The 144,179-nt window shown below is 40.3% G+C and overlaps 2 protein-coding genes across 11 annotated transcripts; one reads left to right on the top strand and one right to left on the bottom strand.

Moving 5' to 3' along the window:
• The first annotated feature begins 34,836 nt into the window (after window positions 1-34,836).
• Frmd7 (FERM domain containing 7) lies at window positions 34,837-85,813 on the top strand. Of its 8 annotated transcripts, none has more exons than XM_006541505.4 (13): window positions 34,846-35,015; window positions 35,458-35,802; window positions 62,174-62,278; window positions 63,068-63,110; window positions 65,798-65,876; window positions 68,608-68,705; window positions 76,347-76,461; window positions 76,630-76,777; window positions 78,035-78,130; window positions 79,569-79,732; window positions 80,944-81,012; window positions 81,131-81,206; window positions 82,215-84,967. In XM_006541505.4, the coding sequence occupies exons 2-13, from the start codon at window positions 35,746-35,748 to the stop codon at window positions 83,274-83,276; spliced, it is 2,112 nt and encodes a 703-aa protein (XP_006541568.1). In that variant the 5' UTR covers window positions 34,846-35,015; window positions 35,458-35,745; the 3' UTR covers window positions 83,277-84,967. The 8 variants fall into 8 exon arrangements, with proteins under 8 accessions (XP_011249315.1, XP_006541568.1, XP_006541570.1 ...); XM_006541507.4 differs by having other exon boundaries at window positions 65,843-65,876; window positions 82,215-84,057; XM_006541506.4 differs by having other exon boundaries at window positions 34,858-34,944.
• Stk26 (serine/threonine kinase 26) lies at window positions 85,353-137,282 on the bottom strand. 3 transcript variants are annotated; one of them, NM_001313744.1, is made up of 12 exons: window positions 136,910-137,085; window positions 136,621-136,777; window positions 107,970-108,200; window positions 98,911-98,967; window positions 92,759-92,867; window positions 92,512-92,669; window positions 91,620-91,805; window positions 90,447-90,595; window positions 89,347-89,440; window positions 88,705-88,767; window positions 88,487-88,640; window positions 85,358-87,156 (listed from the first exon to the last, which is right to left on the bottom strand). In NM_001313744.1, the coding sequence occupies exons 2-11, from the start codon at window positions 136,660-136,662 to the stop codon at window positions 88,512-88,514; spliced, it is 1,218 nt and encodes a 405-aa protein (NP_001300673.1). In that variant the 5' UTR covers window positions 136,663-136,777; window positions 136,910-137,085; the 3' UTR covers window positions 85,358-87,156; window positions 88,487-88,511. The 3 variants fall into 3 exon arrangements, with proteins under 3 accessions (XP_017174107.1, NP_001300673.1, NP_598490.1); NM_133729.2 differs by having other exon boundaries at window positions 88,487-88,623; XM_017318618.1 differs by lacking the exon at window positions 107,970-108,200 and having other exon boundaries at window positions 85,353-87,156; window positions 88,487-88,623; window positions 136,910-137,282.
• Window positions 137,283-144,179: the final 6,897 nt, after the last annotated feature.

The following is a 144,179-nucleotide window of genomic DNA, read 5'->3' as shown; positions in this document are numbered from 1 at the left end:
ATTTGAACTCGGGGCCTCCTGCTCATGCTGAATGTGTGCTTATATGCTGAGCTGTCATCTCCTCAGCTTGCTTGGCCTATTATTAACACAACATGTTAGTACGGCACAGGCTTTACAACTGACAAATCAATATTGATGCATTATCACTAACCAGTCAATTGACATTAGTGTTCACTTTGTGTTGTACAGATCCATGAGGTTTCCTGTATACACGGTGCCATGTATGGCAGACTGCAGAATCTTTAAGAATAGATTTATTGCATGGGAAAGTCTTTGTGCTTCCCCTCCCTTCTCTCAGGATCCCTGATAACCACTTATCATTTACTGCCTGTATGTTTTTCCCCCCATCTAGAGTACCACAAAATTGCAATAGTCTGTATCCTTTTAGGATTGACTCTTTCCACTTTCTAATCTTCATGCAAGGTATCCATGGCTTCCTGGGGACTTATTGTCTTCTCCTTCACATCACTGAAGAGTATTCTAGTGAACCAGTGTGCCAAGGTTTATCAATTATCTATTGAAGGGCATCTTGGTTACTCATGAATTTTAGAAGCTATGAATCAAACCTCTGTAAATATTTGTGTGTTTTGTGTAAGCAAAAAGTTTCGATTTATTGGAGTAAATCCCAAACAGGGTTATTACTGGATTGTGTAGTAAGAGCTTGTTCAGCTGTGGAGAATCTGCCATTCTTTCAAAGCAATTGTAGCATTTTACACTTCTACCAGCTTCGAATGTTGATCCACACTTTTCAACATGTGGGGTTAGCTGTGCTTTGTATTTTAGACATTCTTATAGGAGCATAGTTATATCTTCTTTTAGGAAATATTTTTTTCAGAAATGAAGAGCTTAAAGCTAGAAATTGACATTTCCAGTATTCTAGATTTCCACATGCAACAATTTTCCTTCATAAATATGTAAAGCCTTCAGAATGTTGCAAATAAGGATTGTTTAAAAAATAAAATTTCAGTTTGAGAAGAAACGTGCAAGTATATTCAGAGCAGAGAGTGATGGTGGCTAGAATACTATAGAGCTAGTCATTGCCCCATTTCCTGAGATCAAACCATTGCCTAGATAGGCTTGTGCAATGTTCACACTGTTTTTATCTCTAGTTACCCTCTCTCCCCATCCCCACACACAGCCTTCTACAACTCCAAGACAGAATTTTCTCAGTCTCTTATTCATTGTTTTCAGATCTGTGTTTTTGCTGGGAATGTAAGATCACACCCATGATGGTAGAATTTAGGATGCTGACACAGGAGGATCACTGTGAGTTTGAGGGCAACATGACTTACATAGAAAGTTCTAGGCCAACTCGGACTAAAACGGGAGACCCTATCTAAAACAAATAAAGCAAAGCAATCCCACCCCATCCAAACAAGATGGAACTCCAGCAATCTGCTTTCATCTTTCCTATAGTCTTGATGGTCCTTTCCTCTATTCCACAATCCCTCACTACCATGCCTCACTTCAAGTTTCATCATCTGAACATGAAAAATCTATACTAAATGAAAGAAACCAGGCAAAAGACACAGTGCATATGGTACATCTATGTATTTTAAATATGCATATTTTATAGAAGCATATACAATTTCTATTTTATGTTCATATACATTATAGTCTATATTTTCATTTCTAAACTATAAAAATTCAGATCAGAAGAACAATTTTGGGGGCTTTGTACTAAAAGTACTTTTTATTAAGCATAAAAATAAAACAAGCTGCCACTCATCTCTTAACACAAAAGTTTTAAGTTTCTTTTTCTTTTCTTTTTTGCTGTCATCTAAATTTTATTTTATTTTTTATTAGATATTTTCTTTGTTTACGTTTCAAATGTTATCTAATTTCCTCGTTTCCCTCTGAAAAACCCACTACTCCATCCTGCTTCCCCCTGCTCCCTAACCTACCCACTCCTACTTCCCTGTCCTGGCATTCCCCTACACTGGGGCATTGAGCCTTCATAGGACCAAGCCTTCACAGTGTCTTGGTGCTGGTTCAACTGGTGGTAAGCATGTAGAAGAATGTGAATTGATCCATTCTTATCTCCCTGTACAAAGCTCAAGTCCAAGAGGATCAAGGACCTCCACATAAAACTAGAGACACTGAAACTAATAGAAAAGAAAATGAGGAAGACCCTGGAGCACTTGGGCACAGGGGAAATTTTCCTGAAAAGAACACCAATGGCTTATGGGACCTCATAAGATTGACAAATGGGACCTCATAAAATTGCAAAACTTATGTAAGTAAGGCAAAGGACACTGTCAATAAGACAAAAAGGCAACCAATAGATTGGGAAAAGATCTTTACCAATCTTACATCTGATAGAGAGCTAATAACCAACATATACAAAGAACTCAAGAAGTTACACTCCAAAGTACCCAATATCCCTATTAAGAAATGGGGTACAGAGCTAAACAAAGAATTCTCAACTGAGGAAAACCAAATGGCTGAGAAGCACCTAAAGAAATGTTCAGCATTCTTAGTCATCAGGGAAATGTAAATCAAAACAAGCCTGAAATTCCACCACACTCCAGTCAGAATGGCTAATATAAAAAACTCAGATTACAACAGATGCTGGCGAGGATGTGGAGAAAGATGAACACTCTTTTATTGCTGGCAGGATTGCAAGCTGATACAACCACTCTGGAAATCAGTTTGGTGGCTCCTCAGAAAATTGGACATAGTACTGCCTGAGGAGCCAGCTATACCACTCCTGGGCATAGACCCAGAAGATGCTCCAACATGTAATAAGGACACATACTCCATTATGTTCATAGCAGCCTTATTTATGATAGCCAGGAGCTGGAAAGAACCCAGATGTCCTTCAACAGAAGAATGGATACAGAAAATGTGGTACATTTACACAATGGAGTACTACACAGCTATTACAAATGATGAATTCATGAAGTTCTTAGGCAAATGGATGGAACTATAAAATATCATCCTGAGTGAGGTAACTCAATCACAAAAGAACACACATGGTATGCACTCACTGATAAGTGGATATTAGCCCAGAAGCTTGGAATACCCAAGATACAATTCACAGACCACATGAATCTCAAGAAGAAGAAAGACCAAAGTGTGGATACTTCATTCCTTCTTAGAAGTGGGAACAAAATACAAATGGAAGGAATTACAGAGATAAAGTGTGGAGCAGAGACAAGAAAGAAGGACCATCCAGAGACTACCCCATCCATCCCATATACAATCACTAAACCCAGACACTATGGTGGATGCCAACAAGAGCTTGCTGACAGGAGCCTGATATAGCTGTCTCCTGAGAGACCCTGCCAGTGCATGACAAATACAGAGGTGGATGCTCTCAGCCAACCATTGGACTGAGCACAGGGTCCCCAATGAAAGCGCTAGAGAAGGTACCCAAAGAGCTGAAGGGGTCTGTAGCCCCATAAGAGGAAAACAGTATGAATCAACCATTACCCCCAGGGCTCCCAGGGACTAAACCACCAACCAAAGAGTAGAACAATTTTTAGTGTATTAAATTATATTGCAGGTGAATCTGGTAATGCATGCTGGATCTTCAGTATTTGGATGGCTGAGGCTAGAGGATTGCTTTAAGTTTGAGGTCAGCCTAGGATTTATATTGAGCTTCACACCAGCCTGTACTGCATGGGAAGACCTTGTCACAAGTGACAATAACTAAAATTGTATTCTCCTTTCCGACGGAAAATGTTCAACCCTCTATGAGGGTCTGCTAGCCTGGTTCTTTACTTCACAATAGTTGACCAAGAAGCACGTGTAAATGAAGCACTCTCTGGTCTACATCCTCTATGAGGAAGGAGCTAGTTTCTTACAACCCTTGACTGCATGCTTGGAATCTGAGGTCTAGCCAGAGTGAGACTTACAATAAGTCAAAAGGTAGTTACGGGCTAGGAACGGAGCCCAGGCGCTAGGGTGCTTGCATAACGTGCACAAAGCCCTGGACTGGTCCCTAACACCACATAAACTTAACATGCTGGTGCAAGCCTGAAATTCCAGCTCTGGGAAAGTGGAAGCAAGAGGATGAGGAGGTCATAGACATCCTCTGCTACACAGATAATTCAACCCCACCTAGGTGACTTGAGGATCTGCCTTAACATTTTTAAAAACAAAAATTTTGAAGAATTCATGTGGTTAGAGAGATGCATTGATGATTAAAAGCACATACTGCTCTTGCAGAGGGCCCAAGTATGGTTCCCAGAACTCAGATCAGGAGACCCACATCTCAAGTGCCAGGTGACCCCATGCTTCTGGCCCCCCAAGGGGACTGTTTCATGTGTACCTCTATACACATAATTAAAATAAAATAATATGTTTAAAACATTTGCATTGCTTTGAACAGGGTGTATGCTATAGTTGGTTGAGTGTCAGCCTAGGGTGCACAAAGCCCTGGGCTGCCTCTGACACCATCTTAAATGGAGTGTGGTGGAAGATACCTGTAGTTTAAGCATGCAAGACATGGAGGCCAGAGGATCAGAAGTTCAATTCGTCCTGTTGGAGGCCAGCTGGGAATATGTGAGAATTTTTGTCAAAAAAAAAAAAAACCCAAACAAACAAACAAAGAAACAAAAAAAACCAATGCAAAATCAAACAGAAAGTCAAGTATCACATGTTTTCTCTCATTTGTGGATCCTAGATTTGATATAGATATATCAAATCCTACGTGTGTATGTGATATGAGAATAGAAGAGAACTGTCTAGGAAAACTTATTAATTATTTATTAATGAGTTATTAATGAGGGAAGGAGTTATGGCAGATAGTGTTCAAAGCACACCATATACTTTATGAAAATGAAAGTGAACCCCATGTGTAATGAACATATGCAGAGTAAACATTTGAAATGGTGGTCTGCTGACAAGGAGGGCAAAAGAAGTTAATGAACCAGCAGCTTCCACTTTCTAGTTTCCAAGACTTAGCAGGCATCTGAAATTTTGTCTTTCTTGAAAGTCCAGATAGCTTTTCTCCCAGTGTCATCTGAGAGGACACTGGATCCTTCCGAAGACTGATGCTCTGTTCTTTAGTCTCAGATGCTGAATCTTCTGAAATGATCCTGACAAATGGGATTCAAGGGAGTTTGGTTTTTTGTTTGTTTGTTTTTGTTTTTCGAGACAGGGTTTCTCTGTGTAGCCCTGGCTGTCCTGGAACTCACTCTGTAGCCCAGGCTGGCCTCGAACTCAGAAATTCGCCTGCCTCTGCCTCCTGAGTGCTGGGATTAAAGGTGTGCGCCACCACTGCCTGGATCAAGGGAGTTTTGCAAGTCCCATTGCTCTGACTTCCTGTGGGTCCCAGGATGGCCAGTCCTCTGATGAGAAGAAGTTAATGGCAGAAGTGGTTGGGTTTTTTTCTGTGGGAATAGATTTTTGTCCTTAATCTAGCTCAGTCAGAAATTAGAACTGTCTAAGGTCCATTACTAGTTACTTTCTCTCTTGTTGGGATCCAATATTTAAGAAAAGGGGCTAAAGGAAGTAAAGATGTATTGTGAGTCACATTATCTTGGTGGATAAGGCATGATGGTACCAGTGTTAGGCAGCTGCTCGGATTGCATCCTGTCAGGAAGGAGAGATTAATGTCTGTACTCAGAAGCCTTTCTCCTTTTAAAAAACTATTTTCCTTTTATTCTTCTTTAATCTATTGTATCCATACCTCAGTTTCCTTCAGCCCCCTTCACCTCTCCCCCAGACCCACCCCATTCTGCCTCCCATCTGAAAAGAGCAGGAGGTTTTCTCCTTTTAATTCCCTCTAGGAAACTAGCCCATAGGACAGTGCCAGGAGCATCTTACCCCATTTAATGCTTTCTGGAAGCATCCTTATAGACATACATAGTGCTGTGTTTCCACGTAGAGTCTAAACACACTCACGTTCATAATGAAGATGGATCATCCTGTGGCCCTTCCGGTTTTGGCATTCAATGCTTTTTTGAATGTTGAGTGTATCTGAAGCTACCCCATGCCCATGCCACATACTGGAAGAATGGCTTACACAGCAACAACCCAGCTTCTTTGCCATTCACTCACACAATTTCCTTGTGGTTTCCTTTTCCCTGCCTTGACTGCATTTCCCCAACACTTCCCATAACACTCAAATGACTCAACCCTGCTGAACAGATTTCGTACTTGCCTTCGAGGATCCTGTTTTAGTTTCATCTTCTTGAAAGCAACCTTCCTTCCCTCTGCACTTGAAACTCAGCCATTTCGACTGCCCTCGTCCATTATGCAATCTCACTCCTTTAAAGCAGTAGTTCTCAAACTGTGGGTCATGACATATTGGGGGGGGGTCAAAGAACCCTTTCATAGGGGTCACCTAAGACCATAAAATCACAGATATTTACATTAAGATTCATGACACTGGCAAAATTACAGATATGAAGTAGCAACAAAAGCATTTGATGGTTGGGGGTCACTACAACTTGAGAAACTGTAGTAAAGGTCACAGCATTAGGAAGACTGAGAACTACTGAATTAGAGGCTTCTTCTGCTTCAGTAATGACACTTTCAGGTACATATATGTATTTTAGCTTTTGTCCTGGGCTTCTCATTCTCAAGGGTTTTTGTTTTGTTTCTTTGTTTGTTCTGTTTTGAGTATACACCCTCATGTAGACATGCTAAAGGCTCCCAAGACTCAAGAAACCTCACACTGAACCCGCTGCCTCCCTCATCTGGGCTAGTGTTGTCCCTTGAGCAGTTAATAGCCTTATTGTATTGTCTTCTGTGTGCCAACCTGCCCATATTTTTTCTTTTTGCAGTGAGAATTTGCTCCCACACCTCCTCTGCACAAACATAAGTTGTTGCTGTAGTAACAGTCAAAATGCTCTGCACCAAAGCCTTCAGTTCCTCCCATTTGACCAGCAAATCCAACATAAACTCTGCTCTGACATCCATGTCTTTCCTCCAAATGACTCCAGGCTGCCATTATTGCCTCTCTTGCTCACCAACTTGTATTCCAGGACCTAAGAAGGCAACAACATTTGTCTTAGAGTTTCTATTTCTGGGAAGAAACACCATGACCAAGGCAATTCTTATAAAGGAAAGCATTTAATTGGGGCTGCCTTACAGGTTCAGAGGTTCAGTCCATTATCTCTATTGTAGAAAGTATGGTGGCAAGCAGACAGATATGATACTGGAGAAAAAGTCTAGAGTTCTACATTTGAATACTCAGGTAACAGGAAGAAAGAGTGACACTGGCCCTGCCTTGAGCTTCTGAGACTTCAAAACCCACTCTTAGTGCCTTCAACAATGCCACATCTACTCCAACAAGGCCACACCTCCTACTAGTGCCTATGGGGGACATTTTCATTCAAACCACCACATTTGTGCTATATAGGGTTTGTTTTGTTGTTGTTGTTGTTTGTCATCTTGAAACAAGCTATAGTCATCTGAGAAGAAGGACTCTCAATTGAGAAAATGCTTCTATAATATGGACTTGTGGTCAAGCATATGTTGCATGAAGCATTTTCTTAAATGATGATTCATGTGAGAGGGTCCAGCCCATTGTGGCTGATGCCACTCCTGTGTAAGTGGCCCTGGGATATATAAGAAAGCAGGGGAGCAGGTCAGTATGAACAGCAGTCCTCCATGGCCTTTGTTTCCTGCCTTGACTCTCATCATAGATGATGTACTGTGACCCGAGTTGTAATATGAAAGAAATCCTCTTCTTCCTGTGTGCTGGTAAACATTTCTCTGAGTCCTAACACTCCACAGGATGCTTTCGGTTATAACATTTTATCACAACAGTAGAAAGCCTAGGAAGACAGCACTCTGCTCATTTCAGTCTCCATGTCTCCTTTCTTGTTTTCTCCCTCTATCGAAAATGCCTCTTTAGGCAGGGTAGTGATGTAGTCCACACCTATGATGACCAGCATTCAAGAAACTGAGGCAGAAGAATTAAGAGTTCCAGACCAGCCTGGGCTACATAGTGAGGCATTGTTTTAAAAAAAAAATCTAATGAAACAAAGCCAATCAAACAGCAACAAATTAATAATAATAGTAATGATAATAATAATAAACCCTATCTGCCACAGCAAAAAAACTTCCATGCTTCCAAACCTGCTTTAATTACCTATTTCCCTATGGGTTTTTTTTCCTTGATCTCTTAACCAAATATGTCTTTTGCTCATTTGGGATTTTGGGAAAGTTTCCTTATATCAGAACTACCGTATTTATAGCTGAGCGCACATGTTGCTTTACAATACTAGCATGCCTCCTTTCCCCTTAATACCAATGATTTTTACGCTAGGCACATGACTACCTTAAATTGCTTATATTTTCTAGCATCTCCTGGGGGTAGATGTGACTGTGTAAGTTCTGACCAATTGGGCTATTAGCAGAAGTTCATGTGTTTAACTACAGGGAAGTATCCTTGAGGGTAAAGGGGCATGCACTTTGTTCCTCATTCCTGGTGGCCAGAAAAGGAGTGTGTGACTGGAGCACTAAGTATCAATATGGTGACATTGAAAAGAAATGGTGTGCATGGCCAAAACACCACGGAGAGGGAAGGGTGGAAAGGTTGCTCAGCATTTAAGAATAACTGCTGCTTTTACAGCGTGAGGGAGTTCCGTTCCCAGCACCCAAGTCAGGCAGCTCACAAGTGTCTAGAACTCTGGCTTCAGGGAACCTGAAATCCTCTTCTGGGCTCAGAGTACATCAGGTACACATGTACTCACACCCTCATACATAAATAAAAATAACTTTAGAACCTGTTCATCTATTTAAAAAAATAAAGGAGTGTTTGATCAGTAACATACAGATAGTTGGTTACCACCTAGATGATGAGATTATTTGTTCTATCTATCTAGCTAGCCCTGGCTTCATCCATGAACCAAATTTGATTTCTTGATTCTCGATACACATCTTCATACACTGCCCCAGTCACTATAAAGTGCCATCGTGCCTGTTCTGTTTTTGAGAATTACTGAAGGTGAAACAGAAATGAAGTTCTGTTGTTTAGGAATATTCGACTGATAGTGAACATAGCTTTATCTCACATAATCCCATGTAGCCCTGCCCTTTCTATCTTTTCCCTCTTATAATAGTTTATTTCTTCTTTCTTCCTTCCTTCCTTCCTTCCTTCCTTCCTTCCTTCCTTCCTTCCTTTCTTTCTTTCTTTCTTTCTTTCTTTCTTTCTTTCTTTCTTTCTTTCTTTCTTTCTTTCTTTTTTTCTTTCTGATATTTGGGACTTACTCTACAATGCAAGCTCCCCTTGAACTCAGTATGTAGATCTCACTGGTTGAGGTGTTGAAGCTATCAGCCTTGCGTCTGCCTCCTAAGTGCTGTGATCATTGGTTAGAGGTCCCCAAGTTCTCTTATAGCTGAAGTCTTGCCTCAAGCTCAAGGGCAGTAACAAGGCATAAAGCCATAGGTTGTGAAAATTGGATAAATTAATACATACAAACCAGTAAAACAACACATGATGCCTGTCAGTACTCCTTACTAGTTAAAACCTCAAGTCATTCATTTTATTACCTCCTGGGAAGCAAAGTAGAACACTGTCCTGGTAGGTGCCACGATCTAATATGAAGGACAGACACAAATCCATAAATGCAAAGAAAGACATCTATCCTAGTTCAGGGAATCAGGTTAAACGGTCATACAGCAGTGACGCTTACACGGAGGCATGGAGGTTGAGTAAACTCGCCTGGGGAAGAACACCGGACAAATGGGAGGAGGGTGAAAAAGCCCAGGTGTTCTGGTGGTCTCTGGCAGGGCTGACTGAGATGCTCAGCCGGTTGGACAACATTCCTTGCAGACACTGCAGCTGCCTACAGGGAAGAACAGCCTGTGCTTGTCAACTGATAAAGAAGGGCCTTGGAAAACCAGGGACAGGAAAATACTCAGGGCTTGGCCTTTGGAAGTCAGCTTTCTAATCCCCTAGGAAATTGCAGGGCAGAGTGGTCCTGACCAGAGTGAGATTGACCACCTCAGGCTACGTTATGTCAAGGCACGTTAAGGCACCCGGGATGGCATCCTGGAAAGAAAAAGGCAAGCAAGGAGCATGTAGAACTTGCCAAATTGCTTTTGCAGCTAAATTTCCAAAGGCCCTTGAATACTTAAGAATTCATATTTGCTGTGATATGTGAAGGGCTGAGCTAAGAGCCCTCAACTGCTCCAGTGTATTCCTGGCATGTGCAACCTTAAATTAGAGGGGCTAAATAAAGCTGTGGCCTGCCCTTTCTGAAAGTTTGCCAGCCACTGATACAGATTGTGTAGGGCATGGGGCCTCATCTGGTCTGATCTCGGACAGACACTCAGACTTGCTTTCTGGCTCAAATCTCTGCCATCAGCCCTCATTTTAGTCATGTATCTCATTTTCGAAGCCATAAGGGTCCAGGGACCTTCAGGGAGCGTGGATTTAGTCCTCATGCTAAGGGCTTTCTCCAGTAGAGAATGAATTATTGATTCCTTATTCCACATAGCCTGCCCCACACTGTTCTTTTTTCTTTTGCATAGCCCAGTAATTTTCATGGCTTGTAAAGGTGCCCTTTGACTCTTGAACAACATCTGAAGCCTTCCTTGAGTTTAGCATCAGTAAACACTCCAGACCTCCCAGGCAGCTCAAAGTCATGCTCCACATCACCTTGTTTGGAAACATCACCATCTGCTGGATTTCTGTGCTTGTGCTCTCAAAGACTTGCCTGTGTTCTGCCAATTGAGGGCATCCGGGACTTGCTACTTCTGCTGTGCACTAACTTGGAGGTGGGTATTTGAGGAAGCCAGAGCTGCAGGGTGGGTGGGCAAATAAGATGGAATCTGCTATGCCTGGAGTTCCTGAGATGAAATGGCACAGAGTCGGTTGACTCCATGGTGTTGAGTTGGCTGCCGACAGGAGCACACTATGCTCCCCTAAATTTCTTCATCTAATGTTATTAAACTTGGGGTCACAGCCTGTGCCTCAAGTCAGGTCTGTCTGGCCACACATCCTCCCGAAGCCAATTAAAAGAGCCAAATTATGGGAGAAAAGCAGGAAGAGGAGGTTTATTCGATGTGGTGCTTACACTGAGAAAACTGCCAAAGGGATCTTGCAACCCCCACTTGTACTCTCATGCCCATCTTTAGGATCCTGTAGTAAAATTAAAGTTTACACATCCTAGATACACACATCTAAGTAATCTCGGTCAAGATCTACATATTGTCCTGCCAGCCAGTGACCCATCATTCCCTGGGCTTCAGTTTTGTCCTCTAAGCTGATTTGGCAGGTTGTTAGAAGGCTGTGAAATCTTTCCAGGAGACAAGCTTCCCCTTGGCTGGGGTCTTTTCTTTCTTCCAGCCTGGAATTCCAAAAGAAATACCCTTTCTTTGGAGTCCATTGCTTTCAATACTATGTTATTGAGAGATCTCACATTAAGAGATCCAAGTGTATCTTTAGACTGTCTTCATCTCTGTTGGGATCATTACCCTAAGAGTCTCATTGTACCCCTGAGAACCTGCTTCTGCAGGACCATGGAGACTTTCAAAGGGTGGAAAGGAACTCATAAATTGCACGTCTTTCCTTCCCAGGAGATTGAAATTCAATCTTTGATACCCGGGAAGAGGCCTCAATGTCTTCTAAATAGCCTCCATCTCAGGAACATCTCTCAGGTTGAAGAACTGAGTGGACAGCACAGCTGTGCATCCTTTTGCCCTTACTTTAGCTAAGGCATTGACTATGTATCTTAAATTCTACCTTGGTTAGTAGTAGCATAAGGGGCAGAAACACAACATATTCTATCTGAGTGGGAACAAAATGTCTGGGCTTAAATCCCTGCCTTGCCATACCCACTTCCACTTCAGCCCCGCATGTCTCTGACATTCCATCTCTCTAGCTACACAATGGGATAGTCATAAGACCTCATTTCTACAGCAAAGACATGAGAAGGCAATTTCTTATGTTGTAATAACCCCGTACTTAGTACTTTTAAAGACAAGTTTTTAATTTTTTGGAGGCTTTGCTACATTTTTGTTTTTGAGAGTGAGTCTCATGTAGTACAGACGGGTCTCAAACTTAACTTGCTACATAGCTGAATATGACTTTCAATAGCTGATCCTCTTAACTCTGCCTCCTGATTGCTGGCATTATAGATGAACCACTGCTTTCTAATTATGCTATGCTGGGTATTAAACTCAATGCTTTGTGCAAGTTAGATATATGCTTAGTAGCAACTGAGCTATAGGCCAGCCCCAGGCTCGACTTTTTTTATTAGATATTTTCTTTATTTACATTTCAAATGTTATCCCCTTTCCTGGTTTCCCCTCCGAAAACCCCCTATCCCATCCCCCCGCCCATTGCTCACCAACCCACCCACTACGATTTCCTGGCCTTGACAGTCCCCTAAACTGGGTCATCGAGCCTTTACAGGACCCAGGGCCTCCTCCCATTGATGTCAAATAAGGCCATCCTCTGTTACATCTGCAGCTGTAGCCATGAGTCCCTCTATGTGTACTCTTTGGTTAGTAGTTTAGTCCCTGGGAGCTCTGGGGGTACTGGTTAGTTCCTATTGTTGTTCCTCCTATGGGACTGCAAACCTCTTCAGCTCCTTCAGCCCTTTCTCTAGCTCCTCCATTGGGAACCCTGTGCTCAGTCCAATGGTTGGCTGAGAGCATCAACCTCTGTATTTGTTAGGCACTGTCAGGGCCTCTCAGGAGACAGCTATATCAGGCTCCTACTTAGAAGGGGAACAAAATATCCAGCTCTTCTTTTTAATTGACAATTTCAAACATGTGTACAGAGCATTCTGATTTAGCTCCCTCATCTAACTTCTTTAATCTCTCTCCCATCTTTGTTAGCTCCTGTTCCTTATCGACAGTCCCTTTCCATGATTTGTTTTTGGTTTAGTTTTGTGATCTATTTAGTTTAACCAAGGTCAAACATATGACTACTGGGTTGGATAGCATTGAAAATGTAAACGAAGAAAATACCTAATTAAAAAAAAAAAAGACTCACAAAAAAAAAAAGAAAGAAAAAAAGAAAAGGGTAGGCCTCCCTAGGCACTTTCATCCATGCCTAACTGTTAGCAGGCCTGTTTTCTGCAGGCCTAGTGCAGGCATCTACAGCTGCTGGGAGTTCTCGAATTTCTGTGTCTTTCCCTGGAGATAATGTTTGGTGCCACTCCTCCTTATCTTCTAAGCCTTACCTTCTTTCTGTCCCCTCTTCTGCAGCATCCTTAGATAGGGTGTTGTCTTATGTAGGCTGGGCTCTCAATCATCACTTATTCTCGGTATTTTGGGCAGCTATGAGTCTTGTATCCACTACAATCCACTACAAAGAAAGGCTTCTCTGACTAAGGTTGAGATATAAACGTAGATATTTTAGAGTGAATTTAACTAAATAACAGTAGTAAGTTCCTCACTAGGGTCTATGACCTCTCTGTCACATGATTCATTTTTTATTTGTTTGTTTGTTTTTTTCGAGACAGGGTTTCTCTGTATAGCCCTGGCTGTCCTGGAACTCACTTTGTAGACCAGGCTGGCCTCGAACTCAGAAATCCACCTGCCTCTGCCTCCCAAGTGCTGGGATTAAAGGTGTGCGCCATCACCGCCCGCTGATTTATGTGCATGGTTGGTTTGCCTACATGCACAGTGTGTGTTATGTGTGTGTGTGTGTGTGTGTGTGTGTGTGAACATAGTGCCCATAGGAGCCAGAAGATACTGTTAGATCCCCCTGGGCAATGTTGGCTGTAAGCCACCATGTAGTTGCTGGGAATCAAACCCAGGTTTGCTGGAAAAGCTGTGCTCTCAAAGTTGAATGTTTCACTAGCCATTCCCCTAACTGGGTGCTTTTGACTGACACTGCAGTACCATGCATAGGTTCTGGGCCATGGAGTAGGCCTCAAATTCAACCAGAACATACTCTTATAATGGTTGGCACATATTCCAAGACAAGTTGGTATTGGAGTTCATAGGGTTCACAGCTGGGTCAAACCAATGTTGTGTTTTCTACCTTTGCATTGATATAGCACCTTCTAGCAGGACAAAATAAAGACAGCAGGGAGGATACTTGCAGGTTAGTTCAGGCTTGTGTCCTCTGCATCTTGTAACCAAGGCATGTGCTATCATTAACAATGAGGTCTTATTTTCTGGTTGTGATGGGCAAGCAAAAGAAATGCAAAGAGCCTGTATTGTTTTGGGGTCTCTGGGACTTCCCTCACAAATAACTCATCAATAAGTTGGTTCCTCATCCCAGGCACTATTTTTGTTTTGTTTAATAAACCACAGCTTCTGAGAAAAGCTTTTTCCAGCCATGCGGGGTATTTACTACAAACGCTTTTCTTTTTATTATGAACTCTAGTTTTTAAAATGTGGTTAGAAGGTAGTGGATTTCCATGTTTTTTCATATTCCTTTCATGCTGCTCACCTCCCCTGCCTGCTGGTCTCTCCTCTTTGTCTACATCCTCCCTGCAATCTACTCCCCATATTCTCTCTGTCTATTTTTATGTTACCTACAGTCTAGAATCCTCCTTCCCACAAGACAGCCTCTTCCCAAAGGCATCTTTCTAATTCTTGACTTCTATGGGAACTCCAAGTTGAACACACAAAATTAGAATCGAGGCTAAGATCCATGTGTGATGGAGAAGATGAGACACTGGGTTTCCTGGGGCTAGGAAGTTTGACATTTTATAAAGAGCTCAAGTATTTATCTTATTGACTTAGCCAAAAGTCTCTTCTTAACACCGTGCCATGCTTAAAATAAACAAAGCATCTATGTAACACGCAACAAAATGAATGGTTTTTTTAGGAGTCAAATGGTGTTATATCTAAATTATGGACTTCTGTGTTAGATTTTACTTATTTCTCTACTGGACTTTCTCCAACTTGAGTGTCTTCTAAGGTGAAATGACATAATTATATTATAATCTCAGAAACTAAAAGAAATGATGGTTTAAAAGGCAGAAAAATAGGAGGAGGGTTATTAAGGAGCAGGGAGGGGACTAGAATGAGAGTCAGGAGTATGTATGTGTAAAACCTCATCATGAAAATCATTAGTTTGTACAATTAACTTATACTAATAGAAAAAGATAAATTGTCCCATATAGCAGCTCCAAAGGAATGATTAATGATGAGCCCAGTATTCTGCACAAAGTCAGGGACTTGAGTGCAGGGGCGAATATTAGTATTGAGCGGAGGCATGTTTTCAGTGATGCTATGCAGATTCATACAGTGGGAGACGAGAGAAGGAGCAGACTAGGCTTGCAGAATTCCTGGGTAGTAGGTTAAAAAAGGGGGGGGAGATAACAGAGCCCAGAGGTCAGAGTTACAGTGGAGGCCTGCACGTGTGGTACGAACTAAAAATTTCAGCCCTGCCACTTACTGGTACTTTATCTCAACGTCTATTTCCTCACTAGTAAGATGGAATCAAAAGAATTCCTGTGCCATGAGACTACTGTTGTGAAGAGGGAATGTAATGCCACATTCAAAGCTCTTGACTATGAAGAGTTCAGTGTAATCACAGGATGACTATTAGTGTCCCTACGATTAATGGTGCCAGCACTGACAGAGTTCGAAGCAGTGGAAGATCTTTCTTTCCACTCTCAGTGGGAATAGAGATTCAGTTTGAGCTAAGTGCTTCCACATGTGTCTTGAAAGTCAGTAGTATGAAGACCCCACCCTTCAAGCAGGAAGCAGGAGAAAGGTCACTGGAGAGCTGAAGATTTAGCAAGGATCACAGCCTCCACTTTGTTGACTTATCTGGAAAACAGTGTGTGAGGTAAGCGGGTAGCCATCCTATGTTAGCCCGGATGTCCCACTATAAGCAGACCCTGAGATCAAGATTTGAGTGTGCATGGTTTGCTACCCAATTCTCCTAAAAGAACTAAGAAAGGGCATGAATACAGTAGGTAAGGTCATGGACAGGAGAAGAAAGGAAAGTGTGGGGTTTCTAGTTAAGTCCCAGCCTCCTCTGTATCCTTCAAGGATGTTGACATAGTAAATTACACATGAGAGTGATGGCTTCACTCTTCCTGTAGGATTGGCTAAGGACTTCCCTTGAGGGACTTAAACTCTCCTGCTCTTCTGGTTTCCTGTGCTTTCAAGAAAGGAGCTCTAATCACTCAAGGGCAGACTTCCTAAAAGACCCCCAAGTACTGGCCATTAAAAGCCAAACAATGACGACGAAGACAACAACAACAACACAACACTGGAGAACATCTTGTCAATTTCTTACCAAAGAAAACAAATCCTTCCTTTGGGATTTCACCACTCCACTTGGTGTTACTATCCAAGGGCATTGTAAATGTATGTACACACACACACACACACACACACACACAGAGAGAGAGGGGGGGAGCAAACCTTTGTAGCTACCTCATTTACACCAATCCAAACTTGAAAGCTTCCCTGTTCTCCTTGAGCAGGCAAAGATGGATTAGCTGAGGTATATTTAAACAATGGCTGGTTTTTCAGTGTTAAAAAGAGCTATCAAAGTGGTCATATCATTTAACATTCTGGTGTGTGTGTGTGTGTGTGTGTGTGTGTGTGTGTGTGTTGTGTGAAAAACCCGTGATACTTCCAGGTGCTTCACATCCTTGACTGCCTGAAAGCGAGTCTATTTATAATTTTACCTCTTCTAGGGGATGTGAAGTATCATGTTTTGGTGATTTGAATTTGCATTTTTCTGATGGTTGGACTGTATTGAATATCCCTTCATGTCCTCATTGGTCATTTCTATACTCATCATAAAGTACATGTGTGTACTTGACCTTATTTTATTAGGTTGTTTTTCTACATTTTTTTCATTCTAAGAGCTCTTTATATATTCTGCATCCGAGTCCTTTGTGAGCTATAGGTATATTTGAATAAATTTTAAAGCTATACTAAGATTTACATAACCTCCTTTAGTAATTCATATTTTGCGATCTATAATCACCTATACTAATTTTTGACCCTCCAAATTGGAAATATTTTCCTTAAGGTACTAATTTGCACATATGCTTTGAGGTAAAGCTAAAGATATGTTTTCTTTGTGAGTGTTTGATACTTCAGCCCTGTTTGTTTAAAAATGATGCCTGTCCTTCCTTAATGCATTGTTTTGCTGCTTTGCCCAAAGATAAGTAACAAAATTGGTCATTCATGTATTTTTTTCTAAATTCTCTATCCAGTTTCCTTATTTCATAGATAGAAACTGTTTTTTCTTAATTAATCTACAGTTATAGTCAGTTCTGAAAATATTTAAATCTATTTTAAGTCTTGCCTATTTGACAAGGGACTTCAAATACCCTAAGGCAGCCTCAAACAAGGTATGTGACAGAGACCAGCCTTGAACTGCTTTTTTTTTTTTCGTGTGTCAACCACCCAAGTGCTTTTTTTAAGAGTGGCATGAAAAGCACTTGTTCTTTTTGAGATAGGGTCTCAGGTAGCTTAGCCTGCCCTGAACTCTTGATCTTTTTGCCTTAACCTCTGAAGTGCTGGAATTTGTAGGCATGAGCCACTCTAAATTTTTGCATTTAAATAGAAAATGCTGATTCATCTTATTCATTTCTGGGAAAGTACGGTCAGTATTTTGATAGATGCTGCATTGAACACAAATATCAATCCATAAATACAATGCTGCACCTTCTAATTCAGAGACACACAGTATCTGCCCACTTATTTACAAGTATCATTTTGCTCTCTAACATACTGCAATCTCAGTGCAGAAATAAGGCAATTGTTAAGCTCATGTCCATGCACTGTTACTAAGTTGCCTTGATTTGTATTCTTAATTTTATTTTTCACTGTTGGTTTATAGGAACACAATTCATCTTTACATAATGTTCTATGATCCTGCAGATTCGTTGAACTTCTTAGTCTTAATTGTTTTATTCTTGAATTCTCAAGTACTTAATGTGGACAATTGCCATCTGCGCATCTTTCCAGTCTGGATTCCATTACACACACAGAAACACACATGTACTCGTGCACATACACACACACACACACACACACACACACACACACACTCACACCTCTTCCTTTTCTTTTAATTCTCATTGTACCATTGAAAGCCTGAAGTGCAGTGCTGAATAGAAATGAGGAAGAGGAGACATTTTTGTCTTGTTCCTGACTTTGCAAATTAAGGCATCACTAACACAGCTATTCTGAAGTTACAGAAGAATCCATGATAATAAAATCAAAGTAACTAAAAACCAAAAGATGTTTCGCACCTTGAGTCAAAACACAGTTAATAATCTTTTTAAAAATTCTAGGTTACCTTGCACCGGTCTCTCAGTTGCCCCATCCTCTTCCTCATCTGAAGACTATAGCTATGTGTCCAGTTGATATATATCCTTTCTCTTATCTCTACTGTCAAGCTATTCTTCCTCTGTCTCATATCTACTGTCTGATCCTTGTGATTTTCATCTAGAAAAAAAATTCCAGGTTAGTATATTTTATTTTTATGTGTCTGAGGAGTTTGTTTGCATGTATCTCTGTACCATGCATGTGCTGGCTCTTGCTGAGGATGGGAAGAGGGCATCTAGATTTTCTAGACCTGGAATTAGAGATGCTTACAAAACATTTTGTTGGTGAGGATGGATCCTGGGATCTCCATAAGAACAAGTGCTCTGAGCCATCCATCTCCACAGCTCCAATAGTCCTAAAATACTCATACTGCTTTTTCCTTTATGGTTAAGATAAAGCATAGGCTGGAAGGAGTTACAGAAACAAAGTTTGGAGCTGTGACAAAAGGATGGACCATCTAGAGACTGCCATATCCAGGGATCCATCCCATAATCAGCCTCCAAACGCTGACAACATTGCACACACAAGATTTTGCTGAAAGGACCCAGATATAGCTGTCTCTTGTGAGACTATGCTGGGGCCTAGCAAACACAGAAGTGGATGCTCACAGTCAGCTATTGGATGGATCACAGGGCCCCCAATGGAGGAGCTAGAGAAAGTAAACAAGGAGCTAAAGGGATCTGCAACCCTATAGGTGGAACAACATTATGAACTAACCAGTACCCCGGAGCTCTTGTCTCTAGCTGCATATGTATCAAAAGATGGCCTAGTCGGCCATCACTGGAAAGAGAGGCCCGTTGGACTTGCAAACTTTATATGCCCCAGTACAGGGGAACGCCAGGGCCAAAAAGTGGGAGTGGGTAGGTAGGGGAGTGGGGGGGAGGGTATGGGGGACTTTTGGCATAGCATTGGAAATGTAAATGAGGAAAATATCTAATAAAAATATTTTTAAAAAGATAAAGCACAGGCTAGAACTGCAAGTAGAATTTTTCTATTCTCATGTTTTACTTCTGTATTGCTGCTGCAACAACTAACCACAAACCTAGTGCCTTGAAATAGAATAAGTTAATTGTGTTGTAATTCTGTACTTTAGGTGCCCAACATAGTCTCATTAGACTATAACCATGGTGTCAGCAAGGTTGTTATAATTCCAAGGCGTTTCCTTTGAAACCCTCTGGGGGACAACGGCATGCCCTGGTTTGTGATCTCCTTCATCATTCCTGTCTTCAGAACCAGCAATGGGAGGTACAGCCCTCTCACATGGCAACATTCTGACTCATTTCTTTTTTGTCTTCCCTTTGCTTTTAAGGATGCTGGATAATATATCATGTCCATATTTTAAGATTTGATGATCATCACCTGTAATTACATCTGCAAACTTTAATTTTCTCTTGATTTGTAACATAACCATAAGTTATATGGATAAGAAGGTGGAAACTCGCTAGACGGTGGTGGCGCACATCTTTAATTCCAGCACTTGAGAGGCAGAGGTAGGCCTATTTCTGAGTTTGAGGCCAGCCTGGTCTACACAGTGAGTTCCAGGTCAGCCAGGGCTATACAGAGAAACCCTGTCTCGAACCCCTGCCCCCCCAAAAAGAAGGTGGACACTCAAAAAAAAAAAAAGAACAAAAAAGGTGGACACTCTGATGGGACCATAACTGGGCTGTTTACAGTGTGCTCCCAAAGGCGCCTATCACATAGGAAATGCATTCATCCCGCCTACATTTCCCAAGTGTCTCATTCAATTATAGCAGTATCTAAAAAGAATTGGTATCATCCAAAGTTTATCAGTTCCAAAATCTCAAGTTTCATCGTTCAAATCAAGTGTGCATGAGGTGCTAGGCATGTCTTTTAGGGCATGATGCCTCTCTAGCCAGCAAAGCTCTGAAAGTTAAGAGACTTTTACTGACTCTCATACTACGATGATGACTATCTGGAATAATGGTGATATGCATTCCTACTCACAAAGGGAGAGAGTAACATTAAATCAAGGCATCATTTTTTTCCAAGCAGTTTTAAAATCAAGGGAACCAAATTCTATTCATTTTCAAGACCTGGAAATAACTAGGGTAGAAGCTTTATCCTCCATGTTGACCAGCAGCAGCTATGTACTCTGGGCTCATGCTCTCTCCTTTGTTACCTATTGCTGTCTGTGAAAGGCACTACATATTTCCAGGTTATTTTTTCATCCACATTTGGACACGTCCTGCATGTTCATGTTTGGTGCTCAGACAGCCTCTTCTCCTTACAATAATCTCTGTGTCCTATATAGTCTGAGCCAGCAGTGTGTCTGCTTGTATAGAATTGTCAAGAACTGTGCCTCCCCCATTCATCATGGATCCTTTCTTGCAAAACACTCCTTCAAAGATCTTGCTGACGTGATACTATCTTTATTTTTTTAAGCTGCCATGCTAGCTGACTTTCCATACCGGCCTTGGATTAGCAGACTCCAAGCAATCAGTAGTTAGTGATGACATAGTACAGCTGTGATGGGTGATGGGTACACATTAACTAAATGGGTCCCTTCTCCCCTTCCTCCAACACCCTGAAGGTCACACATTTATTCTTCTAAATGTAAAGTCCTCTTCACTCCCCTGCCACCTGGGAATTAGAGACAGCCTGATGACCAGTGTGTGCCATGGACTGCTCATCAAGCGCCTAGCATGAGGTTGCTTCCCTTCCACTGAAATGTATAAAAAAGGACTCCCACTCTCCACAGGGTGCCTGAGCACCCATGGGGCCTCCGCCCTGCTGTCTCTCCATGGTGTTAATAATACCTCCTCTAATGAATCTCTTACTCCAAAGACATCCACTTCAGTATTCTGCATTGAGCTCCAGTATCCTCCCAAAAGCTTTGACATCTGAAGAAAGGACTATGTGGGTCTGAGTAATAGCAAAGAACCTTCCTTGTATCCGAATACATTTTTCTCACTTTGTTCATGGCAGCTACCATTCAGTGCCCTCAATGGATACCAGATGCAATAGAAAGTGCCAAGCCCTATCACACAGTCTACCTTCTTCCACAAGCTAGAGGCTAGAAAAGAGGCAGATTTTGGTCATTGGAATATTTATATGTATATGATGAAATGTCATCAGAATGAGACACTAGTCTAAGCATAGATGAGGTTCTATTTTATATAAACCTTATCACATAGCCGGGAGTGAATGTTGAAACTGGAACAAAGCTTTGGAGCATGGACTTTTTCATGTAAGCGTGCCAGTGTTCCAAAGGTTGTCGGATTGTGGAGTATTTGGGCTTTTCAGTTTCCAAATGAGGATTACTCAACATGTAATTTTTTTTTTTTGAGACAAGGTTTCTCTGTGTAGCCCTGGCTATCCTGGAACTCACTCCATAGACCAGGCTGGCCTTGATCAACATGTAATTTTTATCCCTTCTATATAAGCATACTTCTCAGAAAGTTCATTTATAAATTAGCTACAATACTGAGATCAGGCTGTGCTGTACTCTAACTCATTCTGTGTTGTGTAAAAAAAAAAAGTGGGTATTTTTCAGGTATTCCCTTACCCATTTTATAAGAAGTCTTGCAAGCCATTTTGAGGATGGAGAATGATTGTGTGCCTGGGTAGATCCACAAATAGTGCTATTTGTGCACCACCACCCATGTAGCACAAATGACTCGAATTAAACATAAAAAAATACAAATCATCATCTCCAATTTCATAATAACAAAAAATATTTCTGCATAAAACAGAGTTCTTGTTACTGGGTGTCTTAGTCAGGGTTTCTATTCCTGCACAAACATCATGGCTAAGAAGCAAGTTGGGGAGGAAAGGGTTTATTCGGCTTACACTTCCATACTGCTGTCCATCACCAAGGAAGTCAGGACTGGAACTCAAGCAGGAGCCGATGCAGCGGCCATGGAGGGATGTTCTTTACTGGCTTGCTTCACCTGGCTTGCTCAGCCTGCTCTCTTATAGAACCCAAGACTACCGGCCCAAAGCACCACCCACAAGGGGCCTTTCCCCCTTGATCACTAATTGAGAAAATGCCTTACAGCTGGATCTCGTGGAGGCATTTCCTCAACTGAAGCTCCTTTCTCTGTGATAACTCCAGCTTGTGTCAAGAAGACGCACAAAACTAGCCAGTACACTGGGGTAAAGCTAGCACATGCGCAAAGCTGTGTTCCTTTTTATAGGCTCTATGGGAGAATCTATTTCATGCTATTGGATCTCTCCATGACCATCTGTAAAATTTGGTTCACAACTCCCTACTTTGAAAGCTATCAATGGCAGGTCCAATCTTTGTTATGGTACATCACTCTGTTTCTCCCTCTGCCTCTCCCCTTTTTCATTTCTAAGGATTCTTTTGATTACATTGGGCATACCTAGATAATCCAGTGAAATCTCACTATTGTGGTTAGCTGATTAGCAATTTTAATACCATCTATAACCTTAATTTTCCTTGGCCATGTACTGTCACGTATTTATAGTTCTTGTGAATTAGAGCATAGATATATGGAGAGCCATTATACTTCCAGCCACATGCATCACATTAATTGAGTTTAAATGTTAAACCAATGTTGCATTCCTTGGATAAATAACACTTGGCCAAGTTGCATAATCTGTTTCATACACTGTTGGTTTCTGTTTGTTCTCCTTCAGAAAGGTATTGCTCTGTGACTTTTTTTCACCTTCTGTGGTGACATTGACTTATTTCCGTATCAGGATTCATCTGACTTTTTTCTTCATCTAGTAGTTTCCTCCTCCTCCCCCCCTCATTCACCTTCTTCTTTTCTTCTTCCTTCATTCTTTAAGACTGAGAATGGGTCTCAAACCACTCTGTAGCCTAGGATGTGCTAGAACTTCTGATTCTCCCGCCTCTCTGCCAACAGAGCAATGGTAGTGGTGGTCCCTACACTGTTTTCTGAAGGTATTTGTGAAGGACTGGTTTCATTTCATTCCTGAATGTTAGATTTGGCAAATAACCAAGCTAACCTGGGCTTTTCTTTATGGGAAGATATTGGGCCTATGATTAAAAATTTAAAACAGGGCAGGAAGATTTAGAGTTCAAAGTCCACCAGTGGCTACTATAGTAAGTTATGTAGCCCAAGCTGGGCTACATAACTCTGCCTCAAACCAAAACCAAAACCAAAACAACAATTAAACAAAAAAAAAACCCTCACAATACAGGAAACAAACAAACAAACAAACACATGTACTCATTTGAGCTACAGAGGCAGGCTGATTTCTATGAGTTCCAGGTCAGCCTGGTCTGCATAGTGAATTCCAGGACAGCCAGGGCTACACAGTGAGACTGTGTCAAGCGGTACTTTTAAATCTTGCTTTGACACCAATGTTATTTAGAAGGATCTTGTTCAATTTTTCAAACTTTGGATATTCTCAGACATCCTTCTGATATAAATCTTTGATTTAATTAAGGTCATATAATGTAATTAAGTGACTTGAGTCCTTCTGTTTTTATTGTAACTTCTTGCATGGCTGGGGACATCCAGAAAATATTTTGCATCTAATTATTCGAACGTGTTTTTCTGTAATCACTGGGTAGAAAAACAGATAAGGGCAGGTTCAATTTGTTAATAGTGATATACAAGTCTATGCATTCATGCTTCTTTTTTGTAAGTTATTGGAAGTGGGATATTAAAATATCCAGCCATTTTGAATGATTCAACTATTGCTCATTTCATTCTGTCATGTTTTCCTTCATGTTCTCTGGGGCTCTACTGTTAAGGACAAATATTATTACAATTAGTTTATCCTTCTAAGGGTGTGAGACTTTTGCCATGTATGTGCTCCCCGTTTGTTCCAAGAAACATCTATTATCTCAAAAGCATTTTCTTTTGTGTCAATACACCCAATGTCTTTCTTAAGTGGTTGATATGTACATGAGATATATGGCTCATTACTTGACACACATTCATCCAATGAATGTGTTTACCCCGAGGTATGTGTCTCTTGCTTATTTAGTCTGATGATTTTGACCTTTTAGTGGGGTGTTTATGCTCCATCATTTAATAGACTTATTGATAGGGTTGAATTTCTGTCTGCCATTTTGTCATGTTTTATTTTTCTCTTTGTATTTACGTCTGTGATGCTAAACCCATTTAACTGTATAATTGTTATTCCTCTATTAATTTACTTTTAACTACTTCCTTTCAGTGTTTTCTTAATGCCCTTTCTAAAGTTTACAATAACTAGCTTATTACAATCTATTTCGAATGCTCAGACATTCCTCCTTTGCCTGTCTCCTCCTTTGTCCCTTTGCTTCCATACAGCTATATAAGTTACAAGCACAACAATACAGTACTAGATTTACTGGTTGTACAGCCATATGGTTCTGTTAACTTTTCTTCACTTATACTTCCAATGTTCTTCAAGATAGATATCCTCTGTACTATTTTCAAATTCATTGATTGGTTCTTTCATTTAAATCATTGCTTGAGTCCCTTAGCATGATTTTTTATTCTATTATTTTCTAATTTCCAGATTCATAGGGAGCTTTTTTGTGTATGACTTATGTCTGTGAGAGTCACTGTTCTATCTGTCATTTTCATCAAACTTCCTTTTAATTCTTTATAAACCAATGTTTCGTTAGTTTGTTTTTTTTTTTTTTGAGGCATATTCATGATGTTTGCCTCCAAAACTTCTCTATTAAATTCAACATCTGGAAATACTCAAGAAAAGTTGTTGTTAATTGATTCTCCTCATCTCCCTAAATTGTACCTTCTTTTTTTGTGTGAATTTCTCATAACTTTTTGTTGAGTATTATGTGTTTCTGGATCCTGACTCTTCTACCAATGGGGGCTGCTGCTTGGTTGGGTTTTGCTTGATTGGTTAGTAGCCCAACTAGAATGATTGTGCTAAATCATTAAGGATCATGGCTGGGCCCTTATGGCTTAGTCAACCAAATACTGGTCAGGAGTTGTATTCAAACGTGTTATACCTTGACGACTTCCTGTAATGGTGACTCTGTGTGTAAGGGAAACTATGGGCTGTTTTCAAGATGTTCCAGGGCTTTGTTTTTTGCCAGGCTTTCTTAGAAGACCTTTGCAGTCCATGCTGGCTCTACACCATGGGAGTAAGACTGAAGCAGGGGACAATTTGGATTACTGTGTTCTCCCCTTCTACCATGTGGGCCCAGGTAATTGAATTTAGGTGTTCAGACTCGGTAGAAAGCACCGTTACACTTTGTAGTTATGTTGCTGGCCTTCAAACTTATTATATCTTATATGTATCTTATAAACATTTTATGATATTTAACTTCTTATCTCTGAGGAACAAAGGATAGAGTCACTAGATTTGCCACATGATCTTGTTATCTGACTTCTGAATATAGATCCAAGAGGAATAAGTATAACACCTCAAAAAAGCCACGTAAACTTGTACACTCATTCACAAAATTTAACATATGGAAATAGTTGAGGTGTTCACCAGTCAGTGGTAGGTAAGGAAAATGTGGTATGTACACACAATGGAGATTTATTTAGCTACAAAAATCCTATTATTTGTGGGAAAGTGGATGTAGCTGGAGGAAATTATGTTAAGTGAAATAAGTCAAACACAAAAAGACAGATGGGGCACATCTGTTGTATGTGCGTGTGGAAGCCTTAATAAACAAGCTGAGTTCACTGGGTGTGTTGGACATGCTTGTAATGCCAGCATGAGGGAGACAGCATCAGAAGGACCACCAAAAGCTTAAAGCTTGAGGTCAGGTGACTAACACTGAATACTAAGTCACCAGGGATAGAGTGTGAGAGTCTAGCTCAAAAAAGTCCACCCACTCACACACACACACACACACACACACACACACACACCCCATAGATGTGCAGAATTGTGATTAGAAACTAGAAAGGGTAAGGAGAATAGAGACAGAGGAATGTTGTATAAGGACAGAAGAGAGCAGTTAGGCCAGCTTGTTAAGTTTTCATTTTTTATTTTATTTTTTTTCTACTCACATCCCTTTTTCACCTGAGGAATTCTGATGTGACCCCGGATATATAAAATCAATATCTCACCCGAACATTTGTTGATAATAAGCCACAAAGACATTTATTTTGAAACAATTCTTTCTTCCTGTCTTAGTTACTGTTCTCATAGTTGTGACCAAATGCTCGTGAGGGATAACTTGAGGAAGGGTTTCTTTTGGTTACAGGTTTGAGGACAGGCAGTCCATTGCTGGGATAGAAGGTGGTGATGTCACTGGTCGTCTTTCCGTCCCACTCAGGAAACACAAGAAACCCCTTTTTATTTAGTTTGAGATTTCAGTCTGGGTATTTTTAGTCCTTCCTTGGTTAAAATGCTCTGGAAATATACTCACAGATACATCAAGAAACATGCTACCTGGGTCATTCCAAATCCAGCCACATTGAGAGTGAAGATTAACCTCACACACATACATACAATTTTTACTATTCTTTTGAAGATTAAGGTAAATGAGATAGATGGACTTGTTCAATTTTATGTAAATAATTCAGTATTGGAAGATAATTGATAATGTAGGTGATAGAGCATATTTCATATTCTTTAGAGTTGATTGATATTTTGATTTTATAATCAGTGATGCCAACAATACTGCTTTGCATAAATGCATATTACAATTTTGAAGAAGCATGCTCAAGACCATTTCAGACACTGTTGGAAATTCTGTCTGAACTCCAAGTCAAAAATTCTCTTAAAATTGTTTTCAAACTCAAGTCAGCAAACCAAACAGCAGGGTTTTTTTTAAATTAAACATTCCAATATAATAGTTTAATATAATGTAATAATCCAAATGTATGCTAATTTGATACTTGTATACTGAGTAATGATAGGATGGATGTATTAAAGTTTCCTTTAAATCATTATGAGAAACTTAAACAACAATAGCAGACATTTTATGTGTACAGTACAATAAAAACAATAAAATTGGGTCAGTGAGATGGCTCAGTGATCAGATATGCTCTTTACACAAGCCTGACTACCTGATTCATCCCTGGAACTCTTGTAAATACGAGAGAGAAAAATGAACACTACAAAACTGTCCACTGGCCACCACACTGATCTCACAAACATGGGGTCCTCACCAATATTTTGGCAGATGGTCCATACACATGTACTGTGTATAAACACATACTAACAGCAAATTTAAAATATATTTAGAAAAAAATATTACAGGGCCAACATGATGGCTCAGCAGGTAAAGCAAGTTGTACTCCAATCTCTACATGTGTGCCATGACACACACGTGCTCTCTTTCATTAATAATAAATCATAATTAAACATTTTAAGCACTACAATTCATGATATACCATAGTCTGAGCTGAGCTGTTTCATGCATTTAGGCCTAACACTTGACCAAGTTCACATGTGTGTTCAGAAACCAAGTGGAGCAAGACAATATGACGTGAGTGCTAAATTTTCCACAGCTAATCTTAGTTGCCAGCTTGATAGGCCTTGGAAGAGAGAACTTCGATTGATGAGTCGCCTCCATCAGACTGACCTTCAGACAGATCTGTGAGACATTTTCTCAATCGTAGAGAGCCCAAACCTGTTGTGAGCAGAACCAACCCTAGGTAGGCTTGCCTGGGCTCTCTAAGAGAGGTAGCAGAATATGAGCCTGACAGCAAGATAGTAAATAGAATCTGTCTGTGGTTACTGCTTCAATCCCTGGCCCTGAGTGTTTGGTTTGGCTTCTCTCAAGGATGGACTGTAAATTGAGAGCTGAAATAAACACATTTCTCCCAAAGTTGCTAAGTTGCTTTGGTCATGATGTTTACCACTGAGCTGATAGTGATTTTTAAAGAGATAGTCAAGAATCCTGGAGGGCAGGATCCTCTTTTCTAATTTTTTTTAATTTGTTTTTTATTTGATTGACAAGAACTGGGCAACTGATCTTTACTAAGAGAAAATCAAGGAGGGGAGAGTTTAATGAGGACATTGTCCCTGATCCCTGACTCCTCTGTCTAATGACACTTTCTTCTGTGTTGTGGGTAGGGTATACCTATGAATTAATGGAGATTATTTCAGCTTGCTTGAATTAATTTCAGATGTCTAAATTACTTCTTTACATTTCTATTTCTTTTGAGGTTTATTTTTATTTTGATGCTGAGAATTGACCCCAGGGCCACTCATGCCCAATAGTTGGATAAACAGGCTACTAATGAGCTGCATTTGCACCCTTTCTTTGAGGGATTTTGTTGCTGCTATTATTGTCCAACTGTTCGGTATTATTGTTTGAGACTGGGTCTTATTGTGTGGCTCTGACTGGCCGGGAATTTGGTTTATAGACCAGGCTGCCCATGAAATCACAGAGATAATAGGTAGGTAGGTAGATAGATAGATAGATAGATAGATAGATAGATAGATAGATAGATAGATAGATAGATAGAGATAGATAAAATGTGTATGTGTGTATATATATATATATATATATATATATATATATATATAGAGAGAGAGAGAGAGAGAGAGAGAGAGAAAGAGAGATCCATGTGTGTGTCTGTGTGTCTGTGTCTGTGTGACAAACAAGACTCTTGGACATATATATTGCCAGGGCTTGCATGCATGGTGCTATGTAAGCTAGTCTGGCTTTGAGTTGGTGATCTGCTTCTGTTTCCCATATTCTGGCATTATAGTCACACACCACTCTGGTGGTTTGAATGAGGATGACCCCGTGGGTTCAGATTATTGGAGCACTTGATCTCTAGCTGATGGCCCTCCTTGGGGGAGGTTGTGGAATTTGGGGGAGGGGGAACCCTGTCGGAGGAAGTGCATCAGCAGCTTCACAATTTCAAAGTTTATAGTCACTCTCCACTTTCCCTTTGCTCTCTCTGCTTTGTGCTTGTGACTTCGATGTGAGCCACTATGCCTGCCACTTCTGCTATACTTCTCCACCATGACAAACTCCCATTCCTCTGGTAACATAAGATTAAATAAACCCTTTCTTCTATAAGTTGCCTTGACAGAAAAGTGACAAATACAACCACCATGCCCAATCCAAAGTAAGTGTGTTTTATGTAACCAGGAAAAAAAAAAAACACCTGTTGGGCTGGGGCACATGAAATGAACAACAAAATACACACTAAAAACACTGTTAAAGCCTTGACATTCAGTTGAATACAAAAGTAGGAAGACTGAATGCCTTCAAGAACATTAGCACTTTAATATGGAATCCTAAAGTTAACGAACATTAATTCCACAGGAATAAGGTCCTAATGATGAGATGCCAAAAGTTGCCTTAACTTTGGCATCAGCTCTTAACTTCAATTGTTCAAATAGCATGGCAGATCACTCTTGGGATATTAGGTGTTTTTTTTTTAAGCAGTTGTAGTTTGCTTTGTTGTTGAACTTCTTGTTTATTTTTCAATAATAATCATAATCTCTGTGTTGACAGACTAATTCTCTCCAGTTTCCTAAGGCGGGAATCCACAGCCACTCTCTCCTCTGCTCCTTTTCTGGCTGCCTGCCCAGCTCTCGCTCTCCACCTCCCTGCATGTGGAGAGACTAAGTAAGGACAGACTGGCCAGGCTCATGTTTCCAAGGGTGAGCTCAACTTTGGATTTCTACTCTAAAGCAGAAGAAATAAGTTTCCCTGAGAAGGGTTTCCTGTTTTGGATCACAGTTTATTCCCAAAAATTTTCCAGTAAAACTAGAATGATCAAGTCCAGGCAGAGAAAGAGGGGAAGAAGGAAAATACTCTTTAGTGATCATTTCAACTTCAGCCCCAAAAGGTCATATATCATATTTATTATGTAGGCATTCATCTATGCAGCAAGTTTCTTGAGTTGTCTTCTGTCTGCAGTCCCTGCAATATGCATCTCCATCAGTCCTCTTAACAAACCTATGAATGTGAATCGCGTCCTTACTTTATCAGTTAGGAGCCTCTGAGGCTCGGAGCTAACGTGACCAGGTCACTTTGCTGGTTAAGATTCAAAATAGACTTTTCAGTCAGCAGAGCTACAGTTCTTGCTCCCCAGCCCTGCAGCTGCCTTTCCAGTGGCAGTTGTTGTGGAGACTGTGCTGTGAGCTGTCAAAATATTAGCAGAGGTATGCACTCTTGTCCATCAGAGGACAACATTTCATTGGTCTAATTTTACCAGCCTATTTATTTAGTGACATAGAATAAGTTGGTTCACTGTAGACAAAGGGTGGTGCCTTTGGCTTCTTGCCTAATCTGGCTAACTGTACTTTTTAAGATGTCTCTTTCCAAAGCCACTATTTTACTTACTGGGGAAGCACTGAAAGATTCCCCATGCAAGGCAGGAGAAGAAAACAAGAAGTTTGCTATTGTCATTGTTTTCACATCTCATTGGGACATTGGCCAGACCAATTAGACAAAACAAACAAACAAACAAACAAACAAACAAAAACAAAAAACCCAACCAACCAACCAAAAAAAAAAAACCAACCCTAGTGTTACAAGAGTTAGAAAGGAAGAGATAAAACATCTCTACGTAAAATAATAGAATTGTATTTGACCTGAAAATACATGGGTGAAATAAAGAACTACTACAAATCCCAACACGAATAGGCAAATTAAATTCCTGTCACATATACAGACAACTACTCAAGATATATACTCATTATTCAGAAGATATGACAGAGAAGACTGTCAAGTCACAACACAACCAAGAGATGGCATGCCTATGTGTGATGTATAATAATAATTTTATTTTTAATTAATATACCATCCCCAGCCTATATAACCCCCAAAATCATACCTTCTTTTTCTTAAAAAATAAAGACATACAAATAAATGTACAAAGAGAATCTTCTGAGTGTATTTACTTGTATGTTTTTAAGGCAGACCAATTGGTATTGGCCACCAAGTGTATCATCCTTGGAGAAGGTATTCTTTTCACTTCTTTATTTATATAAATATGCATTAGATACAATAACATTTTGGGGAAAAGGGAATAAACTAAGACCTGAACAAGAGGCTGACAATATGGCTCAGTAGATAAAAATCTGGTGATCTGAGTTCAATTCCCTGAACCTACAATGGAAGGAAAGGACTCCCTGCTGAAATTTGTCCTGTGAGCTCAACATGTGTGCTCATATAACACAACAGTCAACACATAATGATTTAAACAGTAGGCCAGAACAAATGGAAAGACATAGCCAGTCACCACCACCAAGATATCAATCATCCTTAAGCAGAATTATAATTCTAACATGGCATACATAGTTTGTTGCCTGAAATAGGACAAGGTTACAGAGTGAGTGAAGAAGAACAAAATGGGAGAATTGTGGAAAAGAAAGTACTGGAGCATAGAATAACCTCACTAGATATTACAACATGCACTAGAGTCATAAATGCTAAACTGATATTTGTGCACAGATGGAAGAGAATACAATTCTTCAAATGGACCAAAGTACATATTTTTTAATTTGGTAAACATAACTTCCCAAATTAGTGGACATAGAAATGCACATTATTCCTAATAATGTCGAAAACACTGGGTAGCTGTTTGGGAAAATATTACGTTGAAGTCATACCTAATACCAGACATACATCAGGACAAAATCCAAACAGGAAGTTAAAAGGAAACCACTTACATAGCAAAGGAGTAAAATCAAACGGTGAAGAAAGCCATTTAAACTATTACTCATGATCCACAGGCTAGGGCCACTAAAATGGCTCAGCGCATAAAAGTGATTGTCACCGCACACAGTTTCCCAAGTTTGATCTCCACACTGATGGTCCTCTGACCTCCACACACTCTATCGCTTACACACACACACACACACACACACACACACACACACACACACACAACTGCAATCATAAAATCCAGAGACTATTTTAAATAATTAAATAATTGATTTTTTTTACATTGTTAATTTAAAATGTTTTAATTAATTTATTTAGATCCCAAATACCCCCCCCCCATAGAGACCCTCTTCCCTCCCCTTCCCCTCTGAGAAGGTTGGGCGCTCCTGAGTATTCCGCCCCCCCTGGTGCATAAACATTCTTCCAGAGTAGGAACACCCTTTCCCACTGAGGCCAGACAAGGCAGTCCTGTTGGGGAATGGCTTTAGGAGAGTCTCCACTCAAGTTTCTGGGAGGTCACATGGAGACCAAGCTGCATGTCTGCTACATATGTGTCAGGGGCCTAGGTCCAGCCCCTGTGTGTTCTTTTGTTGCTGGCTCAGTCTCTGAGAGCTCCCAGAGGTCCAGGTTAGCTGATTCTGTTGGTCTTCCTGTGGAGTTCCTATCCCCTTCAGCACCTTCAGTCCTGCCCCCAACTCTTGTATAAGAGTCGACCACCTGTTTGGCTGCAGGTGTCTGTTTCAGTCAGCAGCTAGTCTCAGCTCCTCTGAGAGGCATAACATAATATCAGAATAAGTCCAACATAACAGAGTCAGGGATTGGTGCTTGCCCATGGGATGGGTCTCAAGTTGGGTGGGTTATTGGTTGGATGGTCCTTCTGTTTCTGCTCTATCTTTGTCCCTCCATTTCTTTTAGACAGAACAAATTTGGCATAAAAACTTTTGAGGGTAGGTTGGTGTCCTTATCCCTCCATTGGGGGACCTGCCTGGCTAAAGGGGGTGGCCTGTTCACGTTTCATGCCTACAATGTTATGCATTTCAGCTAAGGTCACCTACATTGAGTCCGGGGAACCTCCCTTATCTCAGGTCTCTGGAACTTCCAAAAGATTAGCCCTGCCCCACCCCACCCCAGGCAGCTGCAGATTTCCATTCATTTTTCTGGTGCTCTTGATTTATCTCCTGTCTCTCCTGATGTAAGATCCTACCCCACCCCCCACTTCCCTCCCCTTCCCATCTCTCACTCCCTCTGCCTCCGATGACTATTTTGTTCCCCCTTCTAAGTGGGGTTCAATTATACTTAATTGAGTCTTCCTTCCTGTTTAACTTCTTTGTGTCTGTGGGGTGTATCCTGGGTATTCTGTGCTTTTATGATGAATATCCACTCATCAGTGACTATATACCAAGCATGTCCTTTTGAGACTTGGCTACCTCACTCAGAATGATATTTTCTACTTCCATGCATTTGCCTGCAAAATTCACAATGTACTTGTTTTTTAAAGGTGAATAGTATTCCATTGTGCAAATGAACCACATTTTCTGTATCCATTCTTCAGTTGAGGGATATCTAAGTTGTTTCTTGTTTCTGGTTATTATGAATAAAGCTGCTATGAACATAGTGGAGCATGTGTCCTTGTGGTATGGTGGAGCATCTTTTCAGTATATGTCCAGGAGTGGTATAGCTAGGTCTTCAGGTAGTACTCTGTCCAATTTTCTGAGGAACCACCAGACTGATTTCCAGAATGTTTGTACCAGCTTGCAATCCCACCAGCAATGGAGAAGTGTCCCCCTTTCTCCACATCCTCACCAGCATCTTCTATCACCTGAATTTTTGACCTTAGCCATTCTGATTTTTTTGATTTGCATTTCCCTGATGACTAAGGATGCTGAACATTTCTTTAAGTGCTTCTCAGCCATTTGAGATTCCTCTGTTGAGAATTCTCTGTTTAGCTCTGTACCCCATTTTTAATTGGGTTATCTGGTTTGTTGGAGTCTGACTTTTTGAGTTTTTTATATATTTTTGATAAATTTAATTACACAAAAATACAAAGTTTCCCATGAGACCTGCAACATAAGCAAATTTGCCAGCGAGAGGACAAATGGGTGAAAGTGCAATTGATGCCAATGACCTACGCCAAATGGTTGTGAGTTTATTTATTTATTGGTCCTTTTGTTTATTTTCTCATTTATTTATTTTGCTGTGCAAAGGATCAAACCGAGAAGTTCAAGTATGTTAGTCAGGTGCTCTATAACCAGGCCACATTCTTCTTAACTTAAAAAAATGTTCCCAGAAGTAGAGGAGAAAAGATAATAGGTAAGATATTTTCAAGGGCAGATTGTTTACGCCTCTAAAAGGAATTGACATGCTCTTTAAACATTACGAGGTAAGCCAATTGAAGTTTAGGGCTACACTGAGATTTCTTTTCTTGTCACCTTCCAGTTTGAACACCACACATTTTGGAGGAAGAACTATGGTATTCTTCTCCGCGGCTCTGGGGACTGCAATCTTATGAGCGCTGCCTTGTTTGCTGTGTCTCCAGAACAATGCCCTATAAACTGGGTGACATAAACAACACATTCCTTTTCTCATAAGGCCAGGCATAGAGCTCTAAGCTCAATGTGTTTACATGACGCGTGGGGCCATTTCTCAAGGCTTCTAAGTATCTGTCTTCTCCTCCCCATATTTTTACATTCTTGGTGTATTGTCTATTCTCTCTGTGCCTGAGTCTGAATTTTCTTTTCCTCTGTAGGCACCAGTCTGATTTGGTGATAACTTACCTCATTTACCTTGTTTGAATTTAATGACCTCTTTCAGACCAATACCATCCTCAAATTTCTGTAATTATTTGTGTTTTTACTGGGTGAAACTACTTCAACATGTTGAATTTTGGGCGACAACTCAATAGCAGCCCTTATGAAGGGAAACTTAGAAATGATGAGCAAAATTATCATGATGTTACTTTTAACCAGCAACTCCACTTCTGGAGATCTGGTGGAAAGTCAGACCTACAACCACAAATGGCGATAATTATTTCATCCTTGTTGAGGCAGAAAAGAATGATTTGGGAGCAATGGAGTACACTGTGGTTTGTCTACACAATACAAAACGCCTCTGTGAGAAGAAAGGAGGAAGCTCTCTGCACTGCTGTCAGAGATCTACTTGCACTATGAGAGTAAGAAAGGCAAGCAGTGAACAGCATAATAACAGCCTGTTCCTGTTGTCTACATAGAGAAGATACATTTGGATTGGCTTGCACGGTATTTGTATAAGCACTGGATGGAAAACAAGGACAAGAAAAAGAAACAGATCAATTTGATTATTGATAAGGGTATGCGGCATAGAACAAAGCAGGCAGGGGTGGAAATGAAACTCTCTGTATTTTCTTGGCTGTATGCTTTTTCTTTCCTAAGTTATGGATGTTTAAAACAATTGAAAGCATATATTTGATATATATATATATATATATATATATATATATATATATATATATGGATGAAGGATATATAAGAACAAAGGATATGAGTTTCCATTTGTAAATCAGGTGAATCCAAACTAATTAAGAGATGTATTTTTAAAGTGTAAAGCATAGCTCATGTGGCTTGTGGCTCAGCCCCAGGATCTCTAGTATAAAATGAGACTAACTCATCTTTTGGCTTCCGAGAATGGCTATTCTCAGCTTCTCCAAGTTTAATCAAGTGTTTCCAAATTGCTCGCTTTTGAAGAAAAAGAGAGCCGAGACTGTTTACTCCCTGTTTTCTTTTTCTTTGCAGAAAGGCCGTGCGTTCAAAGTCCAGTTGGATTTCCCGTGGACCAAAGAGGAGGCTGCCCGGATGCTATCGATCCTCAGTACTCAGCAGTGCAAACGCCCTTGGGTGTGCTTCACTTCAAGCAAATCCAAGTGGGCCCGGCTGGAAGCAGGGATGCCTGGCTGGGGGTGGGGGGGACACGCGTGCTCAGCATCCAGCTGAGAATGAGATGCCTGGAGAAAGCCCCCTTCCTGTCACAGCTCCCACAGCCATCTGAATCTACTTGCTCGCAGCCCAACGGCCTCGCTGAGGATGCTCCATTTAAAAGTGCAGTTTTTGGATGATTCCCAGAAGATTTTTGTGGTTGATGTAAGTGGAAATCACGTCGCTATTATTCCTTTATTATTCATTCAATAATGGTCATTTGTGGACAGCCCATTAGCAGCACTGTTATATCTTCTTTAGAACCGAATGAAAGAGGACTGTGGTTTTTAGATTTGGAAAAGGAGTCTTATTTAATGTCACGATTTGGCTCATGTTTTCCCATTAACCTTTCTTCTAGAACTTGCTCTCTTTTCTCCAGGGACATTGAAAACAGATTTGAAAAATACGCTAAATATTTGTGCAAAGGCAACAGCAACTTAGTTCTACTACCCAATAAGGCATTATTGTTCAGTGAAATTATTTATCTGGGAGTCTCACTCCCGGAGGTTCTGAGGGAAATGAGGGGAAAGCTGGCGCCCTTTCCTCAGAACAAATCTAAGGGTTACAGGGAGCAGAGTTACAGCTCTAATGAGAACTTCAGGAAGCAATGCTTCGAAGAAGGGAGAAAGGATAAGAGACGATTTAGTTTGATTTAGCACTTATACTTCACAGTTCTTAATCTAATTCCTAGCTACAGGATGATGGCGTACAATTATACCTCATTTCTTCAAGAAAGAACAAATGTATTAAGCACTTCACCTAGTGCTGAAAGCTCCAACATCTTAAGAGATGTGCAATTTGATGTCAGGATTTATGCATGAGCATTTTGAAACGTTCTGCTTTTCATTTTATTGGAAGCCAAACTGCTCTTTCCTGTGACATTTGCATTAGCTTCTAACAAGGAACAAACAGTTCATTTTCCATGAAATTCATACAAAAAATGTTGTGGGTTCTTTTTTTTCCTCTACCAATAAACTGAAAACTACTCTAAGCTCAGCCGTGATGTAGGGTGTGAGGGTAGCCCATTTTTCCAAAGAGGATTTTATTTTGATTTGAATCGTGTTTTGTTGGTGATGACTTTCTGGCTTCGGCTGCTATTTTGCTGTCTCTTCCTTTCAGTTTTATGTGCAAAGGGAATTTCTAGTTCTTCGGACCTGAATGATTTGTTTTTGTAGCAAATGGATTCCATTAGAGTTATGGGGGCATTTCCTATTCTTTCTTGGTAGTGTATGTGAGGGGTGAAAAATGTCTTTTGAGTAATTTGTCCATTTGCAAGCTGGTGGTGGACTGGTCCAGTGCTCCAGAACCCAAATTACTGAGCTGGGTATTCAAAAGATACTGCTTTAGGCTAAGTTTTTAATAGATACTTCAGGCAACTCAAAGAGAAATCTTTGACAAAAAGTGACAGAAGAGTTTTATAAATGTGCAGTTCTAATTCAGAGCCAATTATATGGGGAGTGGGGAGCATGGTACTATAGCGCCACAGAATTCACCTCCCCAAGAACCAATTCCAGCAGCTTGAAGCCAGCCTGACTTGGCTTCAAGTCAGATTGTCTCTTTCCAGCTGCAACACATTGTGTTCCTTGGAAAGATAATGAGAGAGATTTGATACCCAGCAATTCGAGTGTCAAAGCAAAGCATCTGATGCCTTTTACTTGGTGGAAGGTTGCACCATGAGTAGCAATCATGGTGCCTTTCTGAGTGGGAATAGCATGGGCTACAGTGCTAGAAGCATCTTTGTTGTGAGGGTAACAGAATTTGACTTAGCATTTGGCCATTTGACATGACAGTGTCTTCTTAACCAATGGTAGGCATAGAAATAATGGTGGTGGTGGTGGTGGTGGTGGTGGGAGTATGGTGGGGGTGCAGGATCACGGGATAGCTTGTACACTATCACTGTGTGTACACAATCACTGTGTAGTGTATAAGTACAGAGTGAGGGTTTTGAATCCAGAACTCTTCCCCATACTCTTCCTTCCACAACTGGATCCAGGGAACTCATCAGACAGTAGTTACCAAGGCCTGAAACATTGCTCACAAAGATGATTTTTTGTATTGTCCCCAAAGGATGTATAATTTAGCATACGGTGAACATTTGTGGCCTTTGTAAACCATTAGCATGTCAGTATTTTTCTTACCCATGGAAGAACTACTGAGCAAGGTGGTCACTAGAAGTCAGGGATACCATACTGGAACTTTGTTTACTGATTTCAATGCAGATGCATAAATGCAACAGAATGGTGCAATCCTGTGACACCCCCTCTCCATTTCCAAAGTGCTGGGACTACAGGTCAGCATCAGCTACAGATGGGGTTTGAGGCCAGCCTCAGCTAGGAGAGACTTGGGCTCAAAACAACAAACAAAATAATAAGCTGGCAGAAAGTTCTCTTCTATTAGTGCTAGTATTTTAAACAGCTTAGAGTAATGCTTGGGCTTATAAAGAAGAGAGGTCATTGTAGCTGAGAAAAGCCATGTGATAAGGTTTCTGGTACTGAAGTCTGAAGAGGGAAGGGAGATTTTCCTTTAAAGATAAGATTCAAGGAAGTAATTTATTACACAAGCTAAAATAGTGGACAGGCAATCATCCATGCTGATTTTATAGCAAGTACGGCAGGAGAAATATAATAAGGACATATTATCAGATAGAATACTGTCATGTAGGAAATGTTATTCAACATTCAGAATCCTTTATCCAAATGCCAGTGACATTATCTTTAGGATATTCTCAATATGCAAGAGCTGGCTCAGACCTATAGATTGTGACATCTGATTTGTCAAAGCTCCACAAGGAACTTAAGTCAAAAACTGATTATATGGTCACATGCTAAGGTCACCATTTCCAATAGGATTAGGTACACTGGAGACTCCTCATTAATCACGAGAAGGCCAAATGATGTGAGAACATCAGATCTAAGGAACAGATGTGTAGTTCATTAGAACAGGTTAACAGGTTGGTAAGGCATCTGTAGCCCCCAAAGCCCTATCATTGACATTTATTAATTCATTAATACAGCTATTTGGCTAAAAATTATTATTGAGGATCTCATAAGTCCATGTCCTGTTTTGTAAGCAACCAATGCTAGCACAGGGGTTTATTCAATAAATTCAAGTCAGATCTTGAACTTAATGAGAATTTGAGATTATTGAGAATTATTGAAATTATTGAGATATTGAGAATATCATAAAGTTCTTTTCAGCAAGGAATATTCTAGCCTAAGCAGTGGTAGCTAGACAGTAACTTGGCCTGGGTATCTGTTTCTTCTTGTTAAATTGTTGATGTGATTAGTGTGCATTTGCCTTATTCTGTCTTTAACTTGTAATCTCTTTAGTTAGATTATTAGGAAGAACATCTGGCTCCAGAGACATCCTGTTTGTTTGAAGTTTCTTTGCTCTAAGGCAATGTGTGTTGATTTTATAGATGAAGCATCTGAAAATGTTAGTCATCCTTTTCCACTGTGATTTTTTTTAGAAGAGTGTTAAGGAAGTGTAGGCAAGGCAGAGAACTTCAGCATTGTCAAAACGTGCCTGCTGAAGTATGATCCTAGGAAGAACACAGAGTAAGAGCCTCATCTTGCTTTTCAAGTCCCCATACACATTTCATAAAACTGATCATTGTTACACTTTGGCATCATCCTTAGGGCTACTGTTAATATCCTTAGGAGATCAAGGGTAACCTTTTGGATAACGATGAGAGTGAGTGGACAGAGTAGCTATAGAGTAATATCATATGGTTCAAAAAGTGATTACAAGTTTTAGTGGAAATTCGATTTTGCTTCTTCAACAAAAGGACCAGAGAATGAAGAAATCATATGACCAAAGCTAAACTTTCCTGGACTGTTAGAGGTTTTTATATTGACTACAAATCCCTAATACACTTTCCATATATACACCAGTAGGAGTGAAAGAGTGTCTCTGTACCTCAACTTCCTTGTAACTAGAGATGATGCTCCCTTTAGTTTTAGATAGAGAACATTATAAAATAGTTATCCCAAGACCACAGTCAATGCAGTTTGGTCTGACATCTACCCAATCCCTCTGCTGCTTTCTTGTCTTCATTAAAGCTATTGTTTCTGGATTTTCAAAACTCATTTCAACTTGATAGTTTCTAGAAACTAAAGGCAAAACAGGAGGTTAAAAATTGTTTGCCTTTAACGTTTATCTGATTGTTAGGTGATCTGGCTGTCTGTCTAGTGATTACCCAGAGAAGCACACAGTGAATCATCTGCTACCCTCAGGAGCCCACAATAAAGGTCACTAGGTCTCCTTTCCTAACAAGGACAAAGGGTAGGCAGTGTCAAGAATGAGCATTATCTAAGCCAAATGGAAAAGCAAAGAACTGCCCAGTGTCTTTTCTTTTGAATCAGTAGTGGAATCTACTTTATAGATTCTTGTCTAAGAATTTCTTTTTCAGTTTGTAGTGATGAGTGAACTTTTGTAATTTGGTCAATAGACAATTGGATAACCTCTTGTCCCACATTACAATGCTATGTTTTCCCAACTGCAGTGACGGGGATTGCTCTGGTATAATTAAAATGCACCTGGATTTCAGGCTACAAACCCCCCATAGTCTTAGGCCAGTTACATATCCTCTTTGTTCCTTGAAACGTTGTGAGGGAGGAGCACTGGAAAACCGATAATGTTTATCTGAAGCTGATAAACCAGCATAAATTGGAATCTGCACTTATGAGCTGTGGGGCCTTGAGGAGCTTATCTGATCTGAGTCTCAGCTGAATCACAACTGTCAAAACCCAGACTTAACAACAACAACAACAAAAAATATCAGGAAATTTCCCCAAAGAGTTAGCTATTTAGGTTATTGAGTAGGAGGGAACCAAGAGAGCAAAAAGTGAGAGGTAGAATGAGATGCTATCAGCAAAAGAAAACATGAAGATCAACGTGTCAAAGAGAACAGAAGACATTGGGTCTTTCACAGAAGGGAAAGATCAGCTTGGTAGGTTGAGTTAAAAAGAAGACAGGGTTGTCTTAAAGAACTGCAGGGACAAAAATGGAGCAGAGACTGAAGGAAAGGTGGTCCAATGGCTGCTCCAACTTGAGATCCATTTCAGGGGGAGGGGGCACCAAGGACCAACACTACTACTGATGCTATGATGTGCTTACAGACAGAAACCTGGCATGGCTGTCCTCTGAGAGGCCCTACTAGCAGCTGTCTGAGACAGAGGCAGATACTTACACCCAGCCATAGGAAGGAAGTCAGGGACCCCCAAGGTTGAATTAGGGGAAGGATTGAAGAAGCTGAAAGGGAGGGGGACCCCATAGGAAAACCAGCAGTCTCAAGTAACCTGGACCCCTGGGAGCTCCCAGAGACTGAGCCACCAGGCAGGAAGCATACACATTCAATCTCAAAATAAGCCAGGCTGGACTATTGATTATTTCAAACTGAAATCATTTGAGGACTGTAACTTAGAGAAGGGCCATATGACCTGTGTCTTTCGACATGCAGTAAGTCATAATGGTTCTTTCAGGAGGGATGGCCCTCACATACCAAAGCTGGGAAGGGCCTTAGTCACAAGAGACTGGTCATTAAGGTTGCAAGTGACCTTGAATAAACAAACTCTTTGATGTAACCCTAATCTTCTAATGGTATCTACATCCATTCGCCACCAGGTATCTCTGTATCGATAGCCCAAGAATTTACCACCCTAGTCCAGATACCAAACTGTCACATTACTTCCAAGATTCTTTGTTCTTTGTCTAAATAGTAAGGATATTGTGTGCTTTGATCATATCTTCAGAATTCACTGTTGTGAAGAGTGCCACGTACAGGTAAGATTAGCAAAACTATTGTGTAGTTAATCAGCTAGTGTGTTAGTTAGGTTTCAAAATCCGTCCAAAGAACCCACACAGGAACTGAGAGAGGAAGAGGGTTCTCAATACCCTTTTTCCTCTCTCCTGTAAAGTATGAGTTTAGTCGGGGGTGAATAAAGAGAGGAAAGATGATGGATGCAAGAGAGGCTAAGGGGGCAGAATTTTTACAACCGTTTTATGACTCCTGTTTGGATATGGAAGGAAAGTGATAAGGGATGAAGTGAGAAGGAATGCAAATGGTCTTCCTGTTTCTGGCTGAGGTGACTGAGCACTGAGATTGAGAACAGAGCGACCAGAGTACACTGAGGAGGGACAGAGATAATTTTTGCTTTTGGATTTAAAGATGTAATTATGGGAAAAAATGTGTGTGGAGCTGCTTCGACCTTAATTCTAGTCACAACTCTTACAGTTTTTGGGTGGGTATTCAGGAAGGGCTCAAGTCCTCTTTGAGCCCGTGGTTTTATCAGTTGGATGGTAATAATCGTCCTATCACCTAGCTTGGGATGACATTGGGAAAATAAAAGGGAGAACAGATGTGAGGCTCCTGGCACTGCGTAGAAACCCGAGGCTTTGTTTACCTCCCACTCCTTGCTCATAGAACCATCATTTCTTGGCTTTACAAAGCAATGGAGAGTAACTACAGACTTTGGCCTACAAATTGGAATTTCTTTTCGAACTTCTTGAGCTTGTCAATCACCTTGGTTGAGCAAAGCTGTGCTCCCTAGCTCTTTGCTTTCTCTGGGGCTTTGGAGCTAGCGGTTAATTCATCTTGCCATTCCAATGGAGGTTTGCCTCGGAGCAGCCTCAAGGGCACATGCTATACTCCAAGAGCCATCCATCCTTCGAGGGTCAAGAGTAACTGTCTAGTATTACCTAGATTAACACAATTTCCTTTGAGGGAGTAGATGGAAATAGCCAAAACCTTTGTGCTTGCCCACACTGTAATTTAATTCATGGTCACAACTTATAGTAATGCTAATCCACTCAATAATAGCAACAATAATTGTCATAGGTAATGCTTACCAGCACTATATCCCGGATATGTTTCATCTTATATAATTCTCACAGGAATCAAACAAGTGTCACTATCAAGAGTAGTTCTATAACTTCTCTGTGACTCAAGTTTTATCTCATCTATAAAAGGGAATATTACTAGTATGCACTCCACAGAGCTGTTCCAAATTAACATAAGTAAGAAAGCCAAACCAGTAGCACACACTGAGGCCCAATGAATGGGATGCTGAGTATAATTTATTATTACACTTTTACTTACTACTTCTATGTGGTATGGTGTGTGTCATGATGCATGTGTAGTGGTTAGATGATAACTTGTGTGCGCATGTGTGTGGGGGTGTGGGGGGGCGGGGTCAGTCTTCTCTTTACACCACTGAGCCATTACACTGGCTCACCCAAGTTTAAATGTTGAACAGACATCCTGAGACTTATGTTTAGGTGACAGTAGCCCAAGCTGTTGAAGTCAGAAATAGTAGGTTCCTGTCCATTTGTACAGACATGAAAATGGATGCAGAGTGGGAGATTGGGTTTCCCCAATGTCTTAGCTTGATAGTCACAGACAATCTAACATCAGACTCTTGGACAATATGTGTATTTGGAAAGGAGGCATTTTCTGCAGTTGCGTTGTGTTTAGTGAAGTTGCCTGAGCGTTCTGGAGTTTGTAATCTGCCCTGTAGATCCATGCAGACTACTTCTGCAGAGTGGGTCCTCAAAATGAAGGTTTTGCTGATAGAAAAACAGGGGCCGGATGAGCTCACTACCTCCCCCAGCTGTGCAAAGATGGCCAAAGGAAGGACCTTGGAAGTCAGGTCACACACACACACACACACACACACACACACACACACAAAGTCAGCTGGGAAGCATAAAGTCCCAGCCTAGCCAATGTTAGCAGCGTCTTTGCCAGGGATTTATTTGTGGTTACTGGGGGCCAGTGCTGCCTGGTGAATGCTTTTGTTTGAACTGAGCCTCACAGCCTAAGGTTTGTTGATTCGGAAAATAAATTGAACTGAAAAAGAAAGAAAAGGCTTGTGTTCTGCCTGTCAAGCAGCCAAGAGACCCTATGTGGTTTGGGTGTTGCTCATCTCCATCCCCATCCCCACCCCCACCCCCACCTGGAGGCTCCTCCTCTGCTTCACCTGGCTGCCAGGCTGCTTTCCTGGCAGCTTTCAGAGGAGATGCCTGGCCTGCAGCCTGCCCTTCCCCAGCCTCCTCACTCTCCCCAGCTGAAAGGAGGAGGGACCAGTCCAGAGAAGCTCTGAAGGGAGCTTTGTGGGGAGAAGGCTGGGGAACTGACTTTGGAGTCAGGTGTGTAATGGCTGGATGTTTATTCAAGCCTGCCCTTGTGGGAACCTCAGGAAAGAGTTTTAGCTGGTTGAGGTCTTGTCGCTTTCACCACAGGTCAGTGCCCCTGCCTGCTGCCCCTGTGCCATTCTGGTGCTGTGGAGTCCTAGTTGAGGCTCTCCAATCTTCTCCTGTCACTCAGTTGCTAGAGAGCAAGATTCCAGCGAATTCTATACACATTTTCCTCTACTCCAGGGACAGATCTCCTGTATTTGTGCCATTGTCTGACCTGTCAGGAACACAAATAGGTCACAGTCTCAAGAACTTAGTTTTAACTTCTGCTTTAAGACAATGAAGTTGACAACTACAATACATGGAGAGGATTTTTTTCAAAGTGATTTCTGGGAGTCTAATGTCTTGGGGGTCAAAGGGGCATAGCCCTGGGGGCAGAAGCAACTTTAGAGGGTGGTGACAGGCATGGCCCAGCTATTTCCTATAAGGGCCTGAGGCCTCCCAGCCAAGTGTCAGAGAGCAGTGCCAGCCTTTGTGATACTTGGTGCCATTTAACAGCTCTGTGCTGACTGAGAGCTGGAAAACACTTGATTAAAGCATGGAACCACTGAGAGACCTGGCCTTCAGAGTGCATCTGTACAGGAGGTGGGTAGTACAAGGTTGGTTCAAGGGGCACTAGGGCAATGCATGCCTCATAAGATCTGCTGAAATCTACAGCACTAAGGATGATGGGAAGTGACAGACAGCAGGGGAGCACTCATTCAGGCTATGGAACTGGCTTGGCTGGTGCATAGCTTGTCTGCTTCTTAATAGCTCAGCTCTGTGAAGCTCCCCCACCCCACAGGCCACCAGAATCTTTATTCTCTCTTTTCCTCTCTCCCCAGCCTCCTCCCCCACTTCTGGGTCCAAGGTGTGGGGCCAGAAGACAGAGGTCTGTCTAGGGTGAGCTGACCCCAGGCCCTGGAAGCATTTAAGCTTGGCGCCTCTCTGCTAATCTTGGGGCTTAGCTGTCTTAAACAAGCAGTCCTTTGTCCTCAGAGATTCCTTTCATGATGATGAAATTCACCTTTCAGCAGACCTAGGGAAAGACAAAGGCTCCCCAGAACTTCACACTCTGGGATATTTGAAGTGATGGAGAAGTTTCTGTCACAAAGTTACTGCCAACAGCTTTTGAAGCTATGAGATACCATTTCCTGACCTACCTCTGTACCAGGTGGTCCCGCTTGTTTCACACACTCACTACTTAGGGAATTTGGGAGACAGATATGATTGTGTTCATTCATTCACTTAACTAGAGCTCCGGAGTCTTTAATACTTCCAGGCACCACACGGGCCTTGAAGGAGTCCATAGGCTGGAGGAAGAACTAAAAATGTGCGTAGTGTAGAATCTGCACCAGACATCTACTGCAATAGGCTGTTCCCCCTGGCACCGTGGAGATGGTCATGATTAGAGCTCTCTAAAGGAAGCCATGTCTGCCCTGAGCCCTAAGTGACCAGTGCTAATTATTTAGGAATGTACTGGGGAGTTGGGGACAGAGGGATGGGAGTTGAAGTTGGTCTAGAGTCACTGGAGAAAGCCAGGGGAGGCCTGTGAAGTGTAGATCAAACTGATTTACTGCTTGGTACTGACTGGTTCTCAGTCATGAGGCAAGAGGATGTGGAGAGTGGATACAGGAAGAAGCAAGGGCCGAGGGAGGAGTTTCATATGCAGAAATTAATGTTCCTCAAGGTTTCATGTGAGCCCAAGGTCATACAATGACAAGTAAAGACAAGTCAGGAACTACAGGGAATGCGCTGACTGCAGACACCCCTCCCCCGCCCCCCCCCCCCCCAGTGTGGGGTCAGAAAATCCTGGCTTGCTTCATGAAGAGCATAACTATTGACTATCATGTCTCCTCTTTACAACTTGAATTTGGAGTTCACCATTTAAAACTATATTTTAAAAATGTGTTGATTTTATTTAGGTGTATGTCTAAAACACCTAACAACAACAATGGCCCTCCACGAGCTAGAGACAACTAAGTCTCTAGAAAAGAAATGTGTCCCACGGAAATGGTTAAGGCTGTGTATATTGATGTGTGGACTTCTTTCTATGCAAAGATATTTCTCTTAATTTTGTTTGCAATTGCTAAGAGGAGAAGACAGCTTACATGGTCAATAAGGTGGTTTCCAATGGCATTTGTGGTACAATACTAAGCTTTGAAACAGTTTGTCATTGAAGATTTAAGTGACATATACTTTGAGAATTATTTAAAAAGCTTTACTATAAGGTCCTTAGATTTGGCTGACTCTGATGAGATTAAGAGCACATAATTTCTTCTTTTCCTCACTTCTTTTTGAGACGGGGTCACATCTAGCCCAGGATCTCTTTTAGCGGAATGAATTTGCTGCATAGTAGAGGCTGGTCTTGAATTCTGGATGCTCTTGCCTCCACATCCCACGTACTGAGACTCTAGAGGTGCCTTAGCATAGCTGCCTCATTCCAGACCAATTTGTTTAGTCATTTGTTTTTGAGATAATATCTTATTGATGCCAGAGCTGATCTGGAACCCTCAGACTCAGGGGTGTCTTCCAAAATAGTTGAGACTAAAAGTGTGTACCACCACAAACCATCATGCCTGATACAATGATTTTAATGAGAGCATATTGCTTTGGAATAAACCCGGAACCAAAACAAGGGAAAATTCATTTTTAAAAGCTGTCCCAATGATAAATATGTGAGATAATGCATACGTTAATTAGCCCAAATTAATCACTCCACAGTATATACATATTTTTAAATGTCATGCTGTGCATGATAAATATGTATAATTTTTACCTGTTCATTTACAACTAATAAATTTAAAACAGTTGCAGTTTAAGTTCTGTTTCTGCATAAGCCTCAAAATGGGAGTGCCTCTTAAATTGGTAAAGTTGCTTGTGCCAGTCATGTGCCCTGCAGACATTCTAGGTACCTACCCATAAATATAAGCACATTGCCTACTATGACACCCAAACTCTTTCCCAGCCAAAATTTTAATGAGAATAGCTAGTATATGTTAAAAGAATGTTTGTATTCCAGATGTTAAGCTAAGAATTCTGCACACATTCCCTCATTGAAATTCACAATAAAGTAGGCGATAGCACCACTTCTACTTAGTGGGGGTGGGGGGTGGGTGGGGAAAAGAGCAGAAGCAACCCGTTCAAGGTTGCTGATTAGTCATGCCTCTCATTCCAGCTGCTTGTGGGGTTAAGGAAGAAATGGGGCAAGTTCAAGGGCTGCCTGGGAACACAGGGACAGTTCAAGAGTAACCTAGGCAAATTAGCAAAACTCAAATTTAAGCGTACTGGGAACATAGCTCAGTGATAGGGTACTTGCCAGACTTGTGTAAGGCCCCATGTTCAGTCCCTAGTACTAAAAATGTCTCTAACTAGCTAAATAGTAGAAAGAAGCATTGGATGAGGTGGTGTAGGTGAAGATCTTATAGGTATGGCCATTTTACCAATTCTGTTTATTTGTTTTTGGAGACAGGGTTTTTCTGTGTAGCCCTAGCTGTCCTGAAACTCACTTTGTAGACCAGGCTGAGCTCAAACTCGGAGATCAACCTGCCTCTGCCTCCTGAGTTTTGGGACTAATGGTGTGTGCCACCATGCCCAACTACACTTGACCAATTCTTTAAAGGCTTGTCCTTTCAGAGTTGTTGTGTTGGAGTTAGCTGTCGTGGGCACAAGGAATGGCAACAGGGGAAATGAGTTTAAGGAAGCAGGCTCTGGGATCTCTTAGGGAGCTGTCATAGGACAAACAATAAAAACAGTTCAGAGAGAGATCAGAAAGATGTGGCCTCTGAGCATTACATGAGGACACAAAAAAGTGGTTGTGAGTGTATGTGTGTGTGTGTGTTCTCAGTGTGTAGGATTAAGTACAGACACAGTGATGTCTGTTAATCACTCTGTGAAGGCAAAGTATGTATATTGAATTGTTAGTGCTTAATCTGGGACATAGAAGATGTTCAAAAAATACAAATCTATGAGAGAATTCATGCTCTCAGCTGCTAGGCAGTGAGCCCCTGTTCAAACGAATTAGTTAGCTAATCAAATGCCAGCTTGTTGATTTTAGAAGGCAAAATCTTCAGACAGGAAGGATGAGGCACACATATCTCACGTAGTAGAGTAACATTTTTTTCTATGCAGATGCACTATTGTGTGGTTTCAGTAAGCCTTCAGTGACTCTTTGAAATGGAGATAGCAGAAATGATAAGTGCCCTGCCTCAGGCACTTGCAAGGAACAAAAAAGGAGAGAGGCCACCCTACCCTGACAATCTACAAGAGCCCCTGAAGTCTTTGTGTGGATCCTCCCCAGAACACATTCCTGCTTGGGAAACAAAGCCGAACATCCAGAAAGGGGGAGCATCATTGGCTTTCATTTATAATTAGCAATGAGTCAGTTTAACCAGATCCCTCTACACAAATAATTCCACCTAAGCAATCAGAAGGAAAGCTATCAGAAAGCATGCCTTGGGAATGGCTAACTAATTTTAAGACCCAAATGTTATCATCTATTGGAATCAAGTTTCCCACTGAACATTGTTCGTGACTTCTAAATTCTTCTCGGCTTCCCCACAGTTTCACATTTTGCAAGTTGAATCATGCCTTCTCTTTCGAGTGCATTAGATTTTTTTTTTGGGGGGGGGATGGGCAGCATTTAAAGGAAATATATGAATTAAAAACGCTCTGGACATGACTGTGCTTGCACCTGGATATGACTAGACAGCAGTTCTAGACAGCAGCTTTGAGTTATGATACACACCCTCACAGGAGAGCTGCTGCGGAATCTAAATATTCTTGAGGTGGGGAGCCGTATGGGACCAAACCCACACTAAAGAAGAATGTGGAACCCCTAGGCTTTGGTTGTAGAGTCTGGATTACTTCAAGCCTCCCGAATATTCGAGTCATGACTTGGGTGGTTATATTTCAGTGGAGGTTATAAGGAAAGGTCCAGGGAGTTGCAGACAGGCCCTCAAGTGAAATCATACTGCCCTGCCTCAAGTTTATCTGATCCTTATAAAAATAATAATAAAAAAGCACTTACTGTGTGCACAACATTTCCAGCACCCAGTCAAGAGGCAAATAGAACGAGCTAACTGGGTTCTAAGTAGCTGCTATATCAGGTCTAAGTCAGTACCAAATGGCCAGACGCAAAGGAAGATGCTAGACGTGCTGGGGTCAAGAACTCAAGCACATGTATCATAGGGCAAAAGAAGGGAACTGACAGGCCTTAAGAGATTTTTGTGGGTGTGTGATTGGAAAGAGTCCAAGTGAGGTAGGGGCAGGGGCTCCCAGCGCCAGGATAGAGCTGGTCCCCTTAGTGTGGTCCTCAGTTGTCAAGAAGCAAACACACCTGGCTAATGAGAGGGTGTGGAAAGAATGGAGGAATGAAACCCACTGTCACAGAAAGAGAGTAATCGTTCATCTGATCTGTCGCTACATCATTCAGAATCCCCTGAAGGGGATTTTCTGAATAAAAAGAATTTCATATTCAGTTTCCAGAAATTATAGAACCTAAGCTAATTACAAAGTTTTTTTTTTTTAAACTTTGAGTAAGTGTAAAAACCAAAACATTCGAATATGATCCCTTCATCCATATTCTACTGCTTTTGTGAGTTCAAAACCAGCCTGGACTCTTCATCCAAAGTCCACAAATTCATTCATTTGTTCATTCATTCATTCATTCTCTTTGTCTCTCTCTCTCTCTCTCAAACATACACAGGAAGAGAGAGAGAGAGAGAGAGAGAGAGAGAGAGAGAGAGAGAGAAGAGATGAGAAGAGATGAGATGAGATGAGAAGAGATGAGATGAGAAGAGATGAGATGAGATGAGAAGAGATGAGATGAGATGAGATGAGAAGAGAAGAGATGAGATGAGATGAGATGAGATGAGACATTTTCCTTAGTACCCATAACATGGTAGGACTAGGGCTCTTCTGGAATTCACAGCCTGTCAGAACAGAGTGGCTTCCACCCAAAGCAAAGTTCATTCCAGGATGGAAGAGGTCAGAGCCACGGGAAATTGGAAAGGGGTGTCATGGAAGGCATCAGAGTTAGAAGCAGGAGAAGAAAGGAAGATCAGTAATCCAGTCCAGCGGTGAGAAAGGGTGAGTACATCCCTGCCTGAGTATGAGAGTGTGACTCAGAAGTATGACAGGCAGGTGCTGGGATGTCCAGCATGCTCAGCAGCAAGACGCATCCATGAGACCCTGGCTCCTGTCCTCAGCACCACAGAAAAAAGGAGCTGCTCGGCTATGCTCATTTGCTTATCTTTCATGTGCTCAGGCTGGTAGTTTTCCCTTTATATTTAAGGACAACTTGGTGACCAATATGAGTGCAATACTGGAGACCAGAAGTGCTGGGTCGCATTTCTAGGTGGGCCTACTCCCTGACAGCTCTGAGGCAAGCCTCTTACTTGGGCGGGATCTCAGCTTCCGCTTTGGTAGAGTGAGGGTTTGGAGTGTGGGGTTCAGATGGCTTCTGTTGCGCCCCGCTGTATCCCAGTACTTGATGGAGAATTGATTTCAAGTTTAGAAGAAAACTCCCAGCAACCGTTTGGAATCTGGTTGTGCCTCATGCACAGTGCATGGATTTAGTGCTAAGCGCTTCATGGAAACAAACAATTATAATTGTTTTAATTACCCAGAGTAGCTAGTAATTTCGAGAAGACTCAGAGCTCTGTCTTGAGAATGCTGTTATTACCCTGTCACTTTGCAACAGACTTCTAGTACAAGCATGATAATTTCAATGTCCCAGGAGTGGGGGCATGGATGCTATTAGAGTGGTAATCTTGTGGGTTATTTTTTCCCCTTTTTTCTCCTCTTCGTATAAAGGGGTGACTGAGAGGTGAGAGCTAGCTTGACTCTGTACGACTAATGTAGCAACTTGAGTCAGAGGCAACCTGCCCGGGTCACTGGCAGGCCTCAGTAAAGCCCCAGGCAAGAGAGTATTCTCATTCCCTTGTAGCTTTCAAAAGATGTCTGCCACAAAGTATCACCTATCAGAAACTACACAACGCATTTCCAGAGTTCTCCGTGCAATTTGCTTTCCCTCCGCATCAATACGAGCCAAGGGCAAAAGGGGTGATAGGCAGCTGCTCAATTGAATCTCCAGGACACCCCCAGGACAGTGAAAGTCCCATGGCCGGAACTCTCCTGGAGCAGTTAATCCCCAGCCATTTGAAGGTTCCCATCTTTCACACATACAGGGACTTGGAACAGCTTTTGAGTTGTTCCGAAGCCAAATGAAAAGCAGTTGTAATTTGGTGTGAATTTCACACGTGCACAAGCAACTCTAAGGGCTGGTCTCTCTGCTTCCTCCCAGGAGGACAGCTTAAGTATCCAGTTAAACTGTTTCCCTCCAGGGTTTATTGCTGAGTCCAACGGGTTCTGGGGAAAGACCTCTGTTCACTTCCTACTGCAGTCTTTGTTGTTTTATGTGCAACTGCACCTTGCCCCCCACCAAATGCTAAAAGACAAGATTACCTGCTAAGAAGAGTTCCATTTTAGAAGGAGCTGCCGCTGCCCCCTGCTAATTAGCGTCTCCAAGCTCGTGCAGTTTTCTTCTTATCAGGAGTTAACAGTCCAGAAGGGTGAAGCTTTCCTGTCCCGCCCCGAAGAAGCCTCCTTACCTACATCTCTAGGCAGCTTCTCCATGTGAAGTCTCCTTCCTTTACCCATTTTCTTCTTAGAAAACAGGTTGCAAAGGAACTCGCACAATATGTACTCACTGATAAGTGGATATTAGCCCAAAACATAGGATACCCAAGATATAAGATACAATTTGCTAAACACATGAAACTCAAGAAGAATGAAGACCAAAGTGTGGACACTGTGCCCCTTCTTAGAATTGGGAACAAAACACCCATGGAAGGAGTTACAGAGACAAAGTTTGGAGCTGTGACGGAAGGATGGACCATCTAGAGACTGCCATATCCAGGGATCCACCCCATAATCAGCCTCCAAACGCTGACACCATTGCATACACTAGCAAGCATTTGGTGCAAGGACCCTGATATAGCTGTCTCTTGTGAGACTATGCCGGGGCCTAGCAAACACAGAAGTGAAAGGACCCAGATAGAGCTGTCTCTTGTGAGACTATGCCGTGGCCTAGCAAACACAGAAGTGGATGCTCACAGTCAGCTAGTGGATGGAGCACAGGGCCCCCAATGGAGGAGCTAGAGAAAGTACCCAAGGAGCTAAAGGGATCTGCAACCCTATAGGTGGAACAACATTATGAACTAAGCAGTACCCCGGAGCTCTTGACTCTAGCTACACATGTATCAAAAGATGGCCTAGTCGGCCATCACTGCAAAGAGAGGCCCATTGGACACACAAACTTTATATGCCCCAGTACAGGGGAATGCGAGGGCCAAAAAAATGGGAATGGGTGGGTAGGGAAGTGGGGGGGGGGAGGGTATGGGGGACGTTTGGGATAGCATTGGAAATGTAATTGAGGAAAATACGTAATAAAAATATTAAAAATTTAAAAAAAAGAAAACAGGTTGCATTTGATGAGAGTTTAAGTAAGATGAATGCAACACTTTGGGCAGTTTTTAGATTTTTTTTTCTTAATCTATGGATGCCCACTCATCCTCTCCAGGCATTTAAAACATTATTTATTCATTTATTAACTAATTTTTATTTAGTGAGAGAGAGAGAGAGAGAGAAGAAAGGTGTGGGGGAGCATGCATTAGGTGCACAACTACTCAAGGGAGTCTGTCCCTTGTTTCCCCTGTTGATCCCAGAGATGAGCCCAGATCACCAGGGTTCGGTAGCAAGTGCCTTTACCAGCTCGGCCATCTTGTTGGGCCCAGAGTACCTGCAGTTTTGATGAAATGCAAAAGTAAATAGTGCTGGAGTTTAATCTTCAAGGAGTCCTTGGATTCTTGGGTCAGTAGAGGCTAAGAAATGAGAAAGATTTCTCATTAGTGGGGGTGGGGTGGGGCAGCCAGTGAAGGTGAAGGGCCTGCTGCTGCTTCTCAACACAGGCATTGGGTGTGTGTGAAAGATACAGGGCAGCACTGAATGAAATCTGCACCACTAACAGCATTGCTTTACAGCACTGTTTCTCAACCTGTGGGTCGCCACCCTTTCGGGGGGGGGTTTGCATATCAGCTATTTAAGTTATGATTCATAACAGTGGCAAAATTACAGCTATGAAGGAGCAACTAAATGACTTTATGGTTTGGGGGGGTCACACATCATGAGAAACTATTAAAGGGTCGCAGCATCAAGAAGGTTGAGAACCACTGCTATATGGAGCTCAGGGCTGAAGGTGTTCGAGAAACCCGAAGGGAGCAAGCAGAGTATCCAAAAGGAAGTATGCCCCAACAGTCTCCATTAAAGATACAGTGCGATTATACTGCTTGCGAGTTCTGTAGCAACTGGTTCGGAGCAGTTCCGGAGGGGTGGGCGGGTGTTATCTGAAAAAGAGATAAGGAACAAAGCTCTGAAGTCCACCCCAGGAAGCAGGAAAGAAAAGGCCAGGTGGAGTGAGTTAAAGAGCAGAGGGGATAAATGAGAGCTTTCGTTGTTCTGTCACTATGCCAGCAGAGGGCGTAAGATACGACAAAGGTGGCTTTTCTTTCCGGGCTTGTGAATGTAGGGAATGTCAAAGGAAAGACTTGGATACAAGCATTTATACATCACATTCAAACACCGCACACACACACACACACACACACACACACACACACACACACACACACACACACAGAGGAGCCTTCTTTACAAAGCAGTTTAGAAAATGAAAAGAAAACCGCAGTAGACTTCAAACCGTGACCCCGGTTAAGTGATGATGTCTGCACACCCTTATCCTGATAGGAGGGGCGGCAGTAATGGACTCTGCCCCTTCGCTGCGTCAGCTCTTAGCCCACTGTGGTGCTAGGTCTCTCATCTGGCTTTTCTCTATTGTCACGTCTACCGCCTTCCTTCACATCTATTGTCTCCACTTATCACAACCAGGACAGTACCCTAAAGTTTGCCTTTCCACCTTTGTTTCTCAAAGTAGTCTCAGGCAGCAGCATTTCTTCCATTCTGTCCCACCCCCCTCCCCGTGAGCCGTGAGAACTGCAAACGTTCAGACTCTGGCAGCCCATACTGAAGCAAGGTGTGCGTTTGAAGGAGTAGCCCACGGGAGTCCCGTGGAATTCATCGTTTGGGGCACTGTGCTCTCCTTTCTGCCTTGCATTTCTTTTTTCTTCTTTTTATTTATTTTTATTGGGTATTTATTTCATTTACATTTCCAATGCTATCCCAAAAATCCCCCACCCACTCCCCCACCCACTCCCCCACCCACCCACTCTCACTTCTTGGCCCTGTCGTTCCCCTGTACTGAGGCATATAAAGTTTGCACGACCAATGGGCCTCTCTTTCCACTGATGGCCGACTAGGCCACCTTCTGATACATATGTAGCTAGAGACACGGGCTCCGGGGCGGGGGGGCGGGGGGGTACTGGTTAGTTCATAATGTTGCTCCACTTATAGGGTTGCAGATCCCTTTAGCTCCTTGGGTACTTTCTCTAGCTCCTCCATTGGGGGCCCTGTGATCCATCCAATAGCTGACGGTGAGCATCCACTTCTGTGTTTGCTAGGCCCTGGCCTAGTCTCACAAGAGACAGCTATATCAGGGTCCTTCTTTGCTTTTTTTTTTTTTTAAGCCAGCTCTTGCTCTGTGCCTGATTAGGCATACCCTCTGCCAGGAGTCCCTTGTGCTATCTATCTCTCCATTTTTGTGCAGGTAGGTGCACTTTGGATGAGATCTTATATTGACCCAGCTTACACTCCCACCCCAAGGCACATGGCCCTTCACACTGCTGTGACTAAGTAGCAGCGTGCCTATATTGCCTGCAAGTCTGTTTCCCTTCGTGGCAATGCCTATGTGTTGCCCCCATCAGTCTCACTGCAGAGTAGGCAAGTGCCTTGCAGAGAGCCTGGTCTCAACCTTGTGGACAGAAGTGAAAGGAAGATGGAAAGGGTCGCAGTGGGTAAGGTTATATACAGAATGACAAAGGCAAATGGTTCAAAAATAAACTTCCAGACTATAGACGGGGTAAAGACAAAGTAAACCAAAAGAACCCAGAGGTAAGACTGGTGAAGCCCTTCTCTGTCCCACCATCACAGGCTTCATGGATGGAAATGGAATCACAGGGATGAAGTGACCACAGAGGTCATCCATGCAATTGCCAGTGTAGAAATGTGCAGCAGGAATTCATTCCCATTAGTGGAAACCCAAGGATTGCGCACGTGGGCCCCAGTGATACAGATTTTGATAACATAAAGAAATACCACCTCTGCGGAAAAACAGACCTTGTAAGGGATTCAAATGTTAAGTGCTATGCGACCACACATCGGAGTTTGTCCAGGACAGTCTGGAGTATGCCTGTTGTGAAACCGTAGTTATTATTAGTGACCCCTGTCAACCTTAAAAGTATCCAAGCATGGTTGATAAATTATGTGGCCACTGTACAAATAGTTCTTACGGCAGATACCATGTAAAGTACTTAGTGCAGAGACCGTATAAAGTACTTCAAGAAAATATTCTCATGAGCTATGCATTCTTCTTGAAGTTGGAATATAACTCAAATACTATAACATTCCTAATTTTAAAGTATACAACTAAATGGTCTATAACATTTCTATATGTTGCACAATCATTGAATCCTATGTAATCTTAGGCCATTTTAATCATTCTGAAAAGAAATTTTATACAAAGAGTCACTGCTCATTCAGGCCTCCTGGCCCCTAGCCCCTGAAAATAATCTATAATCTTTTTTCTGTTTTTTTTTAAGCTTTGCTGATTTGAGATATTTCAAATTGATTTACTTATTTATAATAACTGGTCATTTGTGTCTGGCCTTTGATTGTATTGTTTTCCAATGAAAGAAACTGAAGCTCAGGAGAGACGAAGTAGCTTAAGCTTAGCCCTCCCAGGAGGAGAGTCAAAACTAGGCTCAGGTGTGTCTGGGCTGTAAAACCTACATTCTTTATTATTATTAATCATTCCATTCATTTACATCTCAAATGATAGCTCACTTCCAAGTTACCCCTCCAACAACCCCCTGATCCCACATCTGCCCCCCCCCCACTTTTGCCTGTTTGAGAGTGCTCCCCCCACCACCGTCTCCTACCCCACAGCTCCAGCATCCCCCTACACTGGGGCATCAAATTGCCCGGGGAAACAAGGGTCTCTCCTCCCATTGCTGTCAGGAAAGGTCACCCTCTGTTACATATGTATCTGGAGCCGTGGGTCCCTCTAAGTACACTTCTTGGTTGGTGAAAACCTACATTCTTACTCACTATGACATACTGCTCACACCTATGCCTTTGGGTGCTGGTCACATGCTTATAACTCCTCTTGGTCCCTCTCTATGTGCATTCTTTAAAAAAATTTTTGCAAGTTCTCATTCTTTGAGAGTTCATTTAGCCTTTGGAAAAAGTAAAGAGTCTGAGCTTGGTGCAGTGGCACACATCTGTAATTCCAGCCAGCCCCTCTGGAGACTGAGTTAGGAGATTCTGAGTTGAAGACCTGCCTGGGCTACATGGGAAGACAATTTCCCCCAAACAAGCAAAACAAAGCTGAAATGATAAAGAACAGATATGGTAACTTGATGGGACAGTGAGATGGCTCAGTGAGCAGCTTGACAATCTGTTCTCTATCCCCAGAAAATATGGAAACACGAGAAGACAGAACCAACTCCATAAACATTGTTTATCCATCTCCATACCCACCGTAAACATTATGTGTATGCACTGGGATACACAAACATTCATGCACACACACACACACACACACACACACACACACACACACACACACACACAAATACAATCATTAAAGTGGATTATCAAGCTTCATCATAGCTATGGATTGACTTGTATCCTTGAAGAATTCATATGTTGAAGCTCTCATCCATGATGTGACTACGTTAGAAGACAGAGCTTTTAGAAGATACAGTTGAGATTATAAGGGAGGTTGTTCTCCAAGGTCAGTGGCCTTTATGAGCATAGAAGAGAAAACTCCACCCCCTCCTCTCTTCTTCTCCCCCTATTCCTCTACACGTGAAGACTTGGTGAAAAGGCTCTCTAACCAGCATGTGACTTTCCCAGCACCTCCATGTTACAGTGTCAGGTTCTAGAACTGTGAGAATGTTCATTTCTACCGTTTAAGTTTCCCAGTCATGATATTTTGTCATACACAACACAACACACAACAGACAGTCACATTTTGAGGTTAAAGGTGGATGTGAAAATAAAGTAGGATGAAGTAATTATCACTTACGATATCAAGAACAATTTCCTATGGATAGTACAATATTTTGAATGCTAGAGCCAACAGTAGAAATGGCTAATAACTATAAAATACTTCATGTTATATTATGCATTTTAATTTTTATTACATCTACTGAAATCTCTAGAAAAGATAACAAAAGGCAAAAGTGAAAAATAACCTAATAAACTCTGTTAATGTCATATTTTATTTCAATGTATCCTTTGTGGAAGCATAATTAAATGGTCTATAAGTAATTAAATTATTAAAGTATGCATGCCATGGGGATATGTGAGAATCCCTTTCTTAATCTTTTCTTAAGTGCCTGTTAGCCTGGTAACTGACAAAATTTGCTGAAACTGAGATCAGTAATAAATTATATACATATATGCACCAGTAACTTAAATGTATTTTAACAAAATTATACATTTATATATTATTATATATTTTATCTTATATGTTATACAATTTATATAGTCATATATATTAAATGTATATATTTATTACAATAATTTTCTATTGGGTCAAAGTCTTTCTGGTAGGCATGGACTTCAGATTATGTTCTTCTTTGTCCTATTCCCTCCAATCACATAAATCTACCATTTCCAATATTGCTTTATTTAATATGGCAATAAAATGTAGAGGTTTGGGAAACAACACTGAGGACAGAGTTCTCTCACACTTCACTGCTTTCATATTTAAAGCACATTTTACAGGGCATGGGGGATGTTCCTTATGTAATCTTTATAAGGATTGCTTTAACTTTCATAGAAATGAATCCTTACTTAATTACTATATGCATATAATTTAGTTAATAATTTGTTCAAGTATAGTAACAAGTCAAACTGCCCAAATTATTGTAAAGAAAATAGTTACTGATAAGCATGGAACTTGATTGCTCTATGGCAACATACACACTCAGAGTATCCTACTAGCTGTCAGCTTTTCTCATACCGTGACATGTGTCATTGTATTAAAGAGGGAAAGGAAAACATGGTCTGCATTGTGGAATTAGGTCAAGAGAAATTGTACCGGCCTGCCTATTTAAAAATATTCAGCCATCTTCAGAGCAAACATAGAAGTAATTGTGCTCCCCCCACCCACCGCAATCCTACTCCCTCTGAAAGTATAATGATTCTGTTAAAGTCTGGGTTATAGCATTCCAGACTCATTTTACTGAATTTTTCCATAGGTTATCCACACCATCTTTACATGCTTGTATGTTGTGTTGTGCTAGGCACTAGACTAAGATCTAATTGTGAATTATCTTGCTTAGTCCTCATAATAGTCCTCTGAGATAATTTGTTATCATCTCCGTTTCATAGGCTAGTAAAGTGAGATTCAAAAAGGTTCACTCATTCATTTCCTAAAGCTCATACAACCTTTGTTTTCCTTGTTAGATGGTTATCTTACTAATGTACACCAACCCATTTAAATGTTTGTGCCAACTAATCTATGTACCCAGTAAACACTGGATGGCCATCTTTCCAGACACAGTGCTTAAAGATAGATATATCCAAACCCATGGAATTTGTCTTCCGGTACCTAGAATGGGTAGATAAATCTATGTGGGCTACATGACTTGCCCCAAATGCATTTTAAGAAGATGGTTATGCTGGGCAGTGGTGGTGCATGCCTTTAATCCCAGCACTTGGGAGACAGAAGCAGGCAGATTTTCAAGTTCAAGGCCAGCCTGGGTCTATAGAGTGGTGAGTTCCCTGGTGACAGCCAGGGCTAAACAGAGAAATCCTGTCTCAAAAAAGCCAAAAGCCAAAAGCAAAATAAAAAAAAAAGCAAAAGCTGTTTATGACAGCTGTAGGTACACAGGATATTGAGTAATTTGCAGTTTAGAACTAGCATTAAATATTGTTGCTTCCATGAAACGATGAGTTTGGAGTCTCTGGGAATCAGTGCCAGTGGTCATGACACAGTAATTTGGATGTTATATAACTAAGTCCTGAGACATTTGCTTAAAATAATCCAAGGACTAGGGATGGAGTCCAGTGGTAGAGCACTTACCTAACATGTGTAACACCCTAGGTTTGGCCTCTGGTACATCAAAGTTAAAAGTTCTCTTTGGAAGGTAGACAGTTCTGTACTGTTACCCAAGGGAGATAAGACCAAGACAAGAATCAGGACTAGGGCTTCAATTTCTTGAGTAAGGGAACCGAGTGATGGCAGAGATTTTAGTTCTAAAGGAGTTTGGTTAGAATGCTATAAATGTGTCAACTGAAACAAGAGCAGGCAGACCCTTGGAAGTCCTAAAGGAGAAAATAGGAAAGTCATGTATGAGCAGATATTGTGAGAAAGAAATCAGATGCAAATTTTGGAGAATTGGATTGTAATGGTAGAAAGAAGTTAAAACTGCATGTTGAGACAGAACCCAAATCCTACCTATTATGTAACACATTCCACAAGGCTGGCCAATTTCAACGTACACCAGGAAGGGAAATGCCTTTCCCGAGATGGGGGTGGAGAGTTTGAGCCACAGGAGCGCCCAGACTCCAACTGCAAAACTGTCAAAGGCTTCAAAAACCATTTGGCAACATTTTCAGGGAAAGAAGCATCAGTGGATTATAGTAATAAACAGGGTAGGGGGTCTAAAGGAAGGGAGCAAAAAGAAAGGCTTAGTTGAAAACCTCCTGTAAATGGCTTTTTATATATTTTTTTATGATTACAGAAGCATTTAAGTATGTGAACACATGTATACAAAGATGTGTTAAAAAGAACAGGGGAACGCCAGGGCCAAAAAGAGGGAGTGGGCGGGTAGGGGAGTGGGGGTGGGTGGGTATGGGGGACTCTTGGTATAGCATTGGAAATGTAAATGAGCTAAATACCTAATAAAAAATGGAAAGAAAAAAAAAGTGTGGTAGTGTTGGTAGGTTGATAGGGAGTAAGTACTCTAATGGAAAATCAGAATAAACACAGAGATGGGGGAGGGAGGGATAGAGGGAGGAGAGAGAGAGAGCGAGAGAGAGAGAGAGAGAGAGAGAGAGAGAGAGAGAGAGAGAGAGAGAGAGAGAGAGAAAGGAGGGAGAAAGAGAGAGGGAGGGAGGGAGGGAGGGAGGAAGGAAAGAAGGAGGAGGGAGATAGAGAAAGAGAGACTATCTCAAGCTTTAAAAATTATTTGCAAAGAAACTGGAGTCTATGACGGAATTTAGTCCTCATGACAGAAGTGTTTAGTTAGTGTTGGAAAAAGTACTGCTGTCATCCCTCTTCCTTTAGAAATTCTTTTTCTTTTTTTTCTTCATAATAAAAATCCCGTGGCAGCTCCTTGTCTGCAGGACTTTAAAAATAGGAGCGATTTCATCTGTCTGGAATGGTCTGTGTCAGCACTTGCCCTAGGCAAGGTTGCCACATAGGCACAACCCCCCCCCCACTCCCATCCCCCCTGGAGAGCACTCTCCCCTCGCATCAGACCCCACCCACCCACCCATGCCCTTTGCACCCCCATATCCAGCTCCAGACCTGCCTCCCTTTTCTTGGACCGTAGCTTTAACACAATCTTCCACATCAAATCAAACTGGACTTCCCTCGGCCCAGCAGACTTTTCTCCAGGTGCGAGGGGTTGCAATCTGTTTTGCCCTTTGTGGCCTATTTGGGTTTAAAAATAGGACCCTGGTTAACCCAAATGAATCTTAAATTGGAGCTCTGTGCAATGTAACCAAGTGGAGGGAAGGGCAGGGGGAGAGGGGCATATTTTTGGTCAGGGAGGGAAGTGGTGAGGAGGTGGGCTGCCTTCCTGGAAACTATTAAATCGCAGATGTAAGCTCTGCACAATGTGTCACTGCCTCGGGGTGACCTCTGCCCTCTCATGGTTGCTGTTAATTCTATGGCTCACTGACTTCCAGCTCCACTTCCGTGACCCCCACACCTGGCTTCTCTCTCAGCACTCTGAGCACCCTGTGACTTGACTTTAACTAGAGGTTTTCAGCAGCATGTCTTTGTGCCTATCAGCCAGGGCCCAATTTTCCCATCAGCAGTTTCCCTGCCACAGTGACACTTGGGTTAAGGGATGGTGGCCATTAAAGCCACACTGAGCTCAAAGAGATTTGCACAGAGCCTTCTTCAAAGTGCTTGCTCCCAGGGAAGCCTGAGAAAGGTACCACTTTGTGCTCACAGCGTGTGTGGGCTTTATGAAGAAAAATATGTGTGGTTTACGTGAACAGAATATGCTGTATGCAGGCAAAGGTACAAAATGAAGTTTACTCAAAGAACTCCTATGATGAATCTGGTCAACTTCTTGGTCTAACAACAAACACTCAAGAGCGTCTACTGTTCACCAAGCTCTGGTTAGGCTTGGGAAGTAACAAGGAAGTTGCTATGAAAGAAGGTGTCATAAGGAGGAAGACAAACACGGTTAGATGTGTCCTGGTTGAGGTGAGCCAGGATGATGGGGAACTCAGGCTCTGCCCTTGGTTTAATCTGCTGCGGATGGATGGCAGTAGGAAAGCTCTCCTAGGGAAATGGCATCTGAGCCTGAGTGGGAGCGAGCCGAGCCAAAGGAAGGTGGGAAGGGGGCAGGCTATGGAGAAGGAATGCCCCGAGAGGCAGGGGCATGAAGCTACTTGACATGTGTGTGTGTGTGGGGGGGGGACGACTACAAGCGGGCTGAGATTAGGAGAGAATAATGTCATGAAAGAGGTCAAGAAATGCAGCTGGAGAAGCAAGCAGGCAGAGGCGAGGGCCACCAGCCTCTCTTGCTAAGCAATGGACAACCCCTGAAGGATTTGAAGCGGAGGGGAGGGGGGCTGTGGCAGGGTCAGATTTACATTTTGATTAAACTGTCTTGTCAGTTTGCAACCTGCCTGGGATAAATGAATTAAGGACTTTTGTGAGGTAGATAAATGTGCAGATCTAGCCATAGTTAGATGCAAGGCTATCCCTTCCAAGAGGGCTTGCCGTTCATCGGAGGAGTTTTTAGGGATGTGGCTCAAATTGTCTGTAAGTGGATTTGTGTCCGTGTCTGTGTCTGTAAAGCTCTCAGCATCTTTAGGGGTGTGCAGGTTTTCTAAATGGTGGGGGCTTGAAGAAAGACATTGCTCCTGTGCTTTATCGTGCTCTACATGTTAGGAACTCAAACTGGGCCATCATCTCTGCTTTGTTTAGCAAAAATCATCTGGAAAGGCGCTCTTCAACCTGAGCTGCGGCCATCTCAATCTTGCTGAAAAGGAATATTTTGGACTAGAATTCTGCAGCCATTCTGGAAATAATGTAAGTGGGTTCCACTACAGTTTTCTGTGTGTCTGGAAATGCTTCCAGGTGCAGTTTTCACTGATGTATGTGGGGCTCAATCCCAGATTAAAAATGCAAAACTTGTTTATCCCTTACAAAACGCTTGCATTTAAAACGGTCTCCCCTTCTCCTGCCTTGTGTATTGAGTTACCTTGGTTTGCCAAACAAATTCTTCTGCCCCACCTCTTTGACCAACTATCAACATTTTATCTACTTCGACCCCTTGGACTTCAACCCCCAGAGTTAAGACTCTTGACCTGGTAATTACGGAGATTTCTTTCCCTGTTTCTCGGGCCCTAACTTCTACAAGGTTCTTCTGCTGCATCCTGCCTTCACATATCTGGACTCTGGCACCCTCCCAGAAAGGCTCATTATTAAGTGGGCATTGGCAGGAGCAGGGATAAGGGTAGTGGGAATGCAGGCCATAAATGTGAAACCAAATGCCTTTAGGAGTCTTTGTAGCCACTCATGAGCCTTGCCTGTGACACCTCTAGCATCCTATGGAGGCAGGGAAGTAGTGACTGAAATGTCAACAACACAGTTTATAGGTGAACAGCACACACTGTTACAGGAATACTACCAGGGGGCTGACTGGGAATGTCGAAGGTACATCATCTCTTTGACATGGCTGTTCATTTCCAACTATCTTTAGAAATCTAAATAGTCCTGGTGTTGGTTCATTTGACGTTGACCTTTATCTAGTACCAAAAAAGAAAGAAAGAAAAAAACCATGCTCACTGCTGCTGTGTTTCACTGATGCTATTACAGGTTTGGTTGGAACTTCTGAAGCCCATAACGAAGCAAGTCAAAAGTAAGTATGGAAGATCACTCAAGGGATGGGGTCCTCAGCTCATGCTTGAGAAATACTCCTATAGCCCCATGCAATTCTTCGTCTTACTAAAAAAGGGAAAGTGGGGGTTGCATAGATTACATCAGCCCTTCATCTGTCCAGTGAGTTTAGCAATAGAGAAAATTGTCTTAGTTTTGTCTGAGATGAAGAAAGAAGCTCACCCTGCTGGGTCTTGAAGTACCCGTGAAGAGTTCTGGTAATTATGTCACTAGCAGATTGCATGTGGCTCACTCTGTGACGCTGCGAATCTTCAAGCACCCTCAATGTCAATCTGCGATAATTTTCACCTTCTGCCTGAAGAGTCTTTCCTTTCATGCCATCACAACAAGCCTTGCCATTTGCTTCAGTTGATGTTCAAGGGACTCCTGGATCTCACACTCTGGAACATAGCTTCTCACATTTCCATGGGTATTAAGGTTCATCTGGATTTTTGTGTTAAAATGTAGACAGATCATCCTTGGGCCTCATTCCTGGGACAAGGGTCCAGGGACATGCACATTTAACTAATTCTACAAGTATTTTTTGTTTGTTTGCAAGTAGGTCTTAACACTTTGGGAGCCCTTGCTTCAGTGTTTCGTCCTAGTTCCTTGCTCTAATCTGCCCTTCAAAACTTGACGTATCTTGTGACTCTGCTTTTCTCCCAGCTCTGTGATATTATCTCATAATTCTGTTAGCTTCTGAACTAATTTTCTCCAATTAAGCATCTATATTACTCTCCATGGGACTGAGTGAAATATACAACCCAGACCACATCTCTCTCCTGCTTAAAATACATCCATGGCTCCCTAATTACCTTTAAAGTTCAACCTTATTACAATGGTATGCAAAGCTCTGGACTCCATCTTAAGCACTTTGTCTCTGCCATTAACCATTTCAATTCCTGCCCCTGGTAACCTACTTAGCTGTCAACTCCTGGAGGAAGTCTTCCTCAGCCTAGACTCTGCGGTACTAAAATTGGTCTGTTTAATTCTTTGTCTCTCAGATGAAACTGGGAGCACTTGAGTATCTTTTAGCTTCCAATACTGGCAGAGGACAAGATCTGGCACATGAAAGGCAACCAGAAAAGATGTATTGAATAAATAAGACTGTTGCTACTTGTGTGTGGTTACTTTTGATCTAACAAACTTTATTCTTTTTTTTTCTGGTGTTGGGAATGCAACCCAGGACCTTGTGCATGCTAGCAAAATATTCTGCCATTGAGCTCCACTCCCAGCCTCAAGTTTCTCATTTTCAAATGCAAGTAGGTGTGCAAATATGGAGATGTATTTTTTCCAGGGATATATTTTAAGATTGATAGAGACATTGGTCCATATTGTTTTCCATTCCTTTTATTTTAACTTTAACCTATTTTTAAAGGATGGTTCTTAAACACTTTAACCTCCTATTTAGCCCACCACCCTTCAGATGTAGTGGAACAAAAGGACATGGGGGAAGTGGACCTGTTTGGAAAGGGTTCTTTGGAGCAAATCGTATCTCTGTTATCAGGAATTCAGCAGTTCAGTTTAGTTTGGTTGAGTCTACTTTGGTAGAGTGGGGATAGCAAACATGAATCAGCAGTGGTGGGTACTACCTAGCAGAGACAGCCAGGCCTCAACCTCTGCAGGAGGGACCTGGAGGGACCCAAGCAGAAGGTCTCAGCTGTGCCTCTCTCAGCGAAGGGAAGATCACTGAAGATGCAGGACCAACAAGTGTTGTGCAACTAGCTCTACAAGCAAGCCTAACTCAGCCTCTGTCACCATCCATCAAGTCCTTTTTATATTCCCTCTAAACATCACATGTTCTCTACTGGTCTTGCAAGTGCGTTTCTCAGCAGACATCACTCTGCCAATCAGCCCAAGTCCAAGGAAGCTTCAGCACACTACCTGAAGGGTTTTTCTGTTTTTTAATGTGTTTCCCTCTCTGGAGTCCTGACAAATGGAGCTCAACTACAAAATGTAAGGTGGGCCAATACATGTGTGTTGTTAGCGAAGAATCCTTCATCTTGTGTCCTTTTACATGCTTGCTTTAGCAGAACATCCTCTCTCCTGTGTCTGCTTCAGCCAAACTACTTCACAAGTCTGCCTTAGCCTTTCACCTGTGTCCACTTCAGGAAAACACTCCTTCACATGTTTGCCCCAGCAAATACAACACAACTGACTCTCCAAAGAACCCTTAAGTTTTCATTTCATTTTATGAAATCTTTAAGGCATCCATTCATGTGCTTGTGTTGAAGCTGGGCTCTTTTCTCAGGCAGGATTGAACAGTCACAGACAGCGAGTTGGAAATAATCTTTTTGAAAAATCTCACTTCTTAAGAAAGGACAGAATGGGCCTCACATGGACACATCTTTACAAAAGAAACTCAATGGGGGGAAAGGATGTGAAAGAGATGAGTTGGAAGACTTTCTGAATTGCTCTACACATAGTGTTACAATCCAGAAATAATAACAGTAAACATGTGTAAAACTGAAATGTAAAATAAGTCTATGGGAAGGAGTAAAGGAGATGGGAGGGAGGCAGAACACAGTGTGTGTGCATGTGTGTGTGTGTGTATACACATTTGTGTGCATGATTGTTGTATTTGTGTGTGTGAGAGTGCGGGTATATGAGATTATTTTAACTGTTCTAATGATAATTTAAATAAAACTTATGGAGATATTGTGTTTTAAGATCCTAAGGAGGTTGTTTTCAAATTTATGGTGAAATTTTTCCCAGTGGACCCCGGACATCTTCGGGAAGAACTCACAAGGTAAAGTGTTTCACTGTGTGCTGGATGATGTTACTAGAGAATCCCCATTCTCCAACTATTGATGAAAAAAGGTCTCTGAGTTCCTTTTTTGCATGGCTTAGGTTTAAGTCACTCTCTGCTACAAGGTCTGAGGGACTAGACAACTATTCTCGACCTGTGAGTCATGACCCCTTTCGGGGCAAATGATCCTTTCACAGGGGTCACCTAAGACCATTGGAAAACACAGGTATTTACATTGCAATTCATAACAGTAGCAAGATTACAGTTATAAAGTAGCCATGGAAATAATGTTATGGTTTGGGGGTCACCAAACATGAGGAACGATAGTAAAGGAATTAGGAAGGTGAAGACCCACTGGGCTAGAAAGAAGGATAAGCTGGCTGCATCCTCCAAATGTTAATCTTTCCAAATTTCAGATCTAAGAAAGGATGACATTCTAGAATTAGTGGCTTAATCCATTAACAGCCACAACAGCACCTATATTCCATTTCATACCATCTGGGATATAATCAGCATGGAACTGAGGACAGCCACTGTTTGTAATCATATGGATGTATCCCATAAGCAGAACGGGAAGTATCTGTAATAGCGATATGTATTTATACTATGGAAAGGTGGCACTGTCATTGTAACACTCCTTCCAAAAGGTATTCTGCTTTCTAGATTGAGACTGATACACATAAAACAGGTCTAGGAAATATTCTTTTTGAAAATATTTACTTATGTATGTATATGATTACACTGTAGCTGTCTTCAGACACACCAGAAGACATTAGATCCCATTACGGATGGTTGTGAGCCACCATGTCATTGCTGGGAATTGAACCCAGGACCTCTGGAAGAGCAGTCAATGCTCTTAACTGTTGAGACATCTCTCCAACCCCCAAGGAAATATTCTTATCTAGCTCTTTTAGATTACAGATGAGTAACATGTCTTGGAAGCTAAAGTTAACTGAGTTAAAACTCACAGTGGTTGGGAGTTAATCTCCCTGGCATCTGGCCCTTCTTCATGGAGCACATTGACTTTCTCCTTTAGTGTGGGGTCTTTGCACAAGTTGTCTTCCTCACCTCCCCTGGTTCTCTCAAAATCTATTTGTTGTCATCCACTTGCCGAGATAGATCATTGTGCATTCAGTAACCCAGCATCAACAAGTAGAAGGAATAATACTTACCTGTCGTAGAAATTACAATAAGGCCTTGTTTGGGGCCAGCACAGGAAGTTCTGAGAATATTATATAAAAAATAACCATTTTAAGTGACTTATTTCTAGCGCATTAGAGACACATACAATTTGAAAGGACATAATACTTAAAGCTTTCATGAACTGAATAATTGCTTGACAAGTTTCTTCAGACCAAACTTTCATCTATCACTTGCAACTAACTATCTTTTACTACATTTATTGCCTTTGGAGCATTAAATATGGAACAATCCACCTAGAATTTCATCTAGAAAACTGTATTTTATACAGGGAAACACACATAGTAGATAATGTATGGGTTTTGCACATACAAAAGAACATGCTGGAACTGGACTTTGCTCTGGACAAGAAAGCAGATAATACGGGGTCTTTGTAATGCACTTATTCATCAAAACATGGACTCTGGGGCTGAAGAGGTAGTTTGCTGGAAATGTATTTGTCACACAAGTGTGAAGCCCTGAGTTCAAATCTCTGCAACCTACATGAAGCTGGGAAAGGGGCACATTTGTGACCTCAGTGCTTCTACAGGTGGCTGAGAGGTATCGTTAGAAGCTTGCAAGCCAGCTAAATTGACGAGTATAGTGACAAATGACAAAGAAATCCTATTTCACAGAAGGTGGAAGGCAGGGATTGATACCAAAGATTGTCCTCTGACCTTTGTACGCACACATATGGATGTGCACATGCACACACACACACAATATACACACACATGAATTCTTCTTTATTAAGGCCTTAAGTGTGGCAAATGTCCAATTAGTCAGAGCCCTAAACACAAACCTGCATTTATCATTATTATTATTATTTTGGTCTTTGATGAAGGCTCTGTATAATTGAGTGCATCAGCCATTAGATTCATAGCAATTGTTTGTAAAATACTAATTTGGGCTCTGGCTGATAGTTACATGGGATGCAGGCAAGGGAATAAGATGGGCACAAGCATGGTTTGATGGCCTTAAATCCTGAAATATGCTCCTTGGATAAGTAGGCTAAACTTGATGGCATTTATTAAGGTCTAGCCTTATTTTCATTACCTTAGAATGGTACCACGTGGTCAGAATGGCTTGGCCCCTGACTTGGCATCATTATAAAATGCAGTGTTGTTCTTGCTCCACTAGCCTCTAGAATTCTTGTGGCTCTGCTTACTTGATAGTTCTTTGTGTCCCCCAGAATCTACTCCTGCTTGCTGAGACACCCGTTTCTCTAGCTCAGGATGTGGTTGTCTCCATGACAGAAACCACCAGAAGAGGATTGGCCAGGTCCCTCGAGCTGGCGGCAGGCTCCAGCCAGGGCAATTTCTAACAGTTGCAGAACGTGCCAATGTGCTGGGCCAGCCAAGTTGTGGGCTGGGGTTGGCTTGTGCATGGTGGAAAGCCTGTGTATGATTTGCCACCCAGGAAAAGGTCTCCAACTGACTGGATGCTGCTGTTCCGTCCTTGAATTATCTTGGGACTGGGAGAAAGAAAAGTTTTCCTTTATTTCCTATACTCCTGCTTCTTTTTCAAGATCTTTTCCTCAAATCCTTTGCAGGTATCTTTTTACTCTTCAAATAAAGAAGGATTTGGCTCTGGGAAGGCTTCCATGCAGTGACAACTGCACAGCTTTAATGGTGTCGCACATCTTACAGTGTAAGTACCAAACCTCTACTTCTCAGCCCATTCATCAGGGATAGACGCAAGTGAAGGGGGCAAGCACCTTCAATTTGCCTGCTTAGCACTGTATTCAACCTTAAGAGGAGAGAGGGCCTAGTTCAGCTCCAGCGACTTGATTCTTAATTGCATTCATTGAGATCTGAATCATGTCCTACTACCTCACCATTATTGTAAGGCAAACTCCTGTATTTCTCTTAGCCTGAATGTCCTAGTGTTTAAAATAGTGACACAAATACCTTCTTGGGGAGGTACTTCTGATGATTTGAACTGTAGAATCTGCTGATTTTCCTCGACCTTAGCCTACCTACCCTGCTGTCACTGTCCTTTCACTTGTTTACCCAGAACTGGCTGGAATAATTTTTGCCACTAATTTGACCAAGTATTCCCTACTCCCTCTGCTTGTTCTAGCATATCCCTCAGGTCCATATTTCTTGCAGCACAGTTCCAGAGACTAAATCATGGGATGGAGAAGGTGGAAAGAGGCTATAAGGATAAATGGTACCAGACATATATTAGTTTCCCCAAGGGTTGGTAGCCAAGTGGTTTGACTAGAAAGAACACTGAAGGTGGACTGGAGGGCCTCTGGGGAACAGTGGCAGCCTGCCTGGGAAGGAGTTCTGTGGAGCAGACCATGCTTCTCCTACAGCCTGGAGAGTAGAGACTAAGCAGCAGGAGATAACATCTCTTCTAAGGCCAGCTGGACTTTCTCATTTTGGAGAGGCCTTCCAAGAATACCCTGTTCCTTGATAATCCTGCGCAGTTATAACTTCAATTTTTGGTTTATTTCCTAAGTTCATTTTTAACCTTTGTTCATTACCTTTCAACCAGTCCATAAATGGTAGATTTCAGATTTCACTGAGAACAACACAATGGAGTGCTTGGACAGGGACCGCATCCTAGGACGTGTATCAAGTGACTACCAGCTGGCACAAGAGAGCTCCAGGTTCTCAGAAAGGGCAGCGGATGGGAAAAAAACCCTAAGAATCAAGGAAAGCTGATGGAGGAGGTGGCTATTGCACTGGAGCTTCAAGGGATACATGGGAATTGGCTGTGATGGTAGGCAGAGAACGCATGAAAACTGTGGTAGCACAAGAAGCAGCATACACAGGAGATGAACAATGACCACACATAGCACAGGAAGGGCGTCTCTCTCGGAGACATGGTGGCAAATGAAGCATCATCTTGAAAGGTCTTGAGTGAGAGTGTTTCACAGTCAATCCCAGTCAGACTTTGTGTCCCATACAGAATCACAGCCCAATTGCTCATTTATCTGTCCATTCACTCACCTGTTAAATAGTTGCTGAGGGCCTGCTCCAGGCTAGACATTCAGGCATCTGAGCATTCTGGCCCTGTCATTTAATTACTTACATCTCTCTTAAGCACCTCTAACTAGAGAGTGACTACCTAATGTGATTTGCATAATTCAAATGAATCTTCCTTCTTAGAAACTCATAGTGTAATCTTTCTTTGTCATTCTTTAAACAACAAAAATTATCAACTACGCACCACTGTGTTAGAGTCTGTTGTAAGCATTGAGAGCATAGCAGTGAGCCATAGCACAAAACCTTGTCTTCACGGAGCTAGCATTTGACAGTGCAGGAGAGTCAGAGAATGAGCAAAATAAGAATCTATATCTATATCTATATCTATATCTATATCTATATCTATATCTATATCTATATCTATATCTATATCTACATCTAATCTCTATCCTATCTGTATCTATCTATCTATCTATCTATCTATCTATCTATCTATCTATCTATCTATCTGCATGGTACTGGTATAGAGACAGACCAGTAGACCAATGGAATAGAATTGAAGACCCAGAAATGAACCCACACACCTATGGTCACTTGATCTTCGACAAGGGAGCTAAAACCATCCAGTGGAAGAAAGACAGCATTTTCAACAATTGGTGCTGGCACAACTGGTTGTTATCATGCAGAAGAATGCGAATGCGAATCGATCCACACTTATCTCCTTGTACTAAGGTCAAATCTAAGTGGATCAAGGAACTTCACATAAAACCAGAGACACTGAAACTTATAGAGGAGAAAGTGGGGAAAAGCCTTGAAGATATGGGCACAGGGGAAAAATTCCTGAACAGAACAGCAATGGCTTGTGCTGTAAGATCGAGAATTGACAAATGGGACCTAATGAAACTCCAAAGTTTCTGCAAGGCAAAAGACACCGTCAATAAGACAAAAAGACCACCAACAGATTGGGAAAGGATCTTTACCTATCCTAAATCAGATAGGGGACTAATATCCAACATATATAAAGAACTCAAGAAGGTGGACTTCAGAAAATCTATCTATTATCTATCTATCTGATGAATATTAGGAGGTGCTAAGAGCAAGAGAGAAGAATAGAGAGTGGGAGGGGGAGGGAGGATTCTAGGTATGGATACAGAGTATTTCAATAATGTGAGGAGAGCAAGTGTACTGGAAAAGTGACAGTTGATGGGAGGTTGGAAGGAGGCAGGGAAATAAAGCAAGGTGCAAAGAGAGGTCCACACACCTGGAATAGTCAGTGGAAAAGGCCAGAGGAGAGAAAGAACATGCCTGGGGGTTTGAGAAACATCAAGAAGCCTTTGTGGCTGTCTGAAGCCTTAGTGAGAAGGGAGGGGGGAGTTAAATGCACATTCAAGACCTAGAACATTACTCTAAATGTGATGGGGAGCCATAGAGACAGAAGACTAAGGTATGAAAGAAAGAGAATTTTATTTTTAACCATCAGAAGCACCGCCATAGAAAGGGATTCTTGGCTTCTATTTTAAATATGTGAACAAAATCTGAATTAGGTATTGGTAAAATATAACTTAGAAGATAACGGTGATATTAAGTAGAACAATAAGAGATTCTAGGAGAGATGATGGGAGCTGGACCAGAAAGGCTACCATTTGGACATAGCATTTTTCACCTGCTACTGGTGGTACCAATTATCTTGCTAAATTACCATAGTAGCACATGGAGATGAAAATAATATGATCTCATGCATTCTTACGTTTTCCTTTGGTTGTTATAGGGTTTTAAATAAAGGTTTACTTATTATGTATACAGTGTTTGGACTGCATGTATGCCTGCATGCCAGAAGAGGGCATCGGATCTCATTATAGATGGTTGTGAGCCACCATGTGGTTGCTGGGAATTGAGCTCAGGACCTCTGGAAGTGTTCTCAACCTCTGAGCTATCTCTCCAGCCCCTAGGGTTTTGTTCTTAAGAAATAAAAAAGATGCACATGTGTATGAGTTGTATTTTTAAAAGATGGCTCTATTGAGGTATAGTTTACATGCTGTAAAATTTACCTATTTAAAATGCATAAACAAAGTATTATTTTAGTAAACGAGTAGTATTTTAGTAAATTAATGTCTATGCAACTATGGCTATAGTCCAGTTTTAGAACATTTCTATAATGTCAATAGAAACTTCTCAGGACTGGGGGTATAAGTTTGTTTGCTTTCTTGCCACAAGCCCTGGGTTTGATCCTTAGCACTGCATAAAATTGAACATGATAGTGTATGCCTGTGATCCTAGCACATGAGAGGCAGAGGCAGGAGGATCAGGAATTTAAGGTTATCTTCAGCTAGATAATGACTTCCGGGCTGCCTGGGGCTATAAAGACCCTGTCTCAAAAACAAAGCTGAGGGTGGTGGGCACTTCTCCTAAATCCCATCACTTGGGAGGCAAAGGTAGGCTGATCTCTGTGAGTTCAACTTTCATGCTAGCCTTCTCTACACAGCTTGTCTCAAAAGAGAAATTAAGAGAGGGAGGAGGAGAAAGAAGAAGAGAGGGAGGGATGAAAGGAGGGAGGTAGGGAGAGGGAGGTAAGATATGTTTTGCTATGCTCTCCTCTCCTCCTCATATTCAAGAAATTACTGATTAAATTTCTGTTTCTATACTTCTGTTTGATTTTGGGGACATATCATAGAAGTGGAAAGATTATAAGTGTGATCTTTTGCATCTAGCTTCTCCATTCAATACAGTGTTTTAAAAAATCTATGCATATCTTAGTTTCTTCATTCCATTTTATGAATTTATTACCCTTTGTTCATATATTCACTTTGTCATGGATAGTTAGGCAAGTTTCTAGTTTAGATATTAAGGATAATAGTATCCATGTTAACATACATGTTTTCGTAGGGATATATGCTTTTTTCCCCTCTTGTGTAGGTTCTTAGAAAGGTGATTGCCCAGTTGTCTGATACATTTCTCCTGAACATTTTTTATATTAATAATTATCAATGACAATTAACTCAACAAACTAATGTATTTTACTCTGTTATTTCCAAGTACACATATATCATTCTTTGATCAAGGATGTATGAAACTTCTAACTTCTCCCACCTTCCCTAACACTTGGTATTATCTTAAGGCTATCCTAGTAGGTATAAAGAGATATGTCATAACTTGCATAACTATCATTTTCATCATCATCATCATCATCATCATCATCATCATTATTATTATTATTAGTGTGGTTATTATTATTTTCTATTTCATATATGCATACAATGAAATACAGTCATACCCTACTGTTTTCCAACTCCAATTTCCTTTGTTTCTTCCAAAATATCCCCCTCCCAACTTCATGTCTTCTCTTCTCATTTCGATTTCTTTTTGCTAACCCAAATTTTGATAAATCTAGTTAATACGGCCCCCATGCATATGAATATGGGGCCATCCACTGGAACATGGGAAACCTACCAGTGGCCACACCCTCAAAGAAGAATGAGTCTCTCTTCTCCAGCAGCTGTCAACTCCGAGTAGCCCCCCTTCCTAGTAAAGCCTGGGGCCCTGAGACCACCTACCCTACCTTTGCCAAAATTTTGGCTTGTTTGATCTTGTGCAGGCAAGCATTGATGCTGAGAGTTCATAGTGTGCTGGCTTTGTTGTGTCCAGAAGACATGCTCCATGCCCCAGCTCCTTTATTCTCTCTGCCTCCTTGCTTTCTATTCTTCTAAGTTCCCTGAACTATAGTGGTGATGGGCTGAGCACCCCATCTCTTACTTACAGCACTTTGACAAATTACTACTCTCTGCATTGGCAGCTGCCCAATGCAAAAGGAGGCTTCTCTAACCAAAGTTGAGGACAGGTGTGTGGGCATGAATATTCCCTTTTAAAGATTTATTTATTTGTTTAATATAGGTGAGTACACTGTCACCCTCTTCAAACACACCTGAAGAGGGCATTGGATCCCATTATAGATGGTTGTGAGTAACCATATAGTTACTGGGAATTGAACTCAGGACCCCTGAAGAGCAGCCAGTGCTCTTAACCTCTAAGTTATCTCTCTAGCCCCTAAATAAAATTTTAATCTAACATTATTTCCACAACCAACCAATGATGTTTTGTTGATGCCTTTAAAATCTTACCATTGGATTTTAAAATAGTTTTTTTAAACAAAACAAAACAAAACAACAACAACAAAACAAATTCTGACAGCCACAAGACATTCTTCTCTTTATTTTTCTTTTACATTGTTTTTTGAGGTTTAACCTTTAGCTTTATGCCTCTGATACATTTTGAGTTCATTTTTCATATGCTTTTGTGGTGTGCTTCAAGAGATTATAGGTAAACTGCCAGCTATTTGGACAAGACAGAAGGATTTGTCTACCAGGAATTCTGGTAGAATTGCTGGCTACGGAATGCTAATGTACAGACTGATGCTTTGACTGGACTGGATTGCATCGTAGTATTTGTTTCTCATAGATTTCCACTGGTCCTGGAACACTTCATTGAAAAGATTTTTATTTATTCATTTCACTATCTTGACACCTTTGTCAAAAAACAATTCTGAGAGTTTGTTTCTTGACCCTTCATGCTGCACTGTTCTCTATGTTTTTCTTGAAATTTTGAAAATATCGGATCTTTGTGTCTCTGGGGAAACAGTTTATCTTTTACTTTCCACTACAAAACTTTTATATATCTTTTTTGGGGGTCTGATTATAGTTACTACACCCTCAAGCATAATGCTGGGTGATATGATAAAAGCAGTCATCTTTATCTTATTCCTGAGTTTAAGGGAAAGCCTTGATTCTCACACCATGTGATATGATTATAAGTCAGCCACAGGCTTTTCATAGATAATGTATATCAGGATGAACATGGTTCCTTAATTCCTCATTTATACAGTGTTTTTAGCATTGTACACATATTTTGCTCAATATAAAAGCGCCTCAGGATCCCACAGTGTATTACTCTTAAAGACTATGCACGCACACACACACACACACACACACACACACACACACACACACACACACACACATATGTATATGCATGAAATAACTGATGAAAAAGGAGGTCATGAATTTGAAGGGAAGTGGGAAAGGTATTTAAAAGATGAACTAGAAGAGAGAAATATTCTAATTATGAGCTAAAAACAGAATGTATATGAATAACAGGTGTTATACCTCTTCTTACCCACTTTGTCCTAGATTAAATATCACAATGGGGAGAACAAAGTGTTCTCAACTTTGACTTTAGGAGAAATAAATTGTCAGAAGGTAATGCATGTGAATTTTAGACCCACAGAAGAAACAGAGCAATTACAAGGAAAACAAAAGTCAAAGAAGCCTAAGGCCATTTACAGAAGTGGGAGACATGTCTAAGTACGCAGCAGCTGCACAGATTTAATCCTGTAATGGTTGTCTCTAACAATAAACTGGAAACATGTGAAAAACAGTAAATTAGGTTCATAGATAAATTGCCAGCTACTTGCAAAGGATTATTTGTGTATTGGGGATTCAAACTCTTGGGATTTACAAAATTCCCAGACTATACAGTGGTGACTTGGCTATAGCTGGCTTGTAAAATAGTTGATTTTTATTCTCAGCTTATGATAATGGACAATCACAGTAGAAATAGGTTTGGGGCTACATAAGTTTTTACTAGGCTTCTCATAGGAAAATGCCAGAAAGTGGGTGGATTAAACGAGAAAAAAAAAACAACAACAATAAAAAAACAATTTCTCACCATTCTGGATGCTGGAAATCTAAGATCAAGGTATTGGCAGGTTTGCTGAATTCCAAAGCCTCCATCCTTAGCTGGATGAAGGCAGTCTCCTTACTCTGCACATCACCATGTGCACTCATACCTAAAGTTCCTGCATACCTGGTTTTCCTGTTTTTCAATGAATACTCAGTAGGTTGGCCTACAGCCATCTGCTTATGTTCTCAATATCAATATAAGTCCTCAATAAAATCACATATGGTGGCCCCAAGGGATAGAATTTCAACTTACAAATTTGGGAAAAACAAAAATCTAGTCTGTAATAGGGGCTAATTGAAAGTAGGCAAAAGAATGAAAAGAGTATAGAAGATGGCAAACCTAACAAAACATTCTGTGATTTGGGAGCTTGTTAAGGTCTATTCTAAGTGTGTAATCCGTGATACAGGCTGAGACGTCCCAAAAACCCACCACTATGATTTGAGAATGAGTCTGTTCGTATTCCACTGGATAAACACAAATATACACACAGCGCAAGGTGGAGATTGGGGTATGGGGATACACCAGCTGTGCAGAAATGGCTGTTTGGGGGAGGTTTTGGGTTGTACACTGTTTAATTCCTCAATGGAAATGTGGAAAAAAATTTCACTTTTCTATTGTACAGCAGAATTAGGAGACTTCCATGAAGAAACAGTTAGGAAACATCTGGTGCAAACACAGTACTTACCAAGCCAAGCCAGTTTAGAGAGCAAGATCATGCAATTTCATCAGCAGCACATGTGAGTACTATCGCTGGCACCTACTTTCCCGGTAGAAGACACTAATTAATGTTAGGGCAGATGCTTAAAAGCAAGCCTTTAAGTCTGAGAAGCTTTCAGTCTCAAGAAATCACTCAGCTCCTTGTGGGGCTTGCATATATTTGGCTCATTAAGCCTTTCCCACTGCAGAGGCCGGAGCCCAGCTGAATCAGACATTCTGCTACTGGACATAGCAAGGAAGCTGGATATGTATGGCATCAGACCGCAGCCCGCCAGTGATGGTGAAGGGATGCAGATTCACCTGGCTGTTGCTCACATGGGAGTATTGGTGTTACGGGTAACAACCCTTTCCTTGTGTGCTCTTCAATGTGCTGGGGGTGGCTAGTATGACTTCAGCTTGACTATAGGTTCCCCCGATAAGGCTTTGCCTTACCACCAGCCAGAAGGGAAGTAAGTGGTAGTTGTAAACGCTGTGCATAAACCCTCTTCCCACTACATGCTTTGCGTCTGTGAAGTTAGTAATGTATTATCTGGATTTTGAGGCCACGACATTTCGAATCATGCCAACATGATTCAGATATCCAAAAGCCATAGGCTCTAGTGCTTTGCAGATTGGTAAGAGTCACCTTAAATGATTCAAACTACGATAACACCCTTACTCATTACTATTTACATCGGAAGTGACCAGTGCTAGCTGGTAGGGAATTAATGCTGGATCCTGCCAGCAACTTTTGGGGGTTACCAGATCATTGCTTTCCTGGGAGTTTGTATTTCAAGGTAGAAATCACCTTGAAGTACAATTGTCTTCTACCCCATCCCCCACCCTGGCTCCTCTAAGCAATTCTGATTTCCCTGGTCTGCTTAAAGAAAAACTGTTTAGAGTAGCTAGAAAGGGAGTGAACTGCCATTGGAATATTGCCGGGTGTGTGCTATCATCGCTGGTAAGAAGTTTGGTGATGCAGAAGGCATTTGGAGCAGGGGGAGAAGGAGGTGAGCACAGAAATGAAGGTACATATTCGGACCGAAGTTTGGACTAAGGAGAAGTAGGAGAGATGGCTGTATATTGAACAGCAAAAGCCAAGCCAGATTTGATGCTCCTGCTAGTGGGGAGCTACTGAAGGTGTTTGGATAAATGAGGCAGCAAAGTAAATGGGCATTTCCTTTCAGTACTTACATGTGGAAACAGGGAAGGGAAGCTATTTTTTTTTTTTTTTGAGACAGGGTTTCTCTGTGTAGCCCTGGCTGTCCTGGAACTCACTCTGTAGACCAGGCTGACCTCGAACTCAGAAATCCACCTGCCTCTGCCTCCCGAGTGCTGGGATTAAAGGCGTGCGCCACCACGCCCAGCTTTTAGAAGCTATTTTAACAATCCATTCTTCTAGCGTCTCACTACAGTGGCTTAAAAGTCTCCATGATGTTCCTTTTTGCTTATATTCTGAGGGAACTGCAACGCTTTCCTGCAGCCTCTGCTTACTTTCCCAGGATCTCTCTGGGCAAGGGAGAGCCCCAGATGATCTTCCTCAGGAAGAGTAGTTCCCATCATGCCTCTCCTGAGGCACAACCCAAATTAGGCTGACTCTGTGTTTCCTTATAGGGAAACACAAAGATTAACACCTTCAACTGGGCTAAGATTCGCAAGCTGAGTTTTAAGAGAAAGCATTTTCTCATCAAACTTCATGCTAATATTTTGGTGAGTACATTTTTAATCAGTGGTATTTCTGTTCACTTGGAATTTTTTGATTGTGCTAGAAATGGTTTGAATACAAATGTTGACAGGGTCCTGTCCCTGGGGGTTGATGGGACCTCTCTTTGTCCTCTTATATAAACTGAGGAGATATTTAATGATGCTTTAACTAACGGCAAACACTGTGGCATTTGATTTGCACTTCAGAATAAGTGATACTATAGGAAAGTGAGGTATTGGTCTCAAAGGTAAAGTCTTGGTAGATACCAGGGTTTTGTTTGTTAATTTTGATTTATTTTGTTTGTTTGTTTGTTTTCTGAGGCATCTGATGAGTCAAATGAGGTCACCCGATCCAGGACTATGGAAATAATTATTTGGTGGTCTCTATTTTGTTTTTTAAAAATATCACTACTTACTTCTCTTAAGTAGAAACTATTGACCATCAACTACATGCTTAGGCCAAGCAGAATGTGAGAAGTGGATGTTCATATAAACAAAATAAGTAATTCTTTGATGACTTTTCATTGCACAAAATAAGAAAAAAAAGATGTTAGAAAGGATGTTTTAATGACTGACCATGAAGGGAAAAAAAAACTACATGTATAATCAATAATTTGAGCCTAAAGAAGATCCAGTTTGGATTCTATTACCTGGATCTTAGTAGTATGTGAAGGTGTTCATTTGAATGGTTCATGGAACCAGATGTGGTGTGAACCTTGTGGGTAGCTCCAGGGCCTATATGCAGGAACCTGGAAAGGGGTGAGAGAAGGGGGCAGTCAGCTCAAAGAGCTGGTAAGGGCTGTTGAAAAGTGGGCTGGGAAGACACCAAAGAGCCTTGGGCCAGTGAGGGTATGTGGTGACTCAGGGTGGCAAAAGTTTGTACTTTAGAACTGGAAATCCAAGTTCCCTTAGGACACATCAAAAAAGGGACTATGGCAAGAGAGAAAACCAAAGCACTGTAGAATGAGAGAGAATATACAGGAAGGTGGATTTCTACCTGGGACATTGAAAAGGCTTGTATACATGCAATCATCCTTACCGAGGAAAGGAAGCCTCTCCTTCTCCTTTGCTCTTTGTTATTTATAATTTCTTCCTCTCTTGGAAAGAAGACCTTTGATAGTCATTTTAGCCTAACTTACAACTTCATTAAAAAAAATGTTTCTGGAAGCAAAGAGGCAAGGCAGAAAAGCCTGTAAGGGGAGAGGAGTGTGGAAAGCAAGTCTGGCTTTGTAGACAAGGCTTGCATATGAGCGGAGGCTGTGTTGAGTGAGCTTTGGGAGGTTGCCAATCATTTGGTTTCAGTGGCTGTGGAATGGATGGGGAGCCAAATGGAAAGCCAGATGCTGCATGGGATGCTGGACTGACACTTTAGAAGGCATTGCGAGCAGAAGGTCTTTGGTATTCTTGCAGGATATTATGCTTGATAGAAAACCATTTTTTACAGGTGTTGTGCAAAGACACTTTGGAGTTCACCATGGCCAGCCGAGATGCATGCAAGGCTTTCTGGAAGACTTGCGTAGAGTACCATGCTTTCTTCAGGCTCTCCGAAGAGCCCAAATCAAAGCCCAAAACACTACTCTGTAGCAAAGGTTCCAGTTTCCGCTACAGGTAATTATACACTGCATGTAGGAAGACCATGCACATTGCTTCTTTTCAATAACTTGGGAAGCAGTGGGAGGAGTCGAATTCCAGGAACAATAAAGAATCCATTTAAATCACTTGAAAAAATATAAATATTCCTTACTGTTCATTTTTGGTACATTGCATTAAGTTGGCATTTACTAACCCAAGGGGTTGGATCAGAATCATAGTGAGAATGTAGGGTAGCAGAGAGTGTTATTTTTTTTAAATGTATTCAAGAAATTTACTGTCTTCCTTAAAGGCAGCTCATATGCAGATCATGGAAGGAACGCTCAACTGCCCCCATTAATGGCATTTAGGAAAAAGATAGAGTGAGAAAACACTGGAAGGAACCAAAGGATTTAAAAGATGGAGCAATCCTGCACTAGAGGCTTCTCGATACAGCTCCCACGGTAGAGGAAATGAAGTGAGGTAGAATTAAGAGCTTGTTCCTATTTGAACTAACCTCAAAATCCATTGAAAGATGCTTACAAAACTCTAGTGATACAAAAAGAATTCTAATCAAATGGTTCCACTTAAGGGACTTTTCAAGACTGTGGAAATCTGCCCTTGTAAGAATAGATATTTTAAAAAATCACACACATATTTTTGGTGGAATGCTTTTAAAGTTATTCTACAGATCCCTGTCTTCTTAAACAGATGATATTGAGCATATTTTGCTCTTTCCTAATTACCTGAGTTCTCATAAACACCCCTATTATCCTTTGCAGGCAGTGACAGTGGGGCAGTGGCCTTCAAGGAGGGGAGGCAATGTTAGGCCTTGTACTTTGGTTAAATGGCTCAGACTTTGGGGATTTTATTATTGTTGTGATTTCTTTTCTGCCTTTTGTGTTTCTCCCAATGGTGAGCTCAATTTCTTTACTGTTTCTCTCCTGGTTTGTTAGCTGTTTTGGGGTCTACCTTGAATTTGGCATCCAAATAAACAGCCTCATTAGAACTACTATATAAATAAGAGTCGGTGGTATTTTACAGGTTTTTTTTAAAGCCTAGGACTTGAATAGTTGTTCTATCCTTGGTGTCCACATAAGTGGGTTTAGATAGCATCAATATGATAGGGTGTCACAACGCTTGACACTCATCCAGATATTTGAGGTTTCCAACCAAGGTGAGGCTTTGAGGTTTTAGGAACATATAGGCTTATGATGGAATTAATGATTTTTGTCTCTTCTTTATGATAGTGGAAGAACTCAAAGGCAACTTTTGGAATACGGGAAAAAGGGGAGATTAAAGAGCCTGCCGTTTGAAAGGTGCTTCCTTTCCTCCTCTCTTCTCATGTGAATTGGAAGCTGAATTTAGAGATTTCTATGTTTTCTCTAATTTGCATAATGAGCATTTCAATGACTTCTCTGTTTTGGGGGATTTCAGGAAACAGTACCCATCTCAGTATCATGAACGGCAGTGCAGATCATCACCAGACATTCTCTCTGATGTGTCAAAACAAGTAAGGTTTTGGAAAAGCCTGACTTCTTTAGACAAGTATAAGTCATCTATCTAGTCTTCAACTGCTTCCAAGACTTGATTTTGCCAGAACCTCCCAGTGTGTGTCAAGGTCACTCTGTGAGGTTAGCCTCTTGGAGAGGCCTTTTGGCATAGTCATTCCTACTAATAGACCATTTAATAAACTACAGCTAATGTGTACTGTGCACCACGGAATCCCCTAGTGTACTTCCAAATTGCAAACTGTACTATTAACATTGTGAAAAACAAATCAGACATGAATACATTTCTTTGGCTTCATTAGTAGAAATGCTAAGGCTTCAAAAAAGCTGTGTGGTGTAGTTGCTTATTTGTGTAACGTGATTTCAGGATACTCTCTTGCCCCTAGCACTGTAAGATGATGGCCACATTTGAGACTTTGATCGAGAAACTCTTTGATTACTTTTCTTTGGCACTCTCTACAAAAGTTAAGTGTAGATGTCCTAAACTCCCATGTCTTCACTCAAATCGGATGATTTTTATCCAAAAAGACATCAGAGGTAAACCAACAAAAAGGACCATCTAGATTATGACCCTCTGAGGCTATTAACAGTTCTCCTTTCCAGCCTTTTTAATGGGAAATGAGGAGGTGGTAGAGTAAGAACGAGAGACTGTGGTGCCCAAGGTCCACATAGCCTGTTAGAGGAAGACAAGTACAGGATTCCTACTTCATTGATACAGCTACCAAACTGCTTGAAATACAGCAGTACCTGAAGGACACATAAAATATGTAGTGTAGAAATGGGATGTCATTGAGAATGAAGAATGTTGCATGTACTTTCTAACATACAATTTGGGATATGGTATGAGTCACATTACCCTTTCAATACACCTATTTATCAGGTATGGAATAGATCATGGATTTAAATCACTTCTTGGAATCAGCCTTTCATAATAGATTAACTTTCAGACCCTTCTCAAGTTCAGCTAAATAGCATTTTTCACCTGACATCAATGTGTCTTCTTTTTCAAGGTGGAAGATCTGAGACTGACATATGGCAGCAGCTACTACCGAAATGTCAATGGGGTGCATGCATCTGAGTCTATGCTAGACAGTAGGAGGAGGAACTCTGCAGTTGAAGTGACCTTTGCAGCCGAGCTGGAGCATTCTAAACCGGAGGCAGAGGCCACATCGCTCCACCCATCCCAAAGCAGTTCCTCCTTCACCTTCATTTATGCAGATCCTGTCTTTAACACTGACCCTGAGCCCATAGAGTTCTTTGAGGAGCGGAGTCCTCTAAGCTCCTTCCAAACAACCTCCAAGTTTGCGGATAGTCACACAAGCAAAGCGAGTCCAGCAAGGCAGCTAACATACACCGATGTACCCTATATTCCTTGTACTAGTCAGAAGGTTGATATTATGCCTCCCCAAGTCTTTTTTTATGTGGACAAGCCACCCCAGGTACCCAGACGGTCTCTGATCATGGCAGAGGAAAATATGAGACCAGACAGCTATGTAGATCATAGTGCAATAAAACCAGCTAAAAGGAGCCCAAGGAATATGAGGATAAAAAGCTTACAGCAAGACCTTCAAGAACTCCAAGAAGCTATGGCTAGAACTAGTGGTAGAAGCAATATCAATGTAGAGCCAGAGGAGGAAGATCCACATTTAGATGATGCATTTGCATATAACCTTCAAGAGCAAACTCCTAAACGATCTCAAAGCCAATCAGACATGAAAACTATCCGTTTTCCTTTTGGGTCAGAATTTAGACCTTTAGGACCATGTCCTGCTCTGACTCGTAAAACCGATCTGTTTGCATGTACGTTTGCAGAGCAGGAGTTCCCAACAGTCCTAATAGATCAGAGCTCAGCAGAAAGGTATGTAGCTAGTGAGTCCAGTGATTCAGAATCAGAAATTATTAAACCAGACTACTATTTTTTGTATGGCAAAGGAACAAAGTCACCCAGGGCCCGAATCCGCTTGTCGTCTGGTAGTCTGCAGCTAGAAGAAGAGGATGAAACTATTTCTTTTGCGACGCCAGGCGCTGAAGATAGGACTTTGCTAAAGCCATGCAATTATTTCTTAGCTTAAAAGAGTGACTCTGTGAATGTTCCTGGCCCAGTTCTCAGTTACCACCTTAGGTAAGACATAAGAAGCCCTTTTGATCCATCTTTTCCTTAGTCATCTTAATTGATGGTAAGATGGTGTGAAAGATCAAGCTGCAGCCTCTTTCCATGAGCTTCTTTCTTTTATTTCCTCCAAAAAGACTCGGAACCATGCCTTCTTCTCCCCAGCACTATGGCAGTGCAACATCAGTGGATGACATACCACTATACATTTCCTTGGGCAGCCATTATTAGTGAAGATCCATTCTTCAATGGCGAAGAACAATGAAGTGGGTTGGTACATGGGACTGGCTTCTAAAACCACCTTGTGATTTAGTAGTCCATGACTATGTTGGTTATTTTTGTGATTAGGTAACTTGTTTGGGACCCAGTGAACAGTCTTGTTATATACTAAGAATGTCAATTTTTTTAAACATATACATAGGTGAGTAGCATAAATCCTCTCAGCACATGGTAAGAATCAATAGAGGATTTAACAGATTTCTCAATGCAGGAAATTCATGGATTAGGCCCATTTCTCAAGTGAACTGTGTGCCTGATGAGGATATTAAGGTGTTTGACTTCTGATTTCTCCTAATTACTTATTATATAAGGTGTGATCAATGTTAACAGGCAAGTTTGTTTATTAATTTCTCCTGCCAGAATTTATTTTTTTGCCGTAAGTTTGTTGCATGCATGTAGGCAAGGATATGAGGTGTGATTTTAATAAAGAGTAGTGGAAAATCCACTCAAACAGAAGTTATGAATATGGCCTTCTTTTTACTTTAACAAAATCCAGAAGTAGTTGGTCCTGGCCTATATCTAACAAGACAGAGAATGGACAAAGGACAGAGTCAAGGGAAAAAAGTATGGTCAGGGGTAGAGAAGTAGCAATAGGCGTGACTGCTATGAAAAGTGGCAGCAGTCACATCAGACTCAGACAGAGAAACAACATTTTCTTGTGTGGTTGTTGTTTTGGATTTTTACCAGGAGCCAAGGCTGGGCTCCAACTCATGATCCTCTTGCCTCAGCCTCCTGTGTGCTGGGGGTTCCAGTGATGGACTACAGTGTTAAAAATCAATTTGAGTCCTCTAAAAAAACGTTAAGTGCATGCATATTTAACTGAATGCATGAATAGACACCATGTGCATGCTTGCTGCCCATAGAAGCCAGAAGATGGGGTGGGATCCCCTGGAACCGGAGTTAGCAGACAGTTGTGAACTGCCATGGTGGCATCGGGAACCCAACCTAGATCTTCTGTTGACGTGGCCAGTGGTCTTAAGCACTGAACAATCTCTTAGCCCTCAAAATTCCATTCTTGACCCATTAAATATTTGCCTTTCAGTCCTCTTGGGAGGCTACTGAAGAACCTTGTTGATAATCTTAAATCAACATATTTTGAAGACCACGTTAAGTGTAAATGTCAAAGAAGTGAATTGATTACATAGACAAGCAATTTTATGTGTGATTTGATAAGAAAAGGTAGACTATACAATTCTTTTGTCTCTACATCAGTAATAAAAACTTTAATATACCTTATTCCACTCCCTTTTTCTCTTCCCGGACACAAATTCACTAAGACACGAGTGTAGAGTAGTTATTTCAAACTGAGAATACACTGAAACTTGACCACTTACACAAAATTTCTGTAGGTTTTTACTTTCTTAAAAAAAAAAGTACCTGTAATCTTTTCCCCAGGAGAAACTCAAAATCTTGCGAGTTAGATGCTATTTCTCATCTTATTTTCATTTGAAAACTTTTGCTAAATGTATATTTTCCTTAAGAACTATAAAGTTTAAATCTGTATATGATCTTTTATTAAAATAGTAATTAAGGGGATCGTTAAATTAGCCATCTGAAGACACTTTTAAAAGTACTATTAAGAGTTTTATGGTAGGAGGAAGAAATCAGGATATATATCTTCAGCTATATAAATACAGTCAATTCTTAGTAACTTTTAGTTTCAATGGAAGCCTTGGTTATGTTCCAATAATAAAAAAGAACTATTATAAATTAATTAGAATAACATATCAGACCCACCCTCAAGAAAACAAACATCGAGGATCATAAAATTTAAATATTTATTTTTAAAATCCCCCAAACAGTGACATATGCTTCACATAGAAACAGGTCTACAGAACTAACGCTATAATGAGTAAGCAATACCAGCTGTATTTGGGATGCAGGCGTGTGGTACAGTTTTCCATAATCAATTTATGAACTTGTTTTTACTTTCACAAAAATATGAATGTCACCCATTATTCAAGTCACACAATTATTTTTAGAGCACTATGGAGAACAAACTGCGATTGAGTGTCATTTACAGCATGGACAAAAAAACTAAAAATCTAACCAAGTCATCAATTCAAGGTACAGTCAACTCAAAGCAACAGGTACAGGATAGGCACCAATGAAAAGAATTTTCTTGGCATACAATGTTCTGCCTTTCAAATGTTTGTATTTCTTTTTTAAAAGAAGGGATGTAATTGACATTTCAATTAAAAACTGCATTGGCTACTTGTACAATGTCTTTCCTTTTCACATTTGGCAGTTACACAGATATTTTAAAATGTTTCGTGCTAAGCTCAAATGTGAAGATGCAAACATTAAAATCATAACTGTCAAAATTAATCAGTACCAACAATTCTACATTAGACCTAGTTTAGCACTTAGGCAAACATAGTATATATATATATATATATATATATATGGCTAAAAAAGGCTATAACTCACTTAACAGTACCATAAATAGAACTGAAAATTAACTGCACAGTCTATCTTACTTTTATATGACAAGAAATGATCCTGCTCTATGGTATCTTCCTATGAGTTGGACAATGTTCATTTAAATACCCCTTCAGAATTGAACACACTATACTTATGAGTGGATAATTATAAACAAAAATGTATAAATAGTTTCTACAAAAATGCATTGCCACGACAAAATAAATGCTGGTTTAAAGTTACGCTCATACCTATTGATCAGGTATTTAATCACAAGACAAAAAGGTTGTTAAAAGTTTTCTAAATCCAAGCATGTAATATGTGATTTGAGCTGAAGATTTAAAGACTGAAGCCAGACCAACTCCACCATTCTCGGCTAAATGAGATTACTTTAAATGTTAAATAAGGGTTAATTGCTTCTTCCATCTGAAAGAGAAGATAAATACACCAAGAGGTACTTCTGCTGTTACATGTTGCATGGAAGTGCTTCAAACACAAGGTTCTCCAAGGTGCTAGACATGGGGCTGCCTGAATTCAGAACAACTTGCTAGGAAAGTCAATACTTTCTAGGTCTAGGTGGTTTTCTTTTTTTTCAAGAGCTTCTTAAAAACACTTGTTTTAAGAAGGTATTACTTACTTCCACCTCATTACAAATAGTCATTTTTAGAATATACTTGTGTGGGGGAAAAAGAATGCTTTTTGAAGCTTGATGATTTACAAACATTTAATAGTTAGGATGACTTTGAAAGACCTGTATGTTTATGAGTATACAGTTAACTAAAGATTCCAAACCAAACAGTATTCATTCCATGAACATAAGAAATAATGGTACCTAAAATTAAAAAACAAAAAACAAAAAACCTGTATCTCAGCATTTACTACAATACCGGCAAAACTATAGTATTAAAATTATTCCTTACAAAATAATCTCTTTAAAATACAAAATGATAATCACCATCACAAAATAGTTTAATAGCTTCCTCTAAATCTTCAATGTGGCAAAGATCCAAAAGGCACATGGAGCTCATGAGTTAAGCATTTATAAGGTTGACATAGCTTTGGTGGGTTTCTCCTGGTCCACATGAAACAGAAGCCAAAAGTAATGACAACAGATTTCTTAAGGGGATTCATCCGCAGAACACCTACAAAATTAAGACAATATAATTCAATGTATAATTATAAAAGTCATCTATATTTCTTACTCATGAACTGTACAATGTATGAAGAAGCCACATTATTTCCATTAAATCTTACATAGATGGATGTGTTAAACAATGTAAAAGAACGGTTAAAAATTCCTTTGTGTCTGATTTCACAACTTACAACTTGGCTTTGTTTGCAAATAAGAAGAGAACTGGAGGATTTTAAGCATGGTTTAGCACCAGAGTCCTGAGTAGGCTTTACTGGATGCAAAGATAATTAAGAGGGATTTTATAGGTCACGTATTTATTTTCACCGTGAGCTTAGCTGGCTAAGGAAATCAAAAGATGGGACAAGAGGGGATACAATGGGTTTAAAGTTAAATGCTGTACAACCATGTTAGAACTCGCTTAAGCTAATGAGTATGAATGCATACATACGGAAGTGTTGTTTAAGAAAAGAAATTTCAAATCAAATGTAAGAACTTTGTGAGCCAAATCAAAGTAATAGAAGACAAGACAGAAACTAAATGCAATCAAATGGCTCTATTCTTGTCTCAACTGTTTTCCCTAAATCTTTTAACCAGCATTTCAGAAGGGTTCAAATGGAGAAATTTTGCTATGGCAATGATGAGAATAGTGGTCTTTCTGCAAAGGCTAAGAGTACTGTCAAGAGTGAAAATGAGGGTAATGGTTCATGTGCCCAAATAAGAACATACTCAGTGACATTTTCTCTCATTTCATCCTAACAGGGAAAGACAGGGCAAAACCTGGGCTGTTTGGTTCAGTAGAAAACTACCTTCCCATATCTAAATATAGTCATTCCAAAAGCTAAAGTTGGGTTGGGGGGGCGTGGCTCAGTGGGGAAAGTCCTTGAAGTACAAGCACAAGAGCCTGAATTCAAATCTCTAGCATCCATGTTCGGGTCAGGTGGAACTGAGCCCATAGAACTTCAGCACTGGAGGGCAGAGAAGAATATTCTTTCTGGGCAATCACTAAACAGGGCAGGCTGCAGGTTCAATGAGAGGCCCTGCCTCAAAAAATAAGGGGGAGAGAAATAGAGGAACAATCCCAATGTTGACGTCTTTCCTTCCCAGGCCCATGTGAGAGATAACTCCCCACGTTTCTTTCTCTCCTGCACCCCCAGCCCTGTCTTTCTCTCTCTGTCAAAGAAGACGTTTAAATTTGGCAAGAAACAAATCTGTTTTCAAACATACAACTATCCGAATGTGATTTTGCAGGGAAAATGTAGGAAACAGCTGCATCGAAGTAACTTTATTACATCAGAAACTACCATCTAAAATGCCAACCGAAAATGACACTTCAAACTTACTTTTGAAATTTTTCGATTAGTTTCTTCACCATCTTATCTGTGATGCCAGGACAGGCGGTTTCAGCCACAGCAATACTTTTCTCAAGTTCTTCAATTGCCTGGTTTCGACTCGCATTATTCTCGTCCTGCTGTTTAAGCTGAAAAAGAGTGATGGCTGTAACATTTCAAATACCCTGCCACCTGAGACAGATATCGGATACTAAATAACCCACACTTACTTCGGCAAATGCAGGTGTGATTATCATAGACAAACAGCTCAAGGTTTGCACAAGATCTTGCTCCTTTGAAGAAATGATACAGATTACACACACGAAATTAAAATAATCCTTCATGGTTTTCCTTAGTTATGTGATAACAAATGTGAATAAATTTGAATTCCTCCTTCAGAAGACTGAAGATAAAGCCCTATGTTTTCTTTCTGTCACAAACTGCATCCATCAGTGCAAGTCCCGTAATGTCTAGGATTGCAACAGATATCTGATTCTGTGGGTTTACATATCTCTACATGGAATGAATTTAAAATAACTGGCCATTTCGATGACTTCTATGGCTTAATTAGGTCACAATTAATGATAAATAAAACATATTATATCTATAGTGAGGCAGACAGGTATGCAGGGGAATTAAATTCTCATAGTTTTGCACATTACAATATCATAACAGCATTTTTAAAAAGTCTATCAGGAGACCATGATCAGATGAGAACACAACTATAATGGCATGTATATGAAGATGGTATGATGAAGTTTATTGCTTTGTATGCTAAATAAGTAAATGAATAGATAGATAGATAGATGATAGATAGATAGATAGATAGATAGATAGATAGATAGATAAAGTGATTAGCTCCATACACATACTTCCCCATTCTGCAGTTTCTTTGGATCAGGCTTCTTACGCACAGTGGTGAAACTCCATTCAGGGTGAGGGTTACTTTCCCTGCTGCTGGATTCCCTAAAGAAATGCCAAAGATGCTTAAGTGATTCAGCACAGAAAACAAAAAGAAAAACAAAAGAAAACAAAAGCAAAAACAAAAACTAAACCACCAAGTCAGTGCAAGAAGACTCTGAAGAGCTCTCTAACAGAGCGTCTGACCTTAGTTTCAGGTGGCTACACTATTTTCCTCAAGAACAGCAGTGTTTCTCAGCTCTCAATGTTCACCAAAATTCTACGTGGCGAGCCATCTGTGTCTCTACTGCCATTCCCCCACGCCTGAATCACTATCTCTGGTAGCATGCCTTGTGTTTTAAAGTTTCATCGAGAAGTTTTCATGATGGGCAGTTAAGGTTAGCAAGCCTTAGATTGGGCACACACTATAAGATGCTTTATTCATTTCAAATGATGAGCAGTTTCTCATAGCAGGTAACTGAGAACACTGTGTGAAGAACTAGAGTGCTGCCTTGTTGAACTACTGAAACACTAAATCCTGGGCAGCCCTTGGACAATCCTACTCAAATTACGATAAACACAGAAGCAGAACTATTAACATAAATACTGCCATTTTTTTTAAAATAAAGAGGCCAATTTTTCCACAGGGTAAAAACCATACATAGGTAAATAGGTATAGCAGTTCACAGTTCAGTCTGATCACAGTTTGGTCCATGGCCAGGAAGTCGGAAAGGCTATGAGATCAGTTCTCCAAAGGGTCCCACAGGTTGTCATCACAGTATGAGAAAACATACTTCCTTATTGCTGCTCATGAACCAGTAGAAATCCTATGGTCCAATCATATTCCAAAATTTTGTAATATACTCAAGTATCCACTAGGGGTTAGACCAAGACCATTTAAAAGCAGAGCTTTTCCCTTCCAAAGCATGTTTTCAGATTCATTGTATTCCACAGACTGCTCAAAACATGATTAATCTTAGTCTAAAGCAAGCATCCCAGGTCACTGCAAAAAAGCAGAGCACATGCAAATGGACCTGTCTTTTAAAAAAAAAATGCAGTAATTGGTACATACGAGTCAGAGCCCTCGGAATCAGATTCCTCATCACTGTGGCCTTCTGCCTTCCATCTCTTAAATCGATCGATCAATTCAGTCAGATAAGAAGTCTTCTTTGAATTTTTTACGATGAACTTATGCTTCAAAAGTTCTTTAGCTGTAGGACGCTAAGGCACCAACACAGGAAAAAAAAAAGGATACATGACTATGTTGAGGAACTTCAGGGTTAAGATAGGTGGTAAAATGCCAGTTGAATTATTAAACTGAAATCTATAAAAATCATGTTTATATACATGAGGACAATTACCATGTAAGAGGAGAACAGACAATTCTATTTGCTTGAAGTGGCTCAAGGTAAACCGTATTATATTCAGCATTTCAGCTACCTAATTTGTAGCTGACAGAAGCTACAAATAGTAGGCAGAAGTAGTAGACAGAAGCTAGGATACACATCAGCATACAAGGAGGCAAAGCCTCCTCAGAAATAGTAGCACTTAGAAAGTAAACATCTAAGAAACGTCAAAACAACAATTTAAGACACTTTTATTTCATTGACTGTAATTTTTAAAAATTCATGCAAATGAGCAAAATTGCTGTAATTTTGTTAGCATCTGCACATCCCATGAAACCATAATTTTGCCATTGTCTGTCCATATCTCAGTATACACTTTTCTATCAAACATTAACTTTTATTTATATAAATGCAAACACCAAGTGCTGTGGGGAATATGCGCCTTTCAGTATTTCATTACTAGTAGACTGTTTACTGTCAACATAAAAATAGTTACATCAATCTGAGGCAGTGCTGGTGCAATTTGTAGTCACCAGGAGTGAAAAGCAATTTTATTTTTAACACTCAAGCAACTATAATACAATTAGTCAGTTCCACTGCTAACAAGTACACATGTACTTTAATAAGTAAGTAATAAAACATGAACTATTTCCCCTAATTCTCTCCTTGAAATAGAAAATCATCAGATAGCTGGGAACTAAAAAGATGATGTGAGGGAGGAGAAAGAAAAGGGCAAAATTCTGGTTAAGAACAGAGTAGAATTAGCAATATGGGAGGAAAAAAACCCAGCTTCTTGGATGGTCCACAGATGTTTTTCTCCACCACAGGAAAAGCCACCTTTGTTAGAAGTAGATGGAACAATAGAAAAATCAACAGTGGTAATAACAATGCATACTCACAAATGACGGGTCTTTATTCAGGCAAGCATCAATAAACTCCTTGAAAGACTTAGTAAAGTCTCCAATAAGAGTTGGAGGGTTGTTTTTTGGAATAAGAAACAGAACTCTCATTGGATGCATGTCAGAATTCGGAGGCTCTCCCTTGGCAAGTTCAATAGCAGTAATTCCCAAAGACCATATGTCAGCCTAAAAAGGAATCAATAACAGAAACTGTACATCACCTTGTAACTTCATTCTAGGATGCTGCCCCCAAAACCCTGTATCTCAATAAATGTAGTGAATTATAATAATTTTAATTAGTGGAACAACACTACTTGAGTGCTCAATAAACCAGATGAAAGTTCTTGCCTTCAACAGGCTCCCATTCTAACAAGAGGGACAGATAAAGGAATGACATAATGCTGTATGGGACTAAGATCTGTGGAGAAACAAAGCAGAATAAGGAAATAATGACCAAAGCAGGAAATGTAGCGCTGTGTTGATGCGAAATTGTTGGGAAGGGTATCTCTGTGCTCACTGGGAGCAAGGCTATTCCAGACACAGGGGAAAGCAAGAGAAAGTCCTGAGGTCAAAATGAGGTCACGAGGGCTGAAGCAAAGAAAGTACAGATGACAGTGGTAGAAGATAAGGTTAGATAGGCAGACAATGGCCAGATCATAGGGAGCCATATATGTCTGTAACTGTAAGGACTCCAGATTTCATTGCAAGTACAATGAAAAGCCATTGAAATAAATAGAGTTCAAATACTACCAACACTAATGGGATTTACCATCAAGAAACAAAGTACAACATTAACTCTTCTTTTAGACGCACTTGTAAGGGAAGGAAAAATTAAAGAGCTTATTAATGAGGTGATGTCTAAATAATTTCATCTATATAGGGAATGCTTTACTTTAGAGTCATAAGCTGACTGTTGAATAACTTCAGGAGCCATCCAAAACGGAGTCCCTACGAAGGTGTTTCTTTTGATTTGTGTATCTGTCAGCTGGCCAGCAACTCCAAAGTCAGCCAGTTTAACATCACCTTGTTCTGAAAGCAAGACGTTGGCAGCTAGGGGGCAAAGAAAAACAAAATGAGTATCTCTCAGTCTCCCCACAATGTATCTGTTTTTCTGAAGTTTCTGTTTGACTTTTGTATACCTTTAATGTCTCGGTGGATTTTCTTTTCAGAATGTAGATAGTCCAGACCTTTCAAAATCTCCTTGAGCATGGTGGCAATCTGGAACTCATCAAATGGACCAGCACGCAGCTTAAGGACAAAATACATGTATATTCACATATTTTTTTAAAATTTGGAAAAACAAAATTCAAAATTGGTATTTTGAAACATAGGGATCATTTAGTTACCTGAAGTAGCCTATTAAACCAACATTTGAACAGATGAGGAAGAAACTCAAAAGGGAAAAGGACAATAACAGACTCATTTCAAATAGCTGTACAGGAATTTAGTGATTATTTGTGGGCTGGGAATACAGCTCAGCTGGTAGAGTTTGTATTTAACATGAGCATAACCTTAAGTTAAATCAACACCCATAAACTGGGTGTGGACACACATGCCTGTAATTCCAGCACTTTGGAGATGGATGCAGGAAAGGAAGAAGTTGAACTTCATCTCTGGCTATGTAGACAGTCTGAGGCTATCCTGGGCTACAGGAGAGCCTGGGCTAGATGAGATCTGTCTAAAAACAAGCCACCCACATACACAGAAATAAATACTTTATCTTCAAAGATCAGATAAGCAATTTTACCTAGATACTAGCTCCAAATTCTGGGCATTCTAAGATTTACATCCCAGCTTTACTACGTGGGAATGATATTAGAATGACTATCACATGGGGAAAAGAGAGTCTGCCACTTAAGGAGTAAAACTCTCCAGGGGAGTGACAGGGAGTAACAGGAAGACTAAAGAGTTAGGGGTAATGGAGGGAATACAGTGAATGTATAGTGTATGCGTGTATGGTGGCTCCTCAAGTCACACCATACTATGCACAAAGACTAAGTAAAATAAGAATGCCCAAACACAAAGAAATCAGCTACTTGAATTCTGCAATTGCTTTTAAACACTCACTACATATTAACACTGAACTGGTTTTTCAATCAGACACTCCTAATTTAAATTCAGCCAGGAATATAATAACTAAACTATTCAGACTCTCATTGTAAAAATAAAATTAAATCATGAAGGAATAATATTTTTTCAAATAAACGTAACACACTTCCCTTTCTTTCTCCACCCCAGTAGCAAAGCCAGTCATCCCAACTGGAAGACAAGGAAAGCAATCATTAGGTTTCAGGAGAACTTGTAATGGAATACCCAAAAATCTCTCTTTAAAATAAATGTTCATTTTAAAATTCTGGTACCTCATAAAGCACAAACAGTGGACTGTACAGTATTATTACAGGAAAGGGTGGGAAGCAGAAGTCAGAGACGAGGTAGCGTTCTGTTTGCTGGAAGGAGGGGAGAGGTGGTACAAATCAAACATTGCCTATTCTGCCTCACACTGGGAGGGATTCACAGCTCTTTGGCACCTTGTGTATTTCATCTTTCCATGAATGGCATATTTATACCGAATAAAGGGCACTTTCATGTCAAAATTTAACAGCTTAAAATAGACCTGGTACTTTGGTTTCACCGTTCGCTATTAAGAGTAGTCTGGGTATACCGTATACTCCAGGGATGTCTGTAATTCAATAGATCTCTTTGCTAGGTAACACTATCTATTTACTTTCAAATCTATCAGCTGCCGCGTCATTTTTTTTTTTTTAATTTAAAGGTTAGTGATTAACATGATTCTAAAGGTGAAAATGAGACACTGTTTTATTTATTTATTTAAAGAAATTCTGTGGAATTACCAAACAAAACAGAAGGATATATATCGTATGAGTTAATACTGAAATTTAGTACATGATCATAAAACATTGGCAGGACCAGAGGCACACTCTTCATTAATTAAGAAACTGGACAACGGCAATTTAAGAGAGCTCACTGTCATTTTGAAGGATTTCTAAGTGTGGAATAGATAGCTCAATTCATAGCCTAATATCGAAAAGTTAAAACATTTCAGTAAGAATAACAAAAAGGGTCTTAAAGATTCATTACCATATTTGATATATTTAAAGATTAGATGATAATTCAAAGTAAAACTTCAACTGTCAGCTGAAAGGGGATGGGAGAAGAGTATGGGAGAATGGAGATGGGATGGTCGAGGCAGATGGATTTTTCTGGACCATCACCATACCAAACACAATCGTGGTGCACAAGCATCTTAAGGTGTGCTGGTAGTCATGAGAAACGGAGAATGAAAGTCTGAAACGGCAGGGATGTCACATATACTATAAGAAGGAATGTGTGCTTGTTTGTTTTGCATAGTTTTGCTTTTTCAAATTTTAAATACAACCTTGAGAGAGAGTATGCCAAGGTCTTAGACTACATTTCCTTGGAATGCTTAACTGAAACGTCTCTGCAGTGTTCTAAGTCTCTGTCCCAGGGCAACATACCTGCTTTTGAGAGTAAGGATAAGCAAAAGAGGGACAATTACTCCTTTAAGGACCCTGCACTTTTGCGTTTATAGATATTACCTACATTCCTTTCACTTCCTGCTAGCCCCTAAGGCAGCATGCTACAGTGTTTTATAACTAGCATACTGTCCCCAACTTTCCATGGTGTGTATGCTTTAGCCTATTTACCCCATCATATGTCTTTGTGTAAGACACTGTAAATGCTTTAGAAAGAAGCAGTAAGTAATAAATTCAATGAAACCACATCTAATATGGCCAAAGTCTGTTTATCTATAATGAATCAGTAATTTGTACACTGTATAATCGCAACATGCAACACAATTCATAGTCTTTTATTCTAGTAGTTGGATAGCAGTTTGAATTGAGAAACACTCTCTTTAGCAACCATTTTGGGTTCTCTTGCTACTCTACAACAAATTCTTAGATTCCGGAAAATGATTGCATTCATCTATCTATGAATACACATGGAAAAGAACTATGTTTTCCCAGTGACTCCTATGCTTTATAATTAAATAACAGGACTATTAATATTTTTAGCTGGTAAAGCAGAACTAGACATTGCTAACCTGTTTTTTTCATTTAACATTTGAGGAAATTAAGTCACAGAGTGACTGACATGCTCAGTATTAGGCAGCCATTTAGTAGAACTGGAATTAGGTCACTAGACTGTGAACCAATATGAAACTGACAACATTTTAATTCATTAAGTATATATTAATTGCTATTTGTCTAACTATTATATAGAGGTAGACAGCACCATAAGATAGAGAAAATGTGTTTCTTTCACTTGGGCATAACATTAAACTGAGCAAACTATTAGTACTGGATACAGATTAGGGTTGCTAGCTGGGATTGGGCCAGCAGTCCCTGAGTAACATTACCATTACAGATTATAGCTTTCCCAATGCCTGTAAACTGGGAAGAAAGACACAATGACTATCTTAGGGGACCCAATAAAGTAAGCAGTGGATTAGTAAAGGGCTATCAATATTTAAGATTTGCAAGCAGGGAGTTGAGAGATGGGTCAGCAGTTAAGAGCACTGACTGTTCTTCCAGAGATCCTGAGTTCAATTCCCAGCAACCACATGGTGGCTCACAACCATCTGCAATGGGATCTGATGCCCTCTTCTGTAATGCAGGTATACATGCAGATCCAGCACTCATACATAAAATAAAAAGAAAGAGAAAAAAATGCAAACGGCAGAGTAGCACAGTTGTAAGACCCCATGCTATAGAAATATGATCATTTAGCTTCAAGAAGACGATGCAGAAAAGGTTCTCTTTCTATAAGAAAATGCCTCACTGGAGAGGAGACAGAAATAAAAAGTAAACTCAAGATATAAGATGAAACTCAAGGAAGGATTACTAAACTGGGCAACTGCATAAGCTATCATGAATTCCTAGGAGGCGAGGCTCTGCACTGAGTTTAATTATCATTTCTTTGGAAAAAATGGATCACCTCCCCCCACACCACAAACAAATCTCTTGGACACATTTTTAGTCATTCAGTCATCTAAAGTTTTAAGTAGTTGGCAGTCAGGTCTAAGGCCTTTTATTTTCATTTTATGTGCTTTAGTGTTTTGCCTGCATGCATGTCTATGTGAGGGTATTGGATCCCCTGGGACTGGAATTACAAACAGTTATGACTTGCCATGTGGGTCTTCTAGAAAAACACACAGTGCTCCTAACCACTGAGACATCTTTCCAGCCCTATAACTTTTGAGGCAGGATATAAATTTAATATACAAAACCAACATCCAATATACATACCAATAGCAAAAATGCTGAAAAAAAATCAGGGAACTAATTTAATTTACTATTGTCTCAAAGACGTAAAATGCTTCAGAATTTAAATACCTAACCTAGGAAGTGAAAGAATCCTATAATTCAAAATTTTAAATATTGAATAAATTGAAAATGGTAGTAGCTAGAAACTATATTTAGTAATACATATGTATATTTATGACAATAGAAGCCATGAATTGGAAGAAATGGGAGGGTTTGGACATCCTGCCTCAGAACAAGGTGGAACATTCTGGAGGCTGAGGCAGAAAAATTATGAGTTACAGGGCAACTGGACCTCAGAAAATTAAAAATAAACAAAATAAACAAATATGTCACGTAATATTAAGGATGTAAGAGAACATAGAAATAATTTAGTATAAGTTCTTTGTGTTACGCGATCTATAGGATCTAAGCCCAAAGAGTCCAGGTGTCTGCTTCAACGTCACAGACCTGGAGAAATAGAGATAGTTTTAGAACCTCAAACAGCTATTTGCCCATTCAATGGTCAATCTGTAGCATGTTGACTATTATAGCCTATATTGAACTTTAAATATAATTGCATGTTAATAATTTTTTCAATGGAGGGATCAGTTTTGGTGCCATCACAACAGCTTAGGAAAAACAGTTTTTCTCAGAGACATGTCCCACGTGAACATGTTTTCATTTTCCTGCACACCACCAGATTTTAGCACTGTAAACATCTAGGAAAATAGGCTATCAGCTGGCTCCATGAGTAAAGACACTTGCCACCAAACCCAATGACCTAAGGTTGATGCCCTGAACCTACATGATAGGAGGAGAGAGCATACTTGCATAAATTGTCCTCTGATATTCCTATGGGCCCCTGGGCTGTGTGCATCCCTTTTCCACCCTTATAATAGCTAGCTAGCTAACTAGATGGCTACCTATTTTACAAAGTAAAATCACAATGATAGTAATACTTTTCAGTTATTTTAACAACAAAACAAAAACACATTTTCAAATGACCTACTGAGAAGAAGGAAAATGTCTATAGAAAGCCATTTCTACAGGCCAACAGGATTAAAACCCTCATGCCAGTCTTGGTCACCTCAGGCTGCTCTAACAGAGCATCACAGGCTGAATTAAATAGCAAACACTGATTTCCCAGTTCTGTGTGCTAGAGAACCTAAGCAGATGGGTATCTCTGGGAAGACATTTCGTGGTTTACAGATGGTCCTTGTCATTGTATCCTCATATGATAATAAAAAAGTAGAGCTAGAATATACTCCTGAGATTCTTTTGATAAATACACTATTGTCATTCCTGAAGGCTCCATTCTCATGGTTTAATTATATTTCCTAATACCATCATGTTGGGGTGGGGTTAGGGTATTGACTCATACATTTTCAAAGATTGAAACCTTAGATTTATGATCCCTGTTAGTGACAGTTATCTTGACGTATTTTAAAGTTTTTCTTTTTATATTATTTTATTGTTTACTTATATTGTCTGCATATTGGTCTGTGTGCCATTTATGTGCCTGGTGTCTGTGGAGTCCAGAAAAAGGCATTGGATCCCCTGAAAATGGAATTATAGACAGTTATTAACAGTTATGTGGGTGTTGGGAAGCAAACTTGGGTCCTCTGGAAGAACAGCCACTGTACACTGTACACCAGTGAGTCATCTCTCCATTCCATATATGTATTTTTTTTAAATCCAAATATACTCAGTATTAAGGAGAGCATAAAAGTGTCAAACTGACATTGGCACACAATCATTCTGAGTTTCTGGACTTTAATTTACTGAGACATTTGTACTCCTTATATAGCGAAAGACTGTCAGCAGCATGATCCAACCTGTAGTACAGTTTGTGCACATAGAGTAGAATCCCCCTCCAAGCACAGTTAAAATTGAACATCTTACCTTAATAAGTTAGCTTGCCCAAAAGCTACTGCTTACATAATTACAGAGTTAAATAACTTTATGTATATGTGTTGTGTTATATATAATTATTTCAAAGTACTCACAAGATCCAATGCTGAACCTCCACCTAGGTATTCCATTATTATCCATAGTTTTGAACCCTGTAAACACATAAAAAAATTTAATAGTTACATGCCTGGCCCATAATAACATACTAGAATTAGGCAGATCTTACATAGTAACCAGTGTACTGGTTATAAAATACAGGCTTTAACATGGTTGTTTGGAACCCAGAATATATATCGTCTTTCCATAGAAAATTACAGAGTGAAGCATCAAGCCTACACCGTCTTCAAATCTACCTAAACAATACAGTTAACCATACACAAGCAGTACATGTCATTATTTAACTATTACTAAGTTTTATAAAATCCAGAAAGTGAACAATTACTTTAAGTCATTATCTTGAATGGTATTGAAGGGAAAGCATGGGCTGGAGAAATGACTCAGCAGCTAAGAGCACTGGCTGATCTTCCAAAGGTCCTGAGTTCAATTCCCAGCAACCACATGGTGGCTCACAACCATCTGTAATGAGATCTTGTGCCCTCTTCTGGCCTGCAGCATATACGCAGGCAAAATTTTGTATACATAATAAATAAATAAATCTTTAAATAAAAAAATAGAAAGAAAGATGGGGAAGTATAATTCCATTAAAAATGGATATGGTGGGGATTTTTGAATGCTTTATGTGTAATTTTAGAGTTGGAAGACACTAGGCATTTTGCATTGTTCCATTTGTTTTAGTACATTTTAAAACTTTTACTAGCCATGAAAGATATTTTTGCACACACATGGAATCCAGAGGGGGGGGGGTTAAAAAAAAAACAACTAAACTGTCCCCTCAAAAAAAGAGTGTGTAGTTTAATATGAGCACTTCAGATAAAATTAACTTTGTTGTAAGCTGAACAAGAAAAAAGATTATAGAAGAGATATAAAGAAATTCAGTATGAAACAAATGCATGCACACACATGTGTGCACACCCTCTAACTCTATTGGATGAATAGGCAAACAGCTCATTAGTGGAGTGCTTGCCTAGACCTCATGAGGCACTGGGTTTGAGCTCCAGCACCAAACAGCTTCCCTCAAATAAAACTTCTTCAATAACTCACCGACTTCCTCTTTGTTTCAGATATAGCTTGAATTACTCCTTTCTCTACAGTACTTCGTGAATGGTATTCACTGAAACTTTGTGAGGCCACAGAATTGATGAGAGGTGGAAAGGCTGGTTTAACTAGGCTCACAGCAGTCAGACTATGAATGAATTGTGTTCTGTGAGCCCATTTCCAAGGAAAATATTTAGGTTTTGAAGCGTGCATTTCCTCATTAAAATAACGTCTATGTTTGGGGGTGGGGGGTGGTGCGGTACTTCCAAAGGCAATTTTAACATAAAAGCATTGATACTAAGAAAGCATGAAGGGCTTCCGAGACATTAACTGTTTCTGTAGGGTGAAATATAGTCACTGCCATGCTTCAACTTATGACACAAGGACTATTTTTATTATTTAAAAGTGCTACCTGTAGGAACAATATTCTCCCACCCATGCTGCTAGCCTTCTACAGCAGAGGACTGCAGGGTTTGGACTCAGTCAGAGAAGGCACACCTAACCATTAAGAGACTGGAGGCCCCAGGGAGTGGGGAGGTCTGCTGGGGTAGCGGGTACATCCTCGTGGAGATGGGGGTGGAGGAGGTATAGGATGTGGAACAGTCAGAGGGTGGACCTGGAGGGGGATAAAATCTGGACTGTCAAAAAAAGAGTAAATAAAAAAACCTAACATAACTGGATCTCTGGGTAGATTCCAAGAGTTCAGTTGAAAATGTGCAGCATTCCCGTGAGACTGGGACTTACTTTATCAAGGCAGGGAATGGACTCCCAGAGACAAGAATACTCACGAAATGAGGAAGGTTGAAAGATCATATAATGCCTATGTCCGTGTGTCTGGGAACACATGTCTGTGTACGTGCAGATATTGAATGTAGAGACCGAAGTGGATATTGGATGGCTTCCTGCATTGCTTTCCAGGGGTGGGTTTTGTAGCTTTTTTTTCCCCACTGAACTTTGAGCTTCCCATTTGGCTAGTCTGGTTGGTTAGCTTGCCCCAGGGGTTCTGTGTCTGGTTCCTTGCTGGTTGAGATTACGGGCCAGAAGCACTTACCCAGCTTATACATGGCTTGTGGGGATCTGACCTTTGGCCCTGATGCTTGCACATCAAGCATTTTACCTGCTGAGTCATCCCCCCAAGCCCGTCAGTACTTTTCTTGATGCTCTTTCTATATGGGATATATACGAGGAAGCATTTTTCCCATCCTATTTACCCCCTCCAGTAATCTTGACTTCCATTCTCTTCTGCCATAGCAATCCAGCTTTAACTGAGAAAGCAAAGCACTTAAAGTCCCGTGTCTACATTAAGAAAGAAATGAATACCCACAGTAGTGGGGGAGGAAGCAGAGCTTTAGGAGTGATTCATGTAACTTGAATTTATGGATAGCAATTGGGCACTGAAACCCTGACAATTGCAAATGGGATCCATCTTTACATGTTTTCAAGAGGAAGAAAAAAATTTATAATGAGTTATAAATTAAGATTTGTTCATTTGCCACAAACATGTTCCTAATAACTAACTATTTTATCATGTGAACTCAGAATGCTTCCTGTGTGCCTGACATTTAAAAAAAAAATCCCTGTAAAATATGCTTCTATTTTGCTGTTCTGCATGAACGAAAGCACCTGTTTTTCAAGTTAAAAAACAATGCATGACATTTTGTTTGTACCAGTTCAAAATGGAAGGTTTCCAACTGTCACCAAAATGGATGCAGAGAAACCTTAAGCTGTGACCTTAGAGAGCAGGCTATATGGCTGAGTTTGCTCAAGTCCCAACTAAGTCACTTCTACATCTGAAAATAGGACTTCCTGCTGGTCAGCAGGCTACTCACTGGAACTTTGAGACAACCAGGAGACTTGAGAGATTTTTATGGCTACCTTCTTTAGGTCACTCCATTTCTAGAGACAGGCTTCATGGGGGTGTGTTCTGGACATCCAGACTTTGGTAAGCAGGCCTGAGCCAGGGCAAGACCTCAGGGAGCACAGCAGAAAAAGAAATATCAAGGAAGTATATCTTTGTGCTACCCCTTGATATGGACTCTAATGATTTGCTACTAAATCAAACACTTGGGCAAAGTGGGGAGAAATGGTGCTACAAAGTCAGAATTTTCTTATATAAAAAGTACTTAAGATACCTATTGCACATGCATACACACACACACACACACACACACACACACACACACACACACACACACACCATGAGAATTATTTGTACTGTATACAAGTTGAAGTGACTGGGAGGTCTATTACTCCAATAGCCTATTACACTGATGACATAAGCTAGAATGTATAACTGTAAAGGCAGGTACAATTACAAAAGGGTAAATTTTGTATGATTTCATTGTACCTAGATTGGTCAAGATCACAGTGATAGCCCCAAGGATAGCGGTTGCCATGGAATCCAGCAATAGAGAATTACTCTATGTTGGTACAGAGTTTCAGTTGATAAAGATATGCTGGCAATGATAGAGAGTGATGGCTGAGTAACAATGTAAAAAATGGAGCACTTAAAATGGATGCTGAGTATATCAACTACCCTCCACGGCAGAGGCCATGCTCAGGAGTAGTCAGCCAACACAAACTGGACTCCATGTTTTGTATTTATTTTTAAGAGAAAGAATATGAAGATGAGCAGGGATAGGGAGGAAGGGAGGAGCTGGGGGAGGGGAAAGGTAAAATATATTAATTTCTCAAAAAATAAAACCATTGTTAAAAACAAACACAGAAAAACAGCTGAAATAATAGTTTGTGTAATTTTTAATCATGATTTTAAAATGTAGCATGAATGATTTTCCAGAATGACAGAGAACAGTAGAGATAGCCATATGAAGAACGGGGACTGAAACTTTATCCCCTCTACACAATTTTGTTCCAGTTGGGAATGGCTTGTCTACAATCCAAGTCCCACAAAGTCATATGTCAAGTAGTTCAAATGCTATTTCCTCAGTGTTAGAGTTACTGTACTTGATAGAGTCAAACACATGTAGGTAACAGGAGAAAAAAATTGAAACGCATACCTGGGGCTGAGGAGGAAGGCTGAATTGTGAAGTTGTCAGAATAAAGTGAATGAGAAAAATACCCATAGTAGGGTATTCAATAAATACATGTCTCTGGAAATATGGGGCTTCTTAGAGATGGATTATGTTAAGCCTAAAGCTATTCTTTTGTTTTGAGAGGAGAACATTTTACAATGGAGAAAGAAATGACTGTCAAGCTTTATCAGAAAACATCGCACACATTTTCAAATAAAACGATATTCCAGAGGCACTGAACACATTCTAGATGCTATCATACATGAAGTTATGGTTAAAAAAAAATAACAAAAAGACCACACAACTACAGGTTTTACTCTGAAATATTTCACTTCATTCATTCTTTAAAAAAAATACTGGTTGTAATATATATGGATCTGTGGGTGGGACCATATTCCCTTAGCATAAAGGCAACTTCAGCAGAGAATACAGACTTGATTCAAATTCTATTCAGTGTCTGAATGAGCTTCATTTTAAAATTTGCATCAAACTAACAAAATATTTGAAGATGCTGAAAGATTCTTTGATTAGTATGAAATCAAAAGGAAAGGGCTTGTAGACTGTAGAGCTCTTCATAAAGACTAACTTTGTCAGGGCAAGCTGCAGTGAACGAAGAGGAAAGGAAACCACTGTGGTCACACTGATGTGTTCATCTGGTTTTTTACTCTTGTTTTTAGAGATGGAGTTCTACAGTGAGCTCAGTCAAAATGAATACCGAGTCAATGTTTGCATGTCGGAAGGAGATCACTACAACTGCACACAGTTTTAGAGAACATATCATTTTCTCTTAAAGGCAGTGACTTTTACTCTAGCTCACAGTGAAGCCTTGGTTATGTATGATATCCTGTGTAAATCCCATATCCCGTTTTGTTCAATTAAGTTGACTCACAAACTCCACTGCCATCTGAAATGCACTGACAGGCCCCCAGTACATAGCTAAGTCAGTCGACAAAGCCATTCCCTCATGGTACTAACAGGATGTGGTCTTAAGTTATGCTGACTGCATTAAACCAGAACCCTATTATATTTGATGTGGCTTTAGTTTACAACAAAAATGCATGCCTACGCAATCACAGTATGACAATACAAATGGGAAATAATGAGTTGGTTAATTTCAGTGAAGTACTTAGCCCACCAGGATGGTTCACAATGGTAAGCAAAAAACTGCACAGGATCAGAGCAGGAGAATTGCAAGTTCAAGGCCAGCCTGGACTATACTTTAAGGAATAGGATTTAACTAGTGGTACGTGTAATGCTCTGTATATCTTTCTCCCCGCCCCCCAAGATGATTTAATTTTAATAACACAGGTTCAACTGACAATTTATGATTAGCTTCCAGGTAAGAAAAGACAACTTTGGATATCATTCTTACACACACACACACAAACACACACACACACACACACACAGGAAGTAATTTAAAATCAGAGAAGAGTTCTAAGTTTTGTATATATTCACTTACCTATAACAGCATTTATATAGTTTTATCATGAAGAAAAGTGTTCTTCAAATAACCTTTACAGGACTTCCATAAATAATTGGTAAAGGTGATTTAAAAAATTCAGTTTTAGCCTTTAGAAAACTAGTTTTCTGTCATGGGCTGCTCTAAATACATTTTAGCATCAGTATTTAGGGGGAAAAATCAAGCATTAGTTTGCACTTATGAGAGATGAAGTCATTACTAGATAACTGGTGTGTGGATTATCTTAGGCTAGGCTGATGGGAGTGTTCTTAAAATATGATCTTTTACAAATAAAAACTCAGGCAGCTGAAGCACATTTGTCTATGAGAGAACTGTGAATAAACACAGGCTTTAAGTAACAACAAAAATCTTTTGCATCATGGTACTCCTGATGTAAAATAAAATATATTTAAAAAACTGAATTTCAATTGGGTTTATTTAATATTTTAAGCCAGCCACCAAAAATAGCATATCTGATCTAAGTGCCTAAAAATAGCAAGGGTTCAGGTTTGCTCTAGAGAGAGTCTGGAATTACCAGGAATCAATCCAGAAAGAGCAAGCCAGAAAGAGCAATTACACATGTGACCAGAATATTCCCAGGGCTGCCTACAACCAGGCCCATTGTGAGAACTGGTGGGAAAGCCTAAAGATTCTGAGAGTGAGGGATAACCTCAAAGAGTCCCATAAAAGAATAGGACTCGCTAAGTTAGATATCTTAGGAGTGAATAAGAAATGCTACAAAGAACCAGAATTATTCATATGTAGCAAGATATGATTAACAGCTAACACTTAGGAGTAAATGCTGAAATTAGATAAATTTTTCCTTCCTTATCACCTCCTATGTAAGGTCATTTCTTCATGCTATTCTTGATGAGAGAGACACAAGGAACCACTTGCTTACTTGTGTTTGTTAATGCATAGCTTTTGATTGATTTTATTTATTACAGTCTTGTGAATGGAACCCAATCAGACAAGCATGCTAGGCAAGGTATACTTGTGCCCATTTCATTTGTAACTTTGTATATAGACTTTTACCATAAAATCTGTACTTTTGATGTAATACTGGGATGGATGCTCTGTAGTTTCAGAAAGGAGCATGGTGGTCATGTTATATCTCCAGCACCTGGAACCTTGTAGGCCAGTGTCTAGCTGTTACACAACTCACTCTACAGCAAATTCTCTCTCTGTTTAATCTGATGTCTATAATATTAGAATATGACAGACTTTGCAAAAAAAGTCTGTAAAATTGACCATCTTTTTCTTTGATAGTGTAAACTAATATAAATATAATATAAAGATCAAGAAAACAATGAGATCTAGGACACCAAGATGAAGGCATAGAAGATACTAGTCTCCCTCCCCTGCTACCTCTCTCTCTGTCTCTCTGTCTCTCCCTCTGTGTCTCGCCCCCCCCTCTCTCACACACACACACATGGTGAGGTGGAAGGATAGAGATAGAGATAGAGAGAAAGAGAGGGAGAGGGAGAGGGAGAGGGAGAGGGAGGGAGAGGGAGAGGGAGAGGGAGAGAGAGAGAGAGAGAGAGAGAGAGAGAGAGAGAGAGAGAGAGAGAGAAAACATATCCACAAACAAAACCAGCTCACTAGCCCTAACTGTAGCAACACAGGAGACACACAAGCAGGAGGGTCACTCCACAGGAAGGATCAGTGATGAGGAGCCTGGCATACCTGTGCATCTGAGAGATGGCTAAGGAGAAAGGTGAAGGCTATCAGTATCATCAAGCAGTAGGAACCAAGTGGACTGCTCCAGAAGATATGGACATCATTACTGATGAAGGAATCAACAGCCAGTCTTCCCAGGGAACTCCAGAGAGGGTAGGCACTGCAATGCAATGCTTGCTCACGTGAAGCAGATACCATTGAGTCACCGGGAAAAGGAGCCTCCATTCTCCAAAAGCATGTCAGTTGCTCCTCCTTGGGCTAATGGTTGCCCTATGAGGCTCTATACTGTACTGCATCTATCCACATCACCACTAAGTGGGCTCACTGCCTTGGACTGCTAGCTCCCACTCAGGTGGAACTAAAGATTCTCTGTGTGTGCCTGTGCTGCACACACTAACTAGCCTGTTGGCCACTAGAGAAAGCAAGCATTCTGGAGCCTAAATGTCTTGATGGCTGCTAAATTGTATCCAACCACATAGCCCAGGCACCACCATACTAAAGCAAGACTTCCATATAGAGCAGAAAATCTTTCTGCACATGCCTGTACTTCAGATATGAACTCCTGCCTCTAGGGTAAAGCTATGCAATGAACCCACTCTACCATGGCAAAATACCACCCCAAAGCTCAGGATCTATGCCACTGCCAAAGCAAGCCGGCTCATACTGGATTGGAAATAAAGGCCTTTTTCTTTCATTTTTTTCTTCCTCCCTCTCTCCCTCCCTCCCACCCTCCCTCCTTCCCTCCCTCCTTCCCTCTCACCCCTCCGACCTCTCTCTCTCTCTCTCTCTCTCTCTCTCTCTCTCTCTCTCTCTCTTTCTTTCTTTCTTTCTTTCTTTCTTTCTGTTTTTTTCTTATCATTTTGAAATCAGGAAAAAGGTTTATTTATTAAAGACTCCACCTAACTGTTACCTCTAACAATAATTTAGCTGACACCATAAATGGTGCTGGATTTTGCCCAGAGGATAAAGACTGGCAATTCCTATTTTTAGGCACTGCCTTTTGAGCTAAGCCTGGTGGTTCATGCCTTTAATCCTAGCAGGCAGATATCTGTGAGATCAAGGCCAGCCTGGTCTACATAGTAAGTCCTAGGTGAGCCAGGGCAATATAGTAAGACTGTGTCTCAAAAACAAACCAGATACCGTCTTTGGCCATGGGTAAGATGAGCCAGCAAGCTCTGACAGCACATCCTAATGATGTCTGCTTGGTGGAAAGCCTCTGATGGTGCAAGTAAAAGATTCTGGGAACATGAAGCATAATGAAAAAGAAGAATGGGAAAGAGAACGTAGGGGTGGCTTTGAGGCCTGGAAACATATACTTATCTTTACTTCTTTTAATAGATATTCTTTGTTTTGTGTAAACAGATTTACTAAAATAGAATTGACATATAAATACGTGCATGTGTTTAATATTTAAAACTAAATACTCAGGTTGGATGTTTTCAAATACCCATTACTATTACCATTGACAAGGAAGGTGACGAATCTATCCGACACCTCCTTGTGGCTCTTTGTGGGAAGTGGGCAGATTTCTGTCAATTAGAAGTAAGTATAGGGCAGCACTCATGTAGTCCCAAACCAGGGAAGAAGATAAAGGCACAGCACATGGTCTGTGGTGAGCTCCAGAAAGGTGTGGCTCATAGAGTGAGGTTCTCTATCCAAATAATGGTGATTTTTAAGAATAACAATAATTAATAAAAAAATTTACAAAGGAAGCTTAATACCATAGCTGCTATTTAAAATATTAAAGATACAGTACCTTAAAAAGATACCACCTTTCAAAAACATAATGAAAACAAGTTATGAAATAATTTAGCATGCATATTACCTTTAAATAGGACCCATAGTATTTTGTTACATATGAGCTGTCGCACTGACTCAAAACAGTTATTTCTTGTTGGATGTCTTCTATTTCATCCTCAGCTTCCTCAAGGTCAATGATTTTAATTGCAACCACTTGCTGAGTACGGTTATCAATTCCTTTGAAAACTTCTCCAAAGGAGCCTTTTCCAATGCGCTCTAATTTTGTGAACAGTTCTTCTGGATCTGCTATATTATTCTAAGGGGAAGAAAGAAAAAAAAGTGAAAACTTAAATCATGTAAATCAATTTTTTCTTTTAGGTTTGTTTGTATGTGTGCTTATTTTTATTTGCCTACATACATGTAAATGCAACTATACCACATGTGTGTCTGGTACAGGTGGAGGCCCAAAGAGGGCATTGATTTCCCTGCAACTGGACTAACAGACTGTTGTGAGCTGTCAGATGGGTGCTGGGAACTGAACTTGTGTCCTCAGCAAGAGCAGCTCTTGTAGTGCTCTTAATCCTTGAGGTATCTCTCCAGACCCATGAATCAAACTTTTTAAATAGAGGAAAACAAATCAGATAACGCTATAGAATATTTCATGTAAGCTTCACTTTCTATCCCTTCACCAAATATATCAAATATTGTTAAGGTAGAGAAAGGGAGATTGTTATATACAGTTAGTGGGAATGTGAATCATAACTCCTAGAGAGTCTTCTGAAAACCAAAAGTAGAAATCTATCATTTGATCAAAGTATCACACACTGGAGTTTATCCTTTAAGGAAATGAAAGAACCTTTCATGCCTGTTGTTACACTATTCACAATAGCCAAGATATGAAATTAGTTTACATACCATCAAGAGACTGATGGATTACAAAAATGTGGTATACACACATATACACAAATAGAATATTATTCAGCTATCAAAAATGATGTACTATACAGCAAAATAGATGGGACTAGAGAGTATTACATAAATAAGACAGATGCAAAAAGGCAAATTTTGCATACTTTTATATGAGTATGTTTTAAGAAGGCAATTGGAATATATAATAATGATTGTTAAAGGCTGGGAAGAGTGGGGGAGGAGGGCACAGGAGAAGTTGGATGGTGGGTATCCAAACACAGCAGACAAAAGTTTACAAGTTCTAGGGTACAGTCTGTGAGGGTGGAGGGTTATGGTTTACAATAAGCTAATCTGTTTTATGAATAACAAAAACTCAATCTCAAGGTCTCCAAACACAGAGTAATGATAAAGAGATAGGAATGTTAATCACTCTGATATGCCCTACACATACAGTACACAGACAGGAGATATTATATCATACCACATAACAATGTACAACTGTTATGTGTCCTCATTTTTTGTTTCAGAAGGTATCAATATTAACTACCCCATTTTGACTGTTACATACTATTATGTGTGTACCATATTATCACCTAACACCCAATATGTGTATAATTACAATACTTTTTAAAAATATAAAAGATATCTCCCCAGGCAGTGGTGATACACGCCTTTAATATCAGCACTTGGGAGGCAGAGGCAGGTGGATTTTTGAGTTCAAGGCCAATCTGGTCTACAGAGTGAATTCCACAACATCCAGAGCTATACAGAGAAACCCTGTCTGGAAAATCCAAACCAAACCAAACCAAACCAAACCAAACCAAACCAAACCAAACCAAACCAAACCAAACCAAACCAAACCAAACCCCAAGTTACCTTACAGAAGGGAACTAGAATTATATAATACAAAAGATCTAGAATTAAGCAGAAACATGTGCATCGGCATAGCTTAGATGTATAAATGTACTGACTGTCATGATAGAGACAGATTTTGTCTCAAAAGATGACGTCCATAAGACAACCTTTTATATTCTCATCAATATTGCTAAAGAGTCAAGACACTGCTGATCAAAACCTTCCAAATGGAACATTATTAAAGTACACTTGAGGGCTCTGCTAGGCTAATACTTTACTTTGAGCTTCTTTAAAACATAAAAGGATGCTATCTGATTCTAGTCAATCAAACTTGTCAACTAAACCGAAACCTAAAGTTCATTTACAACAATTTCCCCAAGTTCTGTCTTAACCTGAATTTCAGGAGACAATTACAGCATCTTCATATCCTTAGTGTTTCACCTCATTAGACAAAGTAGCCATGGAAGTTTCCCTATCAAGTTCTTTGCCCTGCAATTGAAGAATTTGGTGGCCTTCTCTTTCTGATCTTACCTAAAATACAGTTAAAACATGACCCATTTAGCCTTGAAACCTCGGCTATTCTCCTTGGTTGGGCTTAATTTTCTTTTCTTGGAGATACACTTTCTATTTCAGTCTTTTTCTCTAGTTCAAGATTAGTGTGCATCCCTACCCAGCTTTAGTCTCCATCTCCAGGGTGCATCTTTAGATGGAGACAATACACCTAGGAATTCCCATAGGGCTACCCAAAGGAGTTGCAACATGCTTCCAATCGGTTATATATAAGTGACTCAGAGCTTACATTTTGTTAGTACTTTTTTTCTCAAAAACTAAATACATATTTTTCGAAGCACTTTTGTTTGGTTGTTGGTTTGGTTTGGTTTGTTGATGTTCTGGGGACATGGTCCCACTTCAATGCCCAGGCTGCCCTGAACCATGTGATCCTTCTGCCCCGCCTCTTGAGGGCTAGGATTATAGGGGTTAATAGCCTGGCACAGCTCCATTGGTGGTGCCTTCTACCAACACTGTTCTGTGATTACTATCATATATATGGTGGCTAACCCACAGTTACCTCTTCCTACCTCATGGGATAATTTTTCTCTTTGTAGTAGCTTGTGGTGAAAATAGGCATGAAATAATATGGTGGTTAGTTCACCTCTCTATAATTGCCTAACTGCAGAGGACTGAGGAAATATTCAATGTCAAGTTTTTGTTTTCTGTCTTTTGGAGTGTATATGTGTACATGTGTGTGGATGGGTGTGAATTCACCTTTGAGTACAGATACATATGCATGTGTGTGTATCTACATAAGGAGGCGAGAGGGAAGCCTTGGCTGTCAGTCTTCAGGAGCTTCCCAACTTAATTTATGTTTTGAAGTCTGAAAAATCACCACCACCACCACCATCATCACCACCACCACCACCACCATCATCAGGCGTGACAAATGTACCACAGTGCATGTATGGGAGTCAGAGGACAACATTTGTAGAGTACTTCTCTCCTTCCATTTTTGTGTGGCTTCCAAGGATGAGTTCAGGTCACCAGACTTACATGGCAGCCATTTTATCTGTTAAGCTAACTTGTTGGTCCCCAACTTGATTTTTTTAAGTCTCTCACTGAGACACGAGGCTCACCTAGTAGGTTAGGAGACCAGCACAAAAATTACAAGCATACATCCAGCCGGCTCAGCTTTGACATGAGTTCTGAGAACCAAACTCAGGTTCTCCTGCTTGCAGAGTTAGCACTGTACCAGTGAAGCTAGCGTCAGCCCCTCCTCAGACTTTTGTGATATACCTATAAAATACTTCTGAACTTTGGAAATACAAACTTGATAAGGAATACATATTTGATGTACCTTCTAATAATACAGTTTGAGGAGTATACTAATAGCTAACTTACTAATAAGAATCTTCTCTTGTTAAGAAACAGAAATTAAATTCCACTCTTCTTAATTGGTGTTTTAAAAGATTTTAACTGAAGCTATTAACCCTAGGGAGGACACAGCTGCTCCCTGCTTTCTGTAATAAATAGGCTTCTGCAAATATGTAAATCATAGATTTAAAAAGCAAGTCACATTTTAAGGAAACTATGAAGTGAATCCTAACTTATCAATATAGTTAAAGAATTTAAATTGAGTAGCAGCAAGTTCAAGACAGAAAGATACATCATTTACATGGTTACATTTCAGCTATAATTCTGGGCTTTAAACTTCTGCAAAGCACCAACTTTCAGAGTAGAAGAAATCTGAAACCAAGTTATTTTTCTACCATAACCTCACTCTCTGAGGGGTAAAGACCTTTGTCCCACCAATTCCAGAATCCCTGATTTAAAAAAAAAAAAACAGTTTGTAATTTTCACGTTAAGATCTTACACCAAAGCACCCTTAACAAAGACAGACTTCTACACTGTTTGCTTAGTTTTGTTTCTCTGTACAATCATTTTCCTTCCCTCCCTTTCTCCCTCCCTTTCTCCCTCCCTCCCTCCCTCCCTCCTTCCCTCCATTCGTTCCTCCTCCATCCTCTTTTTCTTTCTTTCTTTGATAGACATTTGCCATGTTGCCCTGACCAGCATGGGAATCTTTTTGTCTCCCACGATGCCCTCCAATTTAACCAGCTGAGTGTTGAGACCGTGGGAGTATTCCACCATACACAACTTTCTTGTCTTAAAAGAAAAAAAAAACAAAAAACAAACAACAACAACAACAAAAGAGGGCAAAGTTAAATAAATGAATGGTAAGGCATTTAAAGTAAAGCACTGAAATCCTACCTGCCTGGGGCCATGTGGAAGAAGGCTTTTTGGATTCTCAAACTATAGGAACAGAGTACTAGTAGAACTTTGAAAGGTTCTTGCAAGGTGCTCAGTCTTGGCTGTACATCATGCTCAGCACTACTGCCTTAAAGATGCAAACACCCAGGACACATCAAAGAAGTTTTAATTCAAAATGCCCAAGATTTTACACACACACACACACACACACACACACACACACACACACACACACACCTATCTTTGAATATGAGGTATCTCAGTAAGATCATTGTCACTGTGGGACAAAGAATGAAATCAGATCATAATAAGTTTAAGTAAAGGAGATAGATTTCTCAGAGTTCCTAGGCTAGGAAGGGCTGAGCTCAGGCATTCTAAAGACTCTTCAATCATCAAGAACCAGGTTGAGTAAGACTGACCTCTAAGGCAGTTGTTTTCAACCTGTGAAATGCGACCCACACAGGGGTCACATACCAAGTACTTTGTATATCGGATGCTTTACATTATAATTAATAACAGTAGCAAACTTATACTTATAAAGTAGCAATGAAATCATCTTATTGTTGGGGGTCACCATAACACAGGGAACTATATTAAAGGGTCACAGCATTAGGAAGGTTGAGAGCTAGCCACTGCCTAAGGTTTGGCATTGGCCTCCCGATCATGACAACAAGATACCTTTTATTCCTCTAGAAATCCTTAAGAGGTATGCAACAAACACAGAGTCTGTGTTCATGGTGCCTTACACTGTAATAAAAACCAAGCATGCATACAGTCAATAGATGAACTCTCATGAGGTAGAAAAATGGGCTTTTCTGGATTATTCTCATGTCTATAATTGCTACCTAACAAATACGATGTACATAAATAAAAGGGACTCTCCACTGGCTGTGTGAGCCAAATCTCAGTTCCCTCGTGTTAATCTTTTTTATTATTTTCTCTGTGAATATTGTGAAAAAGATAAAAAGGTTGTATTGGATTTATTGTACAAGATACTGACATAAACCGGTTGAAAATGAACAGACATAGACAGGTAGTACTGCAGAGTTCAAGATCACAGGACACTATCTTTTGCAAGGACTGGACATACACAATTGATTTTGGCTTCAGTCCCTGGCTTTTTGAGCAGGCAGGAAATGCAAAGGTCACAGAACCTCATCTCTTATCACCGCTCTCAACAATACGGAACTGCTGTGTGTCTGCTGTGCCTTAAAGTATTCTCACCATTGAACCATTGAAACCAACCATTGAAATCTAAGGCCATTTGTGTCAAGATGGTGGCAGATAGAGTAAGAGGCCAAAGGCTCCTCGAAATTCCAGGGTTAAAAAAAAATAGGGCATTTGAGATAACTAGGCAGTTAGTAAAATTTCTTCTCCAAACCCACTATATATTAAGTACATCACATAAACTTATTTCTCGTAGTTAACTAAAATTTCATATTCTTTTACAAACTACTTAACACTGCCTTGCAAAGCCTGGAGGATATTGGTGAAATAAGCTAAGGACAAAAAGACAAAAATATTTCATTCATATATGTGGAACTTAAAAAAAAGATCTCACAGTCTCTGTGTGTAGAGGAATGGTTACTGGGAGCTAGAACCATGGGTGAGAGTGGAAGTAGGCATAAAGGAGATATTTTTAATAATACAATTCCTTATAATAATCTCTAAACCAATCTGCAGGAGTCTGACCCCTGTACGCATACGCAGCTACCATATCTTTCCATTTGGAATCTTGACTGACTCTCCACCGAGGTTACTGCGATTGGTTGCTTTTTCCCATGGCAACAATGAATCTGGAAGCAGCTAACCTCTCAAAGCAGTGATATTCTATCTCTGGATTCCCATAGGATCCAATGTCAGCATGCCAAGAGCTCTGATCAGTGATTTATCGCAGATTTCAGTCCATTTCATAAACAATCCCCTCAAATTGATGGATTGATCCAAGATTAAAAATATTTATTATCAATTATTAACCTTGTGCTAAGTACTGGGTAGGTCTAGAATGATTCCAATGGTTGTGTGAGTTTTCAGGCTACTTCACTAATGAGAAGGATTAAACAAACACCCCATAAATTTTGCTCAACTCTTGAAGAATGTGCTGTGAGTGGAACATTTCTCTACTGTGCACCACCTCAGGATCATATTACAAGGATCTGATAAAATTTTATGGAAACCTTAAGATACTTTCATGATTTATATTTCTGAAGTAAAATACTCAGTCTGGCTATATTTTACGTGTGACAGAATAAGAACTGAGATCAATACTAAGTATGTTTCTAATTAAACATAAGGAATTTGGCTTGAGGTCAGATTCCTTTCGGTAGCCAGTTGCTTCAGTCTGCGTTTCCACATTTATAAGACCTCAAAATATTTATGTAGGTGTATAAAGAAAATGTTCTTCATTTATCTATCTTTATAGTGTACTTACATTCTTAGGTCTTTCTCAAAGATTACTAAACTTGCTTCTGCAAAATAAAGCAGGGCTCGGGTTGCCCTCTTTTGCGGGTGTGTGGTGAAATAAATGGAGTGCCGTCAGAGATGCAGTTACAGCAACTCTGAGCTTCCTCGTGGTCATTAGAGAACATTTAATCACTCACAGTCCAGTCCCTTTCTTTATACACCCACTTAAAAGCCCGTTTAGAGACGGATGGGACCAGGAAGGCTGCCCTGGTCTTACTGGCAATGTGTAGTGTCAGAGGTCTTGTGCATCACTGTCTTCTACTCTTAGGGCAATTGTTTAAACTTGCAGCAATTCTGTGCATAGCAACGAGAAAAATGTGTTCATAAGGCAGAAATACAATTAAATTCTTAAGTACTTTTTCATCTCCCCTTTATTTTATTATTCCTAGTTTTAAGTGCATCTCATTAGCAAACATACTGAGAGCATAAATACATTGGTAAAAGATAACTTGATTAAAATTATTACCAACGGTTTTGACATAACGGCATGTATATAACACAGCAGCTAGAGGGGCTTCCCTTGATTAGTAATTGTGAGTCTACTTCTTCTCTTAGGAACAAAAGAATAATTGATAATATTCCTTCATCTTAATTCCACCCACTCAAGAGAGGATAGGAGACAGAAGAGTTTCTACTCTTGACTTGCTCTCTGCTCTTTCCCCAAGGCTCAGATCACAAAAACGAAAATGGAGTACAGCAGAACCCAGGCAGAGATGTGAAGAGTGAAGCTCTTTACATATGTTTGTGAGACAGTTCAATTTGCAAAGCAGGAGGAGGGAGAATGAAAACTTTCTTCCAGTTTCCTGTCACCTTTGCACATGTTTTAAAAGCAAGACGAAATACAGAAATAATGAGCAGCACTTTACCATACTTATCCCACCTTTGAGATGCTCAAGCAGCAAGCAGCACTTTTACTAGCTGTTTCCCAGATAGAGAGGCCTCTCCCTCCCTGTTATTCTAACTGACATTTGTCCAGCCAAGTAAATCGTCCCTAGGCCTAAGTGCTTGTAAATGAAAGGAAATAACTAATTTTTGTCTTTTTGACTAACTGTGGAATCTAAAGTTCCTTAAAGCTTTAATTATAGCCATGGGTAAGGGGAAAGAGGGATCTTGCAAACAATCACATTCTTCTCTCGATAAATGAGAAGTCAAGGCTATCATGGCAAGAAACGCTGGATGCAAATTCCATTGTATCATTTAGCTCATTTCTCTCTGACCTTACATCCAGTCCGGAGGAAAAAGGAGGCCTGGTGTCTCCTAGCATTACAGAGGTAGAGAGCAGAGAGGTCAGGCAAAATTGGCTTAATTTTGCTTATCCTGAAAATGACAAGACATCCAAGATTAAATGTCAGCTTCGACATCTGTCTGATGAGGGAGAGTGGGCGGACACAATGATCTTTACATTCCTTATTGCTCAGATGCTGCATGCCTGTGAAGTAGTAGAAGCCGAGTCCCTTTGTTCTCCCTTTCTCACTTATGGTAGCCAACTCTCCTTTCTAAACATAAAGAGATGAATTGGCAATGACCACATAGTCAGCTCCATAGCAGTATACAATGAGTGAAATGAAAAGCATGTACTACCATGTGCCAGCAAAATACTACTACTACTACTAATAATAATAATAATGATAATAATCAACATCACTAACCCACTGCAATCCCCTAGCCCTAGCTTTAGGGAAAGAGCCATACAGTGAACTGTGCATACATCTCTACCCTTCATATAAAGATGTGTGTGTGTGTGTGTGTGTAAAATCTGTCCCCAAAGTCAAGACAGCCAGGACTGGAACAAATATAGAACCTAAGAGTAACTTCTCTCTTAATTGTAAAGGACATCCATTCAGAAAGTATTCAGAAAGGTAACACAGTTATACTGAGCATCAATAGGACATCCAACAAAACCAAACCCCCAAAGAGAAAATCTGGGGGATATTTGACCATATCTCAAGCCCAGCGTTTCCCTCAGATAGTAGTTTAGAAATACAAACTCTAATGCAATGCTCCAGTGGCCTATGATTCTTCTTTCTTATTTTTTTAAGCCTTTGAATGATGTAGTTTTCTCAATGAATGATATCCTGCCATTGTTTTATCTCTGGATATCCCATAACTTTAATAAAGACAACAGCATTACTTAGCACCTCAGTCATGCATTGTATTACACTTGTGTTCTCGTTCATTACCACAACCTTTTGATTTCCATCAGTAAGCTAACGTTCTAGGTAGGACGCCTTTCTCTTCAGGCCCAGGTATGCTTCACATGGACCTAGTACAATATTTTATACACTGTGGTCTTTGGATTTCACAAAGTATTTACTGTAGGGACCACCTAGGCATCAGGTTATCCTCTCATTTACAATTGGGTTTCTAGCTTTTGCTATGAGGGAGGCTACATTTAATAAGCTAAAGACTGTTAAAATAGATATGAAATTTTCAGGTAACTTCTGAGGTCATATATGATTAACTTTCCCTAAAAGTTGAGTTTTTCTTCAACAGGGAACATCAAGTTGGGAAACCACTGTTTGGGAAATAGTACGAATCTACAGCCAAGGAAGAGCTGTAAGTCGCAGCAAACTCAAGGATTCCTATCAGTGTAATGTGCAAATCTGATTGGGGGAGCCCATCTGCCACAGCAATTAGGGAAAGCTCATGACTTCTGCATGTCCTGGGGCTGTCTTGCATTTTATGCTCTAATGTAAAGATTAGAGGCTTCAAGAGTCGGGACCTGCACTATCACTGTGCTGTACATTTCTTAATTTAGCTGGGCTAAACACATCTAAAAACACACAATTCAGCCAGGGTCAGGCTTAACTATGGGCATTAGTGTTAAAATGAGAGGGATTATTACTGACTAGACAGGATGTTACATAAATATGGCCTGGGATTGATAATAAGCCCTAACTATAAAATATTCATTCAGAAAGGAGGAAAAGGCCACATAGTGAAACGAAGACAGGGATTCTGTTACTATATAAATGGTTAAAAAAAAAAAAGGTAGCCTAATTTATTCAGGCTATTATTTCATCGAACTCACACAGGGTACTTTCAAGTGATGGACACTGAGAGGCTCATTCTGCCATCTGTATGAGAGTTAAATAAAAGGATGTCATTTCAGTACGTCCAGAAGCATACCATCTAGGGCAGCAGCAGCCAGTTCGAGCAGATATCGAGCCATCTCGGGTAACGTTATGATGAATCTTTAGCACACTTATTAAAATGCACTGAATTAAAACAAAATTGATTTGCTCATGCCCGGGCTTCCTTTTAGATACAGAACTCCAATTAAAATCAATAGGTTTGAAGCTTGTAAGCACAGCACTAAATTATTAACACCATGAGTTCTTTTAGAAAATTAACACTGATTGAAAAAATGGAATTTTACGTTGCCTCACCTTTTCATTCTTAATGAGAAAGTGGCTGCAGAATAATTCCCCTTCAACATTTCCCCCTTAATCAAATCTATCCTCGGAATGAATTTAATCAAACAGTATTTGCAAGGAGTTACCCAAAGGAATCTTAGGACTCAGGAAAATGATCTCTTGGGTCCTGCTGGCTTTAACGTTCTATGATCACAAGAAAATGATGCTGGTGTCATGGGGACATTGATAACAAATGATTTTAATGGTGGACAATAGTACAAATGAAGGCAAGGGTAGAGCATTTTATACTAAAAAAAAAGTTTTTCAATATGACAGACAATTCATTTTCATTTCCCTAAAGTGAAAAATACCATTGGAGTCTTCTCTCTCTCTCTCTCTCTCTCTCTCTCTCTCTCTCTCTCTCTCTCTCTCCCTCTCTCTCTCTCTCTCCCCGTGTGTGTCTGTGTGTGTGTGTGTGTGTGTGTGTGTGTGTGCTTGTGTGTGTTTAAAATAATGTTTCTTGTTATTTTGTGCTCTTAAAAAAGATTTGGAAAAAAAACATTTTTCAGTAAGAACATACTTAGAAATTGAACTTTGTAGGTTTTACTATATACATATATGTAGATATATAATTATAATTATAATTATAATTATAATTATTATTATTATTATTATTATTATTAAGGAAAGGGACATGCTTTGAGGTGGATGTGAGGGGAATATGCAGGAGCTGGAGTGAGTGAGGATGTATATGATGAAGATACATTGTACTCATGAATGAAATTCTCAAAAAACAACAACAAAAATGTTTTTGAAAAGGAATATACTCAGAAACCAAGTAAACTAAAATAACTATGCCTGAAATACTTGGCTAAGAACTATTACAACTTAACTAAACAGTTAGCTCTGTACCTAGCACGTCAGACATACACCTTGTATAAGTACCTTCCGTAAAAGGGACAGAGCTGGCTGGATTTCAGCATCCTTCCTAATGATGACTTTATTATCGTCATTCCCTTAGCACATGGAATGCCATTCATGAAGAAACAGTACTAGACGTCTTGCCAAAGAAATGGAGTTGAGAAAAATCTTATACCTTTTCTTTTAAATTAATTTCCTTTGGAAGTTTGCCAACATTTTCTGAACCAAAAATTTCAAACCTATCTTCATCCCTCTCAACAACCCCACTATTATCCCACCTGTCATGAGCATTTTGGACATCAGATATTCCACTCTACAGGTACAGATTTACCAGTGTTCATACCCAGTGGTCTTACTGATATTACCAAAATTGGTACCGAGCACAATTTAAACCTTTGGATAGATTAAATATCAAAATAAAGGAAAAATATCACTGAGTAATGAGTTACATAATAATGAGCTAATTTTTTAATTTTTAACAAAAATTATAAACAAGGAGCTACTTCCATATTTTCTCTATAAATGTGACTCATCTGTACTAATGTAAACGCAAACATTTTCTCTTTTGAAACTTAAGAGTCCTTTTCTATTTAACACCCAATCCAACAAAACTGTCATTCTCCAAATAGAATAAACAATAGCACATATCAATGTTTTATGTACATAGAAATAAAAAAATCTTCCTTCAAATAACACCATATGGTCTATGCATTTTGAAAAAATAGTAAGATTTTAGAGCAGAGGTGAGCCTTAAAGAGCACTTGCCCTTTTGACTTGGAAGTAGATTTCTAGGTGAGAGGATGGTGAGTGGACTGTACCAAACAATTCCAGGGTGATCACAAATGATAAATTCCCTCAATCAGTTTTTATATTGTTCTTCCCAACATAATCTTGATGACTGAGTAAAAGTCACTAAGATGCTTTCAGCAGCATCTATCCAAGACCTGCAATCTCCAATCTGAGCTGAATTCTAGCCTCTGAAGTTAAAGCCTTCGCCAGAAAGTCACTAAGGAACTCTAACAGTCCACCTCAAAAAAACTGAAACAAAAACAAGAAATCATTCAAAAACACAATGGAGGAAGTCTCTTTGCTCTTCCTTGCCTTTGGTAAATTCTCTTGCCCTGGTTCTTCACAGCTAATATTAATGCCAGTTCAGCTACCAGATAAAATCTTTCCTGATCATTTCTATAGCTTGGCCTAACTTATTCTTGCTCAGAATTTTTGATCAGGCTGGTAGGGAGGCACTGACAGTTTTCGGCAGATGAGGGATAAAATAAATGTTGTATTTCAGGTAATTCCATCATGTCTGCACACAGCCTTGAGTTGAATTCCTGACAAAAGCCAGAATGGCATGATAAAAAGCAAGGATGATATCTGACACTTTCCAGGGGGGTGAAATGCTGATAGAGGCTCATGATTAACGAAACATGGAGAGAACAGAAACCTGCAGCGAGTTATACATAATGCCTGCTCCTCTCCATCATTCTGGGATTTGCTAATACATGTTTCATGGCTGATGTCACCTCCCCTACGAAATCAAGTGTTTAAGTGGTTTTTGGTAGACCCTGATTATTTTATATGCTATGATCTAATAATTTTAATGCATTTTTGATTAAGTATTATTCTCCTTACTGCTGATGAGGTACCTGATATGTTAATTGTAGGGGGGAGACACTTATACAGTACAAGGAAGAAACAAATGTGATTATATCTGACAGTTAACACTAGCTGTTCAATTCCCTTCTTAAATATATATAGGTGTTGAAATTATAATACTAATAAAAGCAATTAGTGCTCTCTTCTGCCTTCGCTCTATTCTGCTTCCCAATATTTTCCCTTATTTTCTGTGTGAAAATTGGGGAAATTATTAAAATTCATCCATAAAAACCACAAATGCTTAGCTTTCATTATTATTATTAATTCAACATCTTATACAGTTTAGTCGTTAAAATTTATCTTTAAGAAGCAAAGAAAAAAATGTTTCCATTTACTATAAGCTGAGGCCTTCTCTTCAGGTTAGCATTTGAACAATAGGACTGTATATAAATCAGTTTTCTTGCAAAGACTATACACCTAACCACAGAGAAAACAATATACAACCCTTTCTTTCTCTAGACCAGCAGTTCTTAACGGGGGTCAAAGTCCTAAGGTTGGATTGGGAAACAGTTTCAGGAAGGGGGCTTTGTGAGTCAGATTAAGTCTGCAGTCTCAGAATGTCGTATTTTTTAAAAACAATTCTCAAAAAACATTAACATTTTTCCTCTTTCTCTACCTTCAAGTGGGGAGCGGGGATGGAGTTCAGTGTTAAAATACTTCCTCAGAATGTGCTGGGTTCCATTCCCAGCCTCATAAGAGTCAGTTGTTGTTGTTGTTGTTGTTGTTGTTACTAGTATCAGTATTATTGTAGCTTGCAAGCCACCTAAGCGGGCTATAAGCAGAATCTGGTCCTAGATTGTAGTATGCAAAGTGTTACCATCAGGAACTCACCATATGTTAAACAGAGACAAACAGATAGGCATGCATGCACACAAACACACACACTCACACACACACACACACAATCATAACTGCTTTAGAATGCAAATAGTATGAGCCTTAGTCATGTGTCCTTCCAAGAAAAATAGGGACCTCTTCTGTTTCATGGTTTAAATAGCAAAGTCCTACTTGAGAAAGTTCCAAAAGCTCCACTGTAGGGTGAATGATAAATATTTTAACAATACAAAAAGTCAAGGACATGGTGGGACACTCCGGAGGAGTAGACAGGGGAATTGGGAATGAGAGGGTAGTGGGCTAGGGTACTAGGCCTTGCCTCAAAACAAACTAACAACAACAACAAAAAAAAACCCAAAACAAAAACAAAAAACACAAGCAAAAACACAGCCATTCATAAATACCAGGGGAGAATGTAAAAAAAAAAAAAAAGTCAAATTTCAAGCCCCTTTTCTTTGTCTAAATTGCAAGCCAAACATCTTAGTCTTACCTCTCAGAAGAAAACTGATTTCACAGTCAAAAATTAATGGCACATTAATGCCTTCACAGAAAAGACATCAAATCTCATTCAATGTGTGTTTGGAATGGTTTTCAGACTCTTCAATATATAAATACTTACATATACCCTTGATATACAAATAGTATATAACCCAGATATGGAGCCTCAGGCATGTAATTCCAGCTGAGGCAAGAGAATTGCTATAAATTCCGGGTCATCCTAAGTTATGTTTTAAGATTATGTATCAAAAGAAAATTAGCTAACGCAAAGTAAAAGCAAACAAAACCCAGCAACAAATAACAATAACAGCAACAACAACAGCACCCAGGTCCTGAGTCCTAATCAGTGTCTCCCAAACCCATAGCTTAAGTGTTACTGGTACAATCTCCTCATTTCACAGCTGGGAAGATGCTACAGTACAGTGAAGAGAATGCATTGCATCCTTCATCCTCACAGTTAAGAGGAAACAATTTAGTGCCCTCCTAGGGTTAAAAATTCAGTCTTCAAGCTTCAGAAATACTTGGTTATATTATCCAAGAATATTCTTTCACAATCAATGCATCTCTTCAGCTAACAGGATTTTAGCAAATCTAAAACTGTGTCTTATCTATCAGCCAGAATTTCGTGTGACAACGTAATTGGATGTCAAACTGTCATAAAAAAAAATGTGCACCAGAGCAATCAGATTAAAATGCTTCTTGTTATCCAGATGGAGCGAGGCAGGCATGCAGGTGAGCAACAGGAGAAACTGAAACCCCTGGAAAAGCAAGTGGGTTCCGTCTTGTTTCCTTATCTATTTATTTTTAATTTCTGCAAGAGATAAAGACATTTATACCTTTTGATCTACTGCAAACTTAAAGTCAGTAGTAGAAACCTTATGATATTTATTATCTGTTAGTCATTCCTAGAAAAACAAAGAAACAAACAAACTGGATGACTACATTTAGAACTCTTTTCTCAGCCAAAACACAAATCAAATAGGCATTAGGCAAACTTATTTCAAAGTAAATCAGAGATGCTCTTCAGCCTTGACATACTCCAGAGAACTATTCTACTCCCGCCTCCAAGGAGACCTTAAATGCCAGGACCTATTGAAAATATAACCATTATATTAAGTTCAATCATTTGAAAATGAGAATCATCCTTTTGCTCTTCCTCCCTAGAAAACGGCAGTACAAATGAGTCAAATAAAATCCATGTCATTTTGGCACTTTTCCTTGCTTAAAACAAAGTATGCCTTTAGCTACACACAGGAAGAAGACCCCCTAAAATGATCACAAGTGTCCAGAAACAATTAATTAGATCGATATGCGTACAACCACAATTGCACATCTCACACTGTTGTCATTACTTATTCACACACCCCCCGTCATTCACAAGCTTTCTCTCAAGCAAAAACAAAACAAAACAAAACACACACAGAACCCTTCTTACAGACAATTTCTTGGCATCACAAATCAATTATGCAAGTATAACTTTCATCACAGAAGTCATAAGCAACAAGGAAAAAAAAAGGATTACTGTTACCTCCTCAATTTCCTTTTCTGTTAGTTTTTCCTCCACTCTGCAGAAAGTAGGGAAATTTCCCATTCTTAAAAGAAGTTGATAGACAAAATTCCCAATCTTTGAAGCAAAAGACTATTATTCCCCTTCCTTGGAAATACTGTCTTTCTGTGCTTCCTGAGTCCAGCACAGTTTTCCTTCACCTACATTTTCTGATGTTCATGAGGCAGCAGTAATCCCCTGCTACCTGCCCTAAGTAGGGTTTCCAAAAACGATGCCTGAGCCTCAGAAGATAGACAACCCACAACAATAAAGGTAAGAGTTTTCTCCTTCCTATTGCCAGAAATCACAGTCTGAAGAGACAACCATGGACGTGTCACCTATGCTAAAGTCTCAAAACTGAGTCATTCTTAGCTACTCGAATCACACGTTTTCATTTTATGTGCCCTTTGGAAAGCTGGTGACAGAGTAAAAAAAGATCTTTCAGTGACAGTCACCATTTTTCATAAAGAAATAAACAGAAGAAAAAGCAGCTTCCTGGTACAAGATTTTGTTTGTGAGTGAGTCACACTCCAATATCTGGTGCCCTCCATTCCCTATCACCTTCGACTCCATAGTGTGAAGCGTCTGCAATACATTTAGCTTCAGAATTAGCTTGGACAATGCTAATGAGCTTCTGTTAACTACCAATCATTTGCATACTGCCAGTATCTCTGATTTTGCTAACAGCTGAACAGATTTGTGTTTATCAAAGGCAGCTCCTTTGATGCAATGATTCTGTGTAAGATTGTTCTATGGGAGAAATTAACCAGAATATTGGAAATGTTGATAAATGTAACCCTACGTAATGTTCAATTCTAATTCACTAAAACTGCTTAACACTGGCATCGAATTTCATTAAAAGTCAATTCTCATGATCTGTACACTGTATGGAACAGCCTGCTGTGAGTTCAATGTCTTTAAGAATCACAGGGGTTTAAGTAACAAGAAAGCAAAACCAGAAAGACCCAGCCACGATCAAAGTGTAACTAAAATGTTTCACAATAAAATACCTAGAATTTCAACACAGGTATGTATACACATTTCCCTTACAGTGAACATTCTAACTGACAGTCTACATGCTCTGGGGGGCCATAATCTTTCGATAAACTTTACTCACTTCCATTATGTGTAGAGCTTCTTAAATGTCATTGTCAGGTCATACCTGTTTCTTGAACATGTCACCTTTTGCCCACTTTACTCTGAGGACTCATTAGTCTTGTGTTTTAAAACTAGCAACATCTTGATATGCAAATAATGAGTCTTATTTTCAAATAAAGTGTTTTCAAAATGCATTTCCTGTGTATACCCTTGTATGCACAAATATACATAAAAGTATACGTTCACCCATTCATCAATCATTGGTGAATTGATTCACCAATACACATGTAACTGAACAATCTTTACTCTAGTTAATGGATGTTCACTAAAGCATGGGGCTTAGGGTACAGATAGATTTTTTTTACACCTTAACGAACTATATTCTCTGAAGGGAAAACAGGTCATCTGGTGATTATGTGGATTTATTCTAACGATGAATAAACACAGGTTAAACATTTTAAGAGAAATTCCTGTATGTGCTTTTTTTTTGGGGGGGGAGGGGCTATCACTATCAGTTATTAATTTTTATTTCTGAACCATGGACTCTTTTTGTTGTTGCTGCTACCTTGTGTTCATTTAGGAATTGAAAAATGATCTAACACAAGACTGGTACCTAAGTGGGTCATCAAGTTCGTTCACATTGGTTGGAGTTGGCAAACTCATTGAATATTTGCTTCTTTTCCTTTGCCGTTCTAATGCTTTGTTTGAACTTGACTCTAGGTTTTCTTACATGGTCCCTGCTGGTAAGTGGCATCCTAACCTGACAGGTATAGGGAAGTGCTACAGAGCACACAGGCCGTTTTGGAAGTGGTTTGATGTTTCCTTAATGATTCAGAAGGAACTTCCTCTCGCTTCCAGAAATTAACTTAGTAATCACAAGTTGGCTTCAGAATGGCATGATTATGAATAAACAGTTTTTTCTAATAGCAGCCTAGGCCTATTAGATTCAGTTTGTTTGATTGAGGGGCTCCGTGTGGGTAGAATGGGGCACAACAGCAAGCCGGAGGAGAATTCTGAATAATGAAAGTTGATGCTATCTATAAAAATTGCAAAGGGGCTTAAAAATCTCCAATTTAGGCAAAAATTGTCATTTTCTGGCATTTATAATAAAGACATTCTACCCCATTTTAACCAGATTTTATGTGTTTAATATGTGCCTGCATCCCAAGTAAGAGAATTCGCTGAGCTGTTAACTGCAGAAAACATAGAACCAAGCTGTGCACAGTGTCAGAATTCCACAGAAAGCATCTATTTGCAAGGATTTCTCACATAAGAGATCTAACCCAGGGTGAGAAAGCTTTGTAGCATGGAACCATTGAAGCCAATTAGGTTGATACCAGGCTAAATGAAAATGTCACTCAGTGAAAATTTTTCCCAGATAGAATTTAAGTACATATATAACAAAATTTAAGTTATAATTTGATAAATAAACAAGTTCTTTACTTACAGTACACATGAGTCAATGGTAAATAAAAGCGACAGCGGGCATGTTCTAAGATGCAAACATACCTCGATGAAGGAAACAAATCATGGGAGAGGAAGAGAGGAGTTGTTGTTGTTGTTTAAGCTGTAGAACTCGGACACAGTGTTCCCATCCTTGGAAGGATAACTGGAAATCTTGCTATTTTCATTTCTCACACCTTCTATCAGTTCCCTCCCGGTTTCCATTTTCTCTCCTGAACCGGCTACTAATTGCTTCTGCTTGGCTGTGTGTGAGCCAGCACTTCAGATTTGGCCTTGTGCTGAGTCTCTTCAAGTCTCAGCTGTATCTCTCATTCTTGACCCTCTCATCATGGTTCTCCAATTCCCACATTCAATTAGTCACCAAGGTCTGTAAATACCTTGAGTGGTGCTCAGAGGAGTCCCCAAACCAACAGAGCAGCTGGGAGCTTATTAGACATGCAAATTCCCAGACTCCACCTCAGACCCCAAGAATCAGAAATGGAATGGCTGGAACCAGCCTTGGGTGTTTTAAAACCCTTTTTAAACCCCACTCCAGGTGGTTTCTTAGAAGGCTAGAGTTTCACCTTTATTGCCCTAGATCATTGATTCTCAACCTTTGGGCCACGACCCATAGGAGGGTCACCTAAGACACAGATATTTACATTACGATTTATAATAGTAGAAAATTACAGTTATGAAGTAGAAACTAAAATAATTTTAAGGTTGGGGGTCACCACAGCATGAGGATCTGTATTAAAGGGTGGCAGCGTTAGGAAAGTTGAGTACTGTTCTCGATCAAACATGCACACACTTCCTAGTTTCATCCAACCTGTTGGGGTTTTGAAGTTTTAAGTGAGTCCAAAGACATACTCGTCTTGCTAAATAACTTCTGATAACAGACTACAGATAAACCAAGTAAATAAAGGTCTTCAATTGACATTCAAGGCTTTGTACTATGTGTGCAAACAGTTCACTCTAATTGGGACCTGCCTCAAACCTCTGGTATATGCATTTCTTCTCTCATGAACTTCTTTTTATAAACGACAGTATTCTATCTTAATCTCTCTCCTATGGAATGCTTTTGTACCAGATTCTATCTCATTTAGGATTCATTGGTTTCAATTTCAACTTGTAGATGGCCAGTGATTCTAGTCTATAAACTTCTTGGAGTCAGAGAATCTCTTACGTTTGCTGTCTCGAAAGATAAGCACACAGTCCTATCTGGCCCCAACCCCCGCCCCCCAAAATAGACTTTGAAACAGTTGATGACTTCTTACTACCTGAAGTCAGAACCAGTTATTTCTTGAAGAGGGAGAACATAAAAACATTAAACCAAAGGCAGCTCTGCCCAGCATGGGAAGTCCGATATAGTTCCATTTATTTGGGTGGCACACAGAAAGGCTCTGGGCTATTTCAAACAAACAGTCTGGATGTAAACTGGAGAAGGAAATAGGACTGAGTTAATGAGTTTGCTAACCTGGATTCCCATGGGGTCAGTGGCATTTAAAAGCATACATTTGAAAAAAAGTGTTTCTTTCCCCAGGGTGGCTAGACACTCTGACTATAGTCTCTTTAACCACAAGAGGTCAAAGTTCTATTTTCTGTCTCCATACTTAGTAGCATGTGTGCATGCTTCCCAGCTTGGCTGTGTGTGTGTGTGTGTGTGTGTGTGTGTGTGTGTGTGTGTGTGCGTGCTTGCACGAGCTTCTGCTTAAAGTTAAGGCAGGCAGCAGGAAATTGAGACAGAGAAATCTAAAAACTTTCCCAACTCTGGTAGATATAAAGTTTGGGAAGAAATGCTGGCTTTATGGTTTCTATTGGCTCGGCTTTTCCCAGTATCCTTGCATTAATAACAACCTACTCCCAACCTGATTATCCATGTTGCTCACCCTTCCCCCATCACCTGTTGCTCTGTTATTCAAACTCTACTCCAGCAAACAGCTAAGCCTAGCTTAATATACATGCTGTAAAGTGATATGCCCCAAATCCATCTATTTAATGGAAATCTGGGGGAGGGGATTTTAAAAAAAAAAAAATTGCTGAAACAGAGCGGCTCAAAAATGCATTTTCAAAGAAAACTCTGGATGCTTCTAGATGTCCTTGAAGCATTTCCTCCACCTGCCAAAATTTCACTCGTGGGATTATGTTACCAGGCACTATTGAAATCTGGTAGAGTAATTCACCAGTTTAGAAATGTCTGAACCCATCTAGTGCGGTATACATTTCAAATCCCCTGAAATTTCATTAAGTTGATACTAGGAAGCTGCTCAGATAATCCACAGCAACTGTTATTATTTGGCTAGATACCCTATTGTTCTTTAATAAACAACAATTTTAAATCATCATGGTGATTTCAATCTCCCTTGCTTCAATGCTTTGAGTTTTATGTCAGGAAGGTCTTACAGATCTCCCCTAACTTTCTCCTCAACAGGTTAAGAGTGGAGAGGGAGAACACCACCAACACACAATACCTGGTGCAAGGACCACAGAGAAAGGTTTGAAGAGCTGTTTTGTTTTGTTTCTGTAAACATTATCTATGACGAAAGCACAAAGACACGGTGCCTTGGTTTCTCAGCAACACATTAGGAAACTAATGGAGATTCAGCACTTAAAATCAGAGGCTGGGAAGGCAGCTTCATGGGAAGCCCTTACCTAGCATGTATCGGACACTCTCACTGATGATGACTGGGGTTGGGTAGGAGGAGAGGGGGAGGAAGAGCAAGCAAGAAAGAATAGTTTCAAATCTCTCATCTCTTTCATCTAAGCTGTCTACAGTTCTGTTTGTTTGGTGGTTTTTTTTTTTTTTCTTCCCCATCTAAGGTTCGGGAAGTATGAACCACAATTGTGTTCTAATTTTGCCTGAGTTTCCAAAAGTCTGCCATTCTAATGGCTAATCCGATGTTTGGGGATATGAATCATTTAAATCCATGATCTTATGATAAATGAAGAAGAAGAAAAGCCAGTCAGCTTCTGTCAGGGGACCGCTGGAATAAGTCCAAACCAGGCTAAGGAGAGTTCTTGGCAGCGCCCTGCAGCGCTCTCTATCCCCAGTAGAGATGTGTTGGTGAGGTGTTAGGAAGAGGCAGGCAGGAATAGAAGAAAGGATTTGCTGTGGAAAATAAGCCTCCCCATTATTCTGAACATCTGAGTTAGGTGATTTGCCTGTTGTAATGAAGTTTAGGTGGAGGTCAATAAGGAGGAGGATGAATAAAGGTAGCCGGGGTTACGACAGCCTTCTTATTTTTAAATTTCATTTTGAAGGCACTTTTTTTTTCAGACAATTACTCTTCTTATTGCCTGATCATGTTGAAGGCAGTTAGGTATCATCTTAAAGAAATATCTGATGTCTATAAGCATTAATTCAGATATGTAACCCCTACCACACAACATCCTATGTAAAGTGGCAGATGACCAAGTGAGAAATATATCTAACATGGGTTTAAAATTTTAGTGGTGAGTATTTTATTGGTTATTGGGTTTTGTTTTGTTTTTTGGGGGGTTTTTTTTTTGGTTTTTTTTTTTTTTTTGAAGAGATGACAATGTGGCCTAATGTTAGGGCACTTGCTTAGCTTAGGAAAGCCCATAGGGTCTAGCACTGGCACTGCAGAAAATAAATAAATAAATAGTAAAATTACTTACTTTATGGCATTGCTCCAAAGATTCTGTTTTATATGTACACGTGGTGGGACATCATTTGAGTCTTCATTATGAGACATGAAATGGAGTTTGCTGTCTCACACCTAATGATGTTAGTTTTCATTTTCCTAATTCCATTTCTAGCACCAGATAGACTCGCTAATATCACCACTCTTTCTGAAGATACAACTCAATCCAAAAATAATATCAAGATGTCTGAAATTCTACTATATTTCCATTTATCCAAGACACAAACAAGTTCCTTATAAAATATGACCATGGGTGGGTTGGGGAGCAGGGAGGGGAGAGGGTATAGGGGACTTTCAGGATAGCATTTGAAATGTAAATGAAGAAAATATCTAATAAAAAATTGTTAAAAAAAAAGAAGAGTGTCTACACACTGAACTGTCAGCCAAAAATACCATATTAGAGTTGGAAGAAATGCTCACTTGCTACTCTTTCAGAGGACCCAGGTTTCATTTCCAATACCTGTATGGAAGCTTTACCACCAGCTTTAACTCCAAGGTATCTGCCATCTCTGGGGGCACCAGGAACACATGTTGTGCCCATGCATACACACAGGCAAACACTCATACACATAAAATAGAGATGTTCTAAAAATATATTGAATGAAATGATCAGATTCCAATGATATAGCTGGGATAAGAAAATAAAGGAACCTCAAAAAAAAAAAAACTAGTTTAGGTAAATAGAGAGCAGAACAGAGACACAAAACCAACGGGTAGGTCCCAATCACCAGGCAAGCAATCCAAAAGGAGCAATGGAAACTGCAATGCAAATGAAAAAGCCAAAGTGGAAGAGAGGAGGACAGAGGAAGCCATTTTCCCCAAGGACAAATGTTTGCCCGAAATCACCTCTACTCAGAAGGAAAGCCATGAGAGTTCCTTTCATCTCAAAGACCTGGGAAGGCAAGTGGGTGAGAATGTCAGAGACGGGACGACTGACTAGTTCCGAAGTATATCATGCCTGACAAAGTATTATGCATTAAAATAATTTAAATGAGTAGAAAGTCTCTATTGTACACATTCAAATTAATCTTTACAGTCTACACAACATAAGCATTCCACAACATACTTAAAGAAACAGTCAAACATTAAAAGGCGGGTAACATCTGTACTATATTCATTAACCAAACCTGTTTAAAAGATTCATAGATGCATTTTAATATCTATTATTTATATTTATTATTTATCTATGTAAAAGCTCATAGATAATGGCATGAAAATTAAAATGCATGATTGTCCAGAACTTGAGAAAGTTACAGTCTAGTTTTGGAGACATTCATGGCTTATTTGTTTCTTCAGTTTTATATGTATGTGCAAGCTGAACACTAATCACATTACAGACAGATCATCACACACACTAGGTATTTACATGGTGCTAGTATATGAACTCAAGTCCTCCGGTGACAAAGACTTTACCCACTAAGTCATCTCTCCAGCCTGAACAAACATATTTAAAGAAAATTGAAGGCAGGATATAAAGCGAGCACTGTGTGGGCTGCTAACAGCAGGCACAAATTATGTAGAAATGGGAGGTCCTAGAGCTAGGTACATTCTCAGGAAGTCCTTGAAGAAAGTAAAATGTGACCCGAAAAATCAGGTAAGATTTGGCAAGTGGCGATTACTGATTTGGAGCTGACACAGTAGATCAAACAGGATTTCTTGATCAGAAGTAGTTAAACTAAGACATTTATAGAGAGACAGAAGAGAGATGAGAAGATGTGGTGTTTGCAGTATGAACTGCCCACAGGAGTTCCAAATCTACTCCATAGAGGATAGTTAATTCATCATAATAACCTCTCGTTGAGACAAAGGAAATGCAGCTTTTACCATTCCCAATTTTGTAGACAATTTGTACATGGTCACTGAATAAACGAAAGGCGGAATCAAAACAACACAGCAGTGCAATGCTCACTGGCTCCCAAATACCAGGCAAATTATAAGCTCTCATCTTCTCCGGCTCAAGAAGTGGAGGGACATGATGAACCTTTTGTATTCAAGCACCATCTCTAGCCCTATTTACCATTCGATTCACATGCCATATTCTGTTTAGTTCCTATTTACTTTCCCCAGGAGACCCCAGCCTGTGGGCCCCTACATTTAAGCCTCCAAACTACAACAACTACACCTCTTTCTTCAGGATACCAGTTGACTTGGGTTATTTGGTTCCAGCTATTATCACTATCACATTTAATGATTCAGCTTCAACCACTTAACACAGAGGTTAAGGACCAATGCTTCCAATCTCTTGCTACCTCACATAGCAAATCTGAATGACCATTGAGAAAGAAAGGAGGAGACAGTAACTCTACATACTAAAATCTGGTGCCACAAGTAATCCCTTCACTTCAGGTTTCCTGGTGACAGTTAATAAAAAAATTGTTCCAGATAATAACTCCCTCTTTAGCTTAGCATATTTTCTCATCTTCTCATGCATCTTAACTTACAAGCCATGTTTCCTACCCCTTTGCTTCTACATATTCTCATTGATGTTATGAACCTTTCCCATCTTGATGGTTCTCCATCTTTTCTCTTAGAGTGCTGGGTTATACACTAGTCGCTTGGTAAACAACACACAAGTGGCTAAAGCTCCAATTTTACATCTCCAAACTATGTTGGACATTCTTTTTTTGTTGTTCTTCTTGTTGTTTTGTTTTGTTTTTCAAGACAGGGTTTCTCTGTGTAGCCCTGGCTGTTCTGGAATTCATGTTGGGCATTCTTATGGTGTCATCAGATTGCCACCTGAAAATCCACAAATGGGAAGCAGAAGTCATTTGCTTCTTGTCAGGTCTGGCTTGAAAAAGTTACATTCTTACTTCCTTCAGAGGTACTGTAGTTCTCACTTGCCCTTATGTGACTAGCAAATTATTAAAGCAAGGGATACCATTTTTCTTTACAGCACCTAGGGATATGGAAGGCAGCTTGTTAACCTCAGATCCACTGCATAGCTATGACTGTCCTACTGAAGTAGCCTTTGTAGATGAGACTGTCTTAAATATTATACCTCTCCAGTACCTTCATCCATCCAATATGGAGTTTTCTCTTCCTATACAAGACTTTATTTCACACCATTATACAGAAAGGTTCAATGGCTATTTCAAAGGCTAAAATCTTTCCCTAGCATTCAAATACCACCACTAGCATCTGGCCCACTCTAGTTTTCCAAAGTTATTACTTATCATTTCTCTCATGGAATACTTCATAATCTCTCAAATGATTTTATTCTGTTTTCAAAGACTGTGCATGTGCATGCATGTGTATGTGTGCTTAAACAAGCAGACAGGCCTTTGTCTGCATATGTAAGGTACACCTTAGCTAAGGGAGTTTCTTTACTTGGAAATGCCTACCCCAAATCCTAACAATACTTTTGGATGACCTTCTTGAAGCCTTCTAGTCAGAAACTCTCAGAAACTCTTTTGATACTTACATAGGTAAGTATCAAACAGATTTGATAGTTGTTTAAGCACAGATCATAGATTTCTATATTGGTCCTTCCTGGAAGCAGCTACTAAGTTCACCAATGTCAGGTAATGTTTTTACTCTTTAGCTAAAAAGTCTTCAATAAAGTGTTTATTAATACTAAAACTTCTCTTCCACTGAGATGTCAAACGACCACTGCTAAGCTGTACCGCCTTTTCACAGGTACGTAAGAGCTAATTTTGTAATTCTTTAAGTAAGGAATGTTTCTTTACTATGAGACACGGTATAAAGTATAACAAACATAATAACATTTTATATTCGGCGGAACATGTAACTTTATTCTCTTACCTAAAGGTGATGAAAGACTGAAAATTTCTTTTAAGTATTCGTTTAGAAACACTGACATAAGCTTTAAGGACAATATCTTAAACTTCGAAATATAATTTTTAACTGACAACTTCAAAGTAAAAAACAGAGTTTAAACCACTAAAGAGACAGGCTTACTGGTTTATTACCTTTAAAGGTTGTTCAAGAGTAAAGCTTCCGGGGTGGAAAATTCCTTCAGTTATAAACATAAAATGTGCACAAATTAAATCCGGAAAAATCGTGTCCTCAACATTGGGTGTAGTGGGACAAAAATGTCCAGTACTACGGCATTGAGAAAGAGCAACAATATAAATTTTGAGGAACTAATTTCACAAGAATGAGTTTGAATTGGACCAAATCCTGAGGTTCCTTCCTTCCCTCCAACTTTCTTTTACATTTTAAACTAGTGGCAACAGAAATTTCTTTGTTTGAAAGTTAGCAATGCTGAAGACTTAAGTGACAGAGCAGGTAGCTTGGCCTCTGCGCCACATCTCTGCTCAGAGGGAGAAAAAACATTGTGGGGAAAGTAATTTTGCTTTTTAATTTCTGGAAAACTCATTTTTCCCATCAATCTTCATAACTCTCCAACATAAACAGTTAAGAAGGTATGGGCCAGTCAATCACTCCACCCTGATTTGGGGAAATATTGCACATTAATTTAAAGAACACATGGCAAATTCAAGATTTCTTGCTACTTAAACAACCTAAAAGTTGCTTGCTTCTAACTCTAACAAAACTATAGGAGACCATTATGATCCCAGAATATATTTCTACATTATAGTTTTTGGGAAATACAACAAAACTATTCTAGGCTAAAGGGTCATGCTGCATGCTGTGAATGTGTTTTAGGTCCCTGTATAATTTCAAAGATGGAAAAGCTGTCTTCTTTAAATGTTGCAGCAAGTGCTTAAGAACTACATCTAGAAATAAAAATGAAAATAATTGGATAACGTGCTACTTCACTTAGATGGAAAGTGGCGGAGCAAGAATCAATAATCTTTGCTTGCTGAATGTGAGATGACTATCCTGTACAGCTAAGGACTGACAAATTAATAACTTGGGGAAGGCACACCATGCAAGGCAAAGTTGATCATTTCAAATATGTGATTCCCATTTCAACCCACCTTAATTAAGATCTAAAAATCCAAGAGATAGCTAGCTCCCATAATTAAACAAAGCAAGGAGCAATGTGACAATGCTCAACGGTGAGCACTTAGCAAACCATCTCTATCCAATAAAGTCAGAACAAATTAAATAAAGACCAGAAACCACATAAATCAAATAAAGTCAAGCCAAATGAAATAAAGACCAGGAACCCTTTTCTGGTGATCACACTGAGTAGCCCAGAATCACACAAAGTTGATGAAGGGGAGGCACCAGTGTGGCCGCATGCAGGCAGGCGCCTGCTCACAATGGAGAGAGAAGCATGGAGCCTCTGAGCAGTAGCCATATGTAAAGTTCTATGTCTCCACATAATAGAAAGCTGTGCACGAAGGGGGAAAGTTCACGTGTCGTTCCAAACCAGGCAGAGCAAAACCAGTTCCTATTGCAAACTACTACTTGTCCAGATACAAGCAAAGTCAGACTTCAATGAATGGCGTGTGGGGCAGAGCAGTTAGGGAAAAGAGAGCCAGAGATGGAGAATGCATGAGGAAAAAAAAGTTTGGGGCACTGGGAAAAACTGAAATGGATTAATACCACAAAAAGCCCCACTCTTTCTATTTTACATTTCTTTCCCTCCCCTTCCTGAGTCTCAACCCAGACCTGCCCTTAAATACAGGAGACATGTATGTCCTGTACAAATGACCCCTTTGAGGAGAAAGGATATTTTTAAAAGCACCTTTTTATTTTTATCATAAATACAATGAGACCAGTCAGCACATGCGGCAGTAGACAGAGACTCCAATTCACAAAGTTTGGACTCCTAGTAGAAGCGTAAGCTATGCAGTGGTCTCCACATTTCAGAACTTGAAATAATTTGTTTGTTTGACTTAGCATAGTTAGAAGATCATAAGGAACCCAGTCTCAGTGTTTTTAGCCTCTGACTTATAACTCATAAAGGGTTATTTAGGTTGCCATGGGGGATACCCCAAATGTAAATGCTTTAAAAAGTTAAGAGTGGTTAAAAAAACAACAAGATGTGTAAAACATTTGTTGACATAATTTTCTTTAACGAAACGATAGTATAATGGGAGGAGAACTGTATGGATTTTGAGTAAAATGTTGGGTCCCACACTTTTTTCCCCCTTTGCGCTGGACAAAAGCTTAAGTACGTGTACCAACCACCTTAGCAGACAGACAAGGAGAAAGGTATGTGGAGTCATTACCTAGGCCCTCAGAACAGGATCCTGCAGTCCTTGGAACACTACCCACTGAGCTAGGTAGGGGAGCGTGATAGAAGTTTGCTTCTAAGTGGCACCAAAGGGGAAAAGAAGGCATCTTGCTCTTCTGTCTTTGCACACAGGAAGAACCAAATTCAATGCCTCCACCACTCCTGGTCTCGCTCCGCCCCAACCTCTGTGTGTGTACCGTGTGGGGGCACCTCTTGGGTGTTTTAGCCCACACATTCCAGGACGCCTCTATCTCATCGAGGTTAAGTTCTGGGACTCCCCCACGCTGAATCCTCAACTGTGCCACGATTAACAAGCCAACAAGTACAGGTGCCTAAGGTTCTGGCCTATTTTTATACGTGTACTCCCCCCCCCCCCACACACACACACACCAACACCAACTGAGTCTCTCCCCAGTCGCCTCAATCTCTCCAGTGCAAAACACCTTCTAGCCCGGACGCCAGGAAACACCTCGAGCTTTACTTCGGGGTCACCTGGTGAGAGATCCGGCCCTGCCTTCAGGTTTGCCCCGTGGCTGCCCTGGTCCCTGGTGCCTGGTGCCCAAAGCGGGGCTTCGGAGCAGTCACGTGGGCGGCACGGGAGGCCTGGGCTTCCTCACCTGCATCCCAGGCACTTGAACAGCCACCGGTGAGTGGGCCATGGTGGCGACTGCTACTTCGCGCTGCTTCTGCGGTGGTGGCGGTGGCGCCTCCGGCAGAGACTGGCTCCTCCTACGGAGGTATCTCTGCAGCTCTACCAGGCTTCTCGATCGAGGCCTGGAAGGACGCAGAGAAGTGGAGTTAGTGGGCTGGTGGCTTGCAGCCTCCACTCCCCCCATTCCGCCCCCCCCCCCCCTGCGGGGAGGTGAGCGGTTCGCGCCGCTGCTCTCCCGGACTCAGTTTACCTACCTCTCTGCCGCTCGCCTGCCTGGCTTTTGGCTAACTGCAGTGTTGCTCTCTTTCCTGAATGCAGGGCTTGACCTGTGGCGGTGCCTGGGACCTGGGCTCCAGTGATGCCGCTTTGCTGCGCCTCGCCGCTTTAGGAAGAGGAGGTGGAGGCACCCCAGCAACCCGCCCGAACGCTTAGGCTGGGAGGCGGCTGGGGGCGGTTCCCCGGTTGGCCCTGCCTCCACCCCGCTGCCGGGCGGTGTCAGGGGAGCTGAGGCTTCAGGCTGCAAAGGGGGTTGGCTAACATAGCCAGAGTTGGAGACGCTCGGGGCTCTCAGGGGTTGCGGAGAGCAGCAGAAAGGCGGGATCGGGATCGAAAAACTTGGAACATAACCGAGCCTGGAGAAAGAACAGAAGAGTTTGCGGGAGTGGGGTAGGGGAGATGAGGGCAACCCGGATGAATGCGGCCACGTTGCAGACAGGCTTGCGAGGCTGGGGTGCTTGTAGCCTCCCAGAGGTCTGGAGTTGCAAAAGTTTTGCTTGGCTCCCCCACCTGGCCAAGGGTGGGGCCACCGAGCCAGACACCTGCTCCTTCACGCCTAAGTTCCTTCCCTCTTGCAATTTTCAGCTTCCTTGCCCTTAGATATGCCTCAAGTCACTTTAACCTGAGTCTGTCCTTACCTTAGGCTATTAGTTGAGGAACGGCCTGGCTGAAATTGCTCACAATTTCTGCGCGTGTAAAAGAGAGGCAAATTGGAAAACGGATCATGTATTGGCAGAAAACTTAACAACGATAACAGAGGCAAGGAGCATGAGATTACATCTTTCCGAGTATAGATATTTGAATTTAGCATGCAGCACAGTGACTTCTGCAACTCTCTGCCTTCTTCTAATTTAAGTTCAACTCCAGGAGTGAGGCAGACCCTTTCTGGAGGACCCAATAACACAATAATGACAGTGATAATAATAGCAGTCACAGGAGTCTCAGGGAAGCACCTATGTGAACACCCGGGCTACTAAAGGTTACAGGACAAAATAAGATCCAAGTAAATGTGTAAAATGAGAACTCACCTTGAAGTTTGCCAGATGCCCGTGCAACCAATGCACACTCAACAAATGCTATTCTTTTTTAAATAATTTTTTTCTCCAAGAACAGTATCTGGTTATTATCAACATTAGTAGTAGTAGTAGATTTCGTTTTCATTGCCCCAGAGATCCCGAAATTTACCCTCTGTATATTGTAAAGAGTTATTGTGACAAGCGCTCACTTGAGTCACACTGCCTTCTCCCCACTGAGCAAATAGATCAAAAGGCTCAGCCAAGTAAATATTTGACTCAAATATTGCAATTAAAAAGCAATACATCTGAGAAGTCCAATCTGGGCCCCCCTGCCACATACTACCTTCTATTAATATGGTAGAAGTATATTAAATATGGTATTGATTTTACCTTACTCTTAGTGCTCCAAGCCTTGGCGTTCTCTCTATTCTACCCAATGGTAGGCCCTGATCTAATGTCTATTTCTCACCAGCTCAAGTCATTCTCTACAATAGCCTACCCAGAAACGTTCAGTGCCACCTACCTGTAATGTCCACAGAGACCTCAAAAAAAAGTTTGCTTGTTTGTTTACTTTGTTTGTTTGTATGAGACATGGTCTTGCTATGTAGCCTTGCCTAGACTGGAACTTATTATGTAGAAAAGGATGGCTCAAACTCACAGAGATCTGCCTCCCTTTGCCTTCTGGGCATTGGGATTGAAGGCATGTGCCATCATGTTGGACTCAAAGGATTATTTTTTGAAACTGAAGATTTTGAACCTGCAAGTCTAGGGTGAGGCAGATAGTGATTCTAAGATTTTTTTTTTTTGAGTTAGTACGATGTGAATTAAGCTCCATCATTAAAGACCCACCTCAAAGAGGGCCATTGAACATTCTCAGACCTACCATCCAATGCACATAGCTGCCCTGTGCTCAGTTTCAAAATTGGACTGTGTGTATGTGGAAATACTTACAGGTCACTCTGTCTGTATTTGGGTCTTTGTATGCCATTGATTTGCCAACTAACCTTACCAGGTGCTTAAAAACAGAGATCCGGCATCTCTTCTAGGAGAATTATTCAGGAAGAACGATATCTTTTTGAGAGCAATGTTTGTTCTTAGTGTTATTCCCAGAGCCTAGAATGTTCTGTGGCACAGTGTAGGTGATATTAGGTATATGTTGGGGATATTACATTTTATTGTATTGTTGTCAGGCTAGACTCAAAGGCACTGCTTTGGTTAACCTTCACCATGGCCCCCAATTCATTTTTCGCCTGCTGGGTTCTTCCCAGTTTTATTTTCATAACTACCTAAGAGAATGCTCTGTGATTTTAGTAAACAATTGAACTCTAAACATAGTGAAGAAATGACTTTCCTGACTTCAGGCTGGACTAGAATGATGTAGTAGTTGAGATCAGCACTACTGAGACAGTTTCTGAAGGACACTGAGGAGTCTTTTATTTTAGGAATGCTGATCTTGTCTAAGCCCTTTGTTGTCTTTTGCTATTATCAATAAAAAACATTTGGGAGTTTCCTTGTGATTCCTTAAGTTTCTGCCTATGCTTTTTGAGACTATACATGTGCCATATGTGAACATGTGCATAAAAACTTTGTGAAAGTGTACATGTTTGAAAACAATCCAAAAACCATGAGTGAGTACCAGGACCACCACTCACCCACCCATCCACCCACACGTATACACAGCACTATTGCACTACTTCTTATGGTTTTAATTAAAGTAAAATGGCAAATTAAAGAATTATATAGTATGCTTTTGATATCACACATCTATATGCATGCACATGTGCACATGTGTGTGTGTGCACATGCACATATGCACACACACAATGAGTGACTGTTTTACTTCAAGGTATCTTTCTAGAGTCTAATAATACAGGTTGAGTGTCTCATATCTGAATGCTTGAGAGAAGTGTTTCAGATTTCAGAGTTTTTCAAATATGGAGCTATCGATACAAACTCTAACAGTTGACACCCTGAACATGAAAATCTAAAACTTTTGAACATCAGGTTGATATTCAAAAACTTTCAGACTTCAGAGAATTTTGGATTTCAGATTAGGGAAACTCAGCCTGTATAGTACAATATATTTTTTTTTCCATTTTTTATTAGGTATTTAGCTCATTTACATTTCCAATGCTATACTAAAAGTCCCCCATACCCACCCACCCCCACTCCCCTACCCACCCACTCCCCCTTTTTGGCCCTGGCGTTCCCCTGTATAGTACAATATATTACCACAGGTAATTATGGATGTTTAGCAACTAGATAAATGAAGACTAAATGAAGAGTTAGTGAAGCAAATGAATTCCATGTTAGTATCCACGAACTCTCCAGATTAAAAATAAATTAAATTGAACAACTCTATGCACCAGTGAGATGGCTCAATGAGTCAAATGGCTTGCCAACAAGCCCCAGTTCTATCCCTAGCACCTATGTGGTGAAAGGAGAAAATGAACTGTCTCCATATGCATGGTATGGCGTGTGCAGGCCTACACTATGCATACACACAGAGATGTGTAGATAGATAGGTAGATAGATAGATGGATAGATAGATAGATAGATAGATAGGTAGGTAGGTAGGTAGGTAGGTAGATAGATAGATAGATAGATAGATAGATAGATAGATAGATAGATAGGTAAAACATTTATGGATTGGATTTCCCGATATTTATCCTACCTTCAGTATTGAATATTGAACTTTATCCACATTTAAACTATTTAGTGAGCTCAGTAATTAAAGCAAATATGTAGCTCTTCACCTAGGAACATTTTGTACCTTCAATAGACCATATTTGCGTGTAAAAAAATAGCGAGGGAATTGCTACTGCTCTGTAGTTGGTGGAGATGAGGGATACCCACAACAATTCCCACAACAAAGAATTATCTAATTCGAAATGTCAGTGGTGCCAAAGTTTGAGAAACGATCTATGAAAGAAGCACTACTAATGAAGTAAGATGCTTGGGAATCAGGGTTCTTTTGGTATATTTAGTTCAATGTGTTGCCTTTAATAAAAATGTGGAGTCATGTCCAGTTGGTCCTATAAACAAATCAATATTATTATGTTATTTACAATATTATTATTATGTAAAATGGTACCATAAACCACCATTTCCCAAAGAGTGGATGTAATGGCAAAGAAGACAACTGTTACCGAACCCACTCCCCACACATAAGACTTGCGTATTTTAGTTCAATGTGATATCAAACAGAAATATTTATGAACAATATTGGTTTGCTTAAGACATAGACACTAAGTGTGTTCTAATGTGCCAGGGCATAACCTAAAAGCTTTCAAATATAATAATTTATCAAGGCAAATGGGAGCCTTTAGTCCCCAAAATTTAAAGAAAGGGGCTCATGTTATAATTTTCACATTTTAAGCCTAATGTCTCTGTTGAAATATATATCATATGTAAAGTGGTAAAGTGATGCAGTTCTCAGGATTTTATTCAATTGGTGGAATATATGAAACCCAAGCATAACCTGGGTTATGTTTGAAGCTTGCCATCCAGTGAGGAATATTTGGATTCATGCTATAAGGAACTGAAACAATACTTGGAAGTAAAACATTCAAGGATCTTTTCATTTTCTTGTTCTTATTGTTCTTTGTTTGTTTGCTATTTAGTAAAAGAATGTTTGATATCTCCAACTGTGTCTTTGCTTTCTATGGCTATCATATTGGAAATGCATGCTACAATAGCTCTACCCTTTGTACCAACCAATATCCTGTGCAAAAAAAACAAAACAAAACAAAAAAAAAAAACAAACAAAACAAAACCAAAAAAAATTCTTAGTCAGAGGTTAAACCTATGTAATTTCTGATTTCTCCAGAATAATCTTGTACCTTTTGGGGATTACACAACAGTCTACCACAGTATCATTTGTAATAGAAACCAAAGTATGTAAGACTCTCCAGAGCAGAATCTTGTCAGTAGCCTGACTTCCGTTACTTCCTGATGCTACGGAGGGGACTACATCAACAGAAGAAGTGGGTGGAAGCAGATGCTGGTAAAGCAGCTTCCGGCTCGTAGCATTTCTTTATACGTGCACTCACACTCTTTGAAATGTTTGCACTCGGGCACTGAAAGAAACGAGCTCATTGCCTGCGTCAATTAGTTCCAGAGCTGAGAGAGAGAGAGAGAGAGAGAGAGAGAGAGAGAGAGAGAGAGAGAGAGAGAGAGAGAGAGAGAGCGCAATGTGGTCTGGATCACTTCAAGCACAGATGCCTGAAACCTAAGGTAGAGTGGCTCCTTCCCTGGTTCCAATTTGGCTACCCCTCCCTCTTAGGTGACAGAATCATGCTGTAGAGTGGCAGATGCCTGTACAGGAGCCCTCACCGCTCTCCTTGTGCCAAGAGAAACACTGGTTGCTCCATGGGTCACTCCATAATGACAGTTTTGTCTTGCCACAAGGGTAGTGGAGAGACTTCTGTGGAAGAACATTGAAAGGCATTTCTTGAGAGAATTAATTGGGGAAACTGAGGTCTTTGTAATAAGATCGGGTAGCCTCTTTGATCCTGGGGTTGTAGCCTTTAGTCACAGGAGAGCCTTTTCATGTGTCACCATGAAGTGATGTTCAACTGCCGTTCTGGGTGATATTTTCCCCCTCTGAATTGGCTACTTGTTCTTTAATTCATAGGCTTCTCATGTGAACAGTTCTAGTCAAAGGTGGCAGTTAAAAACAGACCAAAAAAACCCTGGCAGTTGAGACCAAATAGGAAGTGACTATGCCATCAGCTCACAGTGAGGAGAAGGAAGTTGTTGCCAGGATCTCTAAGAAAGGCAGTTGTGTAAAATTACCAACCTTCAACTGGCTTAGAAAAACTTTCATGGTTTTGTTACAACTATATGTAAGCAATCGTGAAAAGAGTACAGTAATGGCAGGCACTCACTGAAGGGCTATTATCAGAGATACCGAGAAGTATCTGAGGGACAGAAACTCAACACTGAAAACAACCAAATCTCCTATTCTACAACTTTTTCCCCAAGTCTACTTGGATTTTTTAAGAGTCCATGTGCTATGTAATAACATCTGCCATGAGAATCCTATAGTTGATTAAGATGGAGTTGTTACTAAGAAGCAGATGACATGTATTTGCACTCTCACTTTGACCCTATCTTCTGCCTAAGTTCACACAACCTTGCCTGTTTTCTTCACTTTGTTCTTCTTGAACACCAAGCCAGGGGCTGCACTAAACACTGAGAATACTAAGACATATAAGAAGTTTGCTTTCTCCCAGGAGAATTCCATAAACAGGCACATTCAAAGGGAGAATGGATTTTAATAGCAGTCCATTTCAAAATACTATAATCTAGACGTAGCTCTACAGACCTGTAACATTATCATTTGGGAGACTGAGGCAGAAGTATCAGCACACATTTGAGGCCAGTGTGGACCACATAGTGAAATTCTCTGTCTTAGTGGAAACAAAACAAAATGAATGTAGCAACAGGCCAAAGAGCAACTGATTTTACCTTCTAAGTCCTGGAAAGACAGAGGAAACATTTGAGCTAAGTCTTGAAAAATGACTGGTAAGTAACTAAGGAGAGAACAGAGTACAAGACGAGAGCAAAGAAGGCATTGCAGACAGAAGGAAAGGGGTGAATAAACACATAAAAGCATACACACTCCCTTATCACCTAGGCAACGGAGACTATGCTATCCATTAATACAGGTTGTGAATTTGTAAGTCTCACATCGAGAAAAAAAAACGTCTTTTTTGAGGTTCTGTTAATATGTACTCTGTTAAGAACAACTATCTTAGAGAAATGACACACTATCCTTGTGGTCTAGCTGTGGATTTACTTTTGGACAGGTAGAAACAGAGTCCATAAGGTCTCCCAACATTAGGGCTGGGATCAGTTAGGGGCAGACTGTGGGCTCCATATTTTTTTCTGCAAGGTTTAGACTTGATCCAATAGGCTCTTAGAAGGCCTGAAGTATTTTAAGGGAGAGAGGGATTTAAGCCAGATTTTTTTTTTAAAAAGAAAACTCTTTGCACATAAAGGGCAGATTGGATATGGAAGAAAGTTAAAGCAGAGGAACCTATTAAGAGACCATTAAGTGGTCAACCTTAAATGTGTAGAGAGGGCATGAACTAAATTAATGGCTAAAAGAATAAAGAGGAGGGGATAGATTCCAGAAACAATTTGAAGGTGAAATAAGCTGCATTCAATTGATTTGACATGGACATTACCAGGGGAAGAGAAGTAAGATGCCAGCTACATAGAACTT

The sequence above is a fragment of the Mus musculus genome, chromosome X, assembly GCF_000001635.26.
Source record: "Mus musculus strain C57BL/6J chromosome X, GRCm38.p6 C57BL/6J".
NCBI classification, from domain to species: domain Eukaryota; kingdom Metazoa; phylum Chordata; class Mammalia; order Rodentia; family Muridae; genus Mus; species Mus musculus.
Note: the sequence above shows the minus strand (reverse complement) of the source record. Positions and strands in the feature narration are given on the sequence as shown.

Coding starts and splice junctions, on each gene's coding strand:
- Stk26 (NM_133729.2), bottom strand. CDS start 136,662: ATGGCCCACTCACCGGTGGCTGTTCAAGTGCCTGGGATGCAG. Junction 108,201..136,620: donor TTCAAGTGCCTGGGATGCAG/GTGAGGAAGCCC, acceptor TCTTCCCCTTAG/AATAATATAGCAGATCCAGA. Junction 92,868..98,910: donor GAGGTTCAGCATTGGATCTT/GTGAGTACTTTG, acceptor TTTGTCCTTAAG/CTGCGTGCTGGTCCATTTGA.
- Frmd7 (NM_001190332.2), top strand. CDS start 35,746: ATGCTCCATTTAAAAGTGCAGTTTTTGGATGATTCCCAGAAGATTTTT. Junction 62,279..63,067: donor GCAGCCATTCTGGAAATAAT/GTAAGTGGGTTC, acceptor ATGCTATTACAG/GTTTGGTTGGAACTTCTGAA. Junction 65,877..68,607: donor CTTCGGGAAGAACTCACAAG/GTAAAGTGTTTC, acceptor AATCCTTTGCAG/GTATCTTTTTACTCTTCAAA.